Source organism: Theobroma cacao, chromosome 9 (genome assembly GCF_000208745.1).
Source record: "Theobroma cacao cultivar B97-61/B2 chromosome 9, Criollo_cocoa_genome_V2, whole genome shotgun sequence".
NCBI lineage: Eukaryota > Viridiplantae > Streptophyta > Magnoliopsida > Malvales > Malvaceae > Theobroma > Theobroma cacao.
Window position 1 is genome coordinate 5,536,689 of NC_030858.1, and position 104,453 is coordinate 5,641,141.

The 104,453-nt window shown below is 34.2% G+C and overlaps 14 protein-coding genes across 26 annotated transcripts; 9 read left to right on the forward strand and 5 right to left on the reverse strand.

Annotated features, from left to right (window-relative positions):
* Positions 3,121 to 9,160, forward strand: LOC18588557. Of its 3 annotated transcripts, none has more exons than XM_007013040.2 (5): positions 3,121 to 3,351; positions 4,425 to 6,058; positions 6,571 to 6,828; positions 7,205 to 7,916; positions 8,245 to 9,160. In XM_007013040.2, exons 2-5 carry the CDS (start codon positions 4,492 to 4,494, stop codon positions 8,876 to 8,878), a joined length of 3,171 nt encoding a protein of 1,056 aa, XP_007013102.2. In that variant the 5' UTR covers positions 3,121 to 3,351; positions 4,425 to 4,491; the 3' UTR covers positions 8,879 to 9,160. The 3 variants fall into 3 exon arrangements, with proteins under 3 accessions (XP_007013102.2, XP_007013101.2, XP_017983077.1); XM_007013039.2 differs by having other exon boundaries at positions 3,122 to 3,351; positions 7,202 to 7,916; XM_018127588.1 differs by having other exon boundaries at positions 3,190 to 3,282; positions 7,202 to 7,916.
* Positions 9,380 to 12,419, reverse strand: LOC18588558 (methyltransferase-like protein 5). The gene is made up of 9 exons (XM_007013041.2): positions 12,243 to 12,419; positions 12,069 to 12,125; positions 11,867 to 11,964; positions 11,597 to 11,666; positions 11,353 to 11,401; positions 10,756 to 10,844; positions 10,613 to 10,660; positions 10,063 to 10,122; positions 9,380 to 9,809 (listed from the first exon to the last, which is right to left on the reverse strand). The coding sequence occupies exons 1-9, from the start codon at positions 12,300 to 12,302 to the stop codon at positions 9,699 to 9,701; spliced, it is 642 nt and encodes a 213-aa protein (XP_007013103.2). The 5' UTR covers positions 12,303 to 12,419; the 3' UTR covers positions 9,380 to 9,698.
* On the forward strand, positions 16,588 to 19,191 carry LOC18588559 (DNA-directed RNA polymerases II and IV subunit 5A). 2 transcript variants are annotated; one of them, XM_007013042.2, is made up of 5 exons: positions 16,588 to 16,837; positions 17,040 to 17,257; positions 17,455 to 17,634; positions 18,097 to 18,210; positions 18,731 to 19,191. In XM_007013042.2, exons 2-5 carry the CDS (start codon positions 17,057 to 17,059, stop codon positions 18,854 to 18,856), a joined length of 621 nt encoding a protein of 206 aa, XP_007013104.1. In that variant the 5' UTR covers positions 16,588 to 16,837; positions 17,040 to 17,056; the 3' UTR covers positions 18,857 to 19,191. The 2 variants fall into 2 exon arrangements, with proteins under 2 accessions (XP_007013104.1, XP_007013105.2); XM_007013043.2 differs by lacking the exon at positions 17,455 to 17,634 and having other exon boundaries at positions 16,606 to 16,837.
* LOC18588560 (auxin-responsive protein IAA27) lies at positions 20,063 to 23,679 on the reverse strand. Of its 2 annotated transcripts, none has more exons than XM_007013045.2 (5): positions 22,929 to 23,679; positions 21,956 to 22,188; positions 21,030 to 21,171; positions 20,711 to 20,772; positions 20,063 to 20,413 (listed from the first exon to the last, which is right to left on the reverse strand). In XM_007013045.2, exons 1-5 carry the CDS (start codon positions 23,393 to 23,395, stop codon positions 20,376 to 20,378), a joined length of 942 nt encoding a protein of 313 aa, XP_007013107.2. In that variant the 5' UTR covers positions 23,396 to 23,679; the 3' UTR covers positions 20,063 to 20,375. The 2 variants fall into 2 exon arrangements, with proteins under 2 accessions (XP_007013107.2, XP_007013106.2); XM_007013044.2 differs by having other exon boundaries at positions 21,956 to 22,185; positions 22,929 to 23,670.
* LOC18588561 (NADPH:adrenodoxin oxidoreductase, mitochondrial) lies at positions 31,752 to 36,503 on the reverse strand. The gene is made up of 13 exons (XM_018126576.1): positions 36,327 to 36,503; positions 36,130 to 36,234; positions 35,890 to 36,003; positions 35,706 to 35,759; positions 35,445 to 35,561; positions 34,462 to 34,571; positions 34,300 to 34,373; positions 33,819 to 33,880; positions 33,370 to 33,568; positions 33,183 to 33,243; positions 32,729 to 32,796; positions 32,415 to 32,560; positions 31,752 to 32,280 (listed from the first exon to the last, which is right to left on the reverse strand). The coding sequence occupies exons 1-13, from the start codon at positions 36,441 to 36,443 to the stop codon at positions 32,047 to 32,049; spliced, it is 1,461 nt and encodes a 486-aa protein (XP_017982065.1). The 5' UTR covers positions 36,444 to 36,503; the 3' UTR covers positions 31,752 to 32,046.
* LOC18588562 (transcription factor bHLH68) lies at positions 50,711 to 54,352 on the forward strand. The gene is made up of 9 exons (XM_007013048.2): positions 50,711 to 51,234; positions 51,420 to 51,747; positions 52,099 to 52,173; positions 52,520 to 52,585; positions 52,834 to 52,899; positions 53,058 to 53,114; positions 53,286 to 53,330; positions 53,652 to 53,699; positions 53,808 to 54,352. Exons 1-9 carry the CDS (start codon positions 50,984 to 50,986, stop codon positions 53,940 to 53,942), a joined length of 1,071 nt encoding a protein of 356 aa, XP_007013110.2. The 5' UTR covers positions 50,711 to 50,983; the 3' UTR covers positions 53,943 to 54,352.
* Positions 56,536 to 59,414, forward strand: LOC18588563 (bark storage protein A). The gene is made up of 5 exons (XM_007013049.2): positions 56,536 to 56,929; positions 57,014 to 57,081; positions 57,182 to 57,337; positions 58,486 to 58,737; positions 58,852 to 59,414. The coding sequence occupies exons 1-5, from the start codon at positions 56,701 to 56,703 to the stop codon at positions 59,188 to 59,190; spliced, it is 1,044 nt and encodes a 347-aa protein (XP_007013111.2). The 5' UTR covers positions 56,536 to 56,700; the 3' UTR covers positions 59,191 to 59,414.
* LOC18588565 (putative E3 ubiquitin-protein ligase LIN) lies at positions 59,518 to 68,466 on the forward strand. The gene is made up of 15 exons (XM_018127374.1): positions 59,518 to 61,232; positions 62,783 to 63,001; positions 63,095 to 63,180; positions 63,264 to 64,421; positions 64,503 to 64,647; positions 64,824 to 65,081; positions 65,215 to 65,521; positions 65,820 to 65,944; positions 66,030 to 66,146; positions 66,771 to 66,902; positions 66,976 to 67,098; positions 67,251 to 67,361; positions 67,476 to 67,622; positions 67,728 to 67,973; positions 68,106 to 68,466. Exons 1-15 carry the CDS (start codon positions 60,423 to 60,425, stop codon positions 68,121 to 68,123), a joined length of 4,002 nt encoding a protein of 1,333 aa, XP_017982863.1. The 5' UTR covers positions 59,518 to 60,422; the 3' UTR covers positions 68,124 to 68,466.
* On the forward strand, positions 68,769 to 72,346 carry LOC18588566. 3 transcript variants are annotated; one of them, XR_001929163.1, is made up of 4 exons: positions 68,769 to 68,989; positions 69,078 to 69,548; positions 69,916 to 70,638; positions 71,038 to 72,346. XR_001929163.1 is itself a non-coding variant. In XM_018126562.1 (3 exons), the coding sequence occupies exons 1-3, from the start codon at positions 68,900 to 68,902 to the stop codon at positions 70,582 to 70,584; spliced, it is 1,230 nt and encodes a 409-aa protein (XP_017982051.1). In that variant the 5' UTR covers positions 68,769 to 68,899; the 3' UTR covers positions 70,585 to 72,346. The 3 variants fall into 3 exon arrangements, 1 of the variants encoding a protein (XP_017982051.1); XR_001929164.1 differs by having other exon boundaries at positions 71,918 to 72,346; XM_018126562.1 differs by having other exon boundaries at positions 69,916 to 72,346.
* Positions 74,958 to 76,673, forward strand: LOC18588567 (peroxiredoxin-2B). The gene is made up of 3 exons (XM_007013053.2): positions 74,958 to 75,307; positions 75,429 to 75,508; positions 76,259 to 76,673. The coding sequence occupies exons 1-3, from the start codon at positions 75,153 to 75,155 to the stop codon at positions 76,510 to 76,512; spliced, it is 489 nt and encodes a 162-aa protein (XP_007013115.2). The 5' UTR covers positions 74,958 to 75,152; the 3' UTR covers positions 76,513 to 76,673.
* On the forward strand, positions 80,764 to 83,638 carry LOC18588568 (rac-like GTP-binding protein ARAC7). Of its 2 annotated transcripts, none has more exons than XM_018127603.1 (8): positions 80,764 to 81,156; positions 81,350 to 81,437; positions 81,567 to 81,676; positions 81,972 to 82,035; positions 82,150 to 82,214; positions 82,318 to 82,383; positions 82,515 to 82,621; positions 83,319 to 83,638. In XM_018127603.1, exons 1-8 carry the CDS (start codon positions 81,058 to 81,060, stop codon positions 83,350 to 83,352), a joined length of 633 nt encoding a protein of 210 aa, XP_017983092.1. In that variant the 5' UTR covers positions 80,764 to 81,057; the 3' UTR covers positions 83,353 to 83,638. The 2 variants fall into 2 exon arrangements, with proteins under 2 accessions (XP_017983092.1, XP_007013116.1); XM_007013054.2 differs by having other exon boundaries at positions 83,322 to 83,638.
* Positions 84,591 to 87,527, forward strand: LOC18588569 (cyclin-dependent kinase F-1). The gene is made up of 2 exons (XM_007013055.2): positions 84,591 to 85,153; positions 86,373 to 87,527. The coding sequence occupies exons 1-2, from the start codon at positions 84,668 to 84,670 to the stop codon at positions 87,312 to 87,314; spliced, it is 1,428 nt and encodes a 475-aa protein (XP_007013117.1). The 5' UTR covers positions 84,591 to 84,667; the 3' UTR covers positions 87,315 to 87,527.
* LOC18588570 (iron-sulfur assembly protein IscA-like 3, mitochondrial) lies at positions 89,505 to 92,609 on the reverse strand. 3 transcript variants are annotated; one of them, XM_007013058.2, is made up of 3 exons: positions 92,437 to 92,609; positions 92,218 to 92,258; positions 89,505 to 90,182 (listed from the first exon to the last, which is right to left on the reverse strand). In XM_007013058.2, the coding sequence occupies exon 3, from the start codon at positions 90,159 to 90,161 to the stop codon at positions 89,739 to 89,741; it is 423 nt and encodes a 140-aa protein (XP_007013120.2). In that variant the 5' UTR covers positions 90,162 to 90,182; positions 92,218 to 92,258; positions 92,437 to 92,609; the 3' UTR covers positions 89,505 to 89,738. The 3 variants fall into 3 exon arrangements, with proteins under 3 accessions (XP_007013120.2, XP_007013118.2, XP_017981941.1); XM_007013056.2 differs by having other exon boundaries at positions 89,505 to 90,177; positions 92,437 to 92,602; XM_018126452.1 differs by lacking the exons at positions 92,218 to 92,258; positions 92,437 to 92,609 and adding an exon at positions 92,082 to 92,192 and having other exon boundaries at positions 89,505 to 90,177.
* On the reverse strand, positions 94,336 to 100,820 carry LOC18588571 (probable plastidic glucose transporter 2). 4 transcript variants are annotated; one of them, XM_007013059.2, is made up of 15 exons: positions 100,559 to 100,820; positions 99,737 to 99,893; positions 99,187 to 99,298; positions 99,009 to 99,076; positions 98,783 to 98,915; positions 98,139 to 98,238; positions 97,909 to 98,021; positions 97,741 to 97,834; positions 97,157 to 97,310; positions 96,406 to 96,549; positions 96,241 to 96,314; positions 95,732 to 95,820; positions 95,223 to 95,337; positions 94,819 to 95,004; positions 94,336 to 94,597 (listed from the first exon to the last, which is right to left on the reverse strand). In XM_007013059.2, the coding sequence occupies exons 2-14, from the start codon at positions 99,825 to 99,827 to the stop codon at positions 94,822 to 94,824; spliced, it is 1,470 nt and encodes a 489-aa protein (XP_007013121.1). In that variant the 5' UTR covers positions 99,828 to 99,893; positions 100,559 to 100,820; the 3' UTR covers positions 94,336 to 94,597; positions 94,819 to 94,821. The 4 variants fall into 4 exon arrangements, with proteins under 4 accessions (XP_007013121.1, XP_017983659.1, XP_017983658.1 ...); XM_018128170.1 differs by lacking the exon at positions 100,559 to 100,820 and having other exon boundaries at positions 99,187 to 99,287; positions 99,625 to 99,893; XM_018128169.1 differs by lacking the exon at positions 100,559 to 100,820 and having other exon boundaries at positions 99,625 to 99,893.

Consider the following 104,453-nt stretch of genomic DNA (forward strand, 5'->3'; position numbering starts at 1 on the left):
ATTAAATCTAAACTGAATTCCCGAAATGTATTTGTAGAGATTGTCTATTAATGTGTTTAATATGTTAAAAATTTTCTTCTTGAGGTTGAAATTGCAGCAAAAAAGTGCCAAAGCTAACAGATAAATATTACATCATATGCTTAAAAAAATGTTGAGTCTCGACATTCTTTTCTATTTATATATGACAGAGTTTAAGAGAGAGCTCTTCCTCTAATTTCTATATAATATTTTCTCCTGAATCAAACAGTAACCATACCATAGTATATATTCTTCAATAAATATCTTTTTATTTTCTCCCCTTGTTAAGATTCCTGTGTTTCTTTCCTGTTAGAAATTAATTAGAAATTAATCACAATATTTTGTTATATTATATTCAACCAATTATACAGCCTATGGTTTGGTGGATCATGTGCGTTTTAACACAAATTATATACTAAAATGCTTTAGGTAGTGACCAAGATCCCATGCTTTAACCATCCCCAAAAAAAAAGGCTGCATGATTGAGTTAATAAACCTTGAGGATACCTAGATCCCTTTAATCAGCTTACGGAGAGCTGAGCCAAGGAAAAATAAACCTTAAATCCATGTTTGGCTTAGGTGGAAGATTTCCTTGCATATTTTAAAATGCAAGAAGCCTCTAAGAATTGTATAATTAAGATTGATGGGTGTCTGGCACAACTGGAAACTGCAAGGAGAGCTCCTGACCCACATGTGGAAGATGCTGCAGAATTCAACACCTGGCTGGTTTCTTTGGATATGGCAATGGCAATGCCTAATTGAAAAAACAAACCCTTTTGATGGGCCCCACTGATGACTTGGAAATGTGGCACTATCAATGCATTTGGTCCTCATTGTCTCCTGTATTATTGAAAATACCACTCATAAAACCAACATCCCCAGTGCTCTTATGATCTATCTTGGATATGGTTTTCTGATGTTGTTTGATTTAGAAATCCAGAATGATCACCTAAATCTCTTGGCTTAAAATTCCAATAAATATTGTTTCCTTCCAATGATATACGTTACATGTATTGCATTGTCAATCAATTATGTTAAGAAACACTTTTAAATTAAAGATTCATATCATTTTATTTATTCAATTGGGGATTTTTATTATATCCACATACATTTTGCCAGCTTCCATAAATTTTAAGTTGCAGATGTCAGTCCAACTAGCTTTTAATTAACCTTTGTTTTACCTATTCAAGTTTAATTTCTGAGGAAAACAAGTCAACTTTTTGTGAAAGTAATTGGTTTTTTCTATGACTATCAATTAGTGGAGCTTACAAGTCCCATGTATGGTGCCTAAACAAAATCAAGCTGGCTTATTCTTTTTCTCTTTTTAAATAACAAATAGAGGATTTCTATCAAATTTTCCATCCATACAATCATCCAATTAGAGTAAGCTCAATTGAACAATGAAATCTTATTAGCTTAATCATTTCTGCCTCTTAATAAACAGTTTTCAAGTTCTCAAACTCAATGAACATTTGATAAAAGGAAGGAAGAGTATTCAAGTTTCAATGCACATGTGAAGATTTAATTTGAGACTATGAAGGGGATGCTTAAAGGAAACTTACTATTAAATTGTTGTTTTCTGGGGGCAAATGTTCATAATATTTCATAATTAGATTTGCATTAACCTTTGAATAGACTTTATTCTTTCTTTGTACAAAGCCTTTAACTAGACTCAAGATGATCAAATTGCAGGCAGTTTTGACAAAATATGAGCCACAATTTGTCACCTTCCCACGTGGGTAGGATTATAAAACTCTGCTTTTTCTAGCATTGGGAATAAAGGAGTATCAGCCCCTATGAACTTTCCTTGTTCGACAATCCTGAAAATTTGTCATGTAATTGCAGTGTTATGCAAGGTATGAGGTCATTCTCCTCCAGGGGTGATGTATTGTTTATGGTTTCTGCCCATGCTTGCATTATTAGTTTATTATACTTTCATGATGAATCTGCGGAATTTGGTTTCTGCTGCCCAACACTTGTTTTCAAGGTACAAAAAGGCATAGCTAGCCTGCATGCATGCATGTGGGCAAATATACTATATATTTTATGAGTTCACATTTGCTGCTCTTTACCATTATAAATGTGTTAGGTAACAAAAAGGTTTTGATCCTTCACATAATAATAAGTCAAGAAAGTGACGGCATCACTCTCTTTTTTAATATTTCCAGTCTATCAAGATCATTGGGTTCACTGTTCAAAAAAGTGGAAGATGTGGAAAAATGTTTAAAAGAGCTTGTTTATCAGTTTATGTAAGCTAAGCCATATCTTTGAAGAGGATTGGCCTGACATGATATCGATGAGGCAGATTCATTGCAAATCTACAAGGAATCCAGAACAAAGGGATTGATTTTATACTACATCAGTTCAGTAATAGTGCCTGAATCTGACAATTTGAAGAAATATGATGTATATGGTTTCCAATATCCCTAAGAAATTGTAGGAGAATTCAATACTTTGGTAAGCTTCATGTGTCTTACTTGTTGTGGCACAATTGCTTGCAAATGGCATTGGAATTCCCATGCAAAAAACTGCTGACAGATTCTAAAGAATTTCCCGCATGAACTGAAGCTGTTGCTTTTGATGTGATTCATGTCAATTTCCAACCGCAACTATCATAACGCTTAAAACAAAAGCTAATTACAATCTCTCTCTTGTTGCTTTGTCCCTGAAAAGTTGATACAAATTTACTAAAGAAAAAATCCCACTTTCTTTAGACACTATTTTCTTTACTTTTCTAAAAATTCATAAGAAGGAGATTCTGATTTCATGCATATCTATGCATCATTCAACATCAAAAGGAAAACAAGGGATTGAGTTGAAAAGTTTGAATTTTCATTTTATCAGATAAAAGAATTAAAGTAGCCCAGGAGTAGAGCAAACTATCTGAAACCGAAGTAAAAGGTCCAACTTTCTTTCTAGAAGAAGAAACAAAGAACTAGAGGTCCAAATCGATGTCTAGGAAACAGGTTTGGGTTTTATCTTCGGCCCCTTAAGAAAAATATAGGCCCCTCTGCCCTAGAATACAAGTCCATCCTAACCAGCTTTGCTTTTTAGCCAATCATAAGCTAAAGGCTGGAAAAAAGAAAAAAAAAAAAGGAAACTTGTGCAAGAGCCGAGCCGAGCCCATAATCATCATCGTATTTTTTACTTTTTCCTAACCATGAATGAAACCAAAGATAAGGATTTAAAGCCCCACCTTTCATTTCCCTCTCTTCTCCTTCTTCACTTGTGATGAATAGGCTTTATCACCAAACGACACCTTGGGTTTGTTTCTGATACTTATTTTTAGTTCATTCTGAAAACTTTTCCCAGAAAGCTTTAGCTCTCAAAAAGGTATCATTTTTGCTTGATTATAAGCCAATGGGTCTTTGGTTTTGAAGTTGCTTTCTGTTTTTCTGTGATTTTCTAATGATGGGTTGTTGTTAATTTTTTTTCCTGTTTTGGTTCTCTTTGGCCGCAGTCATGTCAAGTTTGAAATTGTTTGGTTTTTTGGTAATGAATTTGCTATGCTTGTTATCGAATTGGGAAGGAAATGTTGGGATTTAGTTTTTGAGTGGAATTCTATTACTGTTACAGTGAACAAAGTGAATAAAACAACACATTTATCCCAAAAAGAAAAAGAAACTGTGAACGAATTGAATTTTGATAAGGAACTCTTCTATTCTGTTAAGAAAGAATTTGGTTAGTTTTTTATCGAAGTCATTTCATTGGTCCATAATGCACTTTATAAGAATTAACTCTTGTTTCTGAAGGTAAGGGCTTTTGCTAGTTGATAGAATGTTCAAATGCACAGTGTGATAATTTGGTTATTGTTTCTTTGCTTTGAAATCCTGCTTAAAAGAGAAAAAGTTGTCGAATTTCGTTTTCTTTAAATTCAATATTATTTTCTTAAATTGAAGATAGAGACTTTTCCTAGCTGTAGAACAGTTAGATTAAAAATGTTGCATATGCGTGTCTTGTGTTTTTAAACTTATGATTTTGGCCAAATAGGCAGAGAAGACACATAATTGAGAATCTGTTAATCAAAGCTAAGTGAAAATTTGAACTCTCAATGATTTGTGAAATATCTAAAAAGCATAATTATCAGCTAAATACACCTCTCTTTATTATCAGAAACTAATGTGTTTGCTGCAAAACAGTTAATATACACTTGGAACCTATTGTGCCTGGCATATCAAGCCTTTAGTTGAACATGAAATATTTTGATTTGCATGAAAAATATAATCACCAGAATCTTGCCTATGATTGAAATTGCTGCGTGCTGAATTAAATTACTAATTCTTTCTGTATTTATAGAAGATATTAGGCATCTTGATTTTAGAACAACTGGTGCTTGGACATCTTATGCCTTATCTCAAACTCAGGGGAAATTTATGTGTTTGAGCACATCATTCTTGTTCTTGCAGGTGAAGAAACAGATGAAACACTTATTTTAGTGCAGACAGTATTTTAACTTTTGCCATTCAAGTCAACATGACTCCTGTAATCCCCTGTTCCATTAGCAACATCACACTTATTCCCGGAACTGCCTGTACAGTAAGGAAGAATACTTGTTTAACAAGATGCAGTTTACCAAGAAAACATACAAGATATGCTTTACCCTCACAAAGATTTATCTTACCTCTCTCAACTTGTGTGACACTGTTTCCACAATACAGAACAGGGTATGCTTTACATAGAAAACCTGGAGTACATATATCGGCCACAGGGACTGATGTAGCAGTGGAGGAATCTGATTCTACTGTGACAGACGTTTCAAGTGGAGGCTCAGAAATACAATCAGATGCAGTTGAAACAAGTGAAAAATCGACCAGCAAATCAGACTCCAGTCCTGCTCCAACTCAGTCCAGACAAACAAGACCTGTTAGAAAAAGTGAGATGCCACCTATTAAGAATGAGGAGCTTATCCCCGGTGCAATGTTTACTGGGAAAGTAAGATCAATCCAACCATTTGGTGCGTTTGTTGATTTTGGAGCTTTCACAGATGGGCTGGTGCATGTTTCCCAGTTGAGTGATAGCTTTGTTAAGGATGTTGCAAGTTTTGTGTCTGTTGGACAAGAGGTGAAGGTGAGGTTAGTTGAAGTGAACACTGATAGTGGGAGGATATCTCTTTCTATGCGTGAAAATGATGATGCTAGTAAACGCCAGCCACGAAAAGATGGTCCTGCCGCTACTGATAGGGCAAGGCCTGCTAGGAAGAATGCTTCAAAGCCCAGCCAGAGAAAGGAGGAGGTGAAAAGTTCAAAATTCGTCAAGGGACAAGACCTAGAGGGCACGGTGAAGAATTTAACTAGGTCTGGTGCTTTTATATCCCTTCCTGAGGGGGAAGAAGGATTCTTGCCGACATCAGAAGAATCTGATGATGGACTTATGAGTATGATGGGAGGCTCATCACTGCAGGTTGGCCAAGAAGTCAATGTACGTGTGTTACGCATCTCAAGGGGACGAGTAACCTTGACGATGAAGAAAGAAGAGGATGACAACAAATTGGACTCACAGCTCAGCCAAGGTGTGGTTCATACTGCAACAAATCCTTTTGTGCTAGCTTTCCGTGAGAATAAGGAGATTGCTGCATTTTTGGATCAGAGAGAAAAGTCAGAGGAAATAAAGGTTCAACCAGTTGAGGAGTCGGCCACTGTTTCTACTGCAGCAAATGAAATAGTTGAAAAGGAAACAGATACAGTAGCTGATACTGCAAACAAGGCTGAGGAAACCACAGAAAAAGAAACAGAGGAGAGTTCTGAAGTTTTATCCCCTGAAGGTAGTGCCGAGTCTCCTTCGGTAGATGAGGTGGAAAATGATGAAACAGCTGGATCATCTGGAGAAGTAGTTGATCAAGTTACGACTTCAGCAAATTCAGTAGCTGATGAAATTTCCACACTGAAAGATGAAGTACAAGTAGAAACACCTCTAGCTGAGGGCAAAAGTCCTTCTGCTGCATCAGCTCAAGATGAGGAAGTTGGAGCTATTCCTGGAGAAAATGGCAGCATTGCCAGCACAGGTGTACAACCCGACGTTCATGTTCCCAAGGATCCTGAAGGTAGATATCCATAACACTGGTAGCTATGTTGTGACAAAAATCATCACCAAATGATGAATGGAAACACAATATCTATGATTCTGCATCATATACAAGGGATCACTGTCTGATAAACAAAATAAATGAAGAGCTAAAAATCTATTTTCAAGGATTTTGTTAAGCAATGGTTTATTAGCAAGATATAATTTGCAAGAGGATACAGCTCAAGGTTCTATTAAATTAGTTATAGAGTGAAAAACAACCTTTTCATAAATGTACTATTTTTTTCTTGAATTACTTGAGATATATCCAACTCCATTAGTTCATTTCTCTGTTTCTTTTACAAGATGTTTGGGAAGTACAGTTTTTGATGCAATAGAATGACTATTGTGTCAGTTATGGCGTTCCATATTCTCATCCCTAACTAAGCAATAGTTGTTTCGTGAAAAAAGAAATAGAGAAAATAAGGATATGTTATTTTTGTTCACTCTGTTTTTGGTATATGTATTTCTTATTGTTGATCTTGCATACAGATACAGTGGAAAACAATGTAACTTCTGATCCATCTCAAGAATCTGCTGATGATCAGATTAAGTCTTCAGGAAGTGAAGTGATTGAAGAAGCAGAGAATCAAGTTGAGGATACCAAAGTTGAAGTGCAGATAGAGACACCAGTTTCTAAGGTTGAAATTCCTTCTACTTCACAAGTTGAAGAGGCAGAACCTGCACCTCAGAAGAATGATGAGGTTACAGATTCGAATGGCTCTGCCCCTAAGGAAAATGTGACTAAAGGTTTATAATTTATCCACTTTCGCAGTTCTTCTAACCTATTAGAGGCATCTTACAAACTTTTGAATTAAGCTCTAATCCAGCAAGGAAACTTTAAAGCTGCAAAAATGTATTGTTTGTCTGTGCTTTTCAATACAGTATGCTCCCTCCATCTCAAATTGAATGTCCACTATTCATTTTGGGATATCCTGAAACTGTGCCTTGTTTTTATCGTTGGACTCCTAAAACTCTTGTATGTGGACATTCAATTTGGATGGGCGGAGTGTGTGTGTATTAAGACATTCATGATACTTATTGTGTTTTTATACAATATTTATATTTTTTTTAAGACATTTATTTTATCTTCTTCAATTTATTGATTCATATGCATGAACAGCAGCAACTATATCACCGGCTCTTGTAAAGCAGCTCCGTGAAGAAACAGGAGCAGGAATGATGGATTGCAAGAAAGCTCTCTCAGAGACTGGAGGGGACATTGTTAAAGCTCAGGAGTTTCTCCGCAAGAAAGGCTTGGCAAGTGCAGAAAAAAAAGCCAGTCGAGTTACAGCTGAAGGAAGAATAGGTTCTTACATTCATGATAGCAGGATTGGTGTCCTGGTAGAGGTTAACTGTGAGACAGATTTTGTCTCCCGAGGTGACATTTTTAAGGAGCTTGTTGATGATCTAGCCATGCAGGTCGCTGCCTGCTCTCAAGTACAATATCTTGTTCCAGAAGATGTTCCTGAGGATATTGTAAACAAGGAACGAGAAATAGAGATGCAAAAGGAAGATCTCTTATCGAAACCAGAGCAGATCAGATCAAAGATTGTTGAAGGTCGGATAAGGAAGAGACTTGAGGACTTGGCTTTACTCGAGCAGTCCTACATTAAAAATGATAAGGTGGTGGTGAAAGATTGGGTGAAGCAGACTATTGCAACCATTGGAGAAAATATAAAAGTGAAAAGATTTGTGAGGTTCAATCTTGGAGAGGGCCTGGAGAAGAAAAGCCAGGATTTTGCTGCTGAAGTGGCTGCCCAAACTGCAGCAAAACCAGTGTCTACTGCTGGAAAAGAGCAATCAGGTTCAGTGGAAGCCAAGGAAGTTGATCAGAAGTAAGTGGCTGTTTTCCATGGTTCTGGTTTCTTACTCCCTACAATATCATAGTGGTCAATGCTTTGTCTATAATTTGAATTTCTGAAGTATTTAAGAACAAGGCACTTTTGTGTTTGTATATATGTTTGGTAGATTAGGCAGTAGGTTTGAGAATGAAAATCAGTTGTTGCCTCCGACAATGCGAAAATTTCCCTTTTGTATGTATTTGTTCTATTGCATTGCCTTTTCACCATGTGTGCTAAAAATACTTGTAGAAAAGAAATGTGGCCTTGTTTTTATTCCAATAATTTCTTGCATGGTTTATATTCACCCATATCTCTTTTGCAGACCAACAGTAGCAGTCTCTGCTGCACTTGTTAAACAACTGCGTGATGAAACAGGAGCTGGGATGATGGACTGCAAGAAAGCTCTGACTGAAACTGGAGGCGATCTTGAGAAGGCTCAGGAATACCTTAGAAAGAAGGGCCTTTCAACTGCTGACAAGAAATCCAGCCGGCTTGCAGCTGAAGGCAGAATTGGTTCCTACATTCACGACTCTCGCATTGGTGTACTAATTGAAGTCAACTGTGAGACCGACTTTGTTGGTAGAAGCGAAAAATTCAAAGAGTTGGTTGATGACTTAGCAATGCAAGTCGTGGCCTGTCCACAGGTGCAGTTTGTATCCATTGAAGAAGTTCCAGAGAGTGTTGTGAGTAAAGAAAAAGAACTTGAGATGCAAAGAGAAGATCTTGCATCAAAACCAGAGAACATTAGAGAGAAAATTGTCGAAGGGAGGGTCTCAAAGAGGCTTGGAGAGCTTGCCCTTTTGGAACAGCCGTTCATTAAGGATGACAGTGTGCTGGTTAAAGACCTGGTAAAGCAAACTGTTGCAGCACTTGGTGAGAACATAAAAGTCCGAAGGTTTGTTCGATTTACTCTTGGAGAGACAGTTGAAGATACTAAAATAGGAACTGAAGAATGACACAGGAAGATGTTGCTTTAAGATGGAACTTCCAATGATACCAATGGGAAACAATGGAGGCGACTGAGAGATCTGGTTGGTGGTAGGAATTAATTTTGGTCGAGAGGAACGTGATTCTTTTTTGATGTGATTAAGCAAGTTTTCAATGTAGTGGGCGTCATTGTATTAAAAGCTACTTCTGATTTTGTAAGATGAGATTAGTATCTTTCCAATTGTTTTGCAAAAATGGAAATACTGAAACTTGTGAGGAATTATTAAATTAACTCAAAAGTTGGCTTCGTACTTGCAAGAGAAGAGTGACAGCTCCAGGTACAAAGACCTTTACCCTGCAGGCTATTGAGGGCCAGGCTCAGGTTGCCCGCTGCTATCTCCGAATGTGCTGCCTTTCTAACTGTGATAATTTCTGCCCCAATTAAGAATATTCTTGCCCGTCGGACACTAATATTTAGCTGTTACATATACTAAATTTTCCCCAGGTCATTCACAGGGATATGTCCAACGTTTAGGATGAGTGAGATTTTGATTGAAAGCCCCAGCTCTGAGCTAGTTTCCCTAATCCAGATGAGACTGCAAAATTGATATATAGAGATTTTACAAAGTGTCTCAAATTAAGATAGCGAAGCAAACACATAAGGAGCCGGAGGGCTTTCTTGATTTCTCATCAACTATTACATGAAGTCACATTCCTGAATCTGTTTCTCCTACAGAGCCACACCTGCCACCTCCAGTACCAAAATCAAGGGGAGTTAAAAGGATCATCCTTTTTGTTCGTTTAATGTGAGATATACTTCAAGCATGGTCTCGATGAGCATTCAGGCAGTTAAATGTCTTTTCCCCTACTCCTTTTGGGTACAAATCGCCAGAGGTCCACAGCAATATCCACCTCTTTTTTCTTGTGAAACTTGTATAGTTGGGGAACATCAAAACGGAGCTGGTCATAAAATGGGGTGGGGAAGAGAAAAAATAGGAAGCAAATATTTTAATAAAAATTAGAGTAAAAGCAATTTCAAAGAGTGCAATGCAAGCAACAAGCAGTAGAATATATGCCTAAGCCCAGATCATGCTGACAGCTTACTCAGCAAACCATCAGCATAATCTCATCTGTGAAGGCTTATGCATGATGGCAACGTTTGTTTATGGTCACAAAAGAAATATCATCAGATTGTGAAGCTTGTTTTACCCACCTCACACAAGACCTCAGCGCTGCTAGCATTTAAGTCCCTCAAGGCCACTCTTTTCACATGCTACAGTGAGGAAAGAAAATTATCTCAATTTTTAGTCACAGTAAAATCCTTATGCAAACAGCACAAGCAGCTAAGGTTGTGCATGGAAGAAACAGACTATATGGGACAAATCGATGAGAAATTACATTGGCAACAAAAGATGAAATAATGTTGCTAATTAGCAAGCAAATTTGGGCAAATAAAAATGCAGGACTGTTTTGATAGTATAAACATAACTGATTTTACAGTGAAGATAATTAAGAGCAAATAATCGCTTTCACAACAATAAGACGATTACTTTGCACTCTTTAAATTGGAGGGAACTATTGACTACCAAAATACCAATGCTAACTAAAACATGAAACACAGGAGACCAAATGTTAATCAATGACTAGTTAATTTGCTATTTTAGTTTTAAATCCATCATGTACACAAAATAAATTAAGGGCAGAGCAAGTAATTTCAATAGATTTCCATTCAACTACTAGAAAATGCAAAGCGAATTACTTACATCTCTTGTTGAGGTCTTATGCAATGAATAAACAGCTTGAGAAGCAACCTGGCACATACAAGATATGGACAAATATGCTTATTAGATCAAACAAGCTGAAAAAAAAAGGATTTGAAACATCTTGACTTTGTCAGTAGTTTTACCTTCAATGCTACAAATAGAAAATCCATGTCAGCACCCTTCTTTCGAGTTCCAAATGGAGGATTCATCACAACAGTATCAACAATTTGACCTGAAAAACAGATGGAGACAGTAAGATGAAGATAAAAATCACAAGAATTTAAAATTGGGAAACAGGCAGTAGAACATTCCTTTAACATACATATTGTTTTAAACTTAATTTTTACTATTTTTTTCTCTTGATTGATTCAATACTCATAACATAGTGGCCACAAAGTAATGAATAGATTATGTTTAGTACATCTCCTACAAATACAATAAAAGCAAAGAAGAAAGAAGTTCAATTACTGTGGAGCCAGTCATCCATGTACCTACAAATTCTAAGCATGAAAATGATTAGCCATATACTTCCTGTATATTTTATTACCCAAATATTTCAATGTGCTAGAGAATCACCATTTCCTGCAAGCTAACTGTTGATTACATCTCATAAGAGAATAACATGTTCATATCAGAATGACTGGTAATTTCCAGGGGTAAAAACCAATTAGGACAATTATGCTTCAAGTGTGTGCATACGCTGACAGGGAAATAGAGAGGAAAGGAGAAGGAATTGTTACCTCTCCATCCTAGGTTACTGATGTCACACTGAATAAAGTCTATGTCCAACTGCAAGTTCAATTAAGAAAGCAACGCATCATGAAATGTATAAATTACTAAGAAAATAATCAACTCAACTAGCATAGATTAAAACTGCATTGAATAGATAGACTGATAGAGAGAAAAAGACGTCAGAACTATGTCAATGAGGCCAACAAAAGCTCTAGGCCTTACTATATATCGAAATCAATAAAGAGAGAGCACCTCAAGATCCTCGGCGTTCATTGATGCTATTTCAAGAGATTGAGAATCAATATCAATTCCGATAACCTGCCTATTCCAAGCAACAGAACGCCCACATAAAAACAAAAGATATGGAAGCAAATACAGAGCTTTTTTCTCTCTCTCATTTAAAAACATAAATTCTTTTAGATATTCAAATTCAGCTCAAGTTAAGGAATCTACAAGTACAAGGGAAGAATGAATGAGAATGAGAATGAGAATGGAGAAGAGAGGGGCAAAAGGTAAACTCACTCAGCACCCAATAGAGCAGCAGCAGCACCTAGAGTGCCACATCCACAACCAAAATCAGCCACAACCTTGTTGCTAATATCATCAAATGAATTCTCAGCCTAAAAAATTAAAAAACGAATAAGGAAAAGCTTAATACCCAAGTAGTCATTTACATGGGAAATGAAAGAAGGTTAAGAAAAATGAAGCATCAAAAGTTCGGTACCGTGTAGAGCAACCCAGCGGCGATGTGAGGTCCAGTAGGGTACTGTTCCAGCTCCACCTGCACTAGAAAACAGATATCCCACCACGAACTGATTCAACAACTACTGTCATTTTAACAAATTATGTTTTTCCTTATTTGGGGTTAAGGGAGAGAAACAGACAGAAATGGGAAGACCTTTGGGTTTGAGAACTGTTGAAGACCGCCTAAGAGGCTTTCCAGTTGTTTCAGCTTCATGGTTTTTCTTTGGGAATCCTTTTAACAAAAGCACAGAATAGAAGATTCAGCAGCTGCTTCTTCTTTCTTTTAATTAGCCCTAGGTATGTTTTTTTCAGAGGTTTTGTGAATATGTGGGGAATATACATATACTAGAATTCCACGTTTTGAAATTACAACAATGGGTTTTCAAAGGTTCCTTCTAATTTTAATTAATACAAAAAGCTTGCAAATTGTATTTTCTTTTTGGCTTCTGCTTTTTTCTTTTTCTTTTTCTTTTTTTTACATCATGCATGGGGAATTTAACTTTTGTCTTTTTACAAGTTTTGAGCCTTTTTCTCTTTTATCTTTTCCTAACTTTTTGGTTGACAATTTTTTTCATTGTGTAATTAATAAATAAAACACTACTAATTATGTCAACGTGTAAGGTTACTTTCTTTTTCTTTAAATTGAATCCCTTTCATCTTTTGAAGTAGAATCCCATTATTGCTTCATTTCCTACATTTACATTTATGCAATAAGTCTTAGTCGTTTGGTATTGGGAAATTTGCATCCTATTCTCAATAATGACGTAAGAATAGTGTTAATATGGCGTGATTAAATAAAAAAATAGATTTTATAAGTATTTATGTGAAATTGTTTAATTTGAGGTCGACATATGAAATTTATTATTGTCAAATAAAAAATCAATTAAAATAGTAACTCAACGTGATAAATCAAAAATCTAAATAAAAATTTTATGTTTAGGAACCCAAATTGTGACCTTCTTTCCATTTAGCAATAATATATTTCACATGGCAACTTCACATTGAACAATCCAATCAATGACAAAGTTAAAATTTCGCATTTAGAGAGGTAAACAAGAGGTGGTCAAATCACGGGATCTTGGGGCAATGCAGCATGGAGAATAATTTTACTGTGTTACTTTAGTCTTTTAAGTCTAGTAAAATTAGTTGTTGATTAATTAGTATGAAATGTCTCACCAAATAAAAAAATTATTATAAAAGTAAATTTAAAAAAAATAAAAATATATATTATAAAATTTTAAAACTTTTAAGAGACAAGAGCCCTACTAACCCCCCATTTCCACAAGTGAGTAAAATTATACCAAATTAATATTCATCCGAACTAAATGTGATTTTGGTAAAACAGCTTGGTCAAATTAGTCTAAAACGTTTGGTCAATTTAATTTATTTGATCGATTCTCTATTTTAAAATTTTTAAATTGAACCAATCAAAGGATCAAATTAATATTTTATATATATTAATATATATAATATTATATATAATTTTTAAATTTATATAAAATATAAAATATTTAATATTTTCAATTTTTAATTGCTAAGTTATTACAGCTGCCATTTCAGCTTGTACCCCGCACCCCGCATCACATCCTCATTTTTAACCACCCGTTCTTCTTAACTCTTTCTTTCTTTCTCACCTTTACTCTTTTTTTAATCTCTACTCTTTCTTTCTTAAAAACCTAAACCTAAATAGTTTTATTTTGTGAATATTAAATATATTAGCTTGACTCTTTATTATATTAAATTTTAAATTTTTTATAAATAATTTTAAATATTAATTTGATGGTTTATGTAAAAAGACACAATTGTACAAGTGAATGAACAAATGTTTTGTTTTTCTTTTATGTTTAGGTTATTTGTATATTTTATAATTATGAATGAAATTTATAAGTTTTAATATTGTAATTTACAAAAAAAAAAAGAAGTGATAAAATTTTGATTCATTGGTCTATAATCAAACCAACCAAACTAATTCGATATTTGATCATTTTGGTTCTTTTTTATATTTTGTCAACTCTGATCGATTTTTTAAAAATGTTTGATCTATTTGGTTCTCAGATATGATGAACCGAACCACCTAATTGCTCACCTTTATCCATTTTCTTCGCCATTGAATCCAACGTCAGCACTTATAAAATTCACGTTAATGTTTAGTCAAATAATGTCAACATTATTATTACATTCATACAATGTTATATAATTATTGTCATGTCATCAGAGTTAATGTCACATCAATAAAAAATATTATATTAACACAATTAAATGTCATGTTAGCATAGAAAATAAAAAAACTAAAGTAAAATACCCCCACCTTCTTAAGTTTTAATTAAAATTTCAAGCGAGTCAATTATTTTTTAAAATGAACACTTTACCCCAAGAGTATAAACACTATTAACAAAGATTATGAAATAACTAAAATGTTCTTTTTTTATTTATTAATTTAAAAAATTATTATTATATATTTTTTTTAAAATAAGAAGCATCGATCGGTGCTCCTTAGCTCCCCAAGAAAGGGGAGAATTGGCCGGTGCTCCTAAAGGAAGGGGGCACCAGATCGAGGCTCCTCGGATGATGAGCTTTGTTTTTTTAATTAATAAAAATGAATAAAATTATATAATAGTAATTTTAAAAATTAATTAAGAAAATATTATTTTGCTATCCTTACCACATTATCAAACTAACAAAAACACTAATAGTTGAGTAACGACTGGATCTATATGTCCAGCGAAAAATATATTTTAGAGTGGAGTGTCTATTTTAAGAATTAATGGACATCCGTGTAATTTCAATCAAAACTTAAGAAAGTGATGGTATTTTACCCAAAAAATTAACATCATTAACGATTGAATTGACATTATTAATTCTGAAAAGTAAAGAGATTCAATTTTTACAAATTATTGTATAAGAACTAAATATATCACTTTGACAAGGTACAAGGTACTGCTTAGTTTTAAATCTTAAGACACGTTTGGTTTACACTATAAAATAGAATAAAACAATTATTATGTAGGAATAGAATAATGAATGAATATAGTAGAATTGTTATTATGTAGTTTGGTTTATGAAATGGAATAAAATAAAAATTATTATTATAACTCATTATAATATTTAGTTGGTAAGAATAATTTTGAAATAGTTAAAGAATAAATGATGAAATGACAAAACCGCATTTATTATAGTAAAGTTTATTTTCATCAAAATAAAATACTCTTTATTATAATTAATGAAATTAGACAAAATTACTCATTACTATAACTTAATAATATTTTTTCATATTTAACCTTTTAATTTATATTTTTATTAAAATTTTAAATATTAATTAATTTATCATTAAATTATTAATATAATTTTTATTTCAATTTCTTTTTATTTTTTAGTTGTATTTTTATTTTTTAATCTTTTAATTCTATTTCATTAAAATTTAAACATTAATAATTTAGTATTAAATTATTAATATAAATTTTTAATTTACTTTTTTATTTTTATTTTTATTTTCTCTTTGTAGGATTGTAATTATTTTTAATAAATAGGAATATTTTTGTCCAATAAATTTTGGACTCTATTCCATAGTCATGTAATAGCCAATATCATGAAGAGGTGGGAAATGGCTAAATCAAGAGTTTGAAGAGTAGTAATTTTTTTTCAAGTTTAAAAATTAACTAAATTAAAAATAAAATAAATAAATAAAATAAGAGACAAATGACTTAGCTATTCCTCGTACCAAACATGTCATTAATATTTTAAAAGGTTTTCAAAATATTTAAGAAAATTCAACCAAATACTTATTTTTTTATTACATTCAATCAAATTTAGTTTTTTTTTTTTATTTTTGGTCAAATAAATTTTGTATAGTTAATGGTTAACTAACTATTATTTATCAAAATATTATTTGTTATTTTTATGTCCATATGACACTAACGAAAAAAGTAAAATATCATGTAATCATGTTATCATGCTATATAAATATGTCATGTTACCCTGCATTATAACATGTTAGCATACCATATTAGTATTATACGACATAAAAAATAATAAGTGATGCCTTGACTAATAACAATTTTAAAAAGTTTATTATAAGGATTTATTTAACTTAAAATAAAAATAAAAGAGTTTGATTAAACATAATAAAAAAATAAAGACTTGATTGAATATAATAAAATATTAAAACTCATTTAAATTTTTTAAATATTTCATTAACGCTCTTTAGGCATTATGTCCACTTTTAATTATCTTAATTACATTTCTCCTTTTTTTTTTCTCTAAATTACATTTCAAATGTTATATTCTGTTCATTAATTAAAAACATTACAGTACAACTAATTTTTTCTATACCTTGAAAACAATAGTCCAAAATAATTGGAGAAAAATAAAAAATTTAAGACATATAAGATTATATTTGTTAAAATAATTATATAAAATATCTAATTAAAGTTATTATAGAATACTATTACTTAATTAAACTACAATATCCAAAAAAGCAGAACCTTCCAATAAATTAAAATAATTGAATAAATAAAATCACAGCGTGTGAGAAGGAAAGAAAAAACCGCTGAGTTAAGAAATACGACCGAGTTAGTAACTCGGTCCGTGAGGGAACCCCTCATCTCTTAACCGCCTTTTTTAATCAAACGAAAAAGAGATAGCGAAACTGGCTTCCTCTTTACATTAGCATTCGGAGAAGACTCAAAGAGAATTTTCTTCCTAGAGTTTCTGCTGTTCGTCGTTCTTGGTATCACTCGCCCTCTCTAGCCGGTAATTCTCTTTTCTAGGGTTATTTCGAAGCCATTATCTTCTATTTTCTTTTTCACATGCCTTTTCAAGTTTTAGGGTTTTGTTTTCTGCTAAGTTTATTTTGATTAAACCATTGATTAATGTAAACAATATTGTTATTGAGTTATTTCACTCTTTTATTACTAAATATTAAATATTATTCAATGTTTGAAAATTTAATCAGGAAAAAGGACAACAAAAATGGTTCTATCGGATGATGAAATCAAGAGGTTGTTTCGAATCCGAAAAACGGTAATGCAGATGTTGAAAGATAGGGGTTATTTCGTGGGAGACTTTGAGATTACCATGACCAAAGCTCAATTTATTTCCAAATATGGCGAAAACATGAAAAGGGAAGATCTGGTTATCAATAAAACTAAGCGAAACGACAACTCTGATCAGGTATCCCCTAAATATATCTCAACTTTCAACTCATTTTAGCAATTAGTTCAAGTCATTTTTCAATTGCTTTTGAATGTATAATAATATGGCCGTGTCATATGTCTAATTACTTGTTGTTGCTTATGTTATTTCGATCTGCAGTTATTTTTGTATGTTGCTGCATTGATTTACGGGTTATTGTTTTTTTGGTGGACTAGATCTATGTTTTTTTCCCTGATGAAGCCAAGGTTGGTGTCAAGACAATGAAGACGTATACTAACCGCATGAAATCAGAGAATGTATTCAGGGCTGTACTGGTTGTGCAACAGAATTTAACTCCCTTTGCCCGGACATGTATTAATGAAATTTCTTCAAAATTTCACTTGGAAGTTTTCCAGGTCAAATTTATTTGCTTATACGATATTCTGATTCCATTTAAGTCATCATCATGCTTGTTGATCATTTTCTTAATCAAGGACTGCATTAATAAATCTTGATGGGATGCTTGGCGTATGTTCTTCTATAATGAAAAGCTTTAAGGCAATGATTTATCTAATTAACTGTACTTTCTTGAGCTCATCGAGATGATAGCCAAACACTATACTACAGGTTGGTGTGATGGTTAGACTGAATGACTATGTTTATCCGGTGAACACAAATTTTTTTAGAAATTTTGCTCTAACATCAGTATATTTTTCCATCCCATTATAGCAATATATAGTGAAGCATTGATGTTTTAAGGATGTTTTTTGAACTTATTTTGATTAACTTATTCTACGTTTTTACCTGAGGAATTTATTTCAATCATCTGTAATTAAATCTTATAGGGAAGGCTTGCTTTTTTTTCTTCATTGGTGCAGGAATCAGAGCTCCTGGTCAATGTAAAAGAACATTCTCTTGTTCCTGAGCATCAGGTGCTTACTAATGAGGAGAAAAAGACTCTGCTGCAAAGATATACTGTAAAGGAAACACAGGTCAGTTTTATCTGATCTTAATTACTATGTATTGGTAGATTCAAGTATTTTAAAGTGATTTGCACAAATCTTTATTGGTGTATGATATTAGTAGTTTTACAGGGTTATACTTCATGTAATATATTCTCTGAGCTAATTGGTTAACTGGGTATAGAATCACAGATACATGAATCTTGTTTTGTAGAATCACTGCAACTTCAAATTGGAACATGAGCTGCCCTAGTAGAAATGCTTAATTTGTTTGCATGTATGCTCAGTAGCTAAAAGAAGTGTGTATAAGGACAATGCAATTCTTTAGATATTGGTTCATAGTAAATGCCTTTTGAAGGCTGGCTTGTGTTTTATGATGGATGTGTGTTTCTGGTGTCTTTTGTTTAATGTAGAGAGGGAAATGACAATCAATCTCTATTTGAAAAAGGCAGCCATTGATCTGGTGTCATTTTTTTGAATGCATTTATTTTCTCTCTTACAAGTCTTACCAGTCTCTGATCATTGTGTTTTTGGAATGGATTGAATGCAGCTGCCCCGTATTCAGGTGAGCGATCCAATTGCAAGATACTATGGGCTGAAGCGTGGACAAGTTGTGAAGATAATTCGGCCCAGTGAGACTGCTGGTCGTTATGTCACCTACCGATATGTTGTCTAAGCATGGTTCCTGTTACATGAGTTTTTTTTTTTTGATCAGTTGTTGCATGAGCATTTACCTACTTTAGTTAGAACTGGATAGCGGGGGTTTAATTGAAAGCACAACTGTATAATTCTATCAAATCGGCTGGTGGTCTCAAAACCTAATGGATTGTAGTTAGGGCATGGAGACAACTAAGATGCTAGTTTGAATGCAATTCTGGGTTTTGCTCAGTAGCATTACTTGTAATGTTAGTGTAATCTCTTTTAGCTGATTTCTTTGTGTTCTAATTTCTGTGTATTCTATTCTTGTTTCATCTCAAAACCAAATGACAATTCTGTTTTGCTAAATGTTTATATTCCCTGACATTCTGTAAAATTGTTTTATGTAGAACGAAAGTATTTTCACCTCTTGGCAATTGCCAAATAGGCGGCTTTGATCCTGTAGTTATTGAAAGGTGAAGGAATAGTTGATTTTGTGCTCACATTTTAGCTCTGGTCTTGAAAGAGGCTTGCGCAACGCCATAGCCCATAGAGTATTTTTGCGTCTTGATAATTGCCCCTTATGGGCCTGTAATAAACGGACAATAATTGATTTAGTAGTTGCTGGTAAGTAAGTGGATTCAGTTCATGCATATTCCAGAGTCCCATTCCTTGATGTTAGACTTAGTTGACAAGAAATGGAGCTGGAACTTCTCCACTTCTCACTATTTTCTTAGGGATGGTTGGTGGGTTTGTACCAATTTCTTCTAAAAGAACCTCAAGGATTTAAAACACAGGAACGACAAAAGCATTTCATTATTTGAACATGACCAAGCCGCAATCTCATAGTTAATAGGTGAGGTGAGAAAGGAACTCTTAAACGTTCTCTGACGACATGCCTTTTCTAATTCATTACCTTTCATCACGTAATCTATGTAACAAACCCTTCCTCCTACATACCCGCCTCCATCCTTTCTACCTCGCCAACCAAATCTTGATTTCAGGGATAATAGCTCGGTCAAGTTTTAGGATTGACAACCTGTCAAATTTGATTATAGATTATCGGAAACTGTCAGACCAGGTAGTTTTATATGTTAACAGTTCAGTTTATCTGGCTGTGTATTTCCAATGAAATGCAGAATTTCTCAACTTTTCACTGCCCTTTTTCAATTTCTCAGCAACCAAATGCGAGAACAAATCTGTAATGGATGGCACCCTATTTTGTTCAGAGAGAGAGAGAGAGATATTAGACAGGCAGCAAACCATTTACATATGAAACAATGTAGCCTTAAGCAGAGACGACAATCAAATACATGACAGAAACATGAGGGAGAGAACAAACCTAAAAACCGGGATATGTCTAAATAGTATATATTGCCTACTAGGGAGTCTTTTTTGTTTAGCCCTTATACAGTACATAACTTGTTCAATGCTTAGAAACATACTTAGGAGGATATAGACGACCCAGTTTTGATAGCAGTAAAAGGCTTTGACATTCGGATAGTAGCAACTAGCAACCTCCATCTTTTGCCTCAGTAATTACAACAGCATCCAATCGTCTAGGTACGATTCTTGCACTTCTCCATCGCCCTTGGGGCTGCATAATGCAGAAACATGTGTTAATGATTGCTTCTTCCACCATTAATAATCGTCATGTGGCCAACCAAAAACCAGTTGAACAGGATTTTTACAACCAACAAGTATCATAAAAAAAATCTCACACCATCACATTTTTTAACAAACATTTCATATGCTGACATTAAAAGTTAAAACTTAGACAGGATAGCCATTTTGCATTACATGACTAGGCAATCAAAACTCAACAAGAACATAGTAGAATTTTTTGGATTAAATTTGATAACCACATGGAAATGTAAATCAGGAAATAGCATACCTAGGCCGATGGCCTCTGAACTCTTCATGATCCTCAACCTCTTACAAGAGTCGGTAAACATCCTGCAACAAAGCAGGTCGCTCAAATTAGTGGATTATTTTTGCAACTCTTACATTCTGGAAACTTTAATTATGAAATTAGAATCATTTAATTGGAACAGATTTAAAACTAACTCAAGATGTTTCTATAATTGCTTCCAGCTTTCAATTAATAAATTTGCATGAAAAATCTGATTCAGAATAACTTGATATATTTCATATCATCCAACCAATTTTCCTTCATGGGATACTTTACTTAGTTGAGTTGCAAAACAACTTACTCCCAGGGAACATCACCGACGAGCATCCAGTCACCATCTTTATCTTCATATGTGAGTACATACTCGGAGCCATGCAGAAGATCAATTAATCGACTCTCACTCAACCCATCTCGGCTAGGAACTCCATGAGAACCACACTGACCTGAACCAGTTAATAAGAAACCATAAATTAAACCCTTTCAGACAGGGGCATTCCTGCAGATTTGCAAATGCCTCCCCAATTTAATCATCATTATGTCACATGCAAATCCTTTCAACATGCATGTTGGTTTTCACACAACTAAGACAAACTGGTTATTTGAAAACAATTTTAAATAAATAAAAACCTAAAAAAAAAAACTCAAATTTGCTGCCATGGTGATGCCAGAGAAGTTTAATCTAAGCTAACATCACATGACCAACAGTTCTTTCCATCGTGGTTAAAAGAGCACTTTCACTTTTAGAATCAAAGAACCTCTTTTAATATCATTTTTTATTTATCATCACATGTCCATTCTGTAAGACTACAATTTCCTGATTTAGGTAGCATGAGTCTTCCAACCATACCCTACAATTCTAACAAGATACATTTAACATTCCACCTTTGTCCTTCGTCCAGCGTCTCACCTTGTTTCTCCTCTCTTCTCACCAAATGAAAAGAAAAAAGCAAGAGAATGGGTGAAGAAGACAAAGAGAAGGTTTTTGCTCTATATTCATAAAGAAAATTTCCCTTATGTATTTTTTTGTGAATACCATTTCCAATCATCAAAACAATTGACAGGATTATGCCAAGTTGGCAACCAAACAGTTTTAGTCTGTGATTTTGAGTGTGCCTGAGTGAGGCACTCGCATGTTTGTACTTGTGCATAGCCGGAGTAAGGAATATGGAGATTGACATTTAAAAGCGTTGAAAAAGCACACAGGATAGGTTAAGAAAAAAAAAATACCAATTGTAAAGCAGCTGAACATCTTTTCAAGTGCTGAGGAGAGTTCTTTATAGCTGCCGTAGAATTTGAGATCAACTTTCCTCAGATATGGAGCACCATCCATACTAACTTTGACATACAGACATCCTGATCCCAACTTGGCTTCTGCATCATCATCATTCTTCGGAGGATGAGAAGCCATTGTATTCTTCCGGAAAGAGCGAATTGGTGGCCATCCAACCACTTGTGCCCTGCTAAATTTGAACAGAAAAATGAGGGATCAAATTTCTTACATTGAGAATAATTTGCAATTATGATACCAAAATAGCAAGGCCGTAACTTATATCTTCTTGTTTTAATAACTACATAGCAGACAAGTTCGTACAATAAAAATATATGCGGCAGGTAAAACAAAGAAGTTCAATTCGCAAGCAAATAATAAGTGATCAATGCAACAGAATTAATGAAGCAACTCAATTGTTCATAGAGAAGAAAAATGAAAAATCCCCAATATCAGATCAACCTTAGAACAATTGTTAATAGTTAAAATACCATTTAATTGTATGACAGATCGAAAGTTTGAAAACTAGCTAAAGCATGTAGATCCTGAAAGAACAAATTCTTCACACATAATTCACACGTTCTTTTTAGCCTTACTCCACTGCTCACCCCAGTCAATGTTGTTACTAGCATTTTATTTTTCTTTTAAAATAATTTTAATATTTCCCCTTATAGAAACCAAAATAAGGAGAATCATACCACTAATCACATTTTTCATCTTTCCTAATACCTGCTCTAACGAACAAAAAGAGGTATAAAGAAAAGCCCATCAAAATCTATAAACCAGCCACTAAAAAAATAAAAAGAAAAAACTTAAGGGGAGAAAAGAAAAAAAGTCAACAGAAGTTATTTTCTCATTGTACCAATTACCAAAGAAGAGATTATTTTCTCCTCTCAAAATTAAAAATAAAAGGAAGTAAAGCAATGAGTTTACTTTGAAACAGGAGCAATATTCCCATTCCCATGGCCACTACCACCGGCAACCTGAGGCTTCTTCTCCTGACCCACCACGGGCTTCTGAGCGGCTTCATCCTTCAAAACAGGACCGCCCACACCCGAATCCGACCCGGAAAGACCGTTTCCTCCATTACTACTGCCACTTCTAGGAGAAAACAAGCCTTCAGATCCACCTCCATTCCCACCACCAAAAACCCATTTCCCGCCACCGTTGAGTGTATCAGAAAAACCCCTTTTCGCCCCTGACACAAAACTCTTCAGTGAAAGCAGTTTATGGTCATGATCCTCCCTCTCTGGTGACTCGGAGCCAGGTAACCCGAGTCTCAACTCAGTAGCTTTTAAGTGTAAACCATTCTTTTTATTACCAGCATCAGAGCTTTTCTCCATTGAAGGAAGCTGCTGCTCTGACAAGCCTATGTAATCGTGCTCTATTGGCTTAGACATCAAAAAGAGAACATCAAGAAGTAAAAGCAGAGCTCAACCACAAAACAAAAACAAATGAAAAAAAAAAGAAAGAGCTTTCGTTTCTTTTAGATTGAAACTGAGAGAAAGATTGGAGGTTTGATCATGAAGCAAAGAAAAAGAAGCTTCTGTTAAACTTTTGGCCTTTGGGTTTTGTTTCTATATAATAACAATAACACACACACACACACACACACACACACACACAAAACAGAACTCTATCTTTAGTCTCAACACTGTAAGAAGATGAAGTAAAAATCCAGTTAAAAATACTGTTTATTGTACTTCTATCCAAAGAAAAATAGTTTCTTTTTGGGAGTTTTTGTAAAGGTATTAACTTTTAAAATTTATACATAAACGGCCTTTTTGTGGGGAACCACTTCCGACAATAGTCACAGAAAATCTCCTCCCCAGCAAACTTTCCGATTATGTCCCTTTTAAAAATATGTAAGCTAATGAAAATGCGCCGGGTGTACTAACGTGCACCGTCATTACTTTGACGTGTCAAGGAGCTTATCTAAAGTGCACCCCTCTTTCAGACAGTGTTTGGACGAGAGAAAGAAAAAAAAGCGAGAGAGAGAGAGAGAGAGAGAGAGAGAAACCGCACGGAATCACAGAAAAGGAAAGGACGAGACGAGAGCTGTTGCTGTGTGCGTTACCTCTTTAAACGGCCAAAACTGCTCGCATTTTAAAGTGAAAAAACAAAAAAATAAATATAAAATCTACTTAGATCGGTAGTATTTTGGCTGATTTGGTGTTTGGGTTGCAGGAAAAAAGAAAATAAAACGCTGTCAAAGTGAGAGAGAGGGGCAGAAAGAAAAGGCAAAAACGGCAGTTCGAAGGTGCTGGTGGGGAATTGAAAGGTAAGTGACCCTGTTGGAAAATATTTTGTATTTGTTATGTTCTGTTTTTTATTTGGTTGTCTGTCTCGGTTATGGAACAAATTTCAAGCAATAAAAAGTTTCTTCCAAGTTTGTTTTTAAGGTTCTCATGGTCGGATCATTGCTCGTAGTTAAGTAGGACATGAATAATAGCTTAATATGTGAAAGCTCATTTTAGCAATAGCTTAATATGTGAAAGCTCTTTTTAGCAATAGCTTAATATGTGAAAGCTCTTTTTAGCAATAGCTTAGAACATTGTTTTGTTTGTAATCAAGTGAGACATTAATAGCTTTTAAACATTAAACATAATTTGTTTATTAAATAATCTTAATGGGTAAACTAAACTAAAGATTGGCAAACTGTTATCCACCTAAATGATCCAAACTAATCGCACTTCTTAATGTATAAGATTCAACGCTTGGTCCATCACGATATAAAATGTCACTCTCTTAAAATTTAATACTTAACGTAAAAATTATGAAATGAACATAAAGTGAAACATTAATTACAAATAAAATTTTTTTATTTTTAATATTATTGCAAGAAATATAACAGAATTATATGATAAAGAAATTTAAAGATAATGTGCAATTAGTGGGGCGTGGAATAGTAGTTAAAGCAAATAGGGCAATCCCCATCCCCCCTTTTTCTAAAAAAAAAAAGGAAAAAAAAACCTTTCTGTTGATAATGATGCGAAGAAATCTTGTTGACATTGCTGTAAATGATAATGTCTGATCTTACGCTTTGAATAATAATGAAAGTACAAAATAGCTTAGCGTTTGCCTCAAATTTATTAGTTTAATAATTGCACTTTAAATATTAAGTTACTAAATATCTTAATTATTAAAGTTTGCACGGTTTAAAAGAAAAGTCCACTCATCCATGCCACTTGGGTCGTTGAGGGACAAGACGGCATCGTTCCAAATGACCGGTATCCCTTAAAGTAGTACTTGTTAATTACTAGTTGAATTGGAAACAATATTTCCCCAAATGCAAATTTGTCTTGGCCCTTGTATTGCACGGTGTGTTAGGTATGATGCTCTTCCCTTAAAAAACCTAGCCATGGTTAGTCCCCAAAACATCATCATTCATCAGATTAGTGGTTTACCCTTTGCGTTGTTTTTGCTTTATCTGCTAACCCTTTTGCATTATTGTTAAGTATGTGATTAATGATAGTGTTGGGAGTTGATGGAGCAGAGCCATGAAATCACTTTCAATGGCCAATTTTTCCAAAGTACAGATGTTTTGTGGACTGTTGGAGTAGGGTCGGAGCACAAGGGTGTGACAATGGACTCCCCAACTTGTCAATTCTCCAAGGTCTAAAACATTTCTTTTTCCTTTTTTTTTTTTTTTTATAATTGGTCTTTCTTGAACTTCACCCAATGTCTCAGAATTTGTCAACATCCTGAACTTGTAATAAGTCAGACACCCAAGATTTCATGCCAGTTGGTAAAATCTTTAAAAGTAAAAAAAAAAAAAAAAGAAAAGCAAAAATTTCCTGGCTCTGAATCTAGATTTGTTTTTCATGATGTACTCTCTTCAATTTTGTACCTGTCTGATTTTATGACAAAGCTTTAAAAAACCAAAGAATTTAACCTGTTTATGATGTCCAAAAGCAATGTAGAAATACAAGAAAAAACAAAGAAACTTTAAAGCTGTTTAGCAATATCACTATTTAACATTTAGCCAATTTTAATTAAATATATACATATGTGTATTTAATTTATTAATTAGTACATAATTTTTATATTTAAAAAATAAAATTTGAAATCTCTTTTTCTTAATTAAAAAAATTTAATTAAGTATAAGTAAACCTCGAATTTTCATAACATAATTTTTTTATAAGAAAAATTACTAAGTAGCAAAATTAGTCCCAGGATCATGTTAATCCTGTACTTTTTTGTAATATCATAGAAAGTAAGCTTTCTCTTATCACTAACTTCTTCTCATTTTTTTAAAGTAAAAACTATAATAAAAATAGGACAATGAACTAATTTCGTATGTGCTTATTTGACCTGTTTTTTTTTAATTTATTTATATCTTAAAAGTAAAAGTTAGGTCAAATATAAATTTTGAAAAACTCTTAAAAAAAAATAATTTTTTTTAAAAAAATAGCTTCTGGAAAAGCTCATATGAGGAGCTTTTTTTTTTCTTTTTTTAAAAAATGTAAGAAAATTTTATTTTTGTTTCAAAAATATCTTCATCTGTTAAATATAATTACAATATTATCTTTTAAAAAAAATTTTTTATGATAATTTTAATCAAAATTATAATTTATAAAAAAAATTTATCAAATAACTTTAATTTAATTTTAAAAATTATTATTTTTCATAAAAATTTAATAGTAATTTTTAAATTAAAAAAAAAATCAAGTCAAACAAGTTCATGTAAAATAGTAAATTTTTCTTTATGTATTTTACGGTTAAGAACAAAAGAGTGAAAACGAAAAAATGTGTCTCAATTGGAATATAAAACCTGTTCACCTTTATGAACGGACTAGTTAGTTTAACCATTATAGTTTCCAGAGTTTGCCAGCAACTCTTCAAGCTCGTGTGTGTCGTCAGAAATCAACCGAAAAACACACGAACCAGAACTTCCCTTCTCAACCCAGCAAAGCTCAAACGCCACCCTAACCATGGCCGACCGCCAATCGTCATCTTACACTTGCCAGTGTTGGAAGTACCCTCCACCATCCATCATTAGCCAAACTTATCAGCTCGATGAAAAAGAGAGAAAGAGAATCTCGCAACAGGGCCCCACCCATTGGAGAGCAATAATGGGGCCCCCCCGATGCCCAAAATTCTCTACGGTGGGACCCCAAAAAATGGCCAGCAAAGTGAGAGTATACTAATATCCGTGCCAAGTATGTAGTAGAATAGTAGATGTAAGCTTGGCAGCGTAACCAGTTAGGGAGCGGGTGTTCGCATGAAAGAAGAAAGCGTGTGGTGTGGCCAGCCCACTTCCATGAAAGATGGCCCCTTTTGGCTCCTTCGCTGCTTTTCATTGTATTTGGTGTTTGGCCAAGCTCAACTATCTTCCCTAATCCTATGTTTTTTCCTTTTTGTGGTGGGCATTTGCAACTTTGCGGGTCCTCTGTTCCTTGCACTTTTTTTTTTCCTTACAGGGAAGTACCCACGTGGTTAACAGGATAATGGGATAAGCTAAGCTTTTTAACCTCCACTCACATCATGATTCTAGTATATTGTTTTGTTCTCCCCCTTAAATGCTTCGACAGGGCATCAATTCTACACTAATGGCAGTCACAGTCAGGGAGGGAGGGAGGGAGGAGATCATTGCCAGAGTGTTTAAATCCAAGAGCAAACTCAAGTTCTCTATTGCTAGATGTATAGGGTCATTTTATACTTTACAGACATGTTGAATATTACTTCCATATTTGTTTTGATGAACAGGAGAGGAAGGGTTTTGAGTTTTGAGTCCCAGTACCTAAGGCTATAGACTCGTGTCCGTTAATCTCGTAATATTAATTCTCTTTTTAATCATGATTATTTTGATATGACTGAAGTTAAGTTGTAACTTAAAAATTTTATTAAAGCTGCACGTGTGAACTTCGCAAAAAAGCTTATAGAAAAGTGAATTATTTTGGATTTTAATGATATTTTATGTTACATATGATTTTTAAGATCTGACTTCTTTCTCCAAAAGTTATTTATTAGAATTTTGTATGCATTGAGTTCTTTTTTTTAGAAGTTATTAAGAAAGGCTGAACATGAGTAACTACTCCCTTTAATCATTGGTTTCCCTTGGCAAAGAGAAGAATACAACTATCGGAGGAAGGAAGATTCAGTATGAAACAAGGATTTATAGTCTGACGTTCTTGCCATTTGACAATGGATAACATAACATTAAGGTTGCCTGTTTCTGTTCCAGTGTCTCATTGCCTGAAGATGACATAAGTTTGAGAATACTATGAAGAAATTGAGACACCCCTGTAGAGAGCTGATCAAATTGTTATTGAAAACTTGGTTAGTTAATTTAGTTTCAAAGTGAATCATAGTCCAAACTATTGGAAATGCAAGGTTTCATTACACTGACAAAGCAAACAGGACCTTTAACTAATGTCCAACATCCAAAAAGTGAAAATGGTGGTCATAATCGGACCAAAGACTTTCTGGTAAGAGATAGGAGACAACATGAATCTTCAAAACAGGACCCCTCGACCCCATGCGGGATTTGATTAAACAAATGGGGAGGAATCACAAACTTTTCCCAAGTCCCGAATAGACCATCATACCCTATATATGAATAATAACAACAGCTGCGCATCAGACACTTAAGCTTTTATATCAGGAGGAAGGCCATGAACCATGGAACCCCACCGCCATAGGTTTATAGATCACTGTACAACTTCAAGATGCAAATAGAAATCCACTGCTCCCTGCTGAAAATCAAGGTGATCAACTTCATCACCACAAGAATCTATTCCAATTATAGAATAGTTAAGCCAAACTTTGATTAACATTCTAGCTGGCGAAATGTCACTCTAGTAAGAAATGAACTCAGTTCCTCCCAAGCTGATCAGCCCTGAAAGGTCAATCACATACAACAAATATTTTTTCCTATTGAAGCAGAAGAGATTTGGAATTCATTACTAAGGCTCTGTAGAATTGGCTCCAATTCCGTGAACTGTGAAGTGTGTGAATTAACAAGCAAATTTGTGAGTTCAACTTTCCTTCATCCAAGAATTGTCACATTCAAAGGCCCTTCGTACCTGTTACTGGAAACTGTGGGTCTTATGAAGACAAGAGTTCGAGCTTGATGTCCTAGAACCGATAGGTAGTGGGAATGCAGGCTTTTATCGTACTCCCACTAGCTTTCTATCAAAGGGCCCCCATGCATATCATCTGAATTATTGAGAGCGAGGGGGCTTGAATCCTACCTCATGTACCAACAATCAGTACATAATTGATCAAGGTTTTTCTGTGTGATTGAAAACTTATGTATAGCTGTTCTCCAAGACATCAACTATCCAGGCGGTCATCTGAACCATTCCGGCGACATAGTAGGCATCTGCATTGGTTTATTGAAGAATTCAATCTATGGCTAGCATGTGTCTTAGAGGAGAGTCTCATGGAATCATGGCTTTCGTTTACTTCTATGATAAAGTTATAATAGCAAAACCCTTCAATTTAAAAGCAGGAAAAGAAAGTTTTTAGATGCTGCTGCTGGATGCAGAGAAAATACGAGCATATGACCAAAAAGACATGTCAGTGCCGGCTTTCATGGAGAAATCATGAAATAACAATCGGGAGTGAGAGTAGAATCATACTAGCTACTGGCTAGCTGACAGAATGGCAGCAGAGTTCAGCATAAAAGTTCAACCCGTAAAGTAAAAATACATAGCAAAAGAAGAAAAGAGATTACCCAGCAGTGCCAATTGAGGGCAAAATTTTTAATCACTAGTCATCCTACTTGAAAATTTTGGTTTAAAGCAGGTCAAGTACATGTCCTATCAGGCCCTGTTCATATGCATGCAATCAAGTTTAGTAGGAAAAAGAAAAGGGGAAGAAAGATTTTCCTCTTGTAAATACTGTGCTTTGTTCCTTATGATGTCTGGCTCCATTTTGGTGACACCAGAATCAGAAATTCAAGTAATTTTTACGATCAAAACCCAGGAAATCTCTAAAATCTCTTGGCAGAGAAATGAGGTTGAGTTTGTTCAGAGTTTGACATCGAACGGGACCTTTCCTTTGACATGCAAAAGTTATAGGCTAACTGATGGATGCTTAAGAAGGTCAAGTCAGTCTCTCTCTTTGAGCATAACCACAGCAGCAAACAGGAACAAGGGATCCAACTTGCTTATTTAGAGGCTATAGTCTAGAGTCTAAGATTGGATGTGAGAACCGTGTTTGTTAGTGTGTTGCATTAAATACATCATAAAACTCTGATGAGGTACAGACAGGAAAATCTGTAATGATCATATTTAAAACAAAAGAAAGAAAGATCAAAATTGGGTTGACATTTGAACTGCAAAATATATGATATGACTCCTGAACCATACTATAAGGTCAGAATTCAAAATCAAAGAGATATTGGGAGGTGAATATGCATGAAAGTATCATGTCACATTTTGGAAGCGTAATAATTTAAAACCAAGTGTTATATAGAGGAGAGCTTTTGAGAGTAAATTGAGGGGGCAAGAGGGAAAACTATGGCTGTTTTCCCCAAAATGGGAAAGTCCCTTTCAATTTGCTGTTTCTAAAGGCTTGGGGTCATAATATCTTTAGTGGAAGTTATAGTTGGAATCCTTTTTGGTGCAAGAAGTGACAGGTTGATGTGACATCAGGAGCCCTGAGGAGTCTGGAAAGTAATTCAGGCTTCAACCTTCAATCTTCTCATGATAATATCCAGAATAGTGTAGACTTTGGAGCAGCTAAATCACTCTGGAGATGCTGGCTTTTGGCAAGTGGTTGGCATTGAAAAACATGGGTGGAATTTGACTTTGTTCACAATCTATTTTGCCCGTAAGGAATTGTCAGTTGGGCGTTGGCTCATGATACACAATTGAAATGAAAAAAATAAATAAACAAGATAAAATTTAGCACCTATTAATTTATCCTAATTAGGAAAGGAACTAGCTGGCTATTGAAATGGTGAAGCAAATGCCATAGTTACATGTCATGTCAGGATCGAGGAGAGATGTTTCTGATCAAAGCCTTAACCCCCACCCCAAATCCATTAATGAATTTATCTACAGGCAAACAAATGAAAGTCGAAAGATGCGTGATGCTTGTTCATGGTATCAGAGTACTGATATCCAGGAAAGATAAAAAGGCAAAATATCCGTAGAAGCACAGAGATAAAGTCGTAATTCACAAAGGGATCTTCAAACAATCCAAGAGAGTATTACCAAAAAGCATGCAGTAACTGCAACTCAATGCAAGCCTTGATCTAGGCTCCAAACCACCCTCAGTCAAAAGTGAAACAATGATTTAAGATGGCTCTGGTCAATCAACGGCCAATTAAATTTGCCGAAGCAATGAAAAAAACTTGATGCTTGACAAGGTAGCAGCAGATTACTAGTTTCCAAGAAAGATGAAGACAAATATCTGTGGAAACACATCAATAAAACTGTAGAGGGTACCCTTAAAAAATCCAAGAGAGTACCAAAAAGAACAAAAGGCATGCAATCCCTGCAATTCGGTGCCAGCTCTAGGCTCCTACAACCTTTTCTTAGTACCTAATGGATTCAAAGATGGTACTGCTCATTCTCAATCAGCCACTACTAACAGCAGCAATGCAGTGCAGGACTTTTAAATAGTAAAAAGTGGAAAACAAATGAAAAATAGCTGACAACATTGCCCATATAGTCATGGCCCTATTGTTGGGGCTGGATTTGGAAAAATTGGTGGGTGCATGGCCCAATAAGGTAAGATCTGAAATGGCCTATGAATCACTCCACGTTAATCAAGCACTATACAATCAGGTATTCAGGTTCATGAGAAAAATTCACAAATAATTTGGAACAAATTTAAAATTCAAATTTTATTTGACAATTCAATTTAATGGCTAGGAAAAATAAAAAATCAGTTTCCCTTCAAGCCCAACTTGTTACAAGGGACAACAACCATCTTTTTCCTTTTCACCAACAAAAAAAAAAAATCTTATGGCCTGAAAAATTAGGGAAAAATATAAGTATTTAATTAGAGAAGGGGCATATTCTTGTGGTTCAAGCCTTCCAAAGTGCTGTGTCCTGTCTCGGACGACAAAGAAAACACTTGAGAAGGGGCACATTCATTCCGTGGCAGCTTTCAGTAGCTCCTCCCATGTCGTCAATTTCTCTCTGGGTTTATTTATCAAACTCCCTAGTCTCTTCTCCTCCTCATCAATATTTTCCCAAGCACTGAATGGAACAACTCTGACATTTCTATCGTCCAAAATCTGGAGGAGTCCTTCTTGTCCAAGTTTCGGCAAGCTGGTTGTTGATGCTAACACTCCTTGTTCAAGATCTTCTGATACGCTTGCAACCTGCCATAACAAGGGTGCAGTTAGCAACATACATGTAACTCTTGATAAGATGCTAAACATTACAATCAACAAAGCCAATCCTGGTCTTCAAAACAAACTCAAAATATCTGTTTAGGCAACATGAGAGAACTTACAGTTTCCTCAGCACAGTAAAGGTTTGTGCCAATAATGCCTGTTGGCCCTCTCTTCAACCACCCACAGACATACAAGCCATTCTCAAGCAATGTAGGATCTCCTGAATTATCACTTAGAACTCGACCTTTTATATTTGGTACCACACCTGGAGAAAATTGCATGAGTTGAGAAGTAAGCAATCTTTTTCTCTCTTCAAATTTTGTAAGAAAAGCTTGAGCTGGCCAGAGAAATTCTATACAAAATTATATTAGCTTATTTCTCAAAAAAGTAGGAAATAATACCAGATTACTAGTTAAGCTATTCTTTTCTTTACCTTTCTGATTGTCAAATGGCAAACCGTCCACTGGCACTGATTTATAGCCAATACTCTTTAGCACAATCCTGCAGGAAGAAAAACATTACTAAATGGTACCACAACAGAGTTACTAGAAATCAAACTTGAGGTTCCAAAAACAGGGAAGAAGAAATTCTCTCAGTAGGTCACAACTCATTGTTAAATTTCAGTGAGAAAGCAGGTCATATCACTATAAACAAGGGATTTTTACTCACTATAACTCAAACCATTTGCCTTTTGGACAAGCAATCAGCAATATGCCCTATGTCATTACATGACAACATGAAGTGCAACAAATAAATATTTGAAATATCTACATCCAAGTTCCTCAAATGAGTAGGGGAAAACATCAACATCATAGATGGAAATGTATATTAAAAGTTAAAGCCTGATATCCAGGGAGGAAAAAAAATGAAAGAAGGAAAGAAATTACCCACAAGCAAGATCTTCGAATTGTCCAGTACCCGTGGCAATCTGTTTTCCGGGGCCAACACCTACAAAATGAAGTTATATTTAATGGATCATTTCTCTTGTGTTTCACAGCCTCAATACTGTTTAGTTCACAAATTTGCATGAGAGAGAGCAGATATACTGCAAAAATTTAAAGAGAGAAGAGATACCCTTTAGAGCTGTCTTCTCAAGGTGCACCGCAGAAACATATCCCTCATTGTCATATGATTCTAGAAACCTATCAGGTTGACGGAAGAAAACAAAATGAAGTTCACGTTGACCTGAACTAGGTTGGGAAGGTCCAGCAATGGCTGCCTTAGAGAGTAACTCATAAATCCTCCGATGAATACGACTGTTTTTCATTTCTTCCTTTATAAAAAGATAACATGAAGATGGCAAAAGCATAAATACAAAGAACTGGACGCTAAAGAAGCTAATGAAAAGGATACCTCTCATTGCTTAGCCAAAGACCTAGTACACACCCCCCCCCCCACAACACCCAACCCCAAAAAAATTCTAAAAATAGCAAATACCAATAATCGTTATCATTTTTTGTATTAAAAAACAAATGACGTACATTAGTTTGGAAAACCAGCTAGGATTAGAAGGTAAGATGTACCTCATCTGCTGGGGTTATCTTCAAATCAGCTTCCTTTATGTCAATACACAAATCCCTAATACCTGCAAAACAAGGGTTAAAACTTATCTAAATTGCAAAGAATTAGAACAATTTTCTATTCCACGATCAGCAATTTTCTCAAAGTATTAATAATCCATAGACCTCACATGGAAAGTAGCAATAAGTCATATTGCAAGTAATCTGAAGTATGTTATAATTGACCACAAACTATGCAGAATAGAGTGTGAGAAATGGATCATTTGACAACAGCAACTCCACACCAGTCATACTAAGCTACAACTTCAAGAATACAATGTCCACCTTCCAAACAAAGTTCAGATTGACAAATATTCCTCCATCTCCACAGACAAGGGTCAACACCAAAAAAGAATTATTAGTAGGCGAAACAGCATATCCTTATTTAAACATTCTTGACTCATTGATTAAGAAAATAATGCATTCCAATACACTATGGAATTACCAAGAACTTCACGGAGCTCTTTTGCAGTACAAGCTGCTTGGACTGGTCCACGTCTTCCAATCAGATATACTTTCCTGTAATAACATTGAGTTCGTTAAACATAAAATCTGATAAATTGCGAACAGATTTATGGAATTACTTTTAAGGAACAGGATGAGAAACCTTATAGAGCTTTGCTCCAAAGCAGTCAAAGCATGGCTGGCGATATCAGTTGTTGCCAATTCAGATGTTGGTCGTAAAAGGATACGAGCAACATCAAGAGCCACATTTCCCTGAAAAGTTAACACATCAATACTACAGCTATCTATACTCCAACACACATATCAGGGATCACATCCAACCATAACAGTGCAGGATGGGAAAGCATTGAAAATAATGGATTTGCATTGCTGTAAGGATGGACACAAGCCTAGCTGGCATGTCTGCAAAGGACGAGACGATTCAAACTGCAGCATGCTAATAATGCCAAGTCTATGACATGGAGGCCCACATGTAGAAAATATATTATCAGCAACAAGTCTTCATTTCACTTATGGTTGAAGAAAAAAAAAATTATAAATCTGACAAACCAGTCATTTCCAGGGGCCCAAAATTAGAAAGTTGCATATATCTGACACATATAACACATCCTCAACAGATACTAACATATCTATAGCAACCTCGAACAACACTCACTATTAGAGAGGTTTGGGTATAAATTACCACAATAAAAAAATTTATCTCCTAACTGAGATCTTGATCTTTATTCATATCATTAATAAGCTTGCATATCATAAGAGTCATATATTTTTTATTACATTTATTGAATGTACCCAATGAATGCCTTCAAAGCATACCTGATCATAGAATGACTGCACAAATCTCATTTGTTGAAAACTTGAAATCAAAATGTCTCTGATCAAATCCTCTAAGTCATTACACTTGACTATAGCCCTTAATCTTAACTAATGCCTCACAGATCCTTTCCACTTGTCCTTACCTCCCCTTGAATTGGTACTATGCCCTATCCAACTCGAATTTAATAACTACTCAACTACGAAATTTTTTAACTTAAATGAGAAAAAAAACCTTCAAATGACCAGCCTAATTATTGCCATAATGCTATCAAGCTAACTTCATAGCAATTGATGAAAGACAAAATGTACCTGACCAAGGATAACAGCTGTATCAGTGCTCTTCAAGTCAAGGTCCAGGTTTGTTCCATCCGGGTGCCCATTATACCACCAAACAAACTCTCTAGCTGAATGAACCCCTTTCAGATCCTATATACAAAATTTACATAAAAAATTCATGAGCAACAGCCATTAAAGCTCCATTTAAAAATCACCATTTCCCACAGATTCAAAATATTTAACAATTAGCCACTGCAACTGTATCAAGAAAACTCTAATTTCCATTGAACATACTTCCCCTGGAATGCCTAGAACTCTGTCACTTTCCGCGCCATAAGCAAGCACAACCTGCTCAATTCAATTCAAATTTCGTCAAAATAAACAAGCATACAAAAAAATAAAAAAATAAAGGTAAACAGATTAACCGCTATAGCCTACAAAACAAACACTAGAAAACGTCAGTAATCTAACATCTTACAACATGGTAAAGCTCCCGCAGCTCCGCCAGAGATACAGAAGATCCCAGAGTGATATTCCCCCAAAAGGAGCACCTTCCATTTTGCGCAACCCGAGAGAATTGATTAATTACATTCTGTTGCAGGCATTCTACCAAAACTTAGCTTAACTAAGAACATTAATTTACACAACAACAAAACGATTAAGAAAAAAAAAACAATTGGCCACTCATTAAAAAAAGGGGGGGAGTGGGGGAATAGACCTTAGTTTCAGGATGATCAGGTGCAACGCCGGAGCGTACCAATCCATAGGGCGTAGGTAATCGATCAATGATGTCAACTTGTGATCCTTGATGCGTCTTCAACATCTAGTGATTTAGTCCAAATCAGAAAATCAGCTAATTCAGATTCAATTAAGCTTAATTATGAAGTGATCAATCAAGTATGATAAATTGAATACCTTTTCGGCGGCGTAGAAGCCTGCGGGACCGCTTCCGACAATGCACACGCGTAAGGGTAGAGGAGAAAGAGTCGAAAAGCTTCGCGATAGAAATTTTCTTGCTCCAAATATTGCCATTTTTTTTATTTTCTTTCAAAAAAACGAAATTGAAAATTGAATCGGAGGTTTTAAGGGGGGTTTTAAGACAGAGACGCAAAGCTAGGGAATCCGTTTTTCAAACTACAGGAAGGAGAAAGACTTCGATTTGGGCTTGACGGTCCGATGTTAGAATTGGGTTTGTCTTGTGGTTTTAGCGCAACTAATGATCCTTAGGCTTTGGCCCACTCTCACATCCCAATTTTAGTGGGCCGGGTTTTTCTTCTGTTTTCTTTTCTGGTAAATAAACAATTTTGCCATCTCATGAGTCATAATTGTTGAAGCAAACTTCAAATTATTCTCTCTATTTTTTCACCAGCAAGTTGAACTTTTAATGAGAATAATAAATTGCATCAAGCATACATATATCTGTTACTGATAAACAAACCTCCTAGAGAATTCACAAAAGATTTTACGAGATTTTGATTATACAATAACGTATTTATGTTAATTTTTTTGTAAGCATATAAGTTTACTATCTTTTTTTATATACAAATACTAAAATTTTCAAGTTGATGATAACAAATTATACCTAATGGGATGGTTTTTAGGGACAATAAATACTTATTGTTTATAAATCTTGTGCTTTAAAGAAAAAAAATTAAAAAAAAATTCATTAAATAAGCTTTAAATGGAATTTGCCCAATTTTGTGACAAATGTGACTAATAATACATATGCTAAGAATACAATAATACAAAACTTTCACATGTTGAGATTAAGGTGTACTGTACTTACGTAGTACTAATATGAACACAAACAACGTCCTTCTTGTTCTGATAATGAAAATACATTGAAACTTGGGTATTAAGACAATGATGATTCGGAGGCATGAAAATTTGATCTCTCCGTCTAGCGTAAGAGTAAAGTCTTAAGAAAGGGAAGGCCATTGGGCAACAAGTATAAGAAGTAGGACGGTGTTAGAAAAGAAAAAGAACACAAAGTGTCATCATTGTTTGAGAGTCGGAAACTTGAATAATTAGAATGTGTGTTTAGCTTTAGAGATGATTGTGAAAGTTGACGAATTGGGACCGTTGGTCTCGAAACATTTCTCAACAACCGAAGCATGTAGAGGTCAACCATAGGCAAACTTTGAAGACATTTTAACTGCGAAAACAAGTTAGGTAAGAACACCCATCTCTCCTTTTTGTTTGGTTTTGTTCTCCTCCCTTTCCCTCTCTCTCAAATGAAAAAGAGTCTTGCTCTTTACAGAGTTTATCCAATTATAATCGTGGTTTATAGCTAGATCTGCTTGGATTAACTTTGTCGGATTTACATGACCAAAGTATCATTAAAAGTTGACAAAGGAAATGATAGTGGACCGATTTGGTGTAAGCATAAATTATTAGTAACACATTTCCCTTTTTTTTCCCGCCATTCACTTTTTATTAGTAATAAGTTTTAATATTTTAATAAATTAATTTTTTTATCACATGTCAACCAATTGAATTTTAATTTACACTTAGTTTATATTTGGATATATATGGATACAATGAGACTAATTAGGAAGGGTATGAGAAGACAAGGAGGCCATAAGACGGGAAAAATATGGGAACGAAAGATATAACTGCATGATTTAATCTCCAAATGATACATTCAATATCAATAAGTTTTAACTTTGAGTCTTACAATAATTATCATTAACATATACAAAAAAAAACTCATGTCCAATAATTTGAAGTTAACCTAATTTTTTAACATTATCTTTTCAAAGAGGCATACTATAATTCTTAACTTTATGTGAGGTAGCATGTCACGGTTCACATCAATTTTTGTAATTGTTCATTTTGATCTATTGGTTTTATGATTTTTTTTCACAAAAGACACTTCTCAAGTTAAAAGTAATGTGAACTTTTGTATGTTTAATATCACTTTAGTACATAATTGATGTGAAATTCATAATTTTTTTCTAAGATCATGACATTCTCTCTTACTTTACGTTGAAAATTTGTTTACAAAATGAAACTTTACAACTCTGTTCGTTGAAAATACGATACAAAATTCACATTCATACAAAAAACGTAACAAAACACCTCACAAAGGTGAAAGGACCCATTTCTAGAGAGTGGCCCTGGCCAGAGGTGAGGCTCCATGGTTTGAAAAATGAAAATCCGAACCGAGCCTGGTTGGGAGTCATGGGTTCGGGCCACAAAAATTGACATGGGTTGACATGTCATTGTTGATGTTAGGCTGACGTCAACCTAAAAGAAAAATAAAGAAACAAATATAAATGCAAGTCCGAGTGAAATAATTACAGGAGGGGCCCAGGTTTTGATTTTGGCGAAAATACAAAAACATAAAAAGTAAAAAATAAACAAAAATGGGAAACAAGAGGAAGAAGTTGTTAGAGGTCGGCGTCCAGGGACAATTTTCTCTTTTATCTGAGAGTAGGGAGGCAAAGGAGGGCCGGGTGGGCCCAAGTAGGGGCCCACCCCACTAGCCAGGCATTACAATCCAAAAACTTTAAGTCCCTTTCAAACATGGAAAGCCCATAGAGAAATTAAAAAAAAAGAGTTGTATTTGTATTAGCTAGCTGTCCCCACAAACCGCCTCTCTGACCTCCTTTGAAACCAAGGTCAATCTCAAATTTCTTTATCCCCTCCCAATTATTTAATTTGCATAATTAATCATGATAATTTTCGCCTAATTATAGGGCTCCAATAATCTAATCTAAATCCATTTTTAAATGTAGCCTGTTTCTTTATTTCTTTACCTTTTTGTTGTGTGACACTTTGATACATGTTTGTTCTATTGAAAAATGTTTGGAATAGTTGTGATCTTGTCCATATGTTAATTTCTCATAATTAAATTCTATTTAATTTTTATTTTTTAAAATTTCTTTTGAAAGTAAATAATATTTTTCTTAAAATTAAAAATTAATTTTTATTTAATAACAAAATGAATGAATTTACTTTTACAATAAATTATTATATAATAAATATAACATTCTAATAATTTTCTTGTTTTTTATTAAATATATTTTTTCTGTTAGTTTTTAGGAAATTTTAAAGAAGAAAACTAAATTACAAAAAAAAAACCTTGTGGTTTGAGATAATAAAAATTTGCCCCTTTAGATTTAAAATATGACAGTATTTATTTCCGTTATGTTTCTACTTAACATAGTTAACTTTACTTTCAAAAGCTTTCAAATTTTTTTAGTTTTTATTTTATTGTTAATATTAATTTAATAAAATAAAAAATATTTTAATTATTCCATGATTAATCGTATCCAAATATACTCTAAAGTAAAAAGCAACCTAAGATAATTATATGTCAGATATAAGTCTCAACGAGAGCAATTTTTTTTCTCCTCAATCACAATATACACGTTTTATATTTATCCAAAAAGTATATAAAAAAATGTAAGTATTAAATTAGTAACAAACACATGAAACCTAAATCTCTTTCTTCTCATTAATTTTTTCATGCAACTTAGATTTAATGAATTAATATATATTAATATGTCTAGTGATGTATTTTTAATTGCGTTTATATATGTGCATGAAATGCACTGAATCCATAGTTCCATTCTCATGAAATGAATTTTTATTAAGTTTAGATTTTAATTTTTGTAAACAAATTTTTGGGTTAACTAACTAGTAGTGATAATGATATTCGCTTGTAAAATAATAACTCAAAATCGACATTAATTATTGCCAATAATTAATTTCAATTAATTAAATACTTTTTTAAAATGGTTTTTAATTAAAATACTAAAGTAAAATATAAGCGATGAGATAAATCAAAAAGCTTATCATAGATTTGGAGACTTAAATGCGCAGATAAATAAATTACGACAAAACAATGTACATAAAGGAAATTAGTTGACAGGCTAGCTCATTAGACTAGCATCTCCTATATTTTTCCTTGGCCTGATTATAAAAGTCTAAAGGCTAGAAGTAAATCTAATTTCACAAACTTGATTTATACGCATGAATCGACCCGACAAGTTGACTCCAAAGTCTTGAACTTGGATTATTGAGTTTTTTCCAAGCATAGCCCCAAATTAATGTCAACTTCTAATTTTTCATTTGATTAATTACTTGTATCATATTTAAAATCTTCACCAACAATCATCAAATTGGCAAATAAGACCCAAACAAATTCTTTTTTAGAACTTGTCTGACCTAGTTTTTTTTTAATTTAAAAGTTATTATAAAACTCTTATGAAAAATAATAGTATAATAGTTTTTAAAATTAAATTAAAACTATTTGGTGAGCAATTTAGCAAAAGAAATTATATAAACTGTTTAATTAAAATTATCATCAAAGGTATTCAGGTCATCTACAATCACCAAATAAATCAAAACAAAATAAGTCTATTTTGAGTTTATATATGATTTTAGATATTAAAATAAAAAAATTCGTACAAAAATGGAATAGCTCTCAGATTTTATATAGTTGTAATAGTATTAAATTTTTGTTAATTTAGTAAATAATCAAACCATGATGCTTTAATTCTCCAAGAAAAAAGAGAAAAGAGAAAACAATATATTTGACATTAAAATCCTTTTTGGTAAATGAGAGAAAACTTTTTGGTAATACCTGAATCCAGTTTTGAATTTTTTATCTCTTTTTCTCTTAATATTTGTAAATATAAAAAAAATTAAATTTTATTATTTTATTGCTACATTTTTTTTAGTAGTCTTTGGAGAGAGAGAAATAGAGGAGAAGGAAATCATAATTTACATCGGAGAAGAGTGATTCGCAAAGGGAGAAAGATGAGAGGGAGATTGATTAAGAGAGAGATGGTATTTTTTGAAAAATTGAGACTTTTACTTTTAAAAGTACATAAGCTGATAAAAAAAAACAAATTAAACAAATACTTATTTATTTATTCTCTTTTTCCAAACAAATCAAAACCCAAATTGTTTGTGGAATTCTCCCTTATCTTTTGGATTTGTGAACACCTCCTCTTTATCAATACTAAAATTAATTGTAAAATTTTGTTTATTTCCTTCTCTTTTTGGCAGATGAGTATTGTGGTTAATTATTACAAAGATATAAATTGGTCAATAGAGATGTTCATTGTCTTATATAAAGTAGTTGAAATTTTGATACATTGCCTTTTCTTTTTTTTTTTTGTTAATTTAAATAAAAGGAAACCCATTAATCTAAGAAGCGTACAAGCATCAAAGTTCTTACCGAAAATGATGATACAATAAAAATAAGGTAAAAGTAAACATCATTGCACAAACCCTTAACATAATTATGCACAAGAAGAAAAACTAAATTTGAGTATTTGACTAATCCCATTTGTAATGTATGCCAATTTAGTGGACAACCTCATCCAATTGAACTCTGACTACTTTATTCTTCCTTTTTTCAAGTTGTACATGAATCTGCACCTTTTACTTTTTTTTTTTAAAGTTTTTAGGTCAAAACATGAATCTAGGTTGACATGCTTAAATATGATGCTTACACGTGCTTTATTTTTAGTACGTATGAAAAATTGATGAGCATTACTCGGTGAAAAGCACTTTTTATCTTTTTCGCCTTTTATAAATTTTAATCTTATCATTTCTCTATTTGAATTAGAAAATTTTAAGTTGAATAAGTCATTTTGGACAATTTCTTTTTTCTTGAGTAATTTAAAATAATAATAATAAATAATATATTTATATTTATATTGCTTGGTTTACACGTGTGGTGGCAAGTGGGCAACGGACCCATCTCAGTTTATGGTTCGTCCTCTAGCGCCTTGGACTCGACCATGGCCATAAAGTTCGGTTTGATTAATGGGCTGCCAGGCACGTGATCTGCCATGTCAGGTAGATAGCCCTTTTTGCGTCCGTACTTCGCTTGGCACTATTGCTTAAACTCGAATGATTGTCCACCGTCGGATCTGATGACATTGTTTCTATTGTCCCACGCTTCTGAAAATCAAATGTTAACGGACAGTCTGGTCATGGGACCCTCTTCTGAAATACCCCCCCCTTAACCGTTAATTTCCAATCAGCATATTCCTTTCCGCTTATTTATGAAAGATTATTCTATTCGGAACGAGGAATATGATTTTGTTTTTATTATTATTTTGTAATGAGACAAATTTTGTGAGACATGCAATTAATGTTTTCGATTGAAGAGTTTAAATAAATATATAACCCACTCACCCACTTTCTTCCTTCTTTTGCTTTCCTTCATTTTTATTTTTATTTTCAATTTTCTCCTTTATTTTAAAAGTGGAAAGGAGGTTAGATCAGTGGTTTAACTTTATCCATTTATCAATATTTTAGATCTCAAATTTAAGTCTCACTAAGTATGGATTTTGTCCAATTTTATGTTTTCGTTGTTGGTTTATTTAGTTTGTTCCTTGATTTCGCATTAAATGTAACAAATATATCATGTATGTTAAATAATATTTTATTAAATTAATTTAGATTTACTCTTACGTGTAATCACATAAAAAAAACTTTGTGAAACTTAATATAGTTATCACATAATAAATTATAACAAAAGATCATTCTCATTATGAATCTGTATAATTATGGTTATAGAATTATTGATTTAATTTTATACTTTCATAAAATATAAACATAAAGTATAGTAGTATTTTGAGCATTTGACTCGTTGATTGATGTATAGATCATTTGTATAAAGAATAAAATTCGAATCTTCATTCTCGTAATTATAAAAAAAAATAAAGTATAGTATTTTACATTCACCAAATCTTAAATAATTAAGATATATAGATTTTTTCATGTAAATCTTTTGTTTTTTAATTTAAAAAATAATAAAATTTTGTACAATTTTATTCTTTACATGCGATATTTGACTACACCTCGTCACCTTGCCCCTAACTTCATTTAATATATGTGCATACTTTAAGGAGTGATTATTGCAAACTCACCTTGTCCTCTTACAATTATTAAGAGTTATCTATCGTCAATTTTTTTTTTTTTGAAAGGTAAAGAGTTTTATTAATAAAAGAGTTATATTTAATTAATTATGGTATTTACTAAAACATCAAGCATGATCGTGTTTACATCAAATTAAAATATATTAAGCTATATACATTTCACCCTCCTACATGTTTTCAATAATCACAATCGTGTTTAATCCAACACTTCAAATGTCTTGTAGGCTGTAACTACGTACTTATTACTTTCATTTCTTTGTTCCCTTACCTCTCCAAGCAATGTTCATGCTCTAACTCAATTCAAAATTTAGCTATATCTCAACTTTTCACATTTGATCTTCTTAATCCAAAAGTATCTCGTGATTAGATATATACTTTTTTTAAGGGTCGGGTGATCGTCTTGTATGCTGAGGAAAAGGGTTTTTCATTTAAGCTTCCATAGGAGGGGTATGTGCAGTAAGTTTAGTCTGATTGTAGATTGTTATGTCATTTTAAGTCTGATGTTGTCCATTAGATTCAATTTGACATTAATGTAATCTCACTTCAACAATAGGAGAATTTCATAAGAGGAAACCAAGAAAATCAAACTTTGCAAAACAAATGTCAATAATTTCTCTTAAAGTTTAAAAATAGATCGTGTTAGAATCTTTCTTTTAGTGTATGATAATATATATAACACGTATGCAAATAAGCACAACTTTATTAAAAGAAGTAGAGTTACAGCTGCTGGTTGTTTTTTGGCCCGGGATATATCTCCTTCACTCATTGCATCATATTAAATATGTAATTGGTAAGGTAATAAAAGCAGAAATTAAGCTTTTTCTAAAGTTTATGAAAATGACTTCGGAAAAACACTTGCCTCATAACAAATAGATTGGTTGAAAATTAAATCTTTCTTTTTCTTCACTTTGTGGCCTCTACCCCATTGACTTGTTCTGTTTCAGCACACTTTCGACACATGGAAGCTAGAAAAGGCTAGTGTAGAAATAACCGATTGTTAATTATTTTAATATACAATAAAAAAACAATATAGCTGAATGAGTGGAGAGAAAAAACTGCAAAGTGGGGATTATTTTTTCCCATATGATATATAAGAAGACAAAAGAATAGGGATTAAAATAGAAAAAAAAATAAAGGCTTGGTGTGAGAGGGTTTTGGGATCAGTATTTTAGTAGGACATAAGAAAAAGAAAGGGAGAAATCTGATTAATTATTTCAAAATGAGAATGATTGATGGAATTGTTTATACTCTACTGAGATATGGTTCTTTCTATTGTCTGCCAAGATTATTCCTTTTTTATTTTTTAATTATATAACTACTTTAATTACCTATCTATACGCCCTTATTAAAATAATTTGTATTTGATATTATTTTAATATCTGATTAAAAAAAATGATGCCTTATGAAGAATATGCAAAATTAAAAAACTAGAACTATATATGAAGCATAAATTAAAATTAATTAAAAGGAGAACCTAAGAAAAAGGTGAGAAAAGCAAAAAAAAAAAAAAAAAAACTATGGAATGATTAGCTGATTTTGATCCCACAAAAAAAAAAAAACCATGTCTGGATGAGATTGATTGGATGCTTTGAAATGCGTGCACGCCAAGCCAACAAAGCACCAAGATATCATTTTCACCTAAAAATGCCTCTTCAATCTTTGTTAGACAACTCAGGGAAATTCTCAGTCAATACAAATCGTCTAATGAGGAATAAATTAATTGTTAAACTTTTTATTTTTCTTTCAAATAATGTTTATATTTAGTTGACAAGTTGCAAAATTGACTATCAATGATTTTACGATATATGGTTTGGTGAAATATTTTTCAGACTACTAAGTAAATTGGATTTGATGTTGATATGGGAAATGATGTTCTTTTGGGCAGGAAATGATTTGTGTTCACGAAAATGCTAGCATTCTTAATAATTCCGAAATATAATAGATTGACAGCATGCACTTGGGCAATCATTTCTTCAAATTTGGTAGGAGATTTACCTACACTTCTTTTTTTCTTTTTCTTTTTTTTTGCAAAATAGATAAGGAAAATAAGACTTACTACCAATAAGCATGATGTCTATAGATTGAAGGGTCGGCAAACTAATTATAATATGTACTTCAATTTTATGCGGGAATTAGGTTACAAAAAGGGCATTTTCCATGGTATAAAATAGAGTTTTATTTCCTTTTCTTAAAGGCGTAAGCTATTTCATATACTTTTTGCACGAGAAACTGACAAAAACATGAAAATGCAAACAAGATGTCTTTCTTCTTTATTGCCACCAACTCTAGATATATGCTGATTTTTCAACTATTAAAAATATCTGCCCCTTGATTTTCAAATGAAAACCAAAGTGTCTTTTACTCTTTTTTTTTCGATGATTGTTTAATTATTAATGCTTAAACCAGCATTGTCGTCACAGAAAATTTAAGGAAATTTCAGCTTTGGGTATATATATATTCTTCAAGGGATTTTATATATGTAACATCTTTTTTTAATTTTAATTAAAAAAAAGATATATTTGATTCTTTGGTTATTTCGCCAATTAAAGAGAAGTAACATAAAATCAATTATACTGAGAAAAATATATTTATAAAATCAATTATAGAAATAATTATATCAAAATGTTTATTAATAACACGTGAATTAAATTCTATCAACGAGATTTTATCTTAATTAGAAAATAAAAATTTTGAAATTATCGAGTTTTACATTCATCATATTATGCATGTATGCGGTCAATCCAATTCTTTTAATTTGTTGAATTGTCTCCAACTATATACTATTTATGAATTTATTTCTTAGTTGATTATATTTGTAAATGATTATATCGGAAAGAAAAATATTTTATTTTTCTTTTGTATAAATTTGAAAAATTATTAGAATGTGATGAAAGGTTAACCCACGGACTTGTTCACGAAACTATATCTTAAAACAAATTATTGGACAGGAAAAAAGGTTGGCCAGCCTTTGGTATGTATGTGTGTTTTTAAAAAAAAGAATTATCTTATTGTTCTTATCATTACTCCCAATTCAAACAATTAGAAAAGCAAAAATCACATAAAGACCAAACTCTCTTTCTATCACTTTTTCCCCAGTATATACAATATCTTTCTTTTCTTTTTCTCTACTTACCTATCAATTTAATTATCAATTAAACACACTTATAAAAGGCCTAGAATTAATTAAAGATGAGATAAGCCGGTTTATAAATGCTCATTAGGCAATTAGACATAGTTAATCATCGACCCCAACTTTTATATGTCCACTTTAATGAATATTTCAATAAAAAAAAGTTCAAAAATTCAACTATACAATTGCAATTTGCTCATAGCTAGCTTTTCGAGTACAAATTTTAAGTGCGATTCACAAACTGGTGAATTTTGAAAGGAGGCAAGTGGATTTCTTTTGTGGGTTTCATTTCATCTGCCACATATAAGACAAACAAAAATGAAAGTGTATGTTTACATCATACTTACAATACATGTTTCTTAGCTATGTTGTTTGTCTCTGTTTTTAACCATTAACTACAATTAGGTGAAAAAAATGTACCTAGTTATAGCATTCCCCCTTTGGTTTTGGGGAGCCTCTAAAATGAGGAACAAAGGCGAGGGTTTTAAGGTACACGGGCTTATATAAAAACAAGCTGTCTTGGGATCACAAAGAAGAATTTATGGCTTTAATTAAACCCTAATTTATTAGTATAAAAGCATGTGATGAGGAATCCAATGATTAAAGCATGAACAAGATGAAACAAAAAAACACAACCTTTGATGGGGTTAATATTCGAGTTCTGAGGAAACGACATGGCCAAGGTTTGAAACATTAATTGTCGATTTCGATATTAATTAATTGTTGATTTCGATAGTTTAGGGGGATACAATATATTACTGTGGAAACAACAAGCTGCGGCAAGTCATGCCAATTCAAAGGTGTCGGTATCATTCTTTCTAAGATTTTGTTTTGGTGTAATGACAATTAGATGATTCAAAAACTCATCATGCTTTGCCTAACATAAACATTAATTTAGCTGACTGTGATGATGCATCAATTTTGTTGTTTTTTAAGCAAGAATTTTAATTAAATAAACCGTCTGTCGAGGAACTAATAATTATTTTATTACTCATTAAATCTTGGACATTTTTTAACTAGTCGGTGTGAACTTAAAATCATTATTGAAATCTCAGCGAACAATTTAAACTCAATTTTTTATTTTATATCCTAATTATTCAAAAAAGAAACTTACATTGTTCATGATCTTCTAATTTGAAAAAAAATTGTAAATTTTAATTGGGGTATAGTATAATCCTATTAAAAGAGAGAACAATTGTTAAATTCATTACTGTATAGCTGACTTGATGAATTAAAACAAAAATCAAAGTTCAAATACTTTAGTTAATTAACAATGAAAAGGTTTTAGAGGAATGAGGTTAATCTATCAATTAGAATTATGAACTCCCCCCTAATATAAAAATGGATGTAGATCTAGTGAACAAAAAGTGGAAACAGAAAAAGAAAGAATATAAGGGAAAGAGGAAGAAGACAAGAGCGAGGGGTTTGCTCCATCTTCGTTCTTTGGATGGGGGAAGGGGAATTACCCGGAATAGAGGCAAGCAACATAAAATAGGAAAAAGGGGGAGGGTAAAAAAATGGAGGTACATGGGAAAAGACACGGCGCCCCGGACAAAGATTTTGGCAGTACGGACAAAAGACATGGCCATTTCCACCCCCCCCTCTTTCCCTTCCCCTTCAAACCTACCCAAGAATAATGTTTTCGTGTTCCTAAGTCGCTTGTCAGGTTAGCTCGAGATTTAAGGGTTTTTTTGCTTGTTTGTTTGCAACTTTGAAATGCGGTTCAAGGGAATGTTTGTCAAGGGAATAATCCCTTAAATTATTCCGAGAGAATAATTTTATTTGTTTTATATTACAACATTTCATTTTAAAATAACAAAATAATGTAAGTTTAGAATCCGCAAGCAAAGATTGATTTGTTGGCGGTTAGATTTGAAAATGTGCACTCCTAAGGTCTAGAGATTTTTCATCAAACAATTATTGCTTTCATGGCCTTTTTCCACATGTTGAGTTAATCTGGATCATAAATAGCAAATAATTAATTTCATTTATTAATCCTAAGTTGAGACCCATTCTTACATAACTAACATTAATTCTAGTTATTGAAAAAGTTTGGAAGCCTAAAATTTTTTAATTTTGTATGTAAAATCAATTGGGATATTAATTTGGTGCAACAATAATGATTATTTTCAATATTTTGATTAAAAAAAACTTTATAAATCTCGTGCCCTATACTTGGATGTTTAAAACTAGTACTAGTATTCTTCTCTTTTAACTTTATTGGCTGTCATCTTATTTTTGTCAATTAACTGTACATGGTTTTCAGTTTAGGGCATGCTAACAAGAAAGTGTAAATTCTAAAAGAAGAAATTAATAATTGTCCTTTCGACATTTACAGTTTGCAAGAACATTTTGGTAGAATATTACTAGTTAATACTTTACAATGTATCGATACAATAGCGATGGAGTAACACTTTTTTTTTTCCTTTTCATTTTGCAATGCTATCAAAGGGGGGACATATTCACATCTCAAAGTGTGATTCGATAATAACATTAAAGGTTTAAAATTTTATTTTTTAAAATTATACTTTTATAAAAATAATAAACTATTGTTATTTTAAGATGTATATTTTTAAAAAAATCAATAGTTAATAAGTGGAGAGGATTTTGTTATATTATTGACTTATCACGTGTTGTGAATTAACAAAACAAGAACCCATAAAGGAGTCAACAAATGGGAAGAGTGTCTATTCTAATATAATATTGAATTTTTTAAAATGAGTATTTAATATAAAATCAATTGACAATAGGTATATATGCTTAAGATATTCCTAATTTTAATAGATGTGAAGTTTCTTTTATCACTATTTTAATGTAAATATATTTTAGAGATGATGATTTATAGATACAAAAGTTTTTATTAATTAAAAACGAGATTTGAAACTGAATTTTGATTGAAAAAATAGAGAAGGTGACAAGGGAGGAAAGATGTATTTCTTTTAAAATAATCTGAAAAGAAAAATACTACTGCTAGTACTAATATACTATATAATAGTACTAGTACTAGATGAAATATTGATCTCGGAAATGGTAATCATTCTCTTGAAGACCTGGGCCTAGGGACCTCCAAACCCTAGATTTTGACCTCTTGAAAAGTGTGGCCTGTCTGTCCTCTCACTGGCGGGTCATCGTTCTGTACAATAATTCATTTTCCACACATTCATTAGCTTATTAATCCAAACACACCCTTACCGTACTCCTAAATATATATATATTTTCCGTTTTTCCCATCATCCTGACGTCAATTACCGCCACTACCTCCAAATATTCTACTGTGTTGAACTTTAATCGACCCAAAATTATTAGTTAATATTCTATGTTCAATTAATCGACCCAATTTTTTTTTGAAAATCAAAGTAATACAGCTAGATATTTTTATTTTTTGATGAAATAATGAAATCATAACTACAGACATGTGGTCCTCCAAAAAGTATAGTATAAGTCGAAAGCAAATACCATAGCTAGCTGGAAGTTGGTGTATTAACCACATGCTATATATGGATAATGTTTTGTAATATTTATGTAACCTCAGAATTAAGGAAAATTCACTATACCAAGACCAGACAAATTCAATCTTGATTTCAACCGAGAAATCATACTTGCTCATAGCTAGCTAGATGGCTATATATATATATATATATATATATATATATATATATATAATATGATCAATAATCACTAGACCCATCAAATAATTGTGACTCCGTATATATCCCCTATCCAATAACCGTCATTTATATAGCTGATCGACTAACTTTGCTCATCACTCAAGTTTTTGATAATTGGATAACAATAATTATTCAATTTTATTTCCTTTTGATTAAATATATTTAGTTACTTCATTTCTACTTTGCTTTCTTCAAATGTTTTCGAATTTATTTCTATATTTTTTTATGTTTTTCTTTGATACTACTATTATTAAAGAGATAGAACATTATTCTTTACAATCTTTCTCTTGGTCTAGAAATTAATTCTTGCCAAGCACCGAAAAGGATAAAAAACCCAATTTTATGAACTAATTAATTAGGATTTATAATTAATTAGTAGAGTGAAAACTTGAGTAGTTATGATGGAAAAATGGTTTATGTCAAAAGTTACAGTAGCCGGTGAATTCTTTTATTTTTTTAATTTGTTTTGTTATTTAATTAAGAAATTGAGAATTGCTTGCGCCTTTTCTGTCCCACTTTGAGATAAAGCAAAAGCAGCGAAAAAGCAAGAAAGAAAAAGAAAAACATAAAAGAAAGGAAGAAAGAAAAAGGCAGAGTCATAAAGAAAGAAAGGAAAGAGAGAAAAACAAAGGTTCTCAAAACTCCATGATTCAAATTCTCCTCAAGAAATAGGACTTGAGGGTCTTTCTCTTTTCTTCTCTCTACTTAAACCAGAGTTTGAAGACCTCTCAAAGTTTCTTCAAAGACTTGTTTGGGAGCTAGCTTCAAGCAAACAAAAAAAAGGGAAACGAAAACAAGGAGTAATTAAAAGAGAGAGTTTCAAGTGACCGCCGTCATCATCATCAAAGTTTTTGCTAAGGAAAGGCCATGAACCGAGGAGTCTTGCAGAGCTCAACAGTGCAGCAGATGATGGCCGGAAACCCTAACTGGTGGAGCATTAACAGCATGCGCCCACCAACTCATCATCAACAACCTTCTCCTTTCCTGCCTCCTCCTCCTACTTTCTTCCCTCAATACACTCCCACCTCATCTTCTTCTTCCTCCTCCTCTTCTTCACTTCCTATTCCTTCTTGGCATGATAACCAGGAGCTTCCTGAGTCCTGGAGTCAACTACTCTTGTAACTCTCTCTCTCTTTCTCTATCTATTGTGTATCGGCTTTAGATTAATGCTATCTTTTGTTTTCTACACATACTCTTACAGTATTATACATACACGATGCATGTTTTGGACTCGATCTTTAAATTGACTTGATGAGCTGATAAAAGACAGGCAGTTTAATTGAGTTATTACATGTTATTTTAGGGGTGGATTCGTGGGTGAAGAAGAAAAGGGTGGTATAGGCCAGTTTCAAGTTCAAGTACCCAAGAAGGTGGAGAACTGGGAGGAACAAGCATTACACCAAGCCTCAAATGCTTCTGTTGTGGATGTGAAGCAAGAAAACTCCGCAAGCAGCTATGTGTATGGGCATGCAAATGAAGATTTTCATCAGGCAACTAAACCAGCTTGGTCTCATCAGATAATGCCTGCCTCATCCCCCAAATCCTGCGTAACAAGTTTCAGCAGTAACATGTTGGATTTTTCTGGCAACAAAGCTGATGCAAGGCATCCACCTCCAGATCGCTTTTCTGAGGTACTGAGAACGGGACAAAAGGAAAGAGCAGAGAGTATTAATTCTTCATGATATATATACAATGATAGATAGAAAAAAAATTTCCAGACATTTTAGGGTTTCCTGATTTATTTGAAGTACTTATCAAATTTATGCATGAATTATACCCATAATTTGATCTATTCTACTTTGATAAAGTAGTACAACCGGTGGTTGATGAATAGTGTTTTATATAACAAGGTTAGTTAGCTGAATGTCTTCTTCTAGGCCTTGAAGGGTTTTTTTTTTTAACTAACCGTCTCTGATTTATCAGATTGCTGTCCAATCAGAATTCTCATCTTACTTTCTTCCTTTTCTTTTCTTTTTCTGTAGTGTAACAGCACTGCAACTGGTGGGACATTAAAGAAAGCTAGGGTTCAACCTTCTGCAACCCAATCTACCTTCAAGGTAATGTACAAAAAATACCCAGTAAAAATACCTAACCCTTTCAGCCTTCTCTCCTTCTCTCTCTGTCCTACACTCCACAAAAACGCAATTTGCACGCACACCCACAAGATACCCACAAGCAGAAAAACACACATCCGTGGACTGGTAAAGTAGTTGTCCTTCTCTTGATTGTCCATTTCTTCACGGATGACGATTCTTTGGCTATAGCTATGATCCCTTTTCTTCTGTTAATGTAGAACAAAAAGAAGACTACTATCATAATTTAGTTAAAAGTAATTAATCGTAGAACCTAATCAAGTTCTCATCAACTTGTTTTTTCTGATTAATTTGTGCAAATTAATACCAGGTGAGGAAGGAAAAATTAGGAGACAGAATTACTGCACTTCACCAGCTCGTTTCTCCATTTGGGAAGGTAATTAGCTTTAATCAATGAAGTTAAGAAGGCTCAAAGATTTAGATCTTGCAGACGAAAATGGAATAAAAAACATTTGTATTCTTTACGGGGAAACCCATAAAGAAGGACTTTTTCCAAAGATGAAAGTTTCCTTCCTTCTTCATATTGTTTTTTTTTCCCTCCCCCTCTTTAAGCATTTTTTTTAAAGAAAAAGACATTAAATATGACTTTGGAGGGTTGTGGTGTGATATTTTTCTCTTTTGCAGACTGACACAGCCTCTGTCTTGTTAGAGGCTATTGGGTACATCAGATTCCTTCAGAGTCAAATTGAGGTGATGTTTCTTCCTTCCCCCACTCTTTTTTGCAAACAACCATGAACCAGTGATGGCACAGTGTTTAAAGCCTCAGCCTCACAATGTTCCTTTAACATTCCTTTACTTATATTGAAGTCTTCCTTCGCTTATAGTATGTATATCCCCCTTGAATGTAGGCTCTCAGCTTACCGTACTTGGGCAGTGGATCAGGAAACATGAGGCAGCAACAATCTGTAAGAAAACTATTTCCATCATCCTTAATATTTCTCACTTCCCGAAGCCAAAAAACAAAAGGATAAAAATCCGTCTGCACGTGGAATTGTGTATGTATGCATGTGCATGAAGAATATAAATTTTGAATAATGTGGTATTAATTGATTAATGATTATACTCTTTTTGTTTAGGTTCAAGGGGAGAGAAATTGTATATTTCCTGAAGACCCCGGTCAGGTATGTATAATAAGCTTTATTGGATCCATTGCCTCAAAGGAACTTGGTGGGAAGTGGGAAACTTGAATTTAATTGGAATAGCTACCCGTTTACTGTGTTTTCTTTTTGAGGACCAATAAAGATAGTGTCAAAAGAACAATGTTCTCAGCTTTATAGCTTTATTCTTTATTAAGATCTATAAAAGAATAGAATTATTATCAGTACCCTTTGTTTGCATTTTGAAATAATTAACATCTTATAAACAAATAAGAAACAATGATGCTTGGTTTGACAAATCAATTAAAATGCTAATACTTTTTCGGATGCCATCTTTTTGTTTAGCTGTTGAACGATAACTGCATGAAGAGGAAAGGTGGTCCTGATCAGCAGGTAACTCTCGCCGCCCTGTAACATTATTCCTCCTTCTTCCTTTTTTTTTCCCTTTACATGCATGATATAAAATGGAATTATTAATAAATTTACTTTTCCATTTTCCAGGATTCTCATGAAGAACCGAAGAAGGACCTGAGGAGTAGAGGGCTGTGCCTGGTTCCTGTGTCATGCACACTGCAAGTTGGGAGTGACAATGGAGCAGATTACTGGGCTCCTGCCCTTGGCGCCGGATTCCGATAGAAAATGGTTATTACAACTGTTGGAAGGGCAGCTAGCAGCTTTATCCAGCACATGACTTCAAAAAAAAAAAAAAAAGCAACAAAAAAGAAGACTAAAGAGCAGCTTCATGAAACGATATAACATCATGAGCAGTCACTCTGCTAAAAAGTCTAAGGCTGATTGCTCATGATGCTATACAATCTTTCTTGGACTTGTAGATGTTTGTGTGCTAAGCTCTAGCTTGGGTGATTCAGAGACCTGCCTCTCTCTAATTTACTGAGATTTTAAGCTTATCGTTATTTTTCTTAGCTTTAACTTTAAATTATGATTAGCTGCTGCTACACTATTTGCTTTCATGTATATCCAGTTCTCTAGTAGTATGATTTAATCATTTTAATGCTGCATTGACTGAAAGCAGCATTCCTGAATCATCATCATCATCTTCGGCAGTATGGTATCTTACCTTATATTTGATATTAATTTTAAGCATATATATATAACTATATAAGCCAAATTAAGGAATTCAGGTTTTAAGATAATAAATCCTAGAGTTTACCAATATTAGACTTCGATAAAATTATTTTTTCTTCCTTTTTTCCGAGCCCTTTCATGGAAAATGTCTCAAAAAATATATGGTGACAAGAGTCCCACGTGCGTATTTTTTTTATATAAGATTCTAACAAGAAGGAAATTACATCATACTCCAATTTACGTGCAAGATGCAACACCCCTATATATGTCATCAATTCAACCCACAAATCATAAGTATTTTTATTGGTTCTAACATCAATGTTCAAGATGTGACACGTGTCATGTGTCAATGATTCTGTCCCATGTGGCGCATGCATTTCATGTCAATATGATGTTATTTGTTTGGCATGGTTTGCAATGTCACCAACCCCACTACTCCAAGCAAAGCTAGCTAAATCTTCCTTTTCTTTTCTTTTTTTTCCCTAAAGAATTAATGTCTTTCTTTCGCCCCCTAGTACGAGTACAAGCACAATAATGGTGTCCCATACGTATTTCCTACTAAAAATATATGCAACCCTACCAAAACCAAACAATTCTGCTGGAAATATTGCTTGCAAATTAGGAATTTAGGATATATAATAATTGCATATATCTCTTACTTAAATAATGCGATTGGAATATTCTATTCTCAAATAAAAAAAAAAAGAAAAAAGAATAAGGATATCTTAATAAGGTTTTCTTAATGCACATTTGATTTTAATGCTTTCTAGAGACGTGACTTGGACTAATGTATAGCTCATTAATGCATATTATCACTTTCTCTTTAAAAATAAAACTACCACCAGTTTGATCATTATTTGATAACTGCTCTTCCTATATGATGAATTACTTGGATTTTGAATAAAATAGTAACAGTGACGAAGGCATTAAATTAATGAGCCCATGTGGCTCAAACTTTCCCTCCAAATTTCAATCTATATCCCATTCTTAAACTTAATTAGTCATGAAAAACCCAAAAATTATCATAACTAATTAACATATTTTGCAATATATATGTGTGTGTTAATTGGTTTTCTATATAAAAACTGACAATGTTAAATAAAATAAAGTTCCAATCTCGCTCATTGTATAACCGAACCTTGTATAATACTTGGATTTGAATCTTGTAACGTCAATTCAACCTTTATAACAGACCTAGAATGAGAAACCCTGGCCCATTATGTTTTGGGCCATGATTTTTTTCTTCTTAATTTTCTTCTGGGCCACATAGTGTTGAGGGTTGCCTTGGAAACGTTGATGTTGTCAGTGGGCTTTATGATCCAACAGTTAGACTTCTCTACTCCTTCTGCAGACTGCAAATATCAATAATCTCTTTTTCTTTATCTTGATCAGGATATATTATTATGTTATTTGATGACTATTCTGAAGATAAAGTAGAAGAAGTTCATTTTCATCAAACTCTTTTATATGTCAATAGATGGGTATAGTCAGTATCCAAAATATATACATAATTCAGTTGAAAAGTTTGGTATTTTTTTGGATACATTAGTTTTCTTTCTTTACTTGACGCAAATTTCATTTTGATAAAGTTTCCATAGACGACCAGATTGGCGTATAGGGCAGTTTCCCATTGAACACCATGAGCCTGATTTGGACCGACGTGGAGCGATTATCTGCAATTTGAGATGAGGATGAGCCATGGACTCAGTACATTAAATGTTCAAGTGTAGTATGTTACAATAATAAGTTTAAGATTTAAATGAATTTAATACGCTTAATTATTTTGTTGGATCGTAAGTGTACGTATTCTTTATTTAATGAGTCAACTTTGAATTTTCTTTTCTTTTTTTATAAAAAAATTAAAATGAATTTACAATTTGCTTCCGGATTCCTGATTCCAGCCCGGTTTGCAAGCCTAACGAGTAACAAGCAGCAGCCAAGCCAGCCAACCTAACTTGAATTACACGAGATCATGTTTACATCACACCAGGTCCCCATATTCTAATAGTTGAACTTATACGGCTAGGCAGTAGGGACCCACTTACCAGCGCAACTCTTCTTTCCTTTCCTTCACTACGTTACGAGTACTATCCTCATATCTCATCCTCCAATGTTTGGTTGTCGACAAAACAATTTGTCCATTCTTGACTTTCTATTTAATCATGGAAATAATTTAAACCGTGGGAATTCAGCATTTTGTATCCAAACATGTAAGTCAGTATATGAAACGTGAAGCATATATATATACATATATTTCCATGTTTATGGAGATGTGAAGCATACAAAAGTGAGCGTTGACTCTGAAGAAATGGTGTTGTGCTTGAGAATGGTGTTGCTTCTGGTTGTTCTTGTTTTGGGGTTTGGTAGCAATGGAGTCTATGGTGCAGTTTCTTCTTCCACTTTGAGCAAGATCAGTAGAATAAACGAGGAGGGTCCATACTTAGGTATAATAGTGCCAAATTCCTTTGAGATGAATCCTCTCATGCAATCTGGTAGTTTTGTGGCCGATCTCGAGCTTCCTTACTTGGATTTTTCAGGTACATGAAATTTCTTTGTCATGGCATTTTCTGGGTTAAATTTTAAATTATATGTAGATTAAACCAATGACTCTGTTTGTCCAGGGAGGAGGTTTCGAATCGGGCGCTTGAAAAATGAAAAGGTTATTATTGTCATGACAGGGTTAAGCATGGTACGTGAATTTTGGATCCTCCCTGTTTTTTTTTTTTTTAATATTTCTCTATCTTGTTGGTTGCTCGATGTTATTGATTCTTCCCCTGGAATTTTTATAGCTAAATGCAGGTATAGCTACACAATTGCTGCTCAGCCTATTCAAGGTGAAAGGAGTTCTGCACTATGGAGTAGCAGGAAATGCAAATCCTCAGCTTCAAATTGGAGATGTAACCATCCCTCAATATTGGGCTCATACAGGTCTTTGGAATTGGCAGGTACTAGAACTTCTTATTTTTTCCTCCTCCCTACCCCCAATGATCTATGTGATATGGTGATATATTTAGCATTAAAGATTATTGGATTTTCAGCTTTGAAGGGTAACTTAATGCCAGATTCCATCATTGAACCCTTATACTGGTTCTTGTTTATCAAAGAGATTTATCATCACTGCCCACATGAAGTCCCCTGTTCACAGCCATCCTACCAAGTCCTTGGGCCTATTCACCCCTTCCCTGGCAAGGGCATCTGCTAGAGATTTGCACTCTAGAGGAATTTTAATCACTTGAACTTGAAAATTTGTTTCCAGTTTCTCACTACATGATTGGACAAGATTTTCAAACGCCAAGGAGTTTCATCAGGATTATTTGCCCATAAAACTGCATTGGCTGAATCGCCTTTAATGATCAATGTATGTGAATTAGCAGATGTCAGCCACAAACAAGGGGGCCTCTCAAGTAGCTAGGAACTCGGAGAAGTTTGAGTCTATCCCCCCCTATGGATTTGGGGAAAACAACCTTCACAATTCCATTCTCAACCCTAAAAACGCCTGCCGGGCCTGGTTTACCCAACACTGATCCATCCCCGTTAACTTAAAACTACCAGCAGGTGGTGGTGTCCATGAAATTACCTGCTCCTAGTAATAGCCTTGTAATTGTTTCCCTGAATCAGACATTTCGGTATAAGAAGAAAATCATTAATGGAAAAGTCTCCACTTGAGTATTTTGCCCTATTCCACCACGCCAAACGAGTTTTGATACATGCTGCATGCGTACCGATCAATTTACCCCTTATTATTTCGTAGTAGACATTTTAGATTGCTTTGTGTATGGATCTTGCAGACATGTTACCTGGTTTTCCAAAAGTTACTACAAAAACCATTGGAATCACATGTGTGGGATCCATTGGGAGTGCAATCAATTGCAATGCACTAATTTTTTCTTCCATTTCAAGAATTTCTTGTTTGCAATAAGAAAGATCAAAAAGGTCTTTTGTTTGAGAAGTGCAAACTATAGATACAAAACCTTCTATATATATATTATCGTGCCTTAAGAGGCCAGAAATCTTGTCTTTCCTTTTAATTATTAAAATTATACATTGACCAGTTCCTTATAATCTTCCTTTTACAATTAATTAATGTTTAAAGAGGTATGGAGATGGACCTGAGGATGAGCTAGCTTTAGAATCCAATGGAGACTACACCAGAAAAATCGGTTACCTTAAGTTTTCAGATTACAACAATGGCACAGAATGCAGTAAGTCTTCAGAGAACCTCCTCAACAATGTTTGGTATCAGCCTGAAGAAATATTTCCAGTGAATGGAATTCCTGAGCAGAGGCAGCATGCCTTTTGGGTTCCAGTCAACAAGCATTACTTTGCCATTGCAGAAAGAGTTCAGGTAAATTAAATGCATCCCAAAAGATCCATTATATTTCTGTCTTGACTGCATGTTTGGTTAAAAAAAGACAAGCACATTCTTTCAGTAGATTCTGATTTCAATTTTTTGAAACAGGGTTTGAGCCTTGGTAGATGCGTTAATACAACTTGCTTACCAAGAAATCCAATGGTGGTGAGAGTAAAAAGAGGGATCAGCGCTAATGTCTTTACGGACAATAGAGCTTATCGAGAATTCTTATACTCCAAGTTCAATGCAACTGCAATCGACATGGAGACCGCTGCAATTGCTCTGGTCTGTCACCAACAAAAGATGCCTTTTATTGCATTTAGATCCTTGTCTGATTTAGCTGGCGGGGGTTCTGCCTTGTCAAATGAAGCTGCTGTGTTTGCCACTTTGGCGGCCCAAAATTCAGTCAGTGTTCTGCTTGGATTCATTTCCCTATTGTCTTCATGAGTATATGCACCTTTTCTTCTAAGACATCCTGTTTGGATTTTTAAAATTCTAATTTGGATTTTGATAGTTACTAGTACAATTATGTAAGTTCCAACACCCTTGTGAGCGTTGGGTCTCATTTGTATTTGATAACATTGGTTTGAAACGCTAGTTTTTCATATTTCCTTTTGCTTAGACCTGTTTGCATGAATAATTATGAACATCTAGCTGAAGCTTTTCTAGAAGTCTAGAGCTTCTCTGATCTTTAAAGGGTTGCCTCAACAAAATTGGCAGAAGGATTATATCCTCTACTTCCAATTCCGTATTACAGGCAAGGCAATAAAGTGAATGAATATAAGGGCAGATACTAATGTTCGAGGGTACAAGTAAGCTGCGAAGATGACAAGTTGATTTCACATCAATCAAAATTTGCTGCAAGTTGTCAATCCAATACGTCTTCATTTTTTGGTATGACCAAATCTTTATTTAATTGAACTTGAACTAATCTATGAAAATGCACTGTGTATAATCGGCTCAGCCCACTGAGGCAAGAAAACATACAAGAAAGTGGGGCTAAGAATATATTGTCCCGTCCCAGCTGAATATAATTTATCATTCATAGTGCATAGCTATGTCCATATCAATGGCTACAGGTTTGAAAGATATAGCAGGCATTCCATGGAATCTTAATCCATTTTTAGGAGGCCAATTCAGCAAAGGGATGGCCACATCTAGAATTCCAAGTGTCCTGCTTTGATCATAAGGAAAACCTGACGACAAATGGAAGAACCTGTTGCACCTGCAAGGAAACTGGGCATAGCCCACTTTGGAAGCAGTCTCAGTAAGCCAGAAGCGCGTTTCAGCGAGGCCGGCCTGGTCGGCAAGTGGGGCTCGTCTTACTTGTCTTTTCTTCGATTTGCATCATCTATCAAAGGATTCAATTCGCCGCTAAAGTTCGATTTTGTTAAATTACCTTTTTAACATCTTCAGCGGAAATGTTGTTAAAGCCCTTTTCGTGATAGTTCTAAAATTTCCAGCAAGACGAAGGAGGACTGGTCGGTCATTTAGATGAGCCGTCCCATAGTCTTCGCGCCAGCCCAAAAATTGGGTATTTCCGTTACAATCGTCTCCCTTCCGGCCTACGTTTCATCTTCAGTCCCTCAAAAACCCTACACCGAAAACCTCTCTCGGAACTTTTTACTTGACAGTTAACACCAACCGCTTCCATTAGGCAGTAGCAACACTGCACCGCCATGACCACCGCGGCCACTGCCACTACATCATCCCGAATCCTGCATCACACCACCGCCTTCACCTCCGAAATCCTTTCACAATCTGAGCTCCGCCACCGCATTCTCTCGACCCTTCGCCGCAAACTTTTGCCCTCTGATCAACTCACTCTCAAACCCTTAAACCTCGCAGCTGAAACTCTAGAAAACGCCGTTTCCGCCTCTAATGCCTCCATCCAATCCTCCTCTCTCCGCGTTGCTCAAAAGCTCCTCCTTTCCTATCCTGAAGCCACTTTCTCCTCTTTCCTTCTATCCCTCATTTACTCTCTCTCCAACCAACCCATCAAATCCTCCCTCAGTCTCCTACAAGTTTTTTATCTTGACCCTTCATTGGCTCGATCAGAACTAGCACCTACTCTTTTCGAGGACCTCTTTCTCGTTTATTTTCTGCCTGTTCTTCAATGGTTCAATGAACAAAGATCAACCATTTTATCATCTTTATCACCAAATGTGAATCATGATGCTGATGATTATTCCATATGTGATGTATCCGTGGTCGTTCCATGCTCGAAACTGTTATCGAAAATGAGTGGTGATCAAGCTTTAGAGCTCAAGGAATTGGAAAGAAATTATGAAGAGGTTCTTGATGAAAATTGCAGGGTTCTTGTTAAGTATTTCAAAGAGGTTTTAGAAAATAGTGATGATGGAAACAGATTGATTAGTCCACCGGCTTTGGTTTTGAAACAAACAGAGAAAGATGAAGAACTAGACTACTACCAGGAAGATAAGAACATCAAAACCAAGGAACTTGGACTGAAAAACGGACGGTATAATGTAATGCTGCAGCTTTTAATAGTTTCTTCTTCAGTTGAATTTCCTTTTCTTGTTATTAATGTGCATGACCTACTCACGATAGTTGTAGTTACATAATTATACTTGAATTGCTTCGCCTAAATTACCTCTTTTGAGTAAGGGTGGTAGGTTATAATCGGGTGGGATAATGTGTGCTCGATTAAGTTACATCAAGATGATCAGATTTGGATAGAGTTCACAAATTGGGGTAAGCTGATCGGGTAGTGATTTTAGGATATTCACTGCTCGAAGTCGATAATAAATTATAATTTTTAATATTAAATTTTAGATTTATATATATTATTTTTGTTTATAAATTTTTTATAATTAATGTAATGCATACTAAAATTCATTAGTTATTTTAATTATAATTTTAAACTTTAATTTATTTTTTATAAATTAATTTTAATTTATTACTTTAATTTTCACCAATAATATACATAAAAATAATTTTAAATTTATTTTAATTAGATATTAAATGAGTATGGATATTTAACAAGTAGCGTCTAACATATTTAGATACGGAGTTTGAGTAAAAATTAAAAAAATTTAATTGAGTGTTTATCAAATTTAAATATTTTATCAAATAATAGAGTCTTAAAAAATAATATCTACCTTACTAGTTGACAGCTCTACTTCTTCAACGGTCAAAATTTTTTTGCCTAGTATAATTACCATTCACTGCAGTTGTTCCTATCTCGAGGATCTCCTGCGGTGAAATCGGGTTGACACTTTCTGTTCCATGTTTCAGTTATTCATATAAATCTATTAACCGCGTGTTTTCTCTTGTGCTTGAAATTCTTCTCCACTGTGTGTGTTTGGTAGATTATCTTTGAATCTGTCAAACAAAGAGAATAGTATACAAAACAAAAGGAAGAATACACACATACATTTATACATATATAAATAAGGAATTATTCTTGTGTTGGTGTTGGTGTGCCTCACACCTTCCGGGAGCTGGACCAGAGGCAGTGGACCCTCTGAAAGCATCTTTAGTCTGCAAATAATATGGTTAAAAGCGGTTAATTAGATCCAGACAGCCTTAATAATGTGTCTTTGCAAATTAGATTGAAAGAGCTCTTCAGGAATTTCTATTGATAAATAGTGGGCCACTAATCTTTTGTAATTTAATTCTTACAACAACTAATCATTAATAGATTTCAACATAAAATCATCTGATTGCTACATTTTTCCAATAACTAAATCAGCCTTCCATGATTTTTTTTTTTTTTTATAATTTTTTCTGTATCATATCAATTGGATTATTCCAAGGTTTCAACTTCCAACTTGAAGAAAATGGTTTGTAATTATGCCCATGATTTTTGTTGTTTTAAAATGTTATCATTATGATCTCTTCTGCACAGCATATAGGGGCTACAGCTATTGCACAAGTGGGCTATCGTTGTATATTTTTGGTTAATGGATGCTTACCTTTCTGTGTGAAAGAACAATTCTCTGGATTCACTTTGACTATTCTTAGTTTAGTCCTGCTTGCTATTCAAGGTCAATGACTTTCGCTTCAATTCCTGCAGCCAATATGGGCTGAAGGAGAAAGGTCAGTTGAATTTTATAGTAGCAGCAGCAGCAGCACATCCAAATCTCCATTTTTTCCTCAGAGAGTCTCTGTAAAGATCCTCAAAAAACAAAATTCCAGGACATTGACAACATCGTCCAATTTGAATTCTGATTCTGAACTGGAGTCTATTTCCGAGGCCAACTCTTGTTCCTCGGAACCTGAAGCCGAGATGGAGGTAACCGATACAAACAAGAAAAAAAATCTCCACCCTGACTGGTCCAACTATGCAGGTATTCTAGTTTTGAAATATTGTGTTTGTCTCTTGTAGGAAAACAACAGAGAAATTGCATTGTTGGAAAATGGAAAGAGCCTAACACAAAAACAAAAGCAGCCTGTTTTTGCTGATTCCAGTCGGTATGTAATACAGAAAATTAGTAATCATCTTTGCATTGTGTACTTCACTTTCTGATATTTGGATTCTTCCTGCTATCTATCAGCTCCCTGGATTATCTAATGGCAGATAATGGTAACCCCCCTGGTAGTGGGAAACATACACCTCCTAAGGATTTTGTATGCCCCATCACAAGCCATATATTTGATGATCCAGTCACCCTTGAGACAGGTCAGACATATGAGCGCAGAGCAATCCAGGAATGGCTGGATCGAGGAAACTCAACATGTCCAATTACCCGCCAGAATCTACAAAGCACTCAGCTGCCGAAAACAAATTATGTCCTCAAGAGGCTCATAGGAAGCTGGCAAGAAAAGAATCCAGGTCCAGTCCCACATCAGTCTGAGAACCATCAAGATATAGAATCTAAGCCAATGGTCAAGTCAATAGTTCCTGCAACTTCCCCTAATAGCGTCATAAGCCAAGCCACCATGGATAGAACTATTAATGAGTTACGCCAAGCGATTACCAATCTTTGTATGTCTGAAATTCTGAAGGAGTCTGAAAGGGCTGTCCTCCAAATGGAGAGGTTCTGGCAAGACATGAATATAGAGCCAGATATTCTAACTATGCTCTCAAAACCTCCAGTAATCAATGGGTTTGTGGAGATCCTGTTCAATTCTGTCGACCTCCAAGTGTTGAAAGCCACTTTTTTTCTCCTGTGTGAACTGGGGTCAAGAGACGATGCTGTGATCCATACACTTACCCGAGTTGACTCTGATGTAGAACGTATTGTGGCTCTATTTAAGGAAGGGTTGGAGGAGGCGGTTGTGCTGATATATCTGTTACAACCTTCAACCACTGGCCTAGTAGCGATGGATGTGGTGGAGTCCCTCCTAGCAATTATAAAGAAGAGAGATGATGATATGCTTAAAATGTGTATGAAGCCAAAAACAGCTTCTGTTCTCTTATTGCGACAAATTCTTCAGAGCAATGAAGAGAATGTTGCATCTTCAATTATCAATATAATTGTTTCTTCAAAAGTGATTGAAAGTATTGTCAGCAGCTTGGAAGCTGAATGGGCAGTTGAGAGGATTGCTGCAGTTGGTATCCTACGAAGATGCATACAGGAAGATGGTAAATGCAGAAACATCATAGCTGATAAAGCTCAGTTGGCTCCAGTTTTAGAAAGCTTCTTGGGCACAAGCGGTGAAGAACGATTTGAGATAGTTTACTTTTTTTATGAGTTAGTCAAATTACACAGGTATATTATCTTTGTGATAGTCAATATACATTATTGTCGCATGCCTGCATGAATGAATTTCCAATATTTGGTTTTCTCCAGGAGGACATTCAACGAGCAAGTTCTCAACGTCATCAGGGATGAAGGTGCTTTTAGTACAATGCACAGTCTCCTTGTTTATTTACAGACAGCGCTCCAAGACCAATGTCCTATTGTGGCGGGTCTCCTACTCCAACTTGATCTTCTGGTTTGGACCTAAAATTTCCCTCCAGAATTTAATATATGAGAAATCTGTGTCTATGGATTCTAGGATTTGTTTATTTCATGCAGTAATTGGCTTCAATAATCTTTCTCAATTGCTTAGATGGTTACATCTCCTAAGATGATAGCATTAAGCTATTAATAGTATATCTTGCTTTTTAGGTTGAGCCAAGAAAGATGAGTATATACCGTGAAGAGGCAATAGATACTCTCATTTCATGCCTCAGAAATTCAGAATTCCCTGCTGCTCAAATTGCAGCTGCGGAGACAATTGTATCACTGCAGGGGAGGTTCACTGGCTCTGGGAAGCCCCTTACACGGCCTTTTCTTCTAAAACGTGCCGGACTTGAGAAAAATTACAGAAACCTCATGCGGATGGAGCAGTTACACAACAATCCTGGAAAATTTGAAGATATATCTGTGAGTCTTCTCGAAAAAGTGCAAACTGGTTGTTGATCATCAATGCTGCTTGCCTTTTTTGCTACTTTACAATACTGAAGCTATTACATGTTTTTCATTTTTTTTTTTTGACGATGGGCAATGGCATCAATAGCAAGAAGAGAAGGCAGCTGATGCTTGGGAAAGAAAAATGGCATTTGTTTTAGTAAGTCATGAATTTGGTCTGCTCTTTGAAGCTTTAGCAGAAGGGCTGAAGAGCAGATCTGCAGAGCTATGTTCAGCGTGCTTTGTGGCAGCAACATGGCTTGTACACATGCTCAGTGTTATTCCAGACACAGGAATAAGAGGAGCAGCTCGAGTCTGCCTACTCAAGCGCTTTATATCGATATTCAAGACTGCGAAGGACATTGAAGACAGAACTCTTTCCCTGTTGGCTCTCAAAAGCTTCATTCATGACCCTGGTAGGTTCTAATTTTTGAAGTAAAAAATTGATGCATACATGCTTAAAAGATGCACAAAAATGCTCTGAGGTATCTCTTTGAGCTTGAAATCCATTTATTCTTTTCTTCTCATCTTGTGGCTGTCTTTGGTGCCAACAGGATAACAATCATGACCTATTTTTCATAGCATTTAGTGGATAGAGTAATAAATTATAGCAAATTTCCTGTAACGGGAAATTATACACCAGTTCATCGCTCAGATCTATTTGCAAATTTAGCTATGAAGTTGGCTAACAATGGATGATTATCTGAATTTCAGAAGGACTGCGTGATCTGGCTTCCTATATGAAGGACATTTTGAAAGGTCTAAGAGAGCTTAGGAAATCGTCCCCCTTGGCATTCGAAATTATCAAAGTTCTCTCTGAAGGACAAGAGTCCAGTGCTGTAAGTTTGTTAAACTTCTGATTGTTATGATTCCAGAAGAAGAAGAGGTATCTAAGTGAAATTGTCTATTTCTGTCGTGCTGCAGGACATGTGGAATCATAAAGAACTAATTCAAGTAGACTCCAGTGAGAATGGAGAAGTATTGTCAATGGTTAGTTTCAAAGACAAGATCTTTTCAGGCCATTCAGATGGAACTATCAAGGTAACGCTCTGTTCTGATGTTATATTTCACAATCCTCACACTGACTATTTGGTAATTGTACCAATTTTATTGCACGACAGTTAATGTTAAATTTTATTGTACATAAACATACATAGGATATTCAACTATATGGACATATGTCAGATTCTATACCATATAAATGTTAAAAAAGAAATTGCATTTGCATCCTGTTTGGACGAAAACAACTTGCAGTTTTCCCATTCCTGAAGTCCTGCTCCTTATGTTCTAAATGGTGGTATACAAGCATGCTTAGAAAGGGTTTCACCAATATGTATATGAGCTTTCAATGAATGAGGGGTAGTATTCAATTGGTTTATCCAGCCACTTCTCCTATTTGAAATTTTTTTGGCCACTCCTCCTATGTGGAATTTATTTATGGAGAAATTGCAGCCCTTAACTGATGATACAAGTTTGGCACTGATCCAGGTGATTATCTCACCTGACTGTAAAGTAGAATCTTGGCCCTATATATGATAAACTAAAGCACTCAAGCATGAACACATTAAGACTGCTTTTTGAACTGCTACTTTATTCTAGCTGAAACTGTACTTGATGTAGAAAGTTATGAAATTTGAGTTTCACTATTCTGTCAAAATGTTGAAGGTCTGGACTGGTAGAGGCAGCATTCTTCATCTTGTCCAAGAAATTAGAGAACATTCCAAGCCAGTTACAAGCTTGTATATTCTACAATCTGGGGAAAGATTATATAGTGGTTCACTTGATAAAACTGCAAGGGTATGCTCTTATGCTTCTTCCAGATTACATCAACTCAATGGCGACACTGATACATTTTGTTTGCGATGAGCAGGTCTGGTCCATTGGCGATGAACTAATACATTGTGTACAAGTACATGATATGAAGGATCAGGTTCATAACTTAGTTGTTGCCAACAGCATTTCCTGCTTCATTCCGCAAGGAGCTGGTGTCAAGGTATCAGATCAATTAACTCTTCTTCTCTGTGCTGGGTATCATTTCACGCTTCATTCCACAAGGAGTAGCTGTATTTTCTTAGCTTTCTGCAGCTGAAAAGGGTACTTGAATGTAAAACTGAAATTAAAATTTTTTTATTCTACACCTTGCAGGTTCACGCATGGAATGGACAATCAAAACTATTGAATCAAAACAAATACATCAAGTGCTTGGCTCTTGTACATGGAAGATTGTATTGTGGATGCCATGATAACAGTATCCAGGTATCGGGTTTTCTTTGACAAAATTAAAAGCTGGAAGCTTCTCTGGAATTTGATTTTCATTTTTTTCAGTCATTTGAAATCCTAAATTCCTAATCCAAGAATTTTGATTTTCAGGAACTTGATTTGGCGTCAGGAACGCTCAGTACCATTCAAAGTGGTTCTAGAAAATTACTAGGCAAAGCACATCCTGTCCATGCCCTCCAAGTTCACAATGGACTGATATATTCAGCCAGCCCTCCCTTAGATGGAGTGGCTGTGAAGGTTTCTTTTTCTTTTTGGCTATACTTCCCTTTAGATCTTCTTCATTTTGGTGACAAACAATGACTTTTTCTTCCTTTTTACCTTTCATTTGTTTTTCCTGCAAAGATTTGGAGCGCTGCAAATTATAGTATGGTAGGATCACTGCCAACTACTTCAGAAGTGAGGTCCATGGCACTAAGCTCAGAGCTGATATACTTGGGATGCAGAGGAGGAATTGTGGAAGTTTGGGATCAGAAAAAACATACTAGAATTGAAATACTGCAAACTGGAACTAATAGTAAAGTTCTATGCATGACTCTTGATGCTAATGAAGAAGTTTTAGTTATCGGAACCTCTGATGGCAGAATTCAGGTAAACAAAAAAAATTTCCTTTGCTCTTTATCTTCAACAGATTTGATGCATGCCTCATCCAACCTTCAAACATTCACTAAAATTGAATGATATGCCGTGATAGTTAACTGTCAAAGCTTGTTTACTCTGCAGGCATGGGGATTGAGTTAGAAAAGCAGGAAAGGAGAAAGGAAGCTGTAAATGATGGAGAGAGCACATTGATTTGATGACATAACAATTTGGAAGAGATAATAATTCCACTGAACATTCTTTTGCAGCCTACAAATGGACTTGATTGCTAATTTAAGATACGTTTTGCACCGTTCAAAAAACCATTTTGGGTACCTGGAAAAAGTAGAAAAAGAAGAAAACAAAAACAAAAAGAGTCCTCATTTTCAGACTTCATTCTTGACAATTGTATATAAGATGAAACAAAATTGTTCATTGTAATGCTATGACTTAACCATGTATTACTCTTTTACGACTTTTTACGACAGATATTCTCATTTACTAAAGGTAAATCGCATTAATAAGTTAAAAAATTATTTGCGATTATCTCCATTCTCCAGCTCGCAATATACATACAGAGCTGCTCCCACTCGATGTCCAAGCCCAAAACTCATTTTCTTAATTAATCTATGGCCCTTTCTTTTTTCTGAGTCCTCCCACTCCTATTATATTATGTGGACCGATTGGTACGTGTCTCATTCTGATCTAAGTTCCACATAGTAAATTTTGAGATCGGCAGTAACTGATGCTTATTCTTTTTCTTCATTCTAAATTATGGGAATTTATCGAGGTCAAATAATAAATTTGTAGTAATTGTTAATCCACCAAGCTCACAAAACAAACCTTGCCGCTCCCGCTTTTCAAATAGAGAAGGTAAAACCCTGACTTAACATTTCCAGCAATCCCTTCATCAAAAACCCACAAAAACCTTCGAGGAAATGGATTGCATAACTTCAGCAGTGGGGAAGCTAAAAGGTTTCGTTAAAGGCTTTGTTAAGGGCCGCGAATCTTCATCTCGCAGCAGTCCGGTATTTATCTTTTTTTCTTTTCATTTTTGTAATCTCTTTCTCTGTCGATTTCTTTTCCTAATTTTAACCATTTTTTTTTGTTTTAAAGATTGAAATCCTGAAGCGGCTTCAGCGAGAATCTTTTTCTGACCTGATGAAACTCCGAGACCGACAAGACAAAGTCGAACGTTTACTTTCACTTTACAGAACATCAAAGGGGAACCCGTTCCAAGAATCAAGTACCCATTTGAGGGGTGAAGTTGATCTTCTTGGGGCCGTATTGTTAATGTCTAATGTCGACGAGGAACATTGGGATGGGGTTGGACGGGCAGGAATCAGAACTGGGGTTGGTTCCAGGTTTAGATTTGAGACAACTGTTCGGGATAAAGATTCTGTTGGGGTTGAGTTCGTGGCTAATCAGAAAAGGGATACAAGTACTGATGATGATGTATATGGAACTCCACTTTCGCTGTCTAAGTTGTTTTACAAAGCAAATGCTGGTGATTGGTTTTCTGCTATCGCAATTCCATTTGGAGCTCAGTTTCGAGATTTCGATGTTGCCTCCGACATTTCCCTTCAGGTACAATCCACTAGACCTTGGATTACATAAGGTGAGGTAGTTCTTCCGCTTTCTGTAAGCCTCGCAACTATTCCTAAGATTCGAACTTGAGACCTGGAATCTCAAGTTTTAACCATTGACATAGATGTCTTGTAGGGTCTGGCTTGTAAATTATTTATGAACTTATAACTGTGGAGAAGTGTTTTAACTAAATTGTGCAAACTATGTGTTCTTGCTGTATGGTTCTGCGCATTCCATTTTATCGAGTTGCATCTATTTGCATGAATTTTACTGTTATTACCGATCAGACTCCATAATGATGTGAACTTTTAGTTATTGTCTCAAACTCTTTTCGGCACTAACCTGGAATTTCTGTTTTGTTGTCTAGGAGGAAAAGGGCCTCACTGATTTATCATTTGGGCCACCCCTGTTGCATCAGCATAATGGAGGTGCAATTGGGATGACAGTGAGAAAGTCAAATATCATTGCTTCGCTGGCTCAATCTGTCTCTGGGATGAGATATGAACATTGCTGTAGTACTTTTGTTCAAGTTGTTTGTCAGCTTCCAATAGGATTGAAATTCTCATTCTTAGGCCTTCACCGAGGGCCTAAATTAGCAAGTCGTAATGTCCGCCTTGGAGCCTTTGCTATGCCAATTGGTTTTTCAAGACATCTTGAAGATGCTGATACAATAATTGAAGCATCTTCTCCACCTTTTACGACAAACATCCTGGAAACTGGGTCTATTGCCCTAAAGTTGGAGTCAGAACTTGATGAATACAAAAGACTTGCAGGTTGGATTGAGATGAAACAAACAAATTCAAAACATTTACAATGGGCTGTTAATTTGACTGATTTTTCTGAAGATGTATTTGGTTGGGGTATGAGTCTTGGTGGGATTGTTGAAGTTCCAGGAAACTGGGACAAGTTTCAGATTGAATCCTATATAAAATTTAACCTGGGTAAGAGATTTAACTTGAAGCCAGGCGTTGCTTATGTCGTAGATGGAAATTCCAGAACCCTGGCTCTTATGCTTCAGTCTAACTGGTCCCTCTGATTACCACCTTTCTGGAAAGTCATATGCTTTGGGGAAGTTCAGTTTTCTCTTCAGGTATATGATTTGAAATATCTATTTTAAGCATATTACAGTCTTCGATAAAATGATTCAGTAGTCTAATTTTGCCAACTTGTTGGAGCCATTGCCTTTTCCAGTCTTAGATAAGAACATGCTTTTCTTGATGGACTCCATATGGGTGTTGAGATTTCTATGCAATCACACATGCAAGTTACCGTCAGGATAATGTCATGACTTTTCAAGTTTTATTTGTTATGCTAATGAGACATCTGAGAAAATGGTGAAAAAGAAAATGAGACATTTGAGAAGCTTGTAATCATGAGCATTCAAGCATATATGATCTTGCACTTGATGAATATCAAATATTCAATTCTATAGGAACAAATATATTGTTCATTTGATCAGCCATTTGAAATTTCTTTCCTGTTCTGGGAGCCTTTCTTTGTTGGTTCGTACTTGGATCAGGTTCATCTAATTTCACCAGGATCAGTCATTAGTCTTTTTTCAGAAAGCTATTTGCTAAAGTTCCTCATTGATTAGGGTTCGGCAGAACACAATATGTGGGATTATGTTCAGAGGTATCTATCTTTACTTATGTACTCTGAAGAAATCACATCTTTGTCTCAAAGGACTTAATAGTGTGCTTGGAACCAACTTTAAGGTAATGCAGCTTTTTAGTGTCAATTTGCTGGAAACAATTAATGCATGCAATTTCACATGCTTATAGGGAAAAACAAAATCTCTGGTTGAAAGTTACTATATATTTTTATGGAGATACATGTCCAGATACTATGTTTTTGCTTTACCTTGTTGCTTGAGGAATTTTAATCTGGGTATTGGAAACACATAATGTGAAATGCTACTCATCACATGCATGATTTCCTCTTTCTATTTGCTTTGTAACTTGTTATTGATTACCCTGCATGGGATTATTAACTTATAATTCTAGCTAGCACCCACATCATGTTCTTTCTTAATTGTTTTTATGATACATTTTACAACATTTTGTCCCTTTTGGGGAACAATGACAGTTGAAACTTAACAGCAACACAATAACAAACTAGACCTCCATATCCAGATTGCAACCACCAAATAATAAGTTGTTGTATGTCTCCAAAACCAGCCCAGCTGGTGCTTTTATATTGTCATTTATTCTTACTCCTATAGGAGCTGCTGGCACTAAGGCTTGTTGGTTGACCATGTTGCATCGTTTTGGCAATCCTAACACCCTTAAATTGAGGGGCTCTTCATCAGCTGCTTCAACTGGTATTATGCTTTGGTTGGAATTGCAATTATGATTTTATTACTGATGTAGTTTATATTGAAGATTGAAGCTGGATGAGTTGTGGTCTTCAGAGTGCCAATAGGACTCATGATCTTTTCGATTGTCATGTTCTCCTTGAGTTCTTCCCTATGTGTAAAAGACAAACAAGTGCTCATTTAGCATTCCCCAAGTCCACGTGGCAGCATGTAAGATCAATCACCTAACGTTTGCCACAATAGGATTCTGATGGATATGACTATCCTAAAGGTTAAAAGCTCAATACAGCAACGAAGAAACCAAGGTAGACATAGTCATTGATGATATTATAATAAAATGGCTTGTATGATATGTATTAATTGGTCAGTTTATGCTTCAAAAAGCATTTTCAGTTATTTTGTTAAAGTTTTTGTCTATTTGGTCCTTGGTACTCATATCTAGATTCCATTAATGTCAGATAAAGCAAAACTTTTACATTTTACTGATTCAAGTTGGTTGCCTAAGAATGATTTTGTATTATTTTCCTTCAGCGCACCTTTAGTTTCTTAATAAAGTTTGCCCGATCAGAAACCTTGAGATAAACTCAAGGCTTTGATGGTTGGGGGCCTTGGAAACATTGAATCTCTACTTGGTCAGATAAGTAGAAGAGATTCAAGTTGATCACCTTCACCACCAGGCAGGTTTCAATTGACTGCCACAGATCCATATTCTTGTGAATCTTGTCAAGAATACTAAGGAAAAAGGTGAAAAAGATGAAAAGGTGGACGAGTTTAAGGAATTCCCAATTGTGTTTGGTTTGGTGTTGATCTGGACATTCGGCAATTACAATAGAAGCAATAAGTTGTACATAAAGAAATTTCTCACTGGTTAATATCTAACAGCGAAAATTTTTATTTTTTGGTTCTTTTTAGATTACTATATAAGGAGAGAATTTGAAAATTGGAACATCCTCTTTATGGTAAAGGCTTATGTTAGGCTAGTCCAAACCTAGAAACTTAAAATCTATATATTAAATGGGGAGACAATGAATTTCTTTATAATTATATGGAGAAGAGAACCTTGAATCTGAAAAATGAAGAGACAGACAATAGTTCCTTTATTTCATCTATTATTCTTCCTTTTGCCATATAGCTTTTCCAAGCAGGGTAAGTGATTTCTCCTTTTCCGGCTTTGACTCAATGGAGGACCTGGAGATTTTGACCATTGTGAATGGAATAATTGATCGAGAATCTAAACGTAACAGCTTAGAAAAGCCCATACACGATGTGAAATTACTCCACTTTCATAAGCGTTTCTTGACCGCTTCAACTCTCAAGAAATAGTCAGCAAGCGGCACATCTCTTGTACACGATAAAAATCAATTGAAATCTTGGCAAAACAACCAAATGGGAGAAACATGACCTGTCCCATGCTGGTCGTTGGTTGAACAATCCTCGATGCATACTTATTTAATTAAGAATAAGTACAATTTATTTTAAAAAATGCTTTAATTATAAATTATTTTATCTAAGTTCATCTTTAATCAGTGTAAAAAAAGAGTATTATTTAGTTCTTTTAATATTTTTATTTTAAATTAATTGTTATAGTGTTGACATCAACATTTGCGTGACACTGTAAATATTGATCTGGCATATAAAGTGGGTTTAGGTTGTTGAACGTGGTACTACCAAATCAACGTGTCAACATGACGTGACACTATCATGTCAGCAATCATAACTCAAAGTGCTATGTGGCATTGTCACGTCACACTGACACGTTGACGTAATAGTATCACATTAGCAACTTAAACTCACTTTAACATTTTCCTTTTAAATTGATTGTTATGGTGTTAACGTTAACGTTGATGTAACATCAAATATTGATCATTGCCACATTAGCGTGTCCATAAGCCAAGACACTACCACGTCAATAACAAAAATTCAAAGTGTGATGTGATATTGTTATGTTACTTTGATATATTGACATGGTAATATCACATCAGTAATTTAAATTTATTTTATATGTCATGTCAATATTTAATGTTATATCAATGCTTTGTCAACACTGTAATAATCAATTTAAATTAAAAATATTAAAAAGATTAAATTAAAATAAATTTAAAAATAAAAAAAATTAAAATATTACAAATTTAAATAAAATGACTAAATTTAAAAAAAATATTATAATACAGAAATTTCTTAATTTTTTGACCAATTATCAATTGACCTACCCCACCCAAAAATAAAGAAGTGCTTGTATACTATTTGGTCTTCGTTTAAACAAAGAATGCCATTGTCCATAAGCAGGCTTTCCTTTTTTGGAGGATTTGAATCGGTGGTTCGAGCCGACCTTAGACACGGTCAGCAGCGCCACGCCCAAGCGCAAGTCAACCTCATCAAAAAGGTGTTTATAGCATCTTTAAAAGGAAGTGCCGACGAGATTTTCACATTTCGTGTTTGTTTAGTTTGATTTTTTTTTTCAATTTATTTATTTTTTAAAAGTAAAAATCAGATTAAATACAAAATTTTAAAAAACTCTTAAAAAAATAATTTTTTTAAAAAAATAAAATTAAAAAAAAATTTCAGAAAAAGCTTTTATTAGAAGTTTTTTTTCTCTTCTTCAAAAAATGCAAAAAAAAAATTTATTTTTATTTCAAAAATATTCTCATTTATTAAAATAATTATAATATTATCTTCTAAAAAAAATACTCTTTATGATAATTTTAATCAAAATNAAATACCTTTTATAATAATTTTAACTAACATTATAACTTATAAAAAAAAATTTATTAAAAAAATTTTATTAAATAACTTTAACTTAATTTTAAAAATTATTATTTTTTATAATAATTTTTAAATTAAAAAAAATTAAGTCAAATAAGCTCTTCGTCAAATCAGTTGAATTTTAAATCTTAACAAGATTTCCAAAAGAATTCTCCAATTAGCCACATGTGTGAGTAAAACTAAAAAATAAGGGATGCTGCGGAACAATCCTTTGATGGCGTGGAGGGTCAGCTAGTTTAAGTAAACTTTTATGTAATTTTGATTACGTGGCACAGCGTTATTGCCTTACCAATAAAATGGGATCGCATAGATTTTATCTCCCTCTATTTTGGTTTGCGGATCTCAAAGTAATTCAAATCCAGCTAATAGAACCTTCTTCCAAAAATCACGATCTCAAAGTCCTAAAACCCTATAAATACTCTCACACTATTTTCACATTTCGATTCATTTCATCGGAGCCTTCATTTGTCCCATCCGATCAAGTGCCTCATCTGCCAAACTAACAACATCACCGTTGATTTTATCCAATGGCTCCGATTGCTGTCGGAGACGTGCTTCCGGACGGTTCTCTCTCCTACTTCGACGCAGAGGATAAGCTCCAGGAGGTGTCCGTACACTCACTCGCTGCTGGTAAAAAGGTCATCCTTTTTGGTGTTCCCGGTGCCTTTACCCCCACTTGCAGGTAAAAAAAAGAAAACAATTCTCTTCTTCCTCTCGTATTTTAACCGTCTGTTGCCCGTCAACGTGGCTGATTATTTTTTAGCGGATATTTCAATGGAGGGTTTTGATTTGGTGTGACGCAGCTTGAAACATGTGCCTGGATTCATCGAGAAAGCTGAGGAGCTTAAACTCAAGGGTGTTGATGAGATCATTTGCATCAGCGGTAACTTTTTAGTTTTCATTTTTCCTTTATATTGTTTTTGTCTGCTGTTTTACTTTAAATTAATGTTCAATAGGCATCAAATTAGTCTAAATTTTTTAGCGCAGATTGAGGATATATATTGTTATAGAATCTTCATTTCTTGATAAAAAAAAATAGTGTTCGTAGAGTAGAAATTAGGATTGAGTTTGTATATAAAAGGAAATATGCAGTTTTTCCATTACAAAATGCACGATTTTAACTTTTATTTTAGTTATTTGTTCGTTTTTAGTATTTACATTTGCACTCTAATTTTGAGGAAACAAATATTAGCAATCTTAGTATCAAACAAAGTGTGTGTTGTTTTGCCTTATGAAATGTTTTTCCATGAAATCTAATAAATCTTTTTTTGTTCTGCTGCTTTGATTTTCTTCTTTTTTTTAGTTTAAATTTATCTTTCCTTGTTTTTTGGTTGATGGTCAAGACTCAATAGAATTAAGGTCCTATCTTGATATGAATAACATATCATTAGAGAACATTCTCTTTGAAAAGTTGTTGCTTTGAAATCATAAAAAAATTTTATAAAAAAACAAAAAATTGCAAGCAGTAGAATGCAAACTCTACACTTTTTGATACGTGAATACCAGATTTGACTTTAGACGGTTGACAAAATTTCAATCTTGTTGTGTTTGAAGGTAAAGGAAACTTAGTTCTGGTTTTGTAGCATTCGTAAAGTTGCTTTAATCTGACTTTAGTATTGAATTGAATTTGCAGTGAATGACCCCTTTGTGATGAAAGCTTGGGCCAAAACTTACCCAGAGAACAAGGATGTCAAATTTCTGGCTGATGGTTCAGCAAAATACACCCATGCTCTTGGTCTTGAGCTTGACCTTGGCGAGAAGGGGCTTGGCACTCGTTCTAGGAGGTTTGCTCTCTTGGTCGAGGACCTCAAGGTGAAGGCTGCAAATGTTGAATCTGGAGGAGAGTTTACCGTCTCCAGTGCCGATGACATCCTTAAAGCTCTTTAGATTTGCTTTGTCCACAGAGGTGTGTCCTTTTGGCTTTGAAATTCCTAGCCATCTTGTTGAACTATCCTTTTGTCTTTATGCTAGTGGCTTGGGATGTGGATTGTTATATGTAGCACTTGATGGTTATGGTAATAACAGATACCTTTCTTTAATTTCTTTCATTGTATGTGGCATGATGAGAATGTTATATACTTGTATGCAATGCTGTAATTGGCATGGTAAGAGGAAATGCTCTTGCAAGAACTATGATCAATTGGCAGCTAAATATATCGAAACTGTTTGGTTACTCTCTCTCTCTCTCTCCTATCTTCTTTAGGAGGGAGGGGGTGGGGGAGGAGGGGGAAAGAGAAGATTCGAATCTTACTCTTTGGGTGGGGAAATCATGCATCAATTACCAAGTCAAATGCTTGAGGGCTCCAACTACCGAGTCAAATTCTCAGAGTGCTTCTCTGTTTGAATGGTAGATGGTTGCATTCCCTATAGGGGTAATTAGGTGTGTAAGAGTGTAAGGGGAGTTGGATCATTTGCACATTCAAGATTTTAGCAGGGCCTCTTCCATGTTAAAGGACTTGTGCTAGAGGGTAGAAACTAGGAAGCAAGGAAATGATTATTTATTAGATACGTTACCATTCTTCTGCAGAAACTAAAATTAGATTACTCTTCTTGAGAGAGTTGTTCATCTAAAGATGAAAATGCAATAATCCTGATGGCAGATGGAGCTTAAGATGATTTGTTTGGCATCAAAGCCCCATTCCCCTCTAATCTCTCTAAAGCCTTATTACCGTCTTGGAGGTTTGTTTGCTGCCTTGGAAGTTCATCGAGCCCTTGTTGTCACTCAATAACAAAGGGAACCTGCTTGCCAATCAGAAAACAAAACGCATGTACAAAAGACCACCCAGCAACAGATCAAAATAGCATTCATCCCTGCACAAAACAAAAATCACAGGGCTACTAAACGTTAGCCCCAGCATCATTTACAGAAAAAAAAAAAATCAAGGGGTAGAAATAAAGAGTTACACAGCCTATTTCCAAGAGACATAAAAATGCAACCATCCTATATGTACCCACCAATTCAAAAAAAAAAAGAAAGAATAATAATAGAAAAAACGACACAATCTTTGAAAAGGCTCCATTGTAGAAACCTCTCAGGATATCAGATTGCAGCAGAACCCCTTCTTGGGCTAAATCATCAGCACTTTGAGGTGCTCCATAAGCAATTTTTTGGGCTCTTGCTTTAATGGCCTAGTTAAGCCCATCCCTCAAACCTCAACAAAACTCCAGCTTGTTATCATGTACTTGTGGCAAATGATGGCACTGGTACTGACTGCCGAGCTTGGGAAATTTTGGAAATTTAAGGTTCACCTTATCATTTTGATCAACAACCTTAACTATTAAAATAATATATAGTAATTGCCAGTTACATGATTTCAAATTACACTTGAACCCTTAATAAGAATCATGCCTTACAAGGTCAAAGACATCGGTTAGCCAACCAAACCCCATAGCTTAATTTAATACAATACCTAAATCAAGTATAGATCTGCATGATCATTCTGACAGAAATGATGCCAAAAAAACGTGAACTAGGCCAGTGAAATTATTTCAGCTTCTCCATTGTTTGGCCTTTTTTTCCCCTTTTGGGTGCTTAGTTATGAGTTTCACGAGGTTCTAAGGAAACTTGGGCTGACATGTTTCAACTCATGGTGCTAGTGGAGGATCGGACATCAGATAAACTTTACCTTCTGGAATTCCAGAATATCAGATTCCATCCCCAAAGTATGAGCTTCAATTTTGATGGGAGCTTATTGTCTGGTCTGGTTCCAATCTTTTCAATTCCATTCTATTATAATGTTTTTTCATATCACATTTAGGTGAGTGAAAAAAAAAAACAAAAATAGATATTAGACTCTGAAATAAAGTGCTACAAAATAAAGATTGGTATGATTGGTTTCATCCTTTTGAATATAACCAAAAAAAAGAGTAAGCAAAATGAAAACTCAGCATTCCGAGGCAATCTATGACAAATCTAATCCTCTGGACAAGTGAGCTTTTGGAGTTAAGAGATAAGTAAATTATTGACTCCAACAGTATCCATTTGGATTGAAGCTCAACAGTTACATTATCTTCTATTCCATAGTTTCCTATTATTTGTCATTTGACAAACTGTGATGTAAATTAGGAAATGAAAGAGGGGAGGGATACAAAATTAAGCTTGTAGTATCATCCTTTACCGCAGAAACCAATCGTGTAGTGGTTTGCACTTGTATTTTATAATTCAATACTTAATTTTAAACCTCAGTATTAGTTCATTTGGTTGTTCTATAGTTAAATCATGACTCCAGCTTAGGTCTGAGGAAGCATTGGCAAGATTTATATGCAGGTTCAAGTCTCTTTTGTCAGACTTTTAAAAAATATGAGGGTGACAAGTCTCCCAATGTCTGATTTTTTCCAACCAAAAAAGAAACAACGAGATTGTAAGATTTTGGTATTTGAGTTAGGCCTATAATAAAACCCCACTCCGCCGAGGGGAGGAAGGGAAGTGCTTGCTAAGCTGAAATTCCCTGTTTGAAAGAACGCGAAGAATTCATCATTCACATGAACCGTATTTGTTCAAATAATGCAAGTGTAATGAAGTCGTGAATTTGCAAACTTGTCAAATATCCTCCAATTAAGGGACACTTTGTCTCTTCAGTGAATTTGGACACTGTCACTATTTTTAGTGATGGTTTGTCAACATCTACTGTAAGTTTGGTTCAAGACAGCTGGATCTTGTAAGATCTTTTCTTTGCTCCCCACAAACACCCCAGTTTTTCTTTTCTCCCCTGAAAAAAACAGAATAATTTTTGGCAGAAAAAACAATATACTGTGATAATAATTTCACATTATTACTGAACTTAAGGTGAACTCTTTGCATTAGAACACACCATTTTCTTGTTCAGGTTTAACTCTTCCTTGAATCCATTTAACGCACAAGTTGTGACAATTCAAGGGCAGGTGAAAAAACCGAACTCTACAATGGAAACAGGAGAACAACCAAATCAATTTTTGCCATTTCATGTCCTCCCCGCCTGCTAAGCATTTAATGCCAACGAACCCAACCAACCTTTGCCATCAAACATAAATAACATGAAACACAAAAACACAGTCCCCCAAGAGGGGTCATTCTTTTCAAGAAAAGCAGCAGAAACCTGGTGACCAAAGAAAGAAGAAAAATACTTTCTTACCCCACGTTTATTTAATGCAGGCTTCAGTAAAAGAACACCTGAAAAAAAAAAATAGAGATTTGGGCCAAGCATGGAAAGTAGCATGGTGGGCAACTGCAGAAAAATATGGCTAATCTACTTTGTCCTTTGCAGTAGTTTGCATGTGTATGATAAATAGGAACAAACGACAAGAGGACATCACGATTGTTGATGTAATAAATTGAATGAACCTAACGGTCGCATTCGTTTCAAAAAACTGTTTAAAATGGTAAAGTATTAAAGAAACCATTTCTCCACCTGTTACTGTGTTTTTTATGTGGAGCACAGATGCAGAAAAGACATTTGATAATGGATTGTTACACCTTTGTTCTGGGCCTCAAGAAAAATGATGTTGCCCTTGGGTCTTTTCTAATTACCTTTTGGCCACGGTAAAATAGGATGATCTTTTCAAAATAATATAAATTTATTATGCCCATAAATATGGGGCAATTTATTAAGACTTTGGTACCTTAATTCAAGGTAGATAAGTTGGTCCATCTCTTTGTTCAGATATGATAACGTTGAGTTTCACAAGGCTTCAACATTCAAGGTTAACATTAAAGAATCCAAAATCACTTACTATCAAAGATTGAATGAAGTTGCTGACACTAGTAAGTTGTTTAAGAGTTTTGGAACTTGGGATAAATATTTAAACTTTGTAATACTAACATTGTTTTTCAGGTTCAGACTCAATCAATCCTTCAAGAGTTAAGTATTGAACTATTGATAAAAGGAAACTACATATCATTTAAAGACATGAGAAATACTGAAGATGCTCTATGGAAATTTAAACAGTTGGATGAGCAGTTGAAACTTATTGGACTAGAATTTATGGGAGGTTTATTTGTTTAATCATATCTACCTTAGCAGTAATAAATAATGTCAAAAACACAAGCTGGAAACCAACAATGAAGAAGGGCCATAGGTTGCCGTTTGAGAGGGGGCCCCATTTTCTGCATTTCAAAATATTCATCTGTTAGATTTTTGAAATCTATTGAGAGGGACGATAAAGTGCTATAGGACCCTTTGACTACAGATGATTAGTTCTCTCACAAGCTGATGTGTTTTTTTATTAGTTTTTCTCTTGACACTTGCAAGGGAGACTTCAACTCCACAATCTTCTCACTCTTTATCTCACCTTAGAACACTTCTCTCTCTTACCTCCGGCTTTCTCTTGTTTAACTTTTATATTAGTCTTTTACTCTGAAGCTGCAGCTTGCTTCCTTTAACTGAACTTTTCAAGGAGTTTTAATATATATTAGTGCTGTAGCTAAAGAACTACCAGTGTTTCCAGTTTAGGAAGATGAGTGCTTCAAAGTTCATTAAATGTGTTACAGTTGGAGATGGAGCTGTTGGAAAAACCTGTATGCTCATTTGTTACACCAGCAACAAGTTCCCAACTGTAAGTTTTTTAAAGTACCAACCTGCTGAAATTCGCTCTAATCCTTGTTTTATTGCATTTATGTACTTTGAAACTCAGGAGTGGTTCCTCTCAAAAGTTTACACCCTGGGTATTTTTTTTTCTTATTTATGCAACTTAGGAGTAGTAAGCTTGCTCTTTTTCTCAAGCTTTATTGCTTTTTTTTCTGTGTCAGGATTACATACCAACAGTGTTTGACAATTTCAGTGCCAATGTGGCTGTGGATGGGAGCGTTGTTAATTTGGGTTTATGGGATACTGCAGGTATTTGGGTTTTCTTACATGTAAACTTGAGCTCTTCTTTGCTGCTTGCTATGATTGGTTGAATAACTTGATGGGTTTTGCTTGATGCTTCTTTTCTGATTGAGTTTTCGTTTTTCATCTGATTCAAAGGTCAGGAGGATTATAGCAGGTTAAGGCCACTGAGTTACCGAGGTGCAGACATATTTGTCTTAGCATTCTCACTGATTAGCAGGGCAAGCTATGAAAACGTTCTCAAGAAGGTACTATTTTCGATGCTAATGACTTCTACTTTTAACTTTTCTTCCGTTCTATAAGCAAAAAAAAAAAAAAAAGAGGACTTTTGGCTATTGATATTTTTAGATCATGTTTGAAAAAAGTGGATTTATTCCAATTCAAATTAAAGTCAAATGGCTGTTGGCTTTGTATTCTTTCTCAGCACAAATGTCTTTTAATGGAATCTTGATGTTAGGAAAATTGGATTAATGGCATCACGTCAGGAGCTGTTTTACTGTGTCATATCCAATATCCTAAATTATCCATTTGATTTGTTCACAGTGGATGCCAGAATTACGTCGATTTGCACCAAATGTTCCGATTGTTCTGGTTGGAACAAAGCTAGGTAGGCAGCTATCTGAGAATTTTTTTATCTTATAACTATGCACAGAAGTATGTTCTTACATATTGAAAGGATTTGATGAGTAACAGTGAATCATGTTCTTTCTATCTATATCAGATCTGCGGGAGGATAGAGCATATCTTGCTGATCAAATGGGGTCTAACATTATAACATCTGCTCAGGTAATGCTTTTCTTAAGTTTAGCTTTATTGTGAACTTTTATTTGTGGATAGTATTTGGGTTTTAGTATGAAGTAAAGTAGCTCATTCAGATCATGCTACACAGGGAGAGGAACTGAGGAAACAAATTGGTGCAGCTGCTTATATTGAATGCAGCTCCAAGACTCAGCAGGTGAATTCTTCATGTCGTTATATTAAGGCTTGTTCTGTTGTCTTTTCCTTCTTTATATATATATATTTCCTTTCGTGTATTGTTTTGTAAATGTTTTAATGAATAAAACTTGATCTTTGTTGACTGTTCAGAATGTCAAAGCAGTCTTTGATACTGCAATCAAGGTTGTTCTTCAACCCCCAAGGAGGAAGGAGGTGGCAAGGAAGAAAAGGCACCGAAGGTCTGGCTGCTCAATTGCGTAAGTAGTTCATTTCTTCTCTTTTGGTAGTTTTGGTTGCTTTTAAGCCTTAAGATTTATTCCTGTCATTTGAAAAGATTGGTATATTAGTGTTCATTCTTAAGTCGTGTTGTACCATTATAACAAATAATTCAGACAAGGTTACAGAATCCTCATGGTCATAGAGAGGCTGAGTTCTGTCAGATTATCACTGATCAACTGGAAGGGATAGGTTTCCGAAACAAAGACAACTGGAATTATAGGGAGGGCACCCCTTAAAATTTGTTTTTGGTCCTTGATGAGTTAAAAAAAGTCTTCTGGAACTTTGCATCATGCCAAAGCCTCCCTTAGAACAGGGAATCAGGGAGGAAAATGGAAAGGACACGTGAACTGTTCGGGCTATGCTTTTAAATGAAGCACCGTATCTTCTATTAATGCCCCCTTTTTTATAGGATCAACATTCTAGGAAAAGTTTCCTATGAATTCAGATCACTCTACATGGTTAGACTTATTTAAGGCATCCCAAGGCTCTGGTCTGGTTTGTGTGCCAATTTGAGGGCATTGCAATCAGAAAACAAAGTAACCATTGGTGAAGAGACTTGACCTGAATAAGGTCACTATAAATCTTTCAACTTAACCGATATGGAATATAAGACCACTTAGCAAATGTTTCGCTGCCTTGGGTGCATATATAGTACTAATTATTTGCCATCTGTAGCAGGAGTTTGGTCTGTGGAGGATGTGATGCTTGATTAGGAGATGGTGTGGTTGTGGATCCATAGTCATCAGCCACTGACAAGTGCTGCTTCCTGACTAAGCAAACTTCATAGATGCTTTCATGTTTTTGGGTACTCAATGACTTGTGCTGGACCAAGAAACTGACGGGGAGAAAGACAGAGGGAATTGTTCATTCTCTCGTGTATTATTAGTATTACTTTGTAAAACTTCTTTTGTGGTTGCTGCTGAAAATATAACTTGCTATGAATTAAATATGTTGTTTAACTCCTTATCCACGGGTCATTTGCTCTTTACCCTTCAGCTAGAATCTCATGTTACTTCTTTGTTCAACATCTTCTGGTTCTTGAAAAATTATTGAGCAGAAAAGATAGTGCAAGCGAACTCCTGATATAAGAGTTATGGATAATAGAATCCTTTTGCTTAGACAAGGAATTTACAAGCAATAAGCGACATTTATCAACAAAATCAGGTATTAATTGAATCCAAGTGATCAACAATCTTCCTTTTGACAAGGATTTTGGCAATGCTCACTGGTGGTTGTGTGTCATCTTCCATTTATTCGAAGCACATGCGCCACCGAAAAAAAGGACGGATGATAATCCATTTCTTCCAAGACTTCAACTACATGTACAAATAACGTTCATTCACTTAAAAATTGTCAATTTATGAGGTTCAATTGTGTCCCTGATAAGAACAAGGAAGGAACCAGCGGATTTTAGGACAGGGACTGAACCATAATAAATGATATGAAGTGGGGAAGGTAGATCGGCTTCTTAAATTTGCATGTAAGGAGGCAACTTCCCCTCTCTTATCTAACCACGCATAGGTGTCAGAATCATCGGCTCAAGAAACGAAGTATGGGATCATTGGATATATGCAGACATGATAGTTATGTCTTCCATTATATCAAAATTCAAATTTTATTGATATTTTACTATATTTTTTAAAATGTGAATCAAATCAAAATCCATTTATCGTTCGGATTAATTTTAAGTTAATATTCTAAAAATTAAGTTTGTCTGATTGCGGCTTACCAATTCTGATCCGTCCCTGACTTGATATTAAGCCTTCTGGACAAACTCTGTTGTGCCCTTTTAGCTCTTCAATTAAGACCCGGAAGAACATTCTGCTAAAAGAACTCTTTGCCTCCTGGGCTTTGATGTCGGGCCCAATAATGGGACCAAACAATGTGCTGCAATGTGACCCCACTTCATCAAACGTCGTCGTTGCTTATAACTTCTTATGCTCGCTCTTTCCTCTTTCAGATCGATTCTTCGAAGCACAACAGAAAAAAGGCAACCTCGAACATCATCAGACAAAGAAAGAAAAATGGAGCGTCCACCACCAAAGAGCTGGAGTATCCACACCAGACCCGAGATCGTCGCCAAGTACGAGATCATGGAACGCGTCGGTTCAGGCGCCTACTCCGACGTCTACAGGGCCCGTCGACTCTCCGACAACCTCATAGTCGCCCTCAAGGAAGTCCACGACTACCAATCGGCGTTCCGAGAAATCGAGGCCTTGCAAATGCTCCAAAACTGCCCCAACATCGTCGTTTTGCACGAGTACTTCTGGCGGGAGGACGAGGACGCCGTGCTCGTCTTGGAGTTCTTGAGGACCGATTTAGCGGCGGTTATTCGCGAAGCGAAAAGAAAGGAAGGTGGGGTCCGACTTGGAGAAGTTAAAAGATGGATGCTTCAGATTTTATGCGGGGTCGACGCCTGTCATCGGAACATGATCGTTCATCGGGATTTAAAGCCTGGGAATTTGTTGGTTTCTGATGATGGGGTTCTTAAGTTAGCTGATTTTGGTCAGGTAAATTTTATTGGATTTTCTTAGCTTTAGTTTGATTTTGGTTTTTTGAGTTAACGGTTCTGTTGGGGAACTTCGGTTTTGCGAAATGTATGTGCTCTTCCTTTTTATTGCTTCTTACAAGATATATAGTTGAAATGTGAAGCTTTGGGAAGAAAAGTGTGGTGACTGGTGATCTTGAATGAAGTTTAGTTTTGAGTGGAAGATTTGCTTTAATTTAACGGGACACATAGCAAGTGTATAAACCCAGAGCATCTAAGTGTTCAAGATAATAGCCCGATGATTAAGTTCAATGACCATTTATCAAGTGTATAAACCCGCCCATTGCGTTTATAAAGTCCACCGCCAGTGTGTAGAATAATAATCTGATTAGGAATATGTTGAAATTTTTTGTTCTCAAACTATGTCTATTCCTTTGTTCTTTTAGCAGATGCTTCAAAATATGTGATCAAATTGATCTGTACCAAAGTTCAGAGAAGAAAATTTGGATGCTTTGGGTTTGACGGGATTTTTTCAAATTTCTGCATTCTGGGTGTTTTTGTCATTCAAATGTTGTATTTGTAATGGTAAATGAGGTGATGCATTTGCATTAATAAGAGGTGTTGATGCTAAATTATGAAATACTATTGCTTTTTCTATTGACTTGCTACAATATCATTAGGACGTCCCATTGGTTTCCTGATAATTACAGGAAAGCTTAGCGCATTGGCCCCATGCATTATATCATAATATGACTTTTCGGTGTCAATAAACGGTTAGTACAGGCACAGGCTGTCAAGATTTGGCATCAATGTCGTTTGTTTTGATTGTTACTAACGTGCTTTCAGTAATTTAAATTTTGTGGATTTTGGTCTGGGCCCGCATCTTGCGCTTTTCATGTTCTCATGTTTCATACTAGGTATATCAAAAGAATGATGGGATCAAGGAATTGAAAGAAGTGGAGATTTTGTCTCGACTAAGTATTAGTGGTTCCTTGGTGGCTGTGTTAACTTGACAACTCGGCTGCTAGAACTCTCCAACTGCTAGTTTTGAGTAGTTAGTCTTGATTGCAACATCTATCTCACAGCCTTGGTACATATTCTTGTATGAATGTGATTAGTGTCTCTAGTGTGTTTCTCAAGACCGCCGAGTGCTGTGTGAGTTATTGTCTATAAAAGAGCTGTGCTGTTTATTTAATTTGTTATCTTCGATGTGTCATATGTCTGTTTGGCTTTGTTTTCAGGCAAGGATGCTCATGGAGCCCAGATTTGTTGCTGACAATGATAACCAACAACCATACGAGCAGAACACAGGATATCACGAAAACATTTCGCCACCATTAGATGCTGTCCCTGGAACTGACAGTTTACAAAATCCAGGATATAATAACCAAGTGGAGGAGGACATGAGTAGAGAAGAATATTTTAGACAATTCGTTGAGCTCAAGGCTAAACGACACGCCTTGGATGAAACTGACAAAGAAACAAATATTAATGACGGAAACACATCTTGTCTTGCAACAGGTACTATAAGTGACATTGAAGATGATCCTCTCAAGAGTTCTTACTCATACGAGGCTGAAGAAGGGGGGGATGATGAACATGGTGCCCTCACATCTTGTGTTGGTACCCGCTGGTTCAGAGCCCCTGAACTACTCTATGGATCAACAGACTATGGACTAGAGGTGGACTTGTGGTCATTGGGTTGCATCTTTTCAGAGCTGCTAACTCTTGAGCCCCTTTTTCCAGGGATTTCTGACATTGATCAGCTGGGCAGAATCATTAGTGTTTTGGGAAACTTGACTGAAGAGGTCTGGCCAGGCTGTTGTAAACTTCCTGATTACAGAACAATTTCTTTTGCCAAGATAGAAAATCCAACTGGTTTAGAAGCCTGCTTACCCAATCGGTCCCCCTATGAAATTTCTCTTGTCAAAAGGCTTGTTTGTTATGACCCAGCTAATAGAGCTACTGCAATGGAACTGCTCAATGACAAGTATTTCAATGAAGAGCCTCTTCCAGTTCCAATATCTGAGCTGCATGTCCCTCTTACAAAGAATGACCACGATGAGGATTCCCCTGGTGGGTGGAATGATTATAATGACATGGGTTCTGACTCTGATTTCGATGATTTTGGCCCCGTTAATGTCAGGACCACCAGCAGTGGTTTTTCCATGCAATTCTCTTGAGCTTGGTCGGTATTGAGGTATATCGTTGAACAGTTAAATTATATATTCCAATTTGTTTTAAGGTATAGTTAAAAAATCAGCAATTAGAAAGATGAGAGATCATGAATCTTTGGAAGTTGCATGTCTCTGTATTAAAACAATATGTTGTATGCACTTCATTAATTGTGAAAACCAGAAATATATACATGTGGTAAAGTGTAAGCTTTTCCTTCCCTTTTTTTGTTTTTTTTTTTGTTAAAAACGCCAAAAATTTAGTGTATTTGATGAAAGGCATAATCAAAAGAGTATTGTCTTACCTCATTCCAATTTTCAGATGGCAAAAGGCCGCTTAAGATCAGCAACTCGGGCTAGTAGATTCTTTCCAACGGTGGGTGAAAAATGACAAACAAAAAGAAAAAGAAGGCAGAAGGGATAAGAGAAAAAGAAATATAAAAAAATTTGTTTGGTATATAAAAACATTTATTATTTTGAAAAAGTTGAGATGATATTTTTGTAGGAGTTAACAAATGTGATGAAAATTTTTAATTAAAAATTTAAGTTATTATTTNACAGGTCGAATCAAGTTTTTGAATTTGGATCAGCTTTGCTAGCTCTAGATGAAATATATATTATATATATATATATATATATATATGAGAGTTTTAAATATTAATTTTTAATTGAGGGGTAAAATGATATTTTTATATTTATTCTTTGCATATTCTTTTATATGCTTTAACTAACTAAACATCATTCTATGAAATTATAAAATAATTATTTATGCTATATTATATTCTTACAATTTTTATTTCATTTTACAAACCAAAACATACCGTTAATTCATTAATGTCTCTTTACATTGAGCGTCGGTCAATCCATAAAACACTTGTTTTAAAAAAAAATTAAGAGTAATGTCACATTTGACCTTTATATTATAATGCAATACTTGTATTAAAAAATTAATATTTAACGTGATATGTGTTAATGAATCAATCAAGACGTAGTTATGTAATCAAACAAATATCACATAACACATGCTTCTAGAAATGATATGCTTTCATCGAAACCACGCTTAATCCGTTCAAAATTATGTCGCCAAATTTGTCAATTATCTGATCAAATTCAATGCAATTCATTTATACGAACTCCCCTTTTCCATCAAAAATCAAAGGGGTCTTAGTTTCATTAGCAGATGACACATGGTATGATATTAAATAAGGGCCAAAAAGGAGGGCACCCATTCAGGGCAGGGGATTTTCAATCTTTTATGGATTGTGATGGGTACCTTCCCATGCTTGATTATCCCATCTCTTTCTTGGTGCAACCTATCCCAATTAAAGTTGATTTCATCTTGAGAGCAAAGCAGCAATACATACTTTAGAGAATTTAGGCACTGCCTAGTTTATAAAAAGCTGATTAATAACTGTATTTTTTGATGCCATTGGTTGATGATTATCCTTTGTAATTTTCTTTTTGATTCTAGCTTTTGTTCCAATACATACTTAATGCTTATTACAAGCCTACAAAGGGAATACTATTCTATCAGGACACAAAATTACTGTATTGAACAGAGCTAACAATTGAGCACAAAATCAAATATTCCTTCACAACAACCCCATTTGGCAATTGCCAGGAGGTGGAAATACTTTCATGTTAAATAAATCATTTTTTTCAAAGAGATTACATTATCATTGCTAGTGATGCTACTGACCAAAACCCAGAATTGCATTAAACTAGCATCGTAGTTACCTTCATGCCCTAACTAAAATCCATCGGGTTTTGAGACCACTAACCAATTTGATAGGATTATTACTTGTGCTTTTGATTAAAACCATATTATTCAGTTTTTACTAGGTAAATGCTCATGTAACAGGAAACATGCTTAGACATTATACCGTTGATAGGATTATTTGATTAAAACCCTATTATCCAGTTCTAACTATATAACAGTAAACACTGACACTTCCTTTTTTTTTAATAATTTAGAGACTAATTTAAGTATTGTGCCTAATATTATTTATTTAATCAAAATAAACTTAGCAGAAAACAAGGGCATGCTATAAAGAAAATAAAAAAAAAAATTTGACTTCGAAATAACCCTAAATAAGAAACAACCTCTTAATTTCATCTTCTGATAGAACCATTTTTGCTTTCTCCTTTCTCCTACTAGCTGATTAAATTTTCAAACATTGATTAATATTTTAGCTTCTATAATGAACAACTTCAACTTCAATTAGAACTTATGTAACATGACAATTGCATAAACAAATGGAATCAATTTCAGATGCCAAACTAGCATCAGTATTAAAGGAATGTTTTGAACCTATACTCATATAATCAGTTGGCTGCAATTGCTATAAAAGCTCACCTGTATGCTGAACTTCTTTTCCCGTTAGTTTGTTGGTTAGTACAAATCCTATCTTATTACAAGTCTTATAGTAATTTTCAATCACTACCCTGTTTAGCAGCTCCACCACTAGTACCAGCTGTTGTCATGAAAGATTCACCACATCCACACTGCCCTTTAGAGTTTGGGTTGATAAAAATGAACTCAGACCTGAGTTTATCATCTACAAAGTCCATCTTGGTTCCAATCACATGCATCAAAGCTTTTGGATCAATTAATATTTTCACACCCTTGTCTTCAACCAATTCATCAAACTTTCCTTTCTCATCAGCGTAATTGAGGGTGTAGGATAAGCCATTGCAACCACGAGCCTTGACACCCAATCGAAGGAACGGTCTTTGACGCTGTTGAAGAAGGTGACGGATTCTGGAGGCGGCTGCATCGGTCAATGACAGGGCTTGCCGCCTCATGGCTGCAGGCCTGATCTTCTCTGCAGCAGTCATAAATAATCGTGAAGCCATGATTTTTGTCCCCGGCCTGCACTGGTGGTAAAATTTGATTAATATTTAGTAATACCACAGTGTCAGAATATTATTTACATCAATTAATGACTTTAATCAAAATAACATTAGCGAAAAACAAAACCCTAGAACGAGCATGCTAAAAGGAAAATAAAAGAAATTGGATTGGCTTTGAAACAACCCTAGATAAGAGAATAACCGGCGAGAGAGGGAGAGATATACCAAGAAAATAAATAGCAGAAACACTAGGAAAACAATACTCTAAGAGAGAGGACACCCCTTTATATAAAGGAGGCCTTCACAAAGAATGAGAGTTTTATACTCTCTATACATGTGAAGTTCTCCTTAAAAAGTAATTTATATACCTGTTTTATTTTATCATTTAAAAAAAAATTCTACATGTTTTAAAAGACTATTAAATAGCAAATGTTATTACATTCCATAAGTTACATTATGACTTCCATTTGTGCTGGCCCTTTTTTCGGTCAGAATTTGTTATTTTACTTCTCATCAACAATATTAGCATCTAATTCATTTGATTGTGACAAACAATATGAAGAACAAAACAATGTGCGTTCGAAACTTACCCATCCCGCATTCGAATGAGATAGGGAAAACAAGTTTCTAATATTTGGTGCTCCTTATATGAGCTATATAGTCCTTACTAAACTACCTCACTAACTTCAATACCTTAGCTATGTATTCAAATCTTATTCAACTAACGAACACCAGGCTTCGTTTAATTGTTGTTTTTAATCATATAGCAAATGCAGCCAAGAACCAACAGATCCAAAGCTAGCACCAAATCACAAACAGTCCTTGCAGCTCTAATGTGAGAAGGGAAGGCAGGGCAACACATGAAAGGTCCAACCAGAATTAGCATGCAAGATGAAATAAACATGAAAGGAAATAAAAGAAAGAAACAAAGAAAAATCATGTGTTTTTAATAAAAACAGACATCTGCAGGACACAAAACTGAGCTGCCGCCAGCCTCCTTCCTAAAATTACAACCATGTGATAATGTGTATATGAGGTATCAAATTGGCAGTTCAGCTGTCCTGTCTTGTTCATATCTAATCAAATTCTATCCCAATCATGTTAGTCCCAATAATTTTCATTGCAAAGTCAGTTCTAATTTCCAACTTCCTTCCAAACATATCTTTTGTTCCTGAACAAGCCGCCATATCTTGTTTATTTATACAAAATTAAAAAAGTCAAATCGGGATTTTGCTAGCACTGCTTTTAAGCTAAACACACATGAAACCAACCCCCAAATCAAGGATCAAGCTCATTGCCATTTCTCTAGGCTAAGCACAAATGCCAACTAGGATTTAGACAGATATCTTAGTTTTGAGCTGTAATACTATATTAGAGGGAAGGTGGGCAAATTAAATAATCTTCAAAAGATTGCAAGTTAGCTGTCTGAACTCTGAATCATACGTCATACAGACCAGGTGGGTAGGCAAAGTGCCAAATTTAAACCCAATTTCTTTGCTGATGTTTCTGCTCCTTCCAATTAAGGAGCTCTCCCTTTTATGAAAATCACTCATTGGATACCATTCCAGAAAATGTTCGCCAAATTTTATTATAAAAACTTGCTAGAGAACAGCTCGCAAACTTTCCTTTATAATTGCAATATCTAATTGTTGTCTCTTACTTTTAACGTATCTTTTTAGCTCATTTTTTTCCTAAAGAAAAAGAAATTTTCCTGATGTAGATGCTGATATATGTGAATTCTGTTACTTATCATTATGTTTTGTACTTAAAGTGAACGCAGTACAAAAGCCAGAGATGAGGTGCCTTAGCCGAATATGTTTGAGCAGACAGCAGCAAGCAAACCAGTAGTGTATACCAAACCAAGTAGTAGACCAGACAGAAGAATTCATAGGAAGACACAAGCAGAGAAGAGGAACTCTTTACCTTGTAAATCAGCAGATACAAAAGGAAGCAAGCAAGCCAATACAAGAACACCAAGAAGTAATTCCATCTTCAGCAAAGTCAACAAATAAAACAAGTAAAATGGAAGAAAAATCTTGGCTAAAAATCCGATATTTACCTGTGAAAGAGTCAAAACTTGATGGCTAGAGTCTTGTTTTCCTACAATAAAAAAAGTAGATAAATCAGACCTCATTGAACCCTAAACCCAAATCAAGAAAACCCAGATTTGAAGAAGAGAAAGAGGAAGAAGAAGAACCCTGACCCAAATTAAAAAAAAAAATCAGATTTAAAGAAAAAGAGGAAGAAGAAAGACTAAGCAAAAAGTTCAGTTTTCAACCCTAACAATTTCGGACTTCAATAGCAGGAAGAAGAAGCAGGACGAACGAAAGCATGTGCTTAGGATTCGATGATCTTGCCGAGCGAAGAAAGGCAAAATGTTAAATAGATATTTTAACCTTGTAGAATAAGTGGCCCAACCTGAGACTCCATTGGTTTTTCCATTACTTTGCTGCAAGGTTGATTATTTTCTTACCCGATAATGTAAATGTAATTTAAATAATCACATCTCTTACACCATATGCTGCCTAAATACTTGTCTCATTTTCAAATTCAAATGAACTCATGTACATTGCCATCCTGTTTGACTTTATTTTTTTTAATTTAAAAATTATTATAAAATTTTTATAAAAAATAATAATTTTAAAATTAAACTAAAATTATTTAGTAAATTTTTTTTTATAAGTTATAACTTTGATTAAAATTATCGTAAAAGATATTTGTTTAGAAGATAATATTGTAATTATTTTTAACAGATAAAAGATATTTTTGAAACAAAAAATAACTTTTTATATTTAAAAAAAAAAACTCTTTATAGGAGTTTTTCTTGAAATTTTTTTTTTCAAAATTTTATTTTTTAAAAAAAAATTACTTTTTTTAAAAGCTTTTTAAAATTTATTTTTGATTTGATTTTTACTTTTAAGAAGTAAATAAATTAAAAAAAGTCGAGCCAAATAAACACTACTTAGCATCCCAATCCATATATTGAAAAATTATTCGTGCATAATAATTAAGCCGCATATCGAGTCCTTAAAATAATTATCTAAATTATTTAAATAAAGTTATTATATAATATTTATTATTTTATTAAATTATTATATTAATTAAAATTGTATTATTATAATATTATTAATTCATTAAAATTAAATTATGAATAAGATTAATTATATATATATAATTTAGGAAACAGGGGACTTGTTCTCGAAAGGAGTCTGCAATAGTTTACACAACCAACATGTGCACTCTTGAATTCCTTCAGTGTGCTGTGATTCGATGATGCACCTCAGATCAACTGATCAAGTGCTTTGTGATATCTTCAGTCCCTGGCCTTTACCTATAGACAAATATCTACAAAAAGTTGGATATGTTTTAAGCTCAAAACCTAAATTTCAGTTCTAGTAACTGTGAAAAATGAGGGTAAAAATCTAAAAATGAACAGGGCTATATGATTTCTCAATAATTGGGGGTGCAAACATGGTTACCCACCTAGCTAAACTGAGTTTGACATGTAAGTATGTACGTATGCAGACAAGATTAGGAGTTTGGCATGAAGGACTTAGTACATTTAAAATCTTATTCACATAAAATGAAGAATATACTTGCTGCCTTTGATCAAAATTATCTTCTCCAAGGTCCTCAGCCCATAGGAATATGTACTTGTATTCAGCAACATAGTCTGGAAGCAATAATCGTTTGGCAAACCACCTACAACAACATAGCTTAACAGGTGTGCGCACTGCCGTGAACAAGGAAGAGAATCATTTGGGGCGACTAAATTTGATTCACTGCAGACGCATGTATGGCAAGTCTATCCATTCATCCGCAATAACATAATAATGCGACTGAATACAGTCAAGGACGCAGCACCGCAGAAGCACTTCAGTGTGCATTGACTATACATGCGGCGAATGTATTAATGTTAATGTTGTCGGATTCTTTCAATCCCACTTACGCTGTTAGTAAAAAAAATCCGTTACTCCAAATGAAATTATTTCAGTAAAAGAATTTTGATTTAATTATTAATAAAAAGCATCATGAACATATTATACACTTTATTAAAATTTTCTTAGATTATTACATATAAGCATTTGATATTTTTTAATTATATATAAGCATATGATTTAGTGCAGCTCGCTTGACCCTAAATGGAAAGACATGAAATTTTACCTTGGAACCAAGCAAAAACAAATTGAACCATAAAGATTTGATAAAAAAATGTCACATACACAGCGCATCTAATATCATTTGATGCCGGAATACATCGCTCTCACTACAATATTATGAACTCTCCACAAAATACAATTGGCCCCAGATGAATTAAGGGCCAGATGGATTTATAACTATTACTTCATGTCAAACATCTGCCTGGTGCCAAACTTGGTTTCCATGAGATCTATTGTTCAATCAAAATTCCTGCCCTTCCCATTTGTTTATGTTTTGACCTGCATATGAATCCATTCCACCGAATGAGAAGGAATTATATACAAGAAACTCTCTTAACAGTACGTGTGCATGCACACAAATGCAAGCAACATGTGCTTGTGTGCACAAGCAGATGCGTCTGTACGTGTTGGGGCGGTTCGTTTTGGTTGCTCTATATATAAGTAAGATCAGCTTATACTAGCAACTTCATCAATAAGATTGAATCGAGAAGAAAATATACCCTCTATTCCTGTGGGAGAAGAGCTATCTCAATTTCTTGAAGAGATTTTCCTTTTGTCTCCATTACATTCCTTTTAACGAAGACCACAGCCATCATGCAAACACTTGCAAACATCGAGTATAAGAGCTGTGGCCCAAGTTGCTCCAGCAAACGAAGGAACAGCAAGCCCACAAAGAAATTAATTACCTGAAGAGCAGTGCAGAAGCAACCAACAAAAAACCATCAGAAGATAATATAGCAGTAGGGATCTATTTCTGATTTCTCTGCTAAAATTTGATATCCCAACTTGTGTAACTAAATTTGATTGCATATGCTGTCACAACTCACAAGGATACAAATTCATTCTTGGAAGAAGAGAAGCAAACAACCAACAAAGAAAATGGAAGGAAAGAAAAGAAAATTACCCAGTGCACTGACATACAGATTGCCATAGCTTTTGCCCTGATTCGACTAGGGAAAATTTCTGGTAGAAGAAGACCTGGAACAGGACCTGCTCCTAGTGCAAATGTAAAGACGAACCTGCACAAAGTTCAAATTAGAGTCCATATCCGGAAATTGTATCTCTAACTGCCTTCCAGCGCCCAAGGCTAACATTTTACATCATAGGCAATTTATATCTCCATAATTATGAACATAATCAAACTAACAGTTCTGCTCGTGGTTTATAAAAGAGTAATATTAAATATATTTGATAATCTTTTCATTATTTGCAGGACATTCAATTACACATCTAAGCTTTTGCTTATTTCATTGGTCAGAGTCAGTCAGGTCTGAGCCTCTGAGGATCCAAACACATTTAAACTTACAACCAAGATTTCCAACTATGACTTCCACAGATTTTGAATACTTTCTGCCGTGTAAGACCTTGGTGTTGAGAGGTTTTTAAAAACAGGTAAATTTAATCAATACTTACATTAGCATGCCGCCAACTGATAGGTATAAAGATCCAGAGCCTGACACATAAGTATTTGCTGCAGTGACTTGAAGAACCATTGATATAGTCTGTGTAAATCATATGCACACATAAATACCAATTTCTAGTCATAATTTACATTCAAGAAAAGAAAATATATTTGCTTTTAGCTGAGCCATCCATAACATGGTAACAGCAGTCTAAATAACTGTACTTCCATAGTCCTTGTTATGAAGGATATACTAGCTTCTTTCACAGAAAAAATCATTTTGATTTCATTTTAAAATGAGATAAATGGAACACTTTAACAAAGGAGGGCTCCTTTCTCTTGGCACAAAAGACAAAACATGTGTAAAGCATTGACGAACGTAAATTCAGACGCCCATGGGTAGACAATATGCCTTTTTTTTCTTTATTTCTCTGAATACATGTCATGGAGCAATATTAGAATACTACTTATACATGAAAGGGCTTTCCAGGAGAAAATTGGTGAGAAGAATTATATTTACCATGCCAAAGAAACTCCACAGAAGAAGCACCTTCCTTCCAAGTTTGTCCATTAATAGCATCGCAATGATAGATCCTATCATGAATGAAAAATCATAGATCATGAGACAAGGCAAAATGCCATAATACAACATGCACAAGACAGGCATTAAGGAAATAAGGTATACCTGTTAAATTTGCAACTCCAATGAACACATTCGCAAGGTCTGATGGTACTCCCGCACTTTTAAATACAGATGAAGAGAAATAAAATACAGCATTTATACCAGATAGCTGTTGTAAAGCAAAGAGGGTTGACCCAATAAAGACAACTGCAAAAGGAGAACATGAATAACAAAGCCTAAAAGGGAAAAATCAAAGCAGAACAGGAAGCTACAGTGGTGGCAGCAATAGCAGCTGTAGATGCAAAAAATGGAGAGAATAAACAAGGCATAAAACCGAAAAAGTTTCTGAACTATTTAAGAAAATTCAAATAAACCCTTATTTTTTATTATGTTCAATTAATCTCTTGTGCTTTTATTTTGAGCCAAATAAATCTTTATGACCAATAGTTTACTAATTGGCATTAGTCAAAATGACACATGTCATTTTTATGCCACATGGTGTGCTGACTTGTCATAATTGATGGTGATGTAGCATGACGACATTGTCACATGGCAATTTCAACCCCTTTACTATGACCAGTCAACATGCCGTGTCAGTACCACATGAGCATAAATTAAAAAATTTCATTTTGACGAATGGTAATTAGTCAACAATTAGTCATAAGAGTATATTTGACCCCCAAAAAAAGAATAGAGCTTGATTGAATCCAATAAAAGAAAAAGAGCTTATTTGAATTTTCTTGAATTGTTCAGGACTTTTTAAAGCATTATGCCAATAAAAAACTGCTCAGAAAGCCTAAAGAGTAATATCTACCTCTAAAATGGCAGCCATAGAGCAATTCTGAGAGTTTCACAGTGTCCGCATCATCCCCTCTGTCAAATTTGGATAATTCTAACATGGCATATTTGACATGTGATCCACCTAAAAGCCTCTCAAATTCAGCTTCCGCTTCAGCACTTCTTCCTTGCTGTGTGACACCACCAAGACAACATAAGCATTTTACTTCAACTTGAACTTTAACAAAACTGACAATCTGTTTTTGTCGAATTTGGTTGCATGCTACAGGTGGTGGGCACATTTCGGAAACATTTCAATAGAAGAATGGGACTGTTTTATGCAGCAAAAGTCAAAGAACAAATAACATGACCAAAAGGGATCTAGTAAAACTTGATACTGATTCTAACCAATGAATTGCATCTATAAAAGCAAGGAAGCGACACATACACCCATGGAGATTATATTACATAAAATCAGATAATTAGAGCAACGCACAGTTAAGGGGAAAAAAGTTATGTTAAGAATCAATATCCAAGGCTTTGTTTCAATATTCATATGATACTATTAAGATTGAATAGTTAATATTTAAAATTGCAGATCATGAAAAAGAGGGAGCAAACCTTGTATAACCAATGTGGACTCTCAGCACAAAACATCATGGCAAATGCAAGTAACCCAGCAGGAATCGTGGAGACCCAAAAACAAATGCGCCACCTGAGCAAATTAAGCAAAATAAGTCAGAAAAGTAACATATCAATAAAAAATTCTACCTAAAGCATGATTCATACCAGCCAGCAATGTCTTTGACAGGGATTCCGATAAACAAAGCCCCCATAAGTCCCAGACATGTTGCAATCTGGATGAAGCTTCCGAAAGTACCCCTCACAGAAGCAGGGGAAACCTACAAGCATTGAGTACATAAATCAGGTAACAAAAATCCGCTTTATGTTCATGCACAAAAGAGAGAGTGCTATATAAGTCGACAATTAATGCATCACAAAATCAACAGTGTGGATACCTCCGTCACATATAGAGCTGCAACAGGTGGACCAAGTCCCATTCCAGTCCCAACTAAGAACCTTCCAATGAGCATACCCACCAAATTTTTTGTTGTTGCACTGAAATGAAAATTTTGTTTTTCAGAGTCCTATTGCTTTCCTTATAAACTCAGACTTTACAAAGTGAAACAGAGAGAACAGAATCATGTGGGGACTAAAGCAAGTAAATTAAAGTTTCATAGGACATTAAGGAAATACTCTGTATATCACATATTAACAAGTTCACTACATGACCTCTGCACAACTAATGATGTAAGAGCAAAAGTTACCACAGGTCAAAATAGAAGAAAAATAATTATGTAACATGAATTAATCAAGGTCCTATCTATTCTAACTTAATTCAAGACGGTAGAGTTTAAGTGACACATAAGTTTTTCTCAAGGTTATAAACTTCTAATCCATCTTCCTCAGATATAAAAAAAATATAATTCAATGCATCAAAAGTAAACTAATATATTAAAAAAGGGAGGGTGTCAAGTGCAAATCGCAAGTTATTATTAGCAGCACTAGGAAATAAAAAAAAGAACACGGCAGTCAGTAAGAAAGAAATGAGCATGGCAAAAAAATTAACTATCACCAGCATTTGATTACCATTGCATATTACCTCATAGAAGCACCAATAATCATAGGCACAGCACACAACTGAAATGCCCTACGGCGCCCAACACCATCAGCAATCCAACCACTGAACAAAGATCCAATAAGGGCACCACCCAAACATGTACTCACCACCAGACCTACATTTAACATTTTATAATAAAGCCGATCATGTTACTTTAGATGTGAAAGTCAGAAAGAAAAAGAAAAGAAAGATGGGAAAAAGTTGTCACCTTCAGCCAGAGTATTCCCACTGAAACCTAAATCTAAAGAGATGCTCTCAAGCGGTTCATTAACTACCCTGTATAGAATAGTCAATATGCAAACCATAAGCTTCTAGTCATGTTAACTAATCAAAAAGAATAAGCAGGAAAATAATATAGAGATGACAGTTTGATATAGAACACGAACCCAAGGTGGTAGCCAAATAGGAATGAAGATATGGTTGCCACTAGTACATGCGGGAAAGAAAGCCTCCATGAAGGATTTGTACTTTCCACATCCATGCTGTTCTGTAAGAGAGCTAAACATACACAATAGTTAAGCACAAAAATCTTCTTGAATGCTCATAAAAAATTTTAAAGAATTCATTCAAGCAACCCTTTTCATAATTTTCCAGGAAATTGGTTAGATATCCTAAAACAACCTCTAATTTTTTTAATCTGTTTTTCGCATCATGGATCACCAAATGCAAATTTCTGAAGGGTGAACTAAAAAGAGAGCAAAAGAACTATGCAACTGAAAAATGTAGCGCTAAAAAAGAAGAAAAATCAAATTTCAAAATCCTGCCATTGGTTAAAAATTTTCTGCATACAGAATTCAAAAAGACGCAACTCAGGGGATAAATACCAGTGAGCGCTTCAGGCAATTAGAATCGAACTGAAGTTTGTTGGTTCTGGGTCTATCAACTAGACAACCATGGCTGTGCAGAGACCCTCAGCTGGTCAATAGATAAATTTACCTGAATTCTCTTCTACATCCATTACAGTTGAATGATCTCTTGATGACAACCTCTTGTACATTGAGAGTGCTTCACGTTGACGTCCCCACATGCCAAACTAAAGCAGCCAGCTCTGGCCTTCAAATCACTTGATCTCGCTAGTCTTGGTAAAGACTTACTGTCACATTGCACATAAATTAGCATTTAACATCAAAATCTCATTTCCTTCATTCATCAAAGAACACTTAACATGCAAAGCTCTGTTTATTTGCCTGTATTAGAACTGTAATACAAAACTGAAACAAATTCACATTCAACAGCTTGTATTTTGGCCAATTCCCATCAATTCAAAACAAGTCAAACAAATCTCAATCTACAGTTCATAACAAAGATTAATCCGAAAGAGAACTGTTTAGATCGCACTTAGCGTCAATAAAAAGCAAACGACTCTCTATTGCTATCATAATAACACAAAAACTTACCTCCCACTTTCACTAGGTTGACACTAAAAATCTGAAAATTAAAGCTAACTTCTATCCTTACCGTTCAAAACTCACTTCATTTTCTCTTTTCCTTGATTTTTTTTTTTTTTGAAAGGCTCTTTTCCTTGATTTTTCTAACAACCAAACAGAAGGAAAAGGAAAAACAGATGATCTTCGTATTAAACTAAACTAAAACCTATGAAACTATAATTGATCGCCTTCATCAATCAAACCAAATAACTTACAGAAATATAAAATCACAGTAAAAATTGCACGACAAAATGATCATTTAAAAGAAATACAACAAAGATTAACGCTAAAAAAGTTAATATTCGATGAAAAAAGTTAAAATTAAAATCACCTCGCTTAAGATGATTTGATAGATCTGCCGTACATAATCAGCATAGAATTTTGGAGACAACTTCACTTTAAGGTTACGAAATTTCGCGACAAAGAGAAAGCTCTCGAGTTATTTATAAGTAAAGGAAAATGTAAAAAAAAAGTGCGGTTAGGGGCTATCGTGCGCCGGGGGTTGGTTTATGAGGAGTGGGGACTGGAGGCTTCTTAAATACTGCTGCAAGGAAACAGAGCAAAGGCAATGGTTCTTTTTCCACAGCGAACTGGGCTGTATTAAAAAGCACGGGAAAGGAACAAGTTTGCTAATGCTACTTAATAAATCTTTTTTTAATTTAATTAAGTTTATTAGTAGCTAAAAAACAAATTTGCACAGCTGGGAAATCAAATTTAAGTCTTAAAAAAAACGTTATTTATGATCTCACTGTCAGTCGCGTACGAGAAAAAAAGGGGTTTCGATTCGGTGTTTCGACTGGTTTTTTCCAGTTGGACACCTGTCTTCCAGTCGAAGTTGACAGGTCGGTGGAAGGAGATGATGATGGGGGTAGTTTAGTCAATTAGTGTATGGGGAATTTTATTCCACGGTCGTATGCAGGACAAGTGGCAAGCGTCTAGAAATGAGAGAAGTTTGAATTATTGCAGCACTAAAGACCTGTTGGTCTGTGCCCTGTGGAAGTCGCCGTTGCGTAAGGCAAGGTAGTGCTAATGTCTTTATGACTTTATCCTTATAGCACCTTGCAGTTCCGTTGATTTACGACGCCTGCCACTCCTCGGAGTGGTGTAAATAAGTTAATCTTACTGCAAATAGGATTTAGGTTTATGGCAAGTTTCACCTTTTGTGGCCTTCTATAATAGATTTGTATACTGTTTTTTTTTTTAACAGGATTGGCATTCCCATATTGAATCAAACATCCAAAAAGGATAGAGTAAGATAAGCAAATTCCTTTCATATATCCAAAAGCAATATGTATAATGAAATAGATGTACCAACGATTAACATCTCAAAATTTTATGTTAAAGAAAGTGTGTAATGTTTGTCACTGTTCTTAGTTTTACGAATGGACTATAACAATATACATAAATTTATAAAAAAATTTATTATTATTATATAATAATAATATATAGTAAAAATTTTATAAATTACTAATTTTAATCGATCTCAATTTGAAATTAATGTATTAAATTAATAATTCACTAAATTTATAAGATAATACATTAAAAAAAATACATAAATCTCACTTGATATATAAACTAATAATCTCCTTATTTATCAAAATCATATATATATATATATATAACTCAACTATAAGGCCTTTATAAAATATTACTTCAATGTTATTTGTTTTTTTTTTAAATTGATGTCTCTTTGGATATTATTTCTAATTTTTTTTAGTACATAAAAAAGTTTTACTATTGTGTTTTCGTATTGCAAGAAAAAATTATATAATGTGATTATTGCTTTAAGTACATCTTTGCACAAGATAGGCTCTGGTATAAAACTATAGTCCTCAACTTCGTATTTTTTGTCATTTTTCATAACATTTTCAAAAATTTGTTCATCACGAATAATAATAATTTGTAATTTGGTAATATTTGTATAATCACAATACATAATAGATGTATTAAGTTTAATGTTTTGAAAAAAAATAAAGAATATCTTGATAAAACAATTTTTATTAATAAATTTATAAATTAATAATTTATTAATTTATTGATAAAATATATCTTGATTAATTAATAAATTTTCATGGTTTTAAAGGTAATAGTTTATAGAGGTTTTACTATATATTAAAATCATTTTTCCTTATGTAATTTTAAAAAATTAATAATTCTTCTTGAAATCTCTGGTCTACTTAAGCATTAAGTTTTTTATTATCTTTAGTACTTGTTTGGCCTAACTTTTTTTAACTTAAAAGTTATTTTGAAGCTTTTATAAAAAATAATAACTTTCAAAATAACTTTTAAAATTAAATTAAAACTGTTTGATAAGCTGTTTGACAAAATAAATTATACAAGCTTTAAGTTTAGTTAAAATTATCATAAATGGATTTATGTCATCTTTGATTACTTAATAAATCAAAACGAAACAACTCTTCTTCAAGTTTATACACGATTTTAAATATTAAAATTAAAAAAATGGAACAATACTCAAACTTACATAGTAATAATAGTATTAGATTTTTATTGATCTAGCAAGCAATCAAATGCTTCAATTCCCCCAAAAAAAAAAAAGAGGAAACGATACATATGACATTAAAATCCTTTTTAGTGAAGAAGAAAAAAAACTTTTAAATAATATCATAATGCAGCTTCAAATTTTGAATTTTATTTTCTCTTAATCTTTTTAAGAACAAAAAAATCTTAAATGTTGCTACTTTGTTTTTGAGTTTTATATTTTTTTTCTTTTTTCTAGTAGTTTTTATAAAAAAGAGGTAGAGGAAAGGGAGATCGAGATTAATGGTGATTTGAATAAGAATGAGAGGGGAGGAAGATTGATAGAGAAAAAGTTATTTCCTTAAAAATTGACCTGTTTTTTTTAAATAAAAAAAGAAACAAAAGCTCATCTCTAAAGTTTCTTTTTAAACATATTTTTTACAATTTTATTTTTTAGATAAAGCTACTTTTTTAAGAGTTTCTCAAAAATCCTCTTTAACTTGACTTTTATTTTTAAGATATAGATAAACTAAAAAAAAATTAGGGCAAATAAACACTTAGTGTAATAAAAACAAATTACAATTTGAAACTTAATTTAAAAGCTCCTTTAAATGTCAAGTGCAAAAAACTTATGCAAAAAGTGTATGTTCTATCATATTTCAAAATATATATTTTCACAATTTAATATTTTTCACTTTCTAAATTTTTAGTTTTTAGATTTTAGATTCATTTTGTTTTCGAAGGCAATGACTATATATATATTTCAATTTTGAGACAAATCACCTTTTGATACGACTTAGATGTTACAGGTCCAAATTTAGGCCTAACCTCGTGCGAACTTAAATTTTGAAAATATAACTTAACTAAGTTTATAAATCACAAACTCACGTTTTCAACTCAAAAGATATATATGATAAGTGGTGGAGACTCATGTTTATATACCTAAGACCTACTCCATCTCTTATTAATGTGAGAACTATAACGTTCTATCCCACCCAATTGTGCAACGCCTTTGTTGCATTTTCTCTTTACTTATAGGATAAGGACTTTTACATTAATTCAAGTCTACCTCAAACTTTGTATCTACCCAACGTCATGTTGTCTAACTCTGAAAATAGAGTTTAAGTAAGCTTATAAATCACAGTTTCACATTCCTAATCGAAAAGGCATACTTGATAGGTAGTGGAAGACTTATATTTATATACCCAAGACCTATCCCTTATTTTACTGATGTGAAATCCGTGACATTCTTGTCACGTGGCCATTACCTTATCCCAAAAGGCTAACCTGATAAGGTATGCAGTGCCACTAAGTAGAGATGGCAATGGATACCCTGTTATAGGGTACCTACAGATACTCGACCCGGTTATATAAGGTTAGGATATCCTATAATCTAGTTTAGAATGGGTTCGAGTACCACCCCTTGGGTACTCGCTACTCGAATACAATTTATAAATATTTTATTATTATTTAAATAATTAAATAAAAAATATATTTTTTACCAACTTTACTAGCAATTCATTTTATTAAAAAACTAACAAATATATGAAAAGTATGATTACTCTAATTATTAATGTGATGACATTAATATATTTAAATTAAAATTTTAAAAATTATTAATTATGTTTAAATCATATGAACATTATATCATATTAAAACGAAATATAATAATAATAATAATAATTATTATTATTATTATTATATATTTTTTTATATAAATATATTTACTTTATATTTTTTGTTGACAT

Bases quoted from the DNA above. Each gene is read 5' to 3' on its own strand.
- LOC18588557 (XM_007013039.2), top strand. From the start codon at position 4,492: ATGACTCCTGTAATCCCCTGTTCCATTAGCAACATCACACTTATTCCC. The intron at 6,059-6,570 runs GTAGATATCCAT...TCTTGCATACAG, and splicing joins TGTTCCCAAGGATCCTGAAG to ATACAGTGGAAAACAATGTA. The intron at 6,829-7,201 runs GTTTATAATTTA...ATGCATGAACAG, and splicing joins TAAGGAAAATGTGACTAAAG to CAGCAACTATATCACCGGCT.
- LOC18588558 (XM_007013041.2), bottom strand. From the start codon at position 12,302: ATGAAGCTGAAACAACTGGAAAGCCTCTTAGGCGGTCTTCAACAGTTC. The intron at 11,402-11,596 runs GTGCTCTCTCTT...TTGAACTTGCAG, and splicing joins TGAACGCCGAGGATCTTGAG to TTGGACATAGACTTTATTCA. The intron at 10,845-11,352 runs GTAACAATTCCT...TCTGTTTTTCAG, and splicing joins CAGTAACCTAGGATGGAGAG to GTCAAATTGTTGATACTGTT.
- LOC18588559 (XM_007013042.2), top strand. From the start codon at position 17,057: ATGGTTCTATCGGATGATGAAATCAAGAGGTTGTTTCGAATCCGAAAA. The intron at 17,258-17,454 runs GTATCCCCTAAA...TTGGTGGACTAG, and splicing joins GAAACGACAACTCTGATCAG to ATCTATGTTTTTTTCCCTGA. The intron at 18,211-18,730 runs GTCAGTTTTATC...GATTGAATGCAG, and splicing joins ATACTGTAAAGGAAACACAG to CTGCCCCGTATTCAGGTGAG.
- LOC18588560 (XM_007013045.2), bottom strand. From the start codon at position 23,395: ATGTCTAAGCCAATAGAGCACGATTACATAGGCTTGTCAGAGCAGCAG. The intron at 20,773-21,029 runs GTAAGTTGTTTT...GCTTTGTTGCAG, and splicing joins GTCGGTGATGTTCCCTGGGA to GATGTTTACCGACTCTTGTA. The intron at 20,414-20,710 runs GTATGCTATTTC...TGCATTATGCAG, and splicing joins TTCAGAGGCCATCGGCCTAG to CCCCAAGGGCGATGGAGAAG.
- LOC18588561 (XM_018126576.1), bottom strand. From the start codon at position 36,443: ATGGCAATATTTGGAGCAAGAAAATTTCTATCGCGAAGCTTTTCGACT. The intron at 34,374-34,461 runs GTTTCTCATCCT...ATGTTATTACAG, and splicing joins TTGGAGCAAAGCTCTATAAG to GAAAGTATATCTGATTGGAA. The intron at 32,561-32,728 runs GTAAAGAAAAGA...AATTTTCTCCAG, and splicing joins GCCATTTGACAATCAGAAAG to GTGTGGTACCAAATATAAAA.
- LOC18588562 (XM_007013048.2), top strand. From the start codon at position 50,984: ATGAACCGAGGAGTCTTGCAGAGCTCAACAGTGCAGCAGATGATGGCC. The intron at 51,748-52,098 runs GTACTGAGAACG...CTTTTTCTGTAG, and splicing joins CTCCAGATCGCTTTTCTGAG to TGTAACAGCACTGCAACTGG. The intron at 53,700-53,807 runs GTAACTCTCGCC...TCCATTTTCCAG, and splicing joins AAGGTGGTCCTGATCAGCAG to GATTCTCATGAAGAACCGAA.
- LOC18588563 (XM_007013049.2), top strand. From the start codon at position 56,701: ATGGTGTTGTGCTTGAGAATGGTGTTGCTTCTGGTTGTTCTTGTTTTG. The intron at 56,930-57,013 runs GTACATGAAATT...CTGTTTGTCCAG, and splicing joins TCCTTACTTGGATTTTTCAG to GGAGGAGGTTTCGAATCGGG. The intron at 58,738-58,851 runs GTAAATTAAATG...TTTTTGAAACAG, and splicing joins CCATTGCAGAAAGAGTTCAG to GGTTTGAGCCTTGGTAGATG.
- LOC18588565 (XM_018127374.1), top strand. From the start codon at position 60,423: ATGACCACCGCGGCCACTGCCACTACATCATCCCGAATCCTGCATCAC. The intron at 64,648-64,823 runs GTTTGGACCTAA...CTTGCTTTTTAG, and splicing joins TACTCCAACTTGATCTTCTG to GTTGAGCCAAGAAAGATGAG. The intron at 67,362-67,475 runs GTATCGGGTTTT...TTTGATTTTCAG, and splicing joins GCCATGATAACAGTATCCAG to GAACTTGATTTGGCGTCAGG.
- LOC18588566 (XM_018126562.1), top strand. From the start codon at position 68,900: ATGGATTGCATAACTTCAGCAGTGGGGAAGCTAAAAGGTTTCGTTAAA. The intron at 68,990-69,077 runs GTATTTATCTTT...TTTGTTTTAAAG, and splicing joins CTTCATCTCGCAGCAGTCCG to ATTGAAATCCTGAAGCGGCT. The intron at 69,549-69,915 runs GTACAATCCACT...TTTGTTGTCTAG, and splicing joins CCTCCGACATTTCCCTTCAG to GAGGAAAAGGGCCTCACTGA.
- LOC18588567 (XM_007013053.2), top strand. From the start codon at position 75,153: ATGGCTCCGATTGCTGTCGGAGACGTGCTTCCGGACGGTTCTCTCTCC. The intron at 75,308-75,428 runs GTAAAAAAAAGA...GGTGTGACGCAG, and splicing joins GCCTTTACCCCCACTTGCAG to CTTGAAACATGTGCCTGGAT. The intron at 75,509-76,258 runs GTAACTTTTTAG...TTGAATTTGCAG, and splicing joins TGAGATCATTTGCATCAGCG to TGAATGACCCCTTTGTGATG.
- LOC18588568 (XM_018127603.1), top strand. From the start codon at position 81,058: ATGAGTGCTTCAAAGTTCATTAAATGTGTTACAGTTGGAGATGGAGCT. The intron at 82,036-82,149 runs GTAGGCAGCTAT...TATCTATATCAG, and splicing joins TCTGGTTGGAACAAAGCTAG to ATCTGCGGGAGGATAGAGCA. The intron at 82,384-82,514 runs GTGAATTCTTCA...TTGACTGTTCAG, and splicing joins GCAGCTCCAAGACTCAGCAG to AATGTCAAAGCAGTCTTTGA.
- LOC18588569 (XM_007013055.2), top strand. From the start codon at position 84,668: ATGGAGCGTCCACCACCAAAGAGCTGGAGTATCCACACCAGACCCGAG. The intron at 85,154-86,372 runs GTAAATTTTATT...CTTTGTTTTCAG, and splicing joins AGTTAGCTGATTTTGGTCAG to GCAAGGATGCTCATGGAGCC.
- LOC18588570 (XM_007013058.2), bottom strand. From the start codon at position 90,161: ATGGCTTCACGATTATTTATGACTGCTGCAGAGAAGATCAGGCCTGCA.
- LOC18588571 (XM_007013059.2), bottom strand. From the start codon at position 99,827: ATGTGGGGACGTCAACGTGAAGCACTCTCAATGTACAAGAGGTTGTCA. The intron at 96,550-97,156 runs GTAGATATTACT...CTCCTTTTGCAG, and splicing joins CTATGGCTGCCATTTTAGAG to TTGTCTTTATTGGGTCAACC. The intron at 95,338-95,731 runs GTAAGTATTGAT...AACTTTGTGCAG, and splicing joins TCAGTTGGCGGCATGCTAAT to GTTCGTCTTTACATTTGCAC.